Source organism: Gadus morhua, chromosome 4 (genome assembly GCF_902167405.1).
Source record: "Gadus morhua chromosome 4, gadMor3.0, whole genome shotgun sequence".
NCBI lineage: Eukaryota > Metazoa > Chordata > Actinopteri > Gadiformes > Gadidae > Gadus > Gadus morhua.
This window is the reverse complement of record NC_044051.1, coordinates 14111003-14233019: the sequence shown is the minus strand read 5'-3', so window position 1 is coordinate 14233019 and position 122017 is coordinate 14111003. Positions and strand designations below refer to the sequence as shown.

The 122017-nt window shown below is 43.3% G+C and overlaps 12 protein-coding genes across 16 annotated transcripts in view; 7 read left to right on the top strand and 5 right to left on the bottom strand.

Moving 5' to 3' along the window:
- Positions 1-1034: 1034 nt before the first annotated feature.
- cabp7b (calcium binding protein 7b) lies at positions 1035-19133 on the top strand. Its single transcript, XM_030355680.1, has 6 exons — positions 1035-1240; positions 1535-1893; positions 14025-14168; positions 14460-14569; positions 15499-15646; positions 16435-19133. The coding sequence occupies exons 2-6, from the start codon at positions 1785-1787 to the stop codon at positions 16560-16562; spliced, it is 639 nt and encodes a 212-aa protein (XP_030211540.1). The 5' UTR covers positions 1035-1240; positions 1535-1784; the 3' UTR covers positions 16563-19133.
- Positions 19134-26670: 7537 nt separating this feature from the next.
- Positions 26671-29506, bottom strand: zmat5 (zinc finger, matrin-type 5). Of its 2 annotated transcripts, none has more exons than XM_030355172.1 (6): positions 29447-29506; positions 28663-28799; positions 28481-28543; positions 28313-28393; positions 27544-27652; positions 26671-27424 (listed from the first exon to the last, which is right to left on the bottom strand). In XM_030355172.1, the coding sequence occupies exons 2-6, from the start codon at positions 28787-28789 to the stop codon at positions 27271-27273; spliced, it is 534 nt and encodes a 177-aa protein (XP_030211032.1). In that variant the 5' UTR covers positions 28790-28799; positions 29447-29506; the 3' UTR covers positions 26671-27270. The 2 variants fall into 2 exon arrangements, with proteins under 2 accessions (XP_030211032.1, XP_030211033.1); XM_030355173.1 differs by lacking the exon at positions 29447-29506 and adding an exon at positions 29098-29392.
- Positions 29507-29667: 161 nt separating this feature from the next.
- uqcr10 (ubiquinol-cytochrome c reductase, complex III subunit X) lies at positions 29668-30419 on the top strand. The gene is made up of 2 exons (XM_030355198.1): positions 29668-29887; positions 30101-30419. Exons 1-2 carry the CDS (start codon positions 29747-29749, stop codon positions 30146-30148), a joined length of 189 nt encoding a protein of 62 aa, XP_030211058.1. The 5' UTR covers positions 29668-29746; the 3' UTR covers positions 30149-30419.
- An 8-nt stretch (positions 30420-30427) lies between these two features.
- On the bottom strand, positions 30428-37888 carry LOC115542778 (scavenger receptor class F member 2). Of its 2 annotated transcripts, none has more exons than XM_030355196.1 (11): positions 37445-37888; positions 37111-37169; positions 36899-37000; positions 35895-36414; positions 35406-35624; positions 34742-34870; positions 34401-34504; positions 34205-34319; positions 33979-34085; positions 33099-33254; positions 30428-32407 (listed from the first exon to the last, which is right to left on the bottom strand). In XM_030355196.1, exons 1-11 carry the CDS (start codon positions 37558-37560, stop codon positions 31386-31388), a joined length of 2649 nt encoding a protein of 882 aa, XP_030211056.1. In that variant the 5' UTR covers positions 37561-37888; the 3' UTR covers positions 30428-31385. The 2 variants fall into 2 exon arrangements, with proteins under 2 accessions (XP_030211056.1, XP_030211057.1); XM_030355197.1 differs by having other exon boundaries at positions 33979-34082; positions 37445-37887.
- A 1819-nt stretch (positions 37889-39707) lies between these two features.
- Positions 39708-41825, bottom strand: tmem203 (transmembrane protein 203). 2 transcript variants are annotated; one of them, XM_030353341.1, is made up of 2 exons: positions 41719-41825; positions 39708-41265 (listed from the first exon to the last, which is right to left on the bottom strand). In XM_030353341.1, the coding sequence occupies exon 2, from the start codon at positions 40992-40994 to the stop codon at positions 40578-40580; it is 417 nt and encodes a 138-aa protein (XP_030209201.1). In that variant the 5' UTR covers positions 40995-41265; positions 41719-41825; the 3' UTR covers positions 39708-40577. The 2 variants fall into 2 exon arrangements, with proteins under 2 accessions (XP_030209201.1, XP_030209202.1); XM_030353342.1 differs by having other exon boundaries at positions 41761-41811.
- Positions 41813-46971, top strand: alad (aminolevulinate dehydratase). 2 transcript variants are annotated; one of them, XM_030353337.1, is made up of 12 exons: positions 41813-41910; positions 42597-42724; positions 42890-42940; positions 43552-43648; positions 43945-44080; positions 44191-44274; positions 44749-44837; positions 44990-45045; positions 45129-45216; positions 45305-45391; positions 46035-46164; positions 46654-46971. In XM_030353337.1, exons 2-12 carry the CDS (start codon positions 42606-42608, stop codon positions 46710-46712), a joined length of 996 nt encoding a protein of 331 aa, XP_030209197.1. In that variant the 5' UTR covers positions 41813-41910; positions 42597-42605; the 3' UTR covers positions 46713-46971. The 2 variants fall into 2 exon arrangements, with proteins under 2 accessions (XP_030209197.1, XP_030209199.1); XM_030353339.1 differs by having other exon boundaries at positions 41822-41910; positions 42594-42724.
- A 985-nt stretch (positions 46972-47956) lies between these two features.
- On the top strand, positions 47957-89138 carry npr2 (natriuretic peptide receptor 2). Its single transcript, XM_030353336.1, has 22 exons — positions 47957-48971; positions 52370-52551; positions 54485-54598; positions 55088-55223; positions 55563-55657; positions 59924-60059; positions 61198-61282; positions 65556-65676; positions 67720-67794; positions 69799-69876; positions 72400-72504; positions 73457-73528; positions 74347-74506; positions 74953-75108; positions 78048-78216; positions 82044-82190; positions 83226-83349; positions 84932-85000; positions 85226-85400; positions 86640-86738; positions 87930-88021; positions 88534-89138. Exons 1-22 carry the CDS (start codon positions 48260-48262, stop codon positions 88594-88596), a joined length of 3165 nt encoding a protein of 1054 aa, XP_030209196.1. The 5' UTR covers positions 47957-48259; the 3' UTR covers positions 88597-89138.
- A 1878-nt stretch (positions 89139-91016) lies between these two features.
- spag8 (sperm associated antigen 8) lies at positions 91017-94303 on the bottom strand. The gene is made up of 6 exons (XM_030353340.1): positions 94044-94303; positions 93435-93594; positions 93215-93260; positions 92674-92788; positions 92119-92181; positions 91017-91540 (listed from the first exon to the last, which is right to left on the bottom strand). Exons 1-6 carry the CDS (start codon positions 94089-94091, stop codon positions 91451-91453), a joined length of 522 nt encoding a protein of 173 aa, XP_030209200.1. The 5' UTR covers positions 94092-94303; the 3' UTR covers positions 91017-91450.
- A 4681-nt stretch (positions 94304-98984) lies between these two features.
- On the top strand, positions 98985-99848 carry pmchl (pro-melanin-concentrating hormone, like). The gene has a single exon (XM_030354378.1). It carries the CDS (start codon positions 99316-99318, stop codon positions 99766-99768), a length of 453 nt encoding a protein of 150 aa, XP_030210238.1. The 5' UTR covers positions 98985-99315; the 3' UTR covers positions 99769-99848.
- A 9336-nt stretch (positions 99849-109184) lies between these two features.
- Positions 109185-112041, bottom strand: ccnb1 (cyclin B1). The gene is made up of 9 exons (XM_030353911.1): positions 111909-112041; positions 111599-111724; positions 111403-111495; positions 111140-111322; positions 110837-110995; positions 110417-110653; positions 110184-110324; positions 109655-109765; positions 109185-109571 (listed from the first exon to the last, which is right to left on the bottom strand). The coding sequence occupies exons 1-9, from the start codon at positions 111927-111929 to the stop codon at positions 109458-109460; spliced, it is 1185 nt and encodes a 394-aa protein (XP_030209771.1). The 5' UTR covers positions 111930-112041; the 3' UTR covers positions 109185-109457.
- Positions 112042-113118: 1077 nt separating this feature from the next.
- LOC115541947 (AN1-type zinc finger protein 5) lies at positions 113119-118850 on the top strand. Its single transcript, XM_030353909.1, has 6 exons — positions 113119-113181; positions 114901-115081; positions 115557-115719; positions 116066-116163; positions 116282-116410; positions 117313-118850. The coding sequence occupies exons 2-6, from the start codon at positions 114925-114927 to the stop codon at positions 117459-117461; spliced, it is 696 nt and encodes a 231-aa protein (XP_030209769.1). The 5' UTR covers positions 113119-113181; positions 114901-114924; the 3' UTR covers positions 117462-118850.
- A 2444-nt stretch (positions 118851-121294) lies between these two features.
- The window catches only part of tmc2a (transmembrane channel-like 2a), a 12221-nt gene continuing 11498 nt past the window's right edge, over positions 121295-122017 (top strand). The window contains exons 1-3 of the mRNA XM_030352969.1: positions 121295-121336; positions 121462-121652; positions 121953-122017. The exon at positions 121953-122017 is cut by the window's right edge and continues 76 nt beyond it. Coding sequence (XP_030208829.1) covers positions 121295-121336; positions 121462-121652; positions 121953-122017 — 298 coding nt within the window. The remainder of the gene's footprint in view (positions 121337-121461; positions 121653-121952) is intronic.

Below are 122017 nucleotides of genomic sequence, written 5' to 3'. Positions count from 1 at the left end.
AATAGGGGGGGGGGGGGGGGGGGGGGGGGTCGGGGCGCTCAGGTGGGGCTCAGATGCGGCGGGCAGAGACAATCCCCTCACACACTCCGGGGGGAATAGACCTGTCAGTCTGGTAAGACCCCGGGAGTGCAGCCGGCGGAACCATGTCCACCATGGCCCAGCCCCCACTGTAGCTCACTGCAGCTCAGACGTCGACACGCTGACGCAGAGCTGATGCAGGCCGGAGACAGGGGGCCATTTACATTCACATTGAGGGCATTTAGCAGATGCTTTAATCCAAAGTGTCTAACAATACGTGCTTTTGTGAGAAGAAAAATATATAATATATCACTGTGTGTACAGTAAGGATGTCCATACAACCAAGCGCTTACAATTGCTAGGTTAACCCATTGCAACAAAGATTGAAAGTATAAGTCGCTACCCGATGCAAAGTACTACTTTTTAAGGGCCAGGACATGCAACACACAATATGTGTGTGCATACAATAACTGCGTAAGAGGGGTGTTTTAGGAGAGTAAGGGAGGAGAAGTTGAAGGGGGGTAAGGGGGAGGCTATGCAGGTGAATTCTTAAAGAGTCTTGAGTCTCTTGCGGAAGCTGTTGAGCGACACTGCGGTCCAGAGTGGCTGTGGGATGCGTGCCTTTTCCTATACGCCATGCGTGTTGACATTGGATCACAGAAGAGGATTATGAATGAAAAGTTTCCTTGAACTTTTTTCACCCATTCAATTAAAAAAAAATTGGGGGGGAGGGGGGGGGGGTTGTCTTTCAATAAAACCCACAGCTTGAATGACATTGTTGACATGCTCATGAAACCACCATTTTCATTCAATAAATACAACCAGAAAATGGCAAACTACAAATACAAAGATGCTCAATCAGATAAGGTCAACACAAGGTGGGCTAACAGAAAAACGCAGATTATGCCTGGTGATTGGTGAATGAATGCATAGGGCATGAGATTGACGTGCGATGGGGTGGAGGAGGAGGCAGGCGAGGGGAGCGTGGTGGTGCTGGAGGAACGGAGAGGCAGGTGGGAGCAGAACGCCAGAGCACCGCTGGAGAGAGGAGCGCAGCGTAACGGAGCGCGCTTCGATCCGACGAGAAGGGGGACATCCCCGATTCCCTCGAAGACCCTACCCAAGAAAATATTTCGATATTTTTTTTATTGGTGCGCCAGCTATACATGGGAACGAAGTTCGACATCTTCTCCCTGATCATTCTCGCGTTTTAAAGGAGATGGTAAGCAGGGAGGGGAGAGTGAGATAAATGGACGAAAGAAAGCCAGGAGAAACCTGTGAGATACTAGGAAATAACGCAGGGGGAGGATAGTTGATGGGGGACGCTTTTTAAAATATTTTTTTCCGATTTAATTAGCTTTTCTGTGATTTGGATAATGCATCTATTAACTAAAAAATAATGTGGACGAATTAATTTGAAATAGCCTGAGCTCTGTCTATCACTATGTCTAGGGATCTCTATGCGTACAGATCAATGCCTGCTCCTCAGAATAACTGCACTTATTGGCTTCAACAGGCGGTACATGGAAGACAGAGCTCCTTCCAACACCTGAAGCCTGGTCCAAGATGATGACTTCAGGGATATTTTGAGATAAAGAGAGTAAACACCAACTGCTGCATCTGGGAAGACCCCGGTTCTCTTCTCTTTTTCCTCCTGCAATATTATATTCCAAAAGAGGGGAACAGCAACTAAAAACAAGGCGACCACCAAACTCCGGTCAGCTATATGAAGATCGCGACACGGTGGCTGGTTTTCCCTTGCAGAAATGCCCGTGCGTGCGGTGACCACCAGGTTCATGTACAAGGGAATTTGCACTATTCCAGATGTCCTCTCCTACCGGCCCCCTGTCATTTTGCCCGAGGACGAGGTGGAAGGTAAGGGCTCCCGCGCTTTGATCTAATTGGGTGGTTTCATTTAGGTCTCATTCATAAGAGCGGATACATTGGAGATGGGCCTAGAAGGAGAATCCCCAGAGATATAAAGCTTAGACATCAGAACAATAGCCTGTACTATCAGTCTGGTGTTATCTCCCTGACAGCCTGTGAAAGGAAAATGAATCAATCTTTCTGCTTGGATTAATTGAATATGGACTACTTATTCAATTGCATCTAGAGAGTTGGATTGTGTGAACATGTGTCAACCACACGTCAAATATCTATGTTTAGCCTACCTCATTGTGGCCTATTCAAGGTAATATCTATAACAGAACTTATATGTTAGCTTGAATATTGATTTAAAAACCAGGAAGAGTGTATATATCCTTGAGAATGTGTTCATTGTGGCCCTATACCACAATGAACTATACCTTCTCAAGAATAAGGGTGAGAATAGGCCTCAATCCATATCATTTGACCTGCCAAATTAAATATTTGTCTTTTAACTTGGTGCTTGTAACTTAAGAAATTCAGTTTCCAATTTAAATAAAACCACAACTTTGTGTACAAAGTAACTATAAATATCGGAAGGGGTTCAGTTGCAGGCCTTCAACAGGAAGATGTCTTTTCATCTTCTCATTGCACAATACAAGGCGGTTACAAATGAGTTTGGTTGAATCAAATGCCCCTCGCCATTTGAAGAAACAGCTGACAGTGATTTGAAACAGCAGACTACAATAAGCAGATAAACATCAGATTTCATATCTCAAAGTCCTTTGTGCAAAAGAAATTCAATTTCCCCCTTTTCTGTTTACGGTTTGCCATGAACCCCAGTTGCCCCTTCGCCCTTGCGTTTGTGCTTTCTCCATTTTCAATGAAATAAAACACAATCAGCACGAACAACATAAATCTAATTAAACGGATGACCGATAGAGCCAGAGTGCAATTGCAAGAGAACCTTGTTTTGTGTGAGAGAGAAATCCACTAGGGCAGGGATAGGGCCTTTCGAACTTGGTAAGGCAAAGACATTTGAAACCAAAGTAACTGACAAGCCCATCTGTTTGTTCATTCGGTTAATTTACTCTGGGTAACATTTCTCTGAGGAGACAATTTTCTTGTTGGAATGTTGCTGATTCAAAGTGCCGCCGTTCAGCGTTTCCTCCAGCAGGCACATAAAGGCCCTTCCATTTCACTGATCAGACTCAGTATGTGTTTGACGATACATTGCACCGTTTTAAACAAGTCACTCGGTTTGAGAGAAATGTCTCAGAAAAGCAGAGTGTGCGGTCCATCAGAGGGTGGCGAGTTTGATTCTTGGTGTGGGGGATGAGGCGTCCCATGAGCAAGACCTGCTGGGCGTGACGGCCTGTCGGCCGTGAGCCCCAGGCTCTCCCTGCGAGGGGTCTCCAGTGGCCACAAAGGGGTGTGACTAGGGTGCATGTTAATGCAGTCATTAGCCGGCACATGTTTTATTGAAGATGGGTACCGCCTTTCTGGTGTTCTGCGGATGCGCCCGGCCAAGTGCAGAGTTGGATTTGATGACAGTGCGCTGGAAGGCACAAAAAAAAGGTGCTTAAAGGTGACATATTATACCACCAGGTGTAAGTGTGATTCGGCGTTGCAAGCCGATTTGAAAATCAGCCTCATGACATCACAAGTGGGCGTGTCCACCTAGATGGATAGATGAGCAACGTTGGCTACCGTCCACTGGCTAGGCTGGTAGACTGATCTATCCAGTACACATCTAGGTGGACACGCCCACTTGTGATGTCAGAAGAGCCCGATATTCCTAAACGGCTTGTAACGCCTAATCACACTCACACCTGGTAATATAATTGTCCCCTTTAAGGAAGGCGCTTAAGGTAGAGGATGGGGTCATCCAGTTCTCTAGAAGTGGTTCATGCGGACGAGGCGTTGTTACTTATTTACTGCCCGGGTCTGTCTTTTCCCAGTGTGGCTTAGGATTTGTGTTGGCTCCCAGCCAGATGGGGATGTTGTGGAGATGGAAGACTGCATGGGCCAAAACAATGCTAGAGCATAAATTGGCAATCTCCCTCCCATGCTTATAAAAAAAGAAGGTGTCACAAACGAGTCTGCATTGTTTCAGAATGAGGGTGGTGCCACACATACACTCCCATTTTGGTTCAATCAAACTGCCGCTATTCTGTGTCATGTATACTTTGTAAATAATGCATAATGTATAGCACTGAATTATTCTCAACAAACGAGTGCCACTTACTCACTTAATGCTCTCAACTACATATGCAAGGCAGCTTAATTTCTACGGCACGTCCCATAGAGTGGCAATTCCAAAGTGCTTTACAAAGTCACCAAATAGCTTGCCTATTAGAACGACTCGCTTTCATCTGCTGCTCTCTATTCTCAAGGCTTACTTGTGCATGTATGGCTCCTCCATAATGGAGCCAGTGGATCATTGCTATGGATAATTAATCTCACTTTCCCATCTTTTTGATCTCCCTGGCTCACCTTTAGCAGAAGGCCTTATCAGAACAGGACCCTGGACAGCAGAAGTCCCTTTTGTGTTTGGACAGGAGGCAGATAACGTATGCTTTGGGAAGAGGAACCATTGGTTACCCTTTGAGAAACAATTGGAACGCCGGCTGTGGGCGATTGTCTCCAGGATTAGATTCAGGCGCTGCATGAGCTGCTAACTGGTCAGGTCTGGTGGGTCAATTTCACACGTGGTCAATTTCTGGGCAAGGGGTTTTCCCGTCTCACACTAGCACCTGCCATCTGGCTAGGTAACAGATAGGTAGGCACCTAAGACCAGCAACATCACACCCATCGGTGAGACAGAAATATTGGAGGCTCAGAGCAGAGTAAACACAGGATTTGAGGGTGGAGTTGGATAGATAGGGACATTGGAAGGACGGTTTCTCTACGGCGAAAGACTGGCAAAAATAACTTAAGGGTTGAATTGTGTCTGTGTCTACTAATGGCTGTATCTACAACAGCACAAGCGAGCAGACATTAGTAATTCTTGTGAAAATGTAAGCAAAAACCAAGTACCCACTGGACCGAAAACCCAAACACAGCTGTAGACAATTGCAGCGTGTAGCACGTGGGAGGGCTGAGCGCATAGCCATGTGGCTGAACCGTGGTGGAATTCTAGAGGGATATACAATAACCCCATTTGCAGAGGTCAAGTGCATTAGGGCAGTAGATCTTACATTTTAATTGCATTTGTATATTTACTATTAGAAGTATCATTATGTTTGAATGAAAACATTCAAACCAATGAACGTGTTGTAAATTCCCCTTAAAAACGGCTCAATGGACTCATTAGAGAATATTGTAATTAGTAAGCTTGGTTAGCACCTGGTGGCAGGAGAGGAGGAAGTGTGAGATTGTTCCTTCAGTAAAAAGTTAGGCCAACCTATGCTGTGACTCTAATGCCTCATGCACATTTAGTTTCCTGGTAGTTGAAAATGCTTGAATTGCCATTGACAAGTACATCATTTATCACACTTTGAGCATGCATGCTGTTTGTCAACAAGACCTTAATTAACCTGAGCGGGATGCGAATCAGGGATTCGAGCTCCCTGGGGGATTCATTTAACTAACGTCAAGCGTCTGCAAACAATAGGAGCAGCGCCATCGCACAATTAGAGGTGTGTTTACCTGTTGCTCCACAGCACTGAAAATATCCGCAGAGCAAATGTTGAAATACTTTGGGAGCACATACTGCATGTTTGTGACTTTATTGGGAGGATAGTAGAGCTGGCTAAAAAACTGTCTAACACATTTGAATGTACAAACCCATTTCCAAAAAACGAAACATATAGTACCTCAGGATTATTTAATCAGGTATGTTTTTATTCATACATTATATTATATTTTAATTCATTTAGAAAGAGAAAGTGATATAATCTCTAATGGTTAAAAACTATTTTCTTCATTGTCATTCACATTTTTTACCGATATAAATACAGAATAGTTGAAATAAGTTGATATAATGAATTTTTTTTATACAGATATAACACAGCAATTCATTACAGTTTAGTTGAGTTGGTGGCAAGGGCCTGGCTCAGAGACTCAGATCTTGTTTCACCAATGCTCTGCCAAAATGTCCCTTTTACTCAGCCACCTGGGGGAAGTCTACGGGGAAGTCTGGCACACGCCTCCCCCACTGGCATCCACAACTTTAGAGAGATCTGTGCTTGTCATTATAACAGCTGTAGCTCCTGGCATTCTGTCTCCACCTACCTGCTCACGCTCCCAACACTAAACATCTCAACCACACCTTTCTGTATGTCGTCTGCTCGGCCAAACGGCCGATGGAGGCCGCCCTACGTGACCTTGACTGGCCGCTGTCGGACTGTTGGATGTTGTTCTTCTTTAATTGTCCTTGTTTCAGCATCGACCCCAATTCCCCTCAGGGTCTGGGCCGTGTTTGTTGTTGTGTCGACGTCTGCCCACTCTGTGGCTGCTGTAAGGGAGTCCCTCTTGTGTGTGTGTGCTGCAGGTTTATCCCTTTTCCCCCACTGGGGCTTTTTAGAAGTTTTTCTAGGCCAGTTTGAGGGATTAGGATTTAGGGGATGCCATCGAGTTTCATCAAATAGGGGGCTTGTGGAGGCTCCCGAGACCATGGCTCTACAAGTATGGCTCTGTAAATGTGTTGGTATTGACGTTCCCACATTTTTGCATGCAACTGTTCTGAACATATGTGAGCCGCAGCACATGGATCTGTAATCTCGACCTGCAGCAACGGTTCAACGCTTTCGTTATGCACAGCCGTTTTATATAAAGCGTCCAAAAGCTTATTGTAAGTGTAAAACAAGGCACAATGGAATACACACACACACTTAATTCGATACGTTTTCCAATTAGCCATCGTGATATGGGCGGTTCGCAAACTAGGCTGATATCTATTTTGGGGAGCGAGAAAAAAACATGCAACAAGTCCACATGGATGAAAGGACATGCTACGTGAGGATCTCTGAATTTCCATTCTAACCCTCAGGTCAAACTTGAAAACACAATCGCCAAGTGTCACAATTAGTATGTGTGTATAAGGGGATTCGACTTTGGGTTTTAACCCACAACATTGACTGGCAGTCACACTCATGCGGGGTATTTTTCCTGCCTGCTTCGTTCCTGGTGCATCACGACAGACAGAGTATTTATAGATCACAGCATGCAGGAGAATCCCCAAGACAGCAGGCCATTGTTATGGAGCATAGATCATTCTTCACTTTGTATGCAAAGCTGTCTTCATCCATGGTAACAAATGAAGTGCTTATGCTAGTTTGCCGCTGTGTAAATACAATTCATAACTAATCTTGCTCTTGGGTTTTGGGAGTATTTCTGGATGATTTTCATGTTGCAAAGTCATTAACAAATACGCCCACAGGGTATTCAGCTTAAAAAGTATAGTTGTGTTTTGTGTCAAGATGATTTATGATGCATTGGAATGGTTTGGTGGATGTCCTGGAAGCAACCCTACTCATTCTGCATTTAATGGGCTTGTAAGGCATTGTAAATTTGAGCTAACATTCAAAGTTGTATCACAAATTCAAATCCCATATTTTCTACCAGAGCGCCCGAGAATTTAGTGGGACCCCACATGATGTCACCACTGGCATAGTCATTATTTTGTCCTTTTTTGTTAGCTTTCTTTATTTAAGTGTTGTTATTACCGTCATTGTGTGGTCGTTTTAAATACATATCATTTTTTCCCCTTCATTTAATGGCATATTTGTTATAGGAAATTTTGAATAATAATCATAATACTACAATTAATAATTTTCTTCATTATAATGTCTCCACCAACTTTATAATTATATTATTTAAGAAAGACTAGTTAGATGTATGATTTAGGCAAATAAATCAAAAATATATCATCAGTCATAAATAGTTAAATCAACACATTTACTTAATGTGTCATGTACAGAAAGATAAAGAAAAGACTAAATATTACTTTTCTATTACATAGGCTACTACAGCCAAAATCCTTGTTTGTGTATTAGAATTCGTTCATTTATCATCGTCATATTTATGTAGCAATAAATCACAAAGAGTAAAAACCAAAGGACTGGGAAACACAAGTGTTACTGAAGTGTATGAAACAAGGCAACTAAAGGTTTTTGTGTCCTGTGTTTTGAAGTGTGTCTTGAAGTGCCAGTGAACCCAAAAAAACATTCTTGTGTATTCTCAGAACAATTTGTCTTTTTACCTGTATGTGAACATTCTAACCTGCTCAGAACATTCTCCAACAAAACCCGACAAATAAGAGTTATTGAAGGCAAATTCACGAGTATACTTCTGTTATGGTGCGCTGATGAAAAGTAGGCCGAATGAATTTCTCGATTAAAACAAAAGGTCACCGTAAAAATGCATTATGATAGAAAAACAGTTAACACTGTTTGCTACATTCCTTGTAACCACGTCAGCAAACACACTTGAGAAAAATGAGCAATGTTCTTGACGTGACTTCGAAGGGCCTTCTAGGTGACACTTTGACGTCACGAAGAAGGTAGCCTACACTGTCACTGAGAGGGTACGCTAATGAAACGCTAGCTTTGGTCGGTGGAGTGTCATCTGGCCCAGGCGATGATTCCCCGTCCCACTTTAAGTAGGGCATTTGTCTACTGCGTTGTACTACGTCTTAAGCGGTAAACAATGGTTCATAATGGCCGGGCCAATGTCACCTAATCTCTGCCTGTCTGACGGCCTGTCGTACCAGCTCACATTCCGGTCCATATACAAGACATGAGAGAAATACTCTCACTTCCACTCAATGAGAACCGGGAAGACTCTGCCTTTGCTCCTTTTGTCCCCGGGGATTCAAGCAAATAATCCTTAATCCTTAAAACCTGAAAATGATCCTACGACTTCAGCCTTAAATGTAGTAGTGAAGCGCAGTATTATTGTTCAATGGGGAATCCATGATGAAGGAAATGGGAGGATTAACCCCTCGCATGAACTTTACTGACTGCAGATTGCGGGGTGAGAAACGGTCATGAGATTAGAAATTAGAGATCAGCCAGTGACCTTCTCAAACGTGTCTCCAAATCTTCAAGTCAGCGATCATACATAGTCATGAGCATATGGGTCGGCCAACGTACATACACACACACAAACACAATATTAACATATTCAGCATGAACCCGTATCTCATTTTCCACACAATCATTGATTGGAAACACAAAAAAGACATCTGGACAAACAGAAGGCCATTTTTACACAGGGAAAAAATCCTGCCAACAATGACGCATAGAGGCATGAATGTTTTTATTGAAACCATACATTTTTTTGGTCATTAGCACAAACATGCAAATGTGTCATTACTGTTTGTTTCAAACGTCTGCATGTCTTGAACTTCCTCTGTTAATAGCTCATACTTCAAACCGGTCCTGTTTGCGTTGCTGGGTGAGCGCATTGCAGCCTCCTGGCTCGCTCCTCCATGTTGTGTTCGGTGTTGAGTATTGAACACCATCCAATGCTATCAAGCTCCGTTTCCCTGCCAAACCCATCAGTTTTATCTCGCTCAGGACAGGATAGGACATGCCACCTGCTGGTTGGATTTAGGCAAGATTTAATTTGTGTGTGACGGCTCTTCTGCAAGCCTCTGTGATCATTGGCTACCCGAGAAACACTTGGGAATATTTTGGGGGAAAAGAGGTTGTTGTGCATGTTGTGTGGATCAAGTTCTCTCCTTCAGAACACAAGAGCGGCCCCGAGGAGTCGTTCTGCAGAGCTGACCGAGTTAAAGATGACGGTACACCAAAAGTCATGACCTGGTGCTCTGTTTTTCAGGAAGGTCTGGTCCAAACATAAGGCATGGTGTCTTTGGGGGACACAAGGGCCGATGAACACAATTCTGCCGGAGTACAGGATAGTGTGTGCTGCTGGTCAGACACATAGTTTCGTGCAAAGAGACAAATTTCCATTTGGCTTACGACCTGGGACATCGCTGTGATTACTGAGACCACACAGTTGTCATCGAACCCAACCGCTCGCGTGACGCTGGCGTACGCATAATAAAGAAAGAAAGAAAATCAAGATTTTGTGATAATGTCAAATTTCGCAATTCTCCGTAAGAGGTTGCTATTCGAAAGCACGTCATGTCAAGAGCCATTTTCACCTTCTTTGATCCTTTTGAACGTGCAGCAGACTGCAACAGTGACCAAGAGCACTCATATGTAGGCACCCCAGCCGAGGCACACATATAATGGGGCAGCTCCAAGCTGTCCTGCACCCCCTCAGGCATGAATCTGTCTCCATGCTGTGTAAATGGAGAACGCAGAGGGAGTAGCTGTAGCCGTACGACTGGTATTTTCACTCAGAGCGACCACAGGAGGCTGTTGTAACACATTTAATTACCAATGACATGTAATTATATTACTCATGGTCGGGCTCATTCTGTCTGAAATGTCCTGCCCTGAGCGAAGGTACTTCATTAAGAAAGTAATTGGCCCATTCATTAGAAAAAAACTGGTCATGGTTTTGGTTCATCAAGGTGAGAGCCCCGCCATCATGGCTGTGTTATGCTTCACTAAGTGAACGTGTTTATTCATAGAAGCATAGAGGCCATATGCAGGGCATTAATAAAAAAACGCTTTTTTAGACTGTGACTCATTTTCCGATTACATGAAAGATTTGTAGCATATCTGCTGTACTTTGGAGCTCTTTACTTTACAGCTCTGCAAGCTTTCTGTCTTTCCGCTCTCAGCTTATAATTGAAATGGATGTGGTAGGAAACTTGTAGTGCTGTTGTTGTTATTCAGTGATTAATAAAAAACGAATGAAAGGAATGAGCATTTAAAATTAAGCCCTTTGTTATATTCTGTGTCAGCGAACGATTGAAAGCTATATTCTTGGACACAGCATTGTGTGGTTCTGAATAAATGGACCGAATTAAATCAGACGAGGACAAGACTCTGACTCACCCTAGACGGCCGATCAAATCATGTTATACAAACAGCTTTATGGGCGTGTATCAGGGAACAATTAAAATATCGACATGAAACTGTTCGACAAACACACCCAAGAAGAATTAAAATCCGCATTTATTTGGCAGCTGGTGTTTGCCTAACATTTGTTTGGCAATATTTATCATTTGTTGACAGGTTGAATATTTAGATCACTCACGCTTATCTAAAATAAGTAGAACCATGTTGGGAAACTAGTAAAGATGTGGCTGTCCTTTGTGTAATGTAACATTCATACAGACTACAAAACAGTTCTTAGAAAACGAAATCCAAGGAAAAACACGTACATTTTTGCATCACCGCAAAACACTTTTGACTGAACATCTAGCATCTACTTAAAAGTGTACCAAACACTAGAACGGCCTGTATTGTTTCAGACAGGATGTGGCATTGTCGAGACACAGGGGTCACGGCGACCCGTATCGCGGTGATTGTATTCAATATCTTTGTAGGGACATAAATACACTCTCAGCTTCGCCGTTGCTATGGGCAGCACATTTAATGTTAATATTCCCGTGTTGTACTTTTCAGTACAGAGACGATGATGGCTCTGTTAACCTGTGGGTCTATCTGGGCGGCTGACCCTCCAGATCAGAACCAAATAGAAAATAAAAAAGTGCTTGAACAATTTGTAGCACCTTTGTCTGCAAAGTGGCAGCCGGGGGCCCGTTCGGCTCTATTCTGTCAACCAATGAATACAGAGAGGCTTACTCAATTGGACAGGACCAAGAAATTGCCTGCCTAAATTGGCTTGAGAATTTGTTGGTGGCCCAAGTGTGTTTGCTGAGGGGGTTAGAAGGAATGTGGCAAACTGTGTTAACTGTTTTTGTAACATAATGCATTTTATACGGTGACCTTTTGTTTTAATCAGATATTCATTACTTTTCATCAGCGCACCATAACTGAAGCAAACTTGTGAATTTGTCTTCATTAACTCTTATTTGTGACTTATTTGTTTGCTTAGTTGGAGACGTGAGAAAATAACAAAAAAACACCTAATGAATCCAAAATATGTAATGCTCGCCTTTTGTATTATAGATATTAACAGCCACTTTGTATGTCGCAAGCCTAACACATTGGAGAATAAGGGTTACACTGATATTTCATAACTTCCTTCATTCTTTTTTGCTCCAATTCTCGAAATTAAATCGAATGCTTAAACTGTGCGGTTTTAAATATCGCGAAGCAACAACAATAACAAACCTGCTTTATTCACACTTATTATTTATTGTCAACGACGTGTTTGCCAAACACATACAGATGTGTAGGCTATCTGTAAATGTGAAGAATGTACCGAATGGGAAATATCGTTCCGTGCCCTGTTTGCCGATAACAAAAGGCAATAATAAATCGTAAAAGGCTGCCCTTGTCGGAGAGGGGGTCAGCAGTGTTCCCTGCAGTAGTTGCTCTTCAATTTCCCCCTAGCGCTAGCTCCTGGACATAGAAAGGAGCCGTGATAGAGGGTCGCGGAGCTGGGGGAAATCCAATCAGTGAGAAGCGGGAAAAAAAACAATAACGCGAACATCCGTATTGTACCACTCCAGATAAACCAGAGGATTAAACACCTTTTGAATCTATTTCGTCTCAATGGTCTGTGGAGCCAGAATCTTTAAACAGGGTTATTCGGGATCTTATAATTACTCCACTTATGACCTAATCATTTAGTTTCGTCAGGAAAGAGAAATTATATCTTTTATCAGGTTGGGTCCTAATCTAACAGGGCAGGAAGAAACCACCTTTCCTGAACTAGATGGAGACTGGCGGTGAAATAGGCCTCCTGGTCTCTTAATAAACGTGTCACGTACTCGTTCGAGAGGCTTACCTTAGAGTAGGTGTATGAAAAAAAGGTCTCCCACGTTCTACATAATGATATTCAGCAACTCAACCCAAGCTGTATGTCCCTTGGGGGGATGCAAGTAATATACTGGTCACTCCCCACCTACACTTCTGGCAGGTGTCAGAAAGCTTGGCTGAACATCTGTGAAGCTTTGTGCTTGGGGGCGTGAGATGCAGTACCCAGACAAGAACTTTGACACAGCACATTAATCCATTTTTCACTGAGTAATTAGCATCCAAACACCTAGATTATTACTGTTTGGACATTATCAAATTTCAGACGAGTTACCCAGCGCCCAAAGAAAGAAAGTGCAAAATACCCAAGTTTCATGTTAAATAGGAAAAGTAAGGTTGTTTAATAATGTATATCATTTAATGCTAATCAATAGCTCGAGGATGGTTTATTTTAAAGGCTGTCTCATCGTTACTCTGCCGCTAGACTAGCATCTTGCCAGGACCCTTCTTCGGGATAATCCGCTAGCAGTAGCTGGGAAGGGAGGGCAAAGTTAAATTAAGACTTAACTCAGATATTTAATAATTAACTGTGAATTTCAGAAAAAAATATTGCATGGGAATAAAAATAGCTACTGCAGCAAACTGCCTCACATCACCAACCTTGAGAGTTTGTGCATTTAATTAGCGTGCCACAAACTGTTAAAGGGTACTAAGATCTCATGAAGTTATGCTAAGACTCTTCACTAATGCTGGGCTGATGCTATTATCTTGAGCCTGCTTACTGAGGGTAGTTTAAGTCCTTAAGAATTCACCAACTATTTCAAAGAGTTTCAGTGAGAAGTTTGGATTCAATCTTTCTGTCTGCCTCAACTTTTTGGCTGTTAGTAAAATGGACTCCAATGTTCTTGATATCGTGATAAATAATAATGCATGGTATTTGAGTCGTACTATGGCGAAACGCCCAACAGTTTTGAGATAGTGCTCTCTCCTTAAAAAGCCATTAAAGGGGAAAAAGATCAGAGAGCAGCTGGTGCCATGGAAGATTGTTTCGATGCGTCCGAAAGGTTTTCTCATGTTTACAAATCTCGGAACGATCAGCAATTATAATAAACGCTTGACGTATGCAACTTCAGCGTTCGTGTTTGCCTAACTCCGGAACTGCATCCACATTAAACACGAGGAAGCGAAAGGCTGCGCTCCTTTGAAGCACAGCCATACGTCTCCCCTACTTCAAACAGAATAATGTACGGCAGCAGGGTGAGAGGATAGGGGCCTAATGGCAGTATGTTCACCACCACGTTCACCTCGGGGGGGGGGGGGGTGGCCCCCGACGGGCGCCTCTCTCCGCTCACCTGGGCTGATTTCTCCTCCCCCTGTCTCCCGCAGAGATCCGCGAGGCCTTCAAGGTGTTCGACCGCGATGGCAACGGGTTCATCTCCAAGCAGGAGCTGGGTGTGGCCATGCGCTCGCTGGGCTACATGCCCAACGAGGTGGAGCTGGAGGTCATCATCCAAAGACTGGACATGGATGGTGGGTGACTCTCTCTCTCTCTCTCTCTCTCTCTCGCTCTCGCTCTCTCTCTCTCTCTCTCTCTCTCTCTCTCTCTCTCTCTCTCATTATCTCAGTCCCTCTCTTGCTCTCTCTCTCTCTCTCTCTCTCTCTCTCTCTCCCTCTCACACATTCTCTGCTTTCCTCTGTCTTTCCGTCTCTGTCTCTGTCTCTCTAATATAAGTCATAGGAGGTTACGGTGTGATTAAATAAGGAATAAATATAAAGATTGGCTATGCAAACAACGTAATTATATTGAGGTATTTCTCTCAGGTGATGGGCAGGTCGACTTTGAAGAGTTTGTCGCATTGCTCGGACCCAAACTCTCCGCCACTATGCCCGATAAGTTCTACGGAGCAGACTTTGATTCTGTCTTTTGGAAGGTATACAACTCCGACATTATCACACCATGGGTTCCTCAATGTTTGTTTACCATTTGTCAGAATTATTCATGCCCTACTATGACCTCTTTTGATTACTTCGAAAATTGGATTTTTACTAAAGACTTATAAGTTGTCTTGATTGACATAATCTATTATAGCGATCATAATGCCAGTCAACCACGCAATGATGTTAAACTTGAAGGCAATAGTATTTAAGAAATTATTTCAGTAACTGTAGTGTAATTACTTCTTAAGAATTTCATAATATTTTGAATAATCATACCCTGCCAAATTGATGTTAATAGAAACATATGTTGTTGTTTTTATTATTTTACACTGGGACCTAAAATATGCTGTAGTAGTCAAGAGTCCAATGTTGGAGGGGGAGAGAGAGAGAGAGAGAGAGAGAGAGAGAGAGAGAGAGAGAGAGAGAGAGAGAGAGAGAGAGAGAGAGAGAGAGAGCAGGGAAGAGCTGAAGGAACCATTGTTTAGAAAATAAAATGCCCAAATCATATCCTTGCCACTTTAATCCCTAAATGTATTGACCATTGAGATGTATTGCATTTCAGACACCTTTGATTGACAGGCAGGAGTTATTCCCTGCACAAACCATGGAAAATAGGCCCTAACTAGTCAGGAAAGAGCAGGGAGCTGTCTGAAATCTAAATTGGCTCAAACGGAGGCCGGCACAATCGACTAAAGACAGATATACTCACAGCACATTTCATTCACTAAATACTAAAAGATGGCTGTGCCATTTCTAACAAATGACACTCAAATGATAGCTCTTAAATCTTACCTACAGCACCTTTAAGATCATGTATTATTCATCTATGCGGTAATTTCCTGGTAGAGCTGTGGTGAGGAGGGGGGGGGGGGACCATTTGTCTTGCTTACGATGATTTGCGATACTTCTTCTGCGGATCCAGTGTGACATGCAGAAGCTCACGGTGGACGAGCTGAAGAGCCTGCTGTACGACACGTTCTGCGACCACCTGACCATGAAAGACATCGAGAACATCATCATGACGGAGGAGAGCCACCTCAACAGTCCCGAGTGCCAAGTGGATATCGATAGTATGGTCCCATGATACAATCAGTGCTCAATATCGCGAGAGGGAGAACCAGACCCCAACACCACCACTTGTAATTGGTTTGCGTTAGATGACCCTCTCTGTAGGTTAAAGTGTAATTTCGGCGAAAGTTTAGTCTTTTTCGGCATGAAGACCCGTAAAATATTGCTTCCATTATAATGGCTAGGGTTGGTCTGAATGCTTCCAAATCAAAAATTAAAAAAAAAAAGATTTAATCAAAAAGTTAATCAAAAATTAACGACTAATATTGCTCAAAAATAGCACACATACACATAAAACGAAGCATCAACAACTTAGTTAGAGTAGGGGTTTATTTAAAAAGACTGCCTCTATTATACTATTTACGGTAGCCGGTAATCGACTTGCGTGGACTTCCTGGAAACATGGACCTACCGGTTAGGCACAGACTTGGAAAACGTGCACCTCCAAAAAAACGTGGACCTGACGTGCGCCTCCAAAAATGTTTTACCTTGGGTCGATGCGACGCAGCAGCAAGGGCTGTGATTGGTCTGCTAACTAAGCCTTAAGTGTTAATGGGACACACCTGTCCTGGGCTTAGTGAATCTGAGTTGAAGTAGTGTAATAGGGGAGCCGGTAGTCCTGCAGCCCCAGAATGAACCATAGAACCGCAAAGCACTTTTTAATGATAGTGCCCGGGGGTCTAGTTCTCCGTTGATGCTTAATATGTAAGACAGATTCCAATACGATGAACGTAGATATGAGATGTGGGTGGTTGGTGTTCTTATGTATCCTCTTTCCATCTCTTCACAGCAAGCCCAACACAACAGGTGAAGCACACCTGCGTGCGGAAAAGCCTGATTTGTGCCTTCGCCATTGCGTTCATCATCAGCGTCATGCTCATTGCGGCCAATCAGATGCTGCGAAGAGGTATGAAGTAAAACAAGTGTCCCATAGGATTCGTCACCAGGGGTTGAATAATCACACAAATGTTCCGTTGTAAAAGTGAACCTGAAGATTATTTGTCTTTTAGATTTTAGATTATTATTATTTCAACTGTCTTTTGACCAAATTTGACCAAACACTATGACACCTCCTTGGACAATAAAGACTTCAGGTTTGTTGGTATATGCGAGCCAATAATAACGCAAACATATGATACTGAAAAGTAAGCAATGTGAGTATGAAAGAAGGTCAAAAGTGCAGAAGTAGAAAGAAGTAAAAGTTTATTAAAAAAGGATAAATAGAGGAAGAGCCTTAGATCGTTTTATTTTGTTAAAGGGCTGAATGTATCCTAAAATATTCGTTTTCTATAAAAGTAAAAAAAAATAGAATGATATGATTCAAAAGATTAGTTTGAAAATTGTAATGTATAAGCTATTAGTAGCTATACTGTTACCATGCAATATGGGTAGAAATATTTAGTTGGTTCATTTCAGCAAGCTGCCAAATACTAACTCAAGAATAATAATACTACAAAACTACGAAAAATACATCCAAAACAATAAACTGCAAAACACAAATTGATCAGGCGGAAACTGAAATGGGCTACTAACACTTATTAGCACATACTGCTTTTATGGTTTTGTAGCGCCTGGATGTGTTGCCACCCTAATGTGCGCTTGATTTACAACATGGTTTGCACTAAAAACGAGAGAGGGACTGAACAGGCTTCACTGTGTAACACGAACACTCTCTAGGACAACAGCAATGTACACCATCTTAAACTGCAAATGTAGGATTTATATCGAGTGGATTAAATGGCCCGTTTATCGGAACACGCTGAGGAAGATAAAGAAAAAACAATACCAAAAACCAATCTGGATAAATAAGTGGTTGATAATAACCTTTTGTTTGTGCCAAAGTGTACAACAAAATTACAGATAAAATACAAAGGGCACGGCACAACAATATAAAGCAGATCTGTTGAGAATCTGTGTAGCAATACGTTTATGCAACACACAGAAAACCAACTCAAAGTGGGATTTCTGCTGAGCATTACATATCTGTAGAAAGTACCAATGCTGCATTCATATTTGTATCCACTGTTAGAAAGACCATGTTAGCTATGTTTTGAACTGAATTTTAATAAATCCAATGTGACAATATCAGTAAAATATCCGTATTTTACTACCAATAAGAATGAGGGTATTGACAGGCAGTTTACCCAAAATAAATATAAACACACAGCTCATTTGCATGTACACTACATTCGAAAGTGTTTGGATTTAATGTAAGAGCAGATTCCTGATGTATTTCAATGATTATGCAAATTGTAAAGTGATGTTTCGAAAATATCTATATCTAAATGTCTAATTTTGTGTGGACATTGAGACAGTTAAAAACACAACATTATTTGTTTTTTTAACACTCAAACATATCATGAACAGGGTGGTGTTGGTTGGGTTAATACATGGAAACGAAGCAACATATTTTCAGTATTGTTTAAAATGCAACATAGTTATATTTTCTTACTTGAAAGAGTGACTCATTAAACCTGGGGATTTTATGACGAATGTCTACATACTATTCTTTAGGAGGGGAAATCTATCAGGTTCTCATGTGTCATTTGGTGCCCAGTTCAGTTGACCTGGAGTTTGGTGGGAACGCTGATAGGATTACTTGCGCGTCTCTAACGCCATGCACTTACATTAGCTTTCCCTCTCCTGTCAAAGATTTATTTTTCTTTTACAAATCTTCGTCATGTCAAAATGACTTTTAACAAATAACGATATATTTTTCCTCTTGCCGTTTCTATCCTGAAGTTTATTAAATCTTTACCATTACAGAGAAGAATGTGAGCTGGGAGTTAACAAGAATGCTAGCACGGCATTATGGGAATTCTATCTTGTATCTAGTTCCTGTTTGTACGTGAAAACTATTGATGTGACGTTGCTCTACACATGTTATAATAATAGGGTATTGCATTTATGTGTGATATATACTGTAGCTATTGTATCAATAATGACAGTGAACCATTACTCTGTATCTTACTCCGTATGTTACAGTTTCTGAAGGTTGATGAAGTATAATAAGAGGATATGTCGTCTAAAGATAGACAACATATCACGGTATCTTTGGTTTGCACTGTAGATGTTTTCCGTTCTGTGTTTCGTATATAGTATTACGGTCAAACACTGTGCAGAACTAATTTCATGTCTTATCGTAGCTACTTAAATGTTTTAGACATTTATACAGATCCATTTGGTGAAATGCACTCTCTTCGTAAAAAAATTAATAAACTGCTGCTGAATGTCAGTCACTTAGACTGTCACTAATAATGTTAGTATTAATAAATGTCAATGCAATATCTAGTTACAAAATGGAATGGAAAATCCCTGTGTGAATCAATAAAAGTCTTGTCTCTTTGGATGTTACACCTTACGTTTTTCTAATGTCCAGGAGAAAAGTGAATTTGTTCCTATGTTACTTTGGTTACTGCATCATTTAAACATTCATGTAGCCGCTGTCTTGATGCATGGAGTCCAATAAAAAAGAATTGCATAAATGTCCCACCAGATGTTGTTATTCTTATTTTTTCGCAGGTTTAACAGCATAATAAAAAACCAAAACCCAAAAGGGCTCTGGGAGAGCGAATAATAGCGACCAAATATAAATATTACAATATAACAACTTTAGAAGTTGATATATCAAGACCAAATTAAGTGCAAGAACGGAAAGCAGACTCATTTGGTTGAGGTTAAGGAACTGTATGTTTAAAGTAAGTAAAATAAGTCCTCACCTAGTCATGCCTCCATTTCGGATTCAGGAAGCGAAAAGATGGGGAAGAGGTCAACAACGGATAAAGTCACCGAAGGTGTGACACTTTATACGCTAATGAACTGAAACTCATGGTGCTGAGACCTTTATATGTTAAACTAAATCTGGAGAAAATAAATAATTGAGGTTTGCAGGGAACTCAGGATTGCGATCCATCCAACTTAATCCCTTCCCTGCTCGTTAAAAAGTATTTCTTATCCTCTGCCCCCTTGTCTTCAAACTCCCATGTTCTTAATGATTGGAAGATGTCCAAATCAATTACCCTAGGGGCATTTTAAACAGCTATTAAATACCGTAGAGAGATCCTCTATTGGCAACTCCAACTGTTATTTATTAAATATTGTATTTGGGGAGTTTCATTTGTTTTGGTCCCGATTGCTGCTCTCTTGTTCAGGTTTGGTCATAAACAAGACCGCTGCTATGAAAGAGTCTGATGCCCACAGACTCATTAAGTATATATTTAAATGAGATGAAAACACAATACATTTTGAAGCCAGTCTGAAAAAAAATGCACTGTTCTTCATTTGTCGTAGTGGCTTTGCTGAGAGGACTTCCTAGCGCACCTGTTTACATCTGCACCCTGGCTACAAACACGGGTGTAGGTGCCTTTGGCACACAAGTGGCAAAAGCACTCGAAAATGCCAAGCAGCAGATGGTCTCATTCTACTCATCGGAAAACCCTGTATGCCTGCAGGACTCAAACTTAAAGAAGAAAAACAGAATCGATTTCCTAACAATGTGTGATTGTCACGTTGAATATGATTCTTCAAATCAATGAAATGTGTGCTATTGAATTAAATCCCGACAAGACATGTTTTATCTTTCCGTGTGGATTAAGGGTTTAGTAGTTAAATGTAATAAATGTATCTGCATTTTCATTTTCCTCAGAAACCTGTCAAGTTATGAGTGCGGGGGCATACAGCAACTGACACTAGATAAATGTCTGCTTGGCTTGTAATCAGTGCATTGATTCGCCACGGGCAAGTATGTTCCTCAGATGAACAATGCAGCAAACTGAAAGTTGTGTGCCCACAGTGGCGACAGTGAGCTGTCTGTTTGTTTGCTCTGAAAAGCAATTACTTCCAACGAGTCATGTCGCCATGTTGTAGTCCCCTAAGTTGTTTTTTCAAATAATATATGCTAATATCATTCAAAAAGCAGCTGTGAATAAGCTGATTCACAGCTGTCAGATTTAATGCCGGCTGGAAGCCCCCGTACCCTCAAAACATTTTCAATGGGTTAGCCAAATGGGGCCAGTGAAGTATCACACTAAAAATGCTGTAAAAACAGCTATGAAATTCAGAGTATGAAACGGAATAGGTTCACAAGAAGATGATGTATTACTTGAATAGATGAGCTGATGGATCATCAACACTGATTTGCTATGTTATGGCTCTGGCTATCCACCTTTTCCTTACCTTTTGCGTTTGCGTTGTGTGGACTGATGTGTTGTTGATATTCAGCCTATCTTGCCTCAGGGTGCAGCCTGGATTGCCTGGTCCTCTTTAATGTGTTAGGATTAATATTTTCTAAATATTTCAAAATGCCAAAAGAGGAAATGGTTCGGCTGGAGTCAGTGGTGCCACTGCCTAAAGAATATCTTATATCCAACTTATAGTTATATTCAACATATAGTTCCAGAGCCATTGTGACTCCCACATCAGTATTCAGTCGATGGCTTCAACGGAACTTTCCGAATTTCCTGCAACCAAGATATGGGTTCTTGTATTTGGGGGATGGAGGAGAGAAGATAATATATTTAGTGTATACCTCAACTTTTTGAAGGCCAAAGAACCTGGTCAGAACCCTCATTTAGGATTTAAGAGCATTAATAATGAATTAAACTTGCTTCAGTATGAAGCAGCCCCTCTGAAATTCCTGTAAAACGAAACATGCTCCAACGCTCCAAGCGGCCGCAAGCCAGATAAACTCTTTGGGTCAACTAGGAATATAGGGGTACAACCTGGCAACACAAGGAAGGACTAGGGGCAGGAGGGTAGTTCGGGAGGGAGAGCAGCTTGTCTGGGAACCAGAACGTTACTGGTGTGATCGCCCTAGTTCCCCCTAGGTTTGAGGTGACCCTGAGCAAGGCACCTAACCCTTACTGCTCCCAACAACGGGCTAGCTGTTGCCCTCGCATGGTTGAAAGCATCAGCCGGTGACCCTTGTGATTTAAGACACCTGTGTATTTTGAGACCACAAAGCTGAAACATTTTTACTGCAGTCATCACTTTTGTTATTGTGACCTTTTCACTTCTTTCTCCATAAAGTTGATTTAGAGAGAAGAGAAAACCATACACAACTGTGTAGTGTCTATCATACAGCCGTAAGGACACCCCCACGTGAGCTGTAGGTATTTAAGATCGACTTGGTCACGCAATGGCTAATAGGTTGACAATAGGGATGTCCGATATTATCGGCCCGATATTAGCATAAAAATGTAATATCGGTCAATATCGGTATCGGATTTTTTTTGCCTTAAAACCGATTTTTTTTTTTTTTTTTTTTTTTTTTTTTATAGCTCAGATAAATGTTTTCAAAATTGTGCAGTACAGTGCACATTGTAATTGACTCATATTTGTGCATTTATTCAATTAAGGTTATTGAGTTTTAGTTAAAGAAACATACTGCCATGTTGTACATAGTTGTTCAGGTACAATGTTTTATCATTTGTGAAGTCAAGTTTGCCCTATTTGTTGTGGGCATTGTCAAGATTATCTCAGGGAGAGTGTAATCCAAACTGTTGTCTGAGACCATTAAAAAAATAAAAAATAAACATGGCACTTTTCCCTTAAATTAAGTTGAAGTATTTTTCTTATTTTGCACAGACAATGTTAACATTTGGAAAGCCTTGTTGCATTCAAGAATGCATCCAATGGGGCATCACAATAACATTAAGCATGTTGTGTTAATTCCACAACAGGAGATATGTAATGTTACCTAAATTAGGTTTGAGGAAAAATAAATAACCCAAATATCGACATCGGTATCGGCTGATATCGGAATCGAAAATTTAGAGTTGGACAATATCGCATATCGGATATCGGCAAAAAAGCCAATATCGGACATCCCTAGTTGACAAAGTATAGGTTTTAATGATTAGTGTTCCATGTTGTTATTCAACCACAGACAGTCTGAATAGGAATACACAAAAGTAGATTATTTTCTCCCTTGAATTTTGTATATTTGCATCCGGTTCTCTGTACTCTTTCATCCTTTGAGATTCCTGCCCTGAGCATTTCATTATGCAAGCGGTTACATACGGTAAGGTTATTTTGACTGACTGTGTCAGTTTCAACAACTCTTGGCTTTTTCCAACAATTTCTTCATTCAAATAAATCATTTGGAGGTAGTCTCATGCAAGCAACACTTTCCATAGCCTCCTTCATCCCTTGACAGCCCCTCTGGGTTTATGCTCAATATCTGCCTCCCCTTCTTTACTTTTCTTATGCCAAGCAATCTGGCTGCCGGCCTGAGCCGTTTGTTTTTAATTTATTAATGAATTTCTCTGACTTAAACCAACCATCCCCTCCCCACTTATCTGTCTATGTAACTCATACATCGGATTAGACACAAAGTCTGGAAATCCGTTTCTTGATTTCTTGAGGCTTGAAGTTAATATATTAGTCTATGTGATATACTCCCTCTGCTAGGTGCTATGCAAAGTTTTACTGCAAAGTTTTCCATCTCCCTTACTGGGATTTCCGGCATTTTTAAGAAACGCACCAGAGTAACCTCGATTTTTTAATAAGCATACAACCAAGATAAAAAAGACTTCCCATCAGGCCTCCCTCTAAAGCATCTCCTCCAATACACATGACGGGGGGGGGGGGGTATGGAGCGATTGTTGACGGGGGGGGGGGGGTATGGAGCGATTATTATTTTTTTATTTATTTATTTTTTGGCTCTAGGGGGCCCCCTAGTAGTGGCCCGGGGCCCCAAGCAATTGCGGGGCCCCAGGCAATTGCCTGGTATGCCTAATGGGATGCAGCGCCCCTGCACATGACTAGCTTGCTAGATTCAGCAATAGGTCTGCCTCTAGCCTCATGGAAGACTCTGATCATGTGCAATGAGTGCACGGGCAGAGAGCACACAGGTAGCAGGGCAGGTAGTTAGACTGACAGGTAAGCAATCATTTCATTCAGGCTTATTACACGCCTATGACTGCCACAGACACCAGGTTATTAATTATTTTATCAGATAATTGTATTTATTGATTTCTATAGGTATGTTACAAATACAACTAGGGCATTTAGCAGACGCTTTTATCCAAAGCGACTTACATCGGTTAATACACACATTGACACACCGACAGCAGAGTCAACCAGGCAAGGCGACAGCCAGCTCATCAGGAGCAGTTATGGTTAAGTGTCTTGCTCAGGGACACATCAACACTCAGCTAGGAGGAGCTGGGGATCGAACTAGCTGCTCTGCCTCCTGAGCTAAGCCGATGTTAAAGGAATTTCAACAAATATGCAAAAACGATTCAATCTACCTTTAAATCGGTCTTCATATATAAAATAATCTTTAAAACACTGACGCATTTCATTGTCCCACTTTTCTTTCCTTCAGTTTATTCTCGGAGAGCCCCAGCTCCACTCAAAGGCCTCGGAGCTCTGCCATCATCAGCAGAAGTGGGTGGTTGTCACTTTCTAGCAGCGGCATTGACAGGACAAGAGCCTCAAATAAGTCTCGTTCCTGACATGAAGAGCGCATCATGCTACCAGGAGACAGTAGTATTCTTCTTTAAGGTTTTAAAAGCCGCTCGTACATCTAATGTCCTTCCAGCTCGGATTCTCGCAAACTGTGCTCCCGCGGCTTAACCTTGCGGTTGCAGTGAAGATTGGACCACATGTCGTTGGAAAATAGGTTCTCTAAAACAGACCGACCAACTTCTGAGACGGTTTGGGTCACCCAGAGACACTTTCAATTAAAATGTTCTCCACTGAACTCATCCACGCTCACCCAATCTCTCACACAAATACACAAAAATACCAACACACACACACCAACACACGCACACACACACACACACACACACACACACACACACACACACACACACACACACACACACACACACACCAACACACACACACACACACACACACACACACACACACACACACCAACACACATACACACAAACACACACATACACACACGCATGTCAGCATCAGGCTTCATTTACTCAGTTGTATTCTAGGTTCACACGTCTGATGTTTGACGACTGATAGGAAAATAGGTTCTCTAAAACAGACCGACCAACTTCTGAGACGGTTGGGGTCACCCAGAGAAACTTTCAATAGCCGACATAGGACACTTTCAATTAAAATGTTCTCCACTGAACTCATCCATCCTCACCCAATCTCTCACACACATACACACATACCAACACACACACACACCAACACACACACACACACACACACACACACACACACACACACACACACACACACACACACACACACACACACACACACACACGTCAGCATCAGGCTTCACTTACTCAGTTGTTTTCTAGGTTCACACGTCTGATGTTTGACGACTGATAGGTTTGACAGTGCGGTGGGCGGAACGGAGCCTGGTGTGGACGTGTTCACTGATTCCTGAGTTTAGCCCCAAACAAGTCCCCGTCCGACTGACAGCTGAGTGCCAGCCCCCCAAACCCCCACCATCCCCGCCCCCCCACCTCCTTACCCAGGGGACTCTTGGCACCCTTGGCGTGGAGAGGAATAAGAGTACTCCTAACACTGGTTGGCCCTGTTATATTTTAGATGTGTTACAGCCTTTAGGACTTGAGATAATTTGTCACACATTATATTTTTTTATTTTTTGGGGTTCAAATAATCATCGACCTGCGAAAAGGCGATCAACTAGATTAGCCTGATGATACCGCCTCTTTACAGAAGGTGTTCATCAAAATGAAATGCATGAACAAATAAACTGAGAATATGAATAATGAATGCATTAGTCATATTAATTTTATGAATTTAGGCTGTGATGTTCTGCATGCTCCAATAAAACATTCAAAACTCCAACCAAGTTATGCATTCTCCCAAATAACTGGGGCACTCAGCCAGTGACAATTAAAAACCAGAAGCAGTCAATTTAGAAAAGCGCATCTCTTCCAACACCAGCAGAATTATTCCAACAGAGCTGAAAAAAAGTGAACACAAACTAACGTTAGACAAAATGCGAAGCTAAACTTTCCACCTATTTAATGGTCAGTTCTGGCATTCAGGTCTGCATACTAACGGTGAATCAAACCAGTGCATTATATTTACAGAGGCAGGAAATATATATAAATGTAGCCAATTATCTCTGAATATCTGTAATGGGAGACTATCATTATTGTGAAAATGTAGGCCTACAATATATCTCCAAGTCCAGCATGTTTTAAGGTTCCAGCACAATTTATTTAGGTTCCACTTCTCGAATTATTCATACACGGAAGGGTGAAGTTTATTCCTTTAGATTCGATTTTTATTTTAAGAACTGACCAGGTTTCCCAATGTTTTGGCTCCAGTTCACTAAGGAAGAACGGAGTGGCTCTCTTCCTGGAAACAGCACAGCAAGACGCATGTGTTTAATATGACTCATTCTCTTTAGATATCTGAAGGGTCAAAAACATACAATGATTTTATCTTTGGATTGTTGTTCACCGATCTCCTTTGTTAGCGACAGGCCCCCCTAGCAGATTCATGGTTCTGAAGGATAACACGCAGGGTTGTCCGACCCTAACGACTTAACCTTGATTGATGGTATTCCAAATGACCGAAATGCAAATGAGAAGATGAGCTGGTATTAAGAGTCCAAGACCTGATAATTTTTTCTCGAGCAACACCAGTGTGGACTACAATGTTAAGGCAACACGTGGGAAATGTGTTTGTCTATTACCACAATAACAACCAGAGCTCCCCAAGGGCACCGGTGATATGGATATCATGCGAGAGGTTTTCATCCATCTTTCTACACGACACGGTGTGTAATCTGGTATTCACATCAGCTCCTTGGTGACTGGCTAAGACTGGCTGAGGTTAAGGTGGTAAAGAGCGCAGAGCGAGGCGTGGCAGTGAAAAGTGCAGTGATGTGACGGTCATTACAGAAGCAACAGGCTTCCAGCATGCTAATGAATGTGCCAATGTGGATGGAGGGGGGGCGGGATCTTCAATAAAACTTTGACGACCATTTGTTTAATATGAACACAGAATTGTGTTCATTATGAAATGACAGATGTATCCTTATTTAATAAGAGAAGTACCCTTATCAGTGAAAAAAATTAGGTTTAATAGTATCTTGCATGTGCATATTAAGAGGCCCATCTGTCACAAATTAGGTTGAATGAATGCTGTACTTAATGTTGAGAATTTATTATAACCGTTATTTCTGTAAAAAATATCATTGATGAAGAAATGAACACAAAATTGAGAAAGCTCGTGCTTGTAAAAGCGAAAAATACAATACGAAACTATAAAAAATGACTACTATAAAAAAAAAAAGATAACGAAGAACTCACTGTAAAACCAGTCAATTATAAATCACACAGCTCAAATAGTAAAAAACATCAAGGTGACAGAATGTTGCATCAGACACACAAGGTTACCCATTGTGCAAGATAACAATAGAATCACTCAAAACAGGCAATACCACCGCTATAACTCACTGAGATGGGAAGTAATGCTTCCCTTTCCTACGCCCTGGGATGTGGGTCAATATGTACGGTTGCATTTTCGGGATCATAAGGAAACACCAAACCAAACAACACACCCCTGTCGTGTTGCACCGACACATCCCCTGATGTGACGGCTGTGACCTTGTGAAAGGTTGCGTTGCGGCGGCTTCGTATGAATTATTAGGCATCGTTCATCCCCATTCTGTGTCCAGGTCAACCCTCCACCCCCCTGGGGGAGGGGGCCGGAGTGAGGGCGGTAGGTCAGGGATGGAGAGCAGATGTTGGACGACATCGCTCGCCGTTTGTTCTTCCTCCTCCTCCTCCTCCTCTTCCTCCGCCGCCGCTCTGCAGGGAGAACACAAGGAAAAGGGGTTGAGGTGTGGCTAATTGTGTGGAGGAGTAAACGTTAGCCACGCTCGGCCATGACTGATGAAGTACTGAGGGCCACTGATGCCAGCTCCTACCCGCCGCTGCTCTGGGCAGGTTTCCTCTTCTGCCGCTTCGCCAGCCATTCCTCCGCACCCCCCGCCGCCGAGCCCCTGTACTGGGGGTCTTCTCTGCGGCTCCTTTCGTCTAAAAACAGACAGGGGGAAAAAATGAGTCACTCTCCTCCATTACGTAAGAGAATTGCTTCAAGAACGGTACCTGTTTTCAGGATCAAACCATTGCTTCTTAATGCTGATTATACTAGTAGCATTTAGCGTGAGTGGGACTGCCACAGATGTAAACAATAACAATAAAGCACTTTAATCTTTGTGAAAAGACATTTTGTAAATAACTGATATGGAGATTCACTGTTGTGTTGTCCATAAAAATTCTGTACAGACATTAATTCCAAAAGGTGAAAGTGCTATATTGTCCTTGTTGGCATTCAGGCACACTCAAGCAAAATGCTCTTCAGCACAACAAAGTTATTATACTGGTGACTGCTGTTTTAATGAAGCCAGGAGAGACTGTTACAATGGTATTATCACCAAGACCGGCATTGACCTTTAAAGCAAACACTCTGTTCCATTTATATTTGTCCAATAAAGGGTTAGGGTTAAGCATATAACACAGCAAAAACACCTCTTGTATACACCATGAAGAATTTAAATGAAATATTAAATCATCATTTTATTGTGATATACTGGCAACATATGGTGGAATAATGCCATATCCAACAAGCCCAACATAATGACTGCAGCCTTGAAGTAGCCTGGTGAACAGCACCACCTTGTGGTTCTAACTCACCTTCAATCTGCATTCTTAGCTGTTCCATCTCTTCTTCGGACATGTGGGAAAATCGGCAACTGGGGCCAAAGCCACAATTTCCTAATGTAGAGGTAAAGATGTTACTAAAAATAACTTTGTCACATAAATCCCAAAGTTGAACTTTATTTTTTTTTATTTTGATCCTACCTGTCTGTAGAAACTTCCTGCATGGTTTCTTTGCTTGCTCGTCCTGTAGGATGGCTGCAGTGTCTTATTTTAAAATGGTCATGAACGACAAAGATAACAGAGGTTAACATCTACAGACGCTTGAAGTTATGCCAGTAAAATCCTAAAAATAAACAAAATGTGAAAATTGTGATTCTTCCTACCTCTAAAATGATCGAACCAAGCCTTCTTGGATCTGTGGTGCTGAACACCGAAGAGGTGTTTTTTCCGGTTGTGCATGTTGTCCTGAAAGGACCGGTCACAGTAGTCGCAGTAATACCGCCTCCCCATGGTTCAACTTCTAGGATTTAAAAGATAATTACAATAAATATGAATTATAATAAAACTAAGTCATAATAGCAACACACCGATTCAGCAGGTTAAGTTCTGACAAGCAGTTCAATATCTCAACAGCTTAAAACGTCTAATAATAACTATTATACTATGGTGTATATATATATATAAGATGGTGCAAATCGTTGCTCAAAACATGTCCGTGTTTCCCTAACCCTGTCTCAAGACACCGTCTCTGCAGGGATCCCACAGCAAGTCATCAAACACACATGTTAGTCAATCAAATGAAGCAAAAGAGACTTGACCTGATTGGCATGGCTGTAAAGCTAAGCAACTCATTTGGTACCCAAAAGCTCAAGGGCCGATTTAGACGATTTCAGTCCCACAACAGTAGAAAGAGTCAACTCTGAAATCAGGCCTTAATCAATGTCCATATTGCAATACACAACTGATCAATGGTTTATCAAGGGTCAGGCTGAAAGGTTTCTATCACAATAACGCGTGCATACTGGTGGATGCCTAGCGTAGCCTAGCACTCAAACGATGCCACCAAACTGTTAGCTCTATAAACACACAGAGAATAATTGACTGATTGATGAACATATCAGCATATGATCCTACAAAGACACAGAATATGGGAGAATTAAACTTTACCTTCAGTTGTGTTTTTATCTCAACGGGAAGTGACGCCTTTCGTCAGTGACGTCATTTCCATGTTTTGCAACATAGAACAAATGACTGATATATATATATATATTTTTTTTTTTTTAAAGTATTGGTCCTATTTAAAAACTTACGTACATCTGATTAGTTATACGAATAGGAAAAAAATATCACATTTTGTGGGAATCGTATTTTCTTTTTCATGCATCCCATTTACGCAACATAAACATCCAGCGGAATTGACCCTTATGGGCTTCCGCTTTCCCTGAGACTCTCTACTCTGATCTCAACATGGCGCTGGCAAAGACCGTCTACAGCCTGCTGTTCCGGAGGACGTCCACCTTCGCTGTCACTATCATAGTGGGAGCAGTGTTTTTCGAACGCATCTTCGACCAAGGTGGTGATGCTGTGTTTGAGCAGTTGAACCGGGGGGTGAGTGTGGTCGTTAAGCAGCTAATGCCTCATAACCTGACCTTCCATGTAGAGGACGAACGGACGCTAGCTTTAGATTAGCATGCAGGTAGCTAGCTACATCACAGCAGATAACGCAAAGTAACGCCAATCTATAAGTCTCACCATGTGTATTGGTTAAAGGCACACTTGCAAAGGAGGTCTGTAAAGTTTATTATGGTCGCTTTGTTTCAGAAACTCTGGGACCACATCAAACACAAATACGAGGTGAAGGAGGAGTAAGATGTCCTGCTACTGCAAAGAAGCCCTGCTCATCTCTAATGCTCCATCCTATCACGCATCTCTTCCCTGATTATGTGGACAATGTTGGGACGGTCCTCTACTGGACGGCTGCGACCCACCTGGCTGAAGTTTTATAGACTGGGCAGAACACAACCCAGATGGATTCACTGGGCCGGTCAACTTGTCCTCTCTTCTGTCATAGTTTGTCTTGCTTTCCCTTATCCCTAATCGTTTCCATGACTTGTTAAATTAAACACACTTGTAAATCTAAGATCGTGTAATGGTTTTATTCATAATGAGTATAGGAGCAGACCACATTACTGTTTTTCAGGACATGACTTTTTGATTGAAATACAAACTTATACAACACATATGTATGAGTTAACAAACGAGTACAACTAAGGCAATCAGTGTTTGAGGAAGCATGTAATGGTTAAGAATAAAATACATTTGTTTTATTTAACATGGCAAGATATCTTAACATAAGCGTTACAATTGCATGTTACCTGGTCAAATAGGCCATCAACAAAGTAGGCAGAAGAAAAGACTGAGCAGTTGTTGCACCAGAATATTATTGAATATGTAAAACCTTCATTCCCCACAATAGATTTTTAAGTAATCTTGGCTGTGAAACAATCATGTCTTACACTGATTTTTAAAGAACAGTTGATTTAAATTTGACCGACCTTTTAATGAGGTTTAACATCCATCTATCAGTGCAGCTGTCTCTGAAAGAGTTTATGCAAGTACCACACATCAAAACAAAACAAAAAAAATACACTGATCCTTAAACTCTACAACATCCAACCAAGCAGGTCGTATGTACGGCATATGTTGTACACTAATGTGACAAATCTGCACAACAATTCAGTATTGCTCTTGTTTATCAAATCCTTTTGAAGTTTGGCTTCATAAGGTACATTTTAAAACATTTGTCGAAACTTTGCTTTGGTAAAACTAAAGAAATATGGAATTGATAATGATTTTTATTACATTTTATAATAAAATTGCAACGACTACATTTCCCTAATATAAGGCCAATAGTGTTTCCAACACATTGTTGGTACGGATTCTATAATACCAGGGTCAAGGTATGAAGCACTGCGTTGCCTTGCTTTCCCTGCAATAAAATCAAACGTGTCAGAATATTCATATATTTTAGAACAGTCCAGTTCTGACTTTTATGATTATTGATTTCTTGGTATTGATCAAATGCAGTGATATTGCCTTGTCTTTATTAATTTGCATTGATTTTGGAGTATATATGTCCTTCCTGAGGATTCTTTATTTGTACTGGCTTTTTCGTCGTGGTCTTCGGCTGTGTGGGAGTACCTTTTCGTACATTCCTCAAGCCCTCCTTCCCTGGGCTGTCAGCCTTCCTCGGCAGCGAATCTCCATTATGTGGACTCCTCGTTGTCAGAACCGGAGAACTTCTCATGGAGCCTACCTGGGCCCCCGCCTGGCTTGGTTGCTTCCTCTTGTTCCGTGCCGATGGCTGAGACGACCTGCCGCTCTCCTGTCCGCTCTCGAGGTTGTTCTTCTTCAGAACCAGGTTCTTCGGCTGGGGGTTCATGCCGCGTGGTGGAACAACTTCACAGTTGGATTCTGCGCCCTCTGGATGTTTTCCAGACATTGTTTTGGACGCCGCAGGTCCTCCGTCCGTATGTCTTATCTGCCTCAAAACGCTCTGCACCGCCCTGCAAATGGGCTCTAGTGGGAGAAAGCCAGACGGGCTTCTCGTGGAGGTGCTTTGCTCCACCAGGGTCTCCTGCTCCTCCACACTCAGAGTCACAGTAGAGGGGACCGACCCTGTACCGGTTCTCCTCTCAGTACTCTTTGTGCCGAGTGGAACGCTGTCCGCCTGGATCTTCGGTTTCGGACTCATGGATTGGTGGATCCAAGATCCCCTGGGCTTTGTGGACGGGTCCGGAGGCCTGGGTTTAACCCTTCCTGCAGCAATGATTTTTGTGTTTTCTTTAAGAGGGTCGGTCGCGCCATCACCTTCTTGTTGGGCTGGCGGGGGTACGGAGCACCCCAACGAGGGTCCGCCAGGGGGTGCACAGCCCAAACGGGGAGGGTTCTTGGTCACAGTGTGGTAGGTCAGTTCCCTGGGGTCGTCTAAACATGGCTCTGTTATCGTAAGGTTGACCTCGTAGACGTGATCCGTCTGGGCTTCCAGCTCATCGTCCCCAGACAACAACAATGTGGTCTCTGTTCTGTTGAATTGCTCTGCGTTTGATTTGCTCTCCTTGGCGGTTTCTGAAAGAGGCATTGAGAGAGCAGAATAACACAGACATTAAAACATTCACCATTGAGAAAAAGTATCAAACTAACAATCCGAAGGTGGAGTGGGGGCACTGCTGTTCTCAATTTAGCTAGTTATGCGACTTAGTAACTTGACTTTAAATGATTGAAAGTCAAACCCTCAAAACCATTTTTTTTTTTTGTTAATAACACAAATATATTATTTATTTTGTTAAATCTTACAAGTTTGCCGGACTGAATATCTTTAATTGCCCCTCTCTGGAATAAGAAACCTAACCTTGTCCGGACATGAGAGATGTAATTTACTTGATTATGATATGCATTCTTGTGTCCCACAGGGTCCACACTTGAGCAGTCTGTATCATTTTAATTGTTGTTTAGTTGCAGCTCAACTTGCCCGAAAAAACCTAATGGCTGAGAATTCGGCGTCTTGGACACGATGCTTCCTGATGAAGTGGCGATTATTTCCTTCCACTGTAAACAATCACTTCCCGCAATTTAAGATAATTCAGGTCAAGAGTTCATTGCTTTAATTAAAAGACAGGATATCAGTTTTTAGGCCAATTTTATCTTAAGAGTAGTATGCTTAAATGAGCTGAGTTAAGTAAAGAGTAAAAAAAACAGAACGCCTATAAACTGTTGAACCAATAAAGGCAGTGAACAAGCAAGTCTTTTACAGGCTTACCATGCGGGCTGGAGCAGACAGGGCTGTTTTCTGTGGTCTCCATCGAGCAGCGTGATCCTCTTGAGGAACAGGATGGGGTTGGCTGCTCCCCTGTAGACGGGGAGGGGGTCTCGATGAAACTGCAGTCCAACGTGTTTTCAGGGTCATGGTGGGATACTGTAAAACATGAGTGTATGTTATAGTCATTCCATATACATATCGTTCCATATACATATCATCTTCTGCTCAACAAGCCGCCAGACATACAAAGCTTACAATAAAAAAGCCAGTAAGAAATATCACTACTTTCCCACTATTACAAATCAATAATTCCATTCCATATATATTCTATATACTGTCATATATGATTTTTGGTGATTATTTTGAAAAATATAGTTACAATTAATGAAGTTAGTATTCATTTAGTAAGAGTGTTACAACTATTACTGCTCTACAGAAAAGCTTAATCTTCCTGTTCCCTTCTCTATGCCTAGTGGAGGAAAGAACTGCAGTTTGAGGTAATTTTGCTACTTCCTGTTAATGGTCCACAGGGGCCCTTGTTGGAATGTGTGTGTGTTTGAAATGACTGAATGGGTATACATAAGTGGGACTGTTGCTTTTGGGAAAAAATGATTTAGGTGAGATTTTTTCCAACCTGGTAAGTTAAATGATACCTGTTCTGAATGTTAGATATTATCAAGTACAATTGATTCATTTTGCAACATTGGGCATTGCATATCTTAACAGTTTTCATGAAAACATTGTTATTGGACTACCGTTTAAGTTTAAACCTGAAACGACACCCGTTCATGGTAAAACCCATGTCCATACAATGAACAGCTAGCATGAAAACAGTGTACCGTCATTGGACAGCTGTTGAAGGTAAAACCTGTATCCTTACCAAGAACATTGGGCAGCTTCTGTCTTCGCAGTGGAACCCGAGGCAGCTTATAACTTATCCGTGTGAATCCCCCAAAGAGGCTTTGTTTGGCTTTATTCTCATGGCTGCTTCAACAGAAACCAGACAAAACCACTTAATTTAAACTTTGTATAAGTGAAAAGGCAAACAACTGACAAATACTTGATAACATCATTCCTGTGGTCCTACTTGGTCAATATTGTCTTACCTGTCGATGTATACATGTCTGCACAGCAACCCCCAGCAGAGCAGGGACAGAAGCAGTAAGAGCAGCAGGCAGAACAGCAGCCCAGCGGCCACTAAGCCCATTCTCTGGTTCCTTTCTGGAGGACCAAGCGTCGGAAGGCTCCATTCAAGATAATGCATCAAGATAATGGGAATTAAAAGAGGGAAGGTACACTTACTTAGGTTGCATTTTCCCGACACTGGATCGCAGTCGTTGTCATAACAGGAGCATGTTTGGTTACAGTTTACGCCGTATTGACCAGCAGAACAGCTCGCGTTACAACTGTAAGGACAAAGCATAGAATAAAATACATGGTTTATTATTGAATATGTTAGTTCCATGCACGTCATTAATCCAATGAGTATGTTAATAAATATGCTCATGTATCCCTAATGAATCAGTTCAGCCTTATAATACTTTAGTACAAGCCTGATAATCATCCAGATTTTCTGTGGAAGGAGAGGTGATTCAGAAGCTATAACCTGGCCCCTCTAATTCTCTGATCATTGGATAACTCACAACGCTCCATGGAAGCCGGGGTCACAGACGCAGTCTCCCGTCACAAAGTGGCATGTGCCATTGAAGCAGTCCTGGCACTCGCTGACACAGTTGTCCCCATATGTTGCATTGGGGCACTTGATCTCACACCTGTGGATACAAAAAGATTCAAATAGTTGACGCATCTGTTGACAGGTAAGATTAAATATTGGTTATCACAATAAGACCTTGTTGTTGCTATCATAAAAGTTCACTTTATTGTGTTGACATAATCATTTTAGACTAAAAAAGTTTTGATTAAAGGTGCTGTTGGTAAGAATTGAGAGAGAAAAGAAAAGAGAGCAGTAAAGAATGAAATGGAGCAAGATTGTGAAACTAAATCTCCCAGAAAATCCCCTCCCTCTCTGCTGTCTCCGTTTCTCCACCATTGACAAATTTTGCTTTTCATGTACCGGAAGAGATGCCCTGATTGGTCAGGAATGGGCCAGGAGCAATCTTAATTGTCTCATATAAATGTAAGACCAGCCAACTTGAAAGCGATATCCTCCCAGCGCATTTGCCAATTGCTGACTGATGGCAATGCCATTACTTAAATAAAAAATACACTCAGATTATAGCTCTTGAACCTCCTTCCCTACTGCGCCTTTAAAGAAGTTTATGTAAGAAGTAATGGTTATTCTTGTACCTCTCTCCTATCCAGCCGGGATTGCAGTGAGGACATGTGCCATCCATGCGGTTGCAGAAGTGTCCGTCTTTGCACGCCGGACACACCTCTTGGCAGTTTTCTCCAAAAAAGCCGTTGGCACACTTCTGGTCACACCTCGTGCCGTTCCAGCCCCGGTCGCAGGTTACACAGAGACCCTCTGTTACCTTGCAGGGCTGCTGGCCTTTACAGTGGCCACACCTACAGACAGAAAGCCGCATTCACAGCCACACAGATGTGGGACTTTGGAAAAACATAGGGGGATACATACTGCTGCTACCGCTTATGCTGAACACAGTGAGAAATAGACAAAGATTGGCCACTCAAAGGTGTTCACACATTATGGGATGGAGTCTACAAACCCACCACACCACAAAGGGAATTTCATTGCTATAAAGACAATGGACCCTATGTGGGCAACGCATTATGCCAACTTTCTCTAACTTGAGGACAACACTTAGGTCCACCTACTTGTTCCTGCAGTTCTGCCCATATGAGCCCGCCGGGCACGGCTCCCTGCAGTGCTTCCCCCGGAACCCCGGCCTGCAGGCACAAGAGCCGTCGGCCTGGCTACAGCGTCCTTGGAAGCAAAGGCACGTGCGCTCGCACTGCCCGCCCCACCGCCGCTCATCACACTGGCAGCGGCCCGTGAGCTGCTCGCAGGGTGAGCCGCGACACGCGCAGTGGACGTCGCAGGCGCGGCCGTACCACCCGGCGTTGCAGTGGCAACGGCCCGAGGCCAGGTCGCACTGCGAGTCCCCGCTACAGGCGCAGGCCTCGGAGCACTGCGGGCCCCAGAAGCCCGGCCGGCACGTGCACACGCCGGTGCCCTGGTCGCAGGTGCCCTGACGGCAGCCGCAGGACAGCTGGCAGCGGGCGCCCCATCGGTCAGGCTGGCAGGTGCAGGCCCCGGTCACGTCGTCACAGCGGCCGTAGGGATGGCAGGGGCAACTGCCCTTGCAGTCGGGGCCCCAGAACTGGGCAGGGCATTCTGCGAGGACATGGGGGGGAGGTGTACATGACATGAGTTTCGAGTCAATATTTTTTGAATGATTATGTCATGTATGAAAACAGAAATACAGTGTGATCCTCTATTGAATGATTGAAGAAACAACCGAAACCCAAATAATCATTTCAAAACTGTTCTATGTCTACATCCCAGGTTGTAGACCCATATCCACTCCCCCCTGTCTGAGATTTCACACAACTGGGTGGGAACTTTGAGAATGCTTGCGATTAACCGTTTTTGAGCCAGGCCATAATGGGTACAAAAATGCCTACGTATATGATTGTCAAACAAAGAAACATAAGCATGGAAATTACATTGACATGCATTTAAAGTTGCAATCCAGACTCCAAACAGAGCTAATGAGTCATGTTAAGTCTAAAGCAAATACAATTTGTAAAAGACAATCTTCAACAAGGTTGAACAACGTGAATGAATAAAATGAAAAGATAAAAGATATTTTTCTCACTCGTATCACAAGTAGCTCCAAAGTAACCATGGCGACAGCGGCATTCATTGGGACGCACACAGACTTCATTCTCCACGCAGGTGAAATTTCCTTCACATATTGCTGAAATACCAATACTTATGACGTCATTAAAGGAAGGCGAAGAATAACAAGCAAAGATTACAAATCGCATCGGAATAACCCATGTTATGGCCGTTTGATGTTGAGCCTACCCGCTGAGCATTCGTCTGCCACATGTCTCCAACCACTGCAGCACTGGAAATGTCCAGGACTGTGGAGACATGTTTAGGTTTCAACGGGAAAGTATCAATATTTTTCATTAACTAATTTCTTTACTTGCCGCTGAGCGTCATGTTTACACTTGAAAAAGTTATAGGCTACAGGAAAGGACGACAGAATTATAAACATCTTTAGCCTTCATATGGATGCTGGCGCAGGAGCCGTCAGATGAATTGTCAAAATCCTTCATACAGCCCCAAGAAAAAACAGAGATAGGCCTACATAAGACTTTTAATCAGGTTAAATACAATAAAAAGAAATACTCACATGTACTCACAGACATTTCTACCCTTGGGATTGAGCTCTCCGTGACACCGAGTGAGACATAAAAGAGCGCACGCAACATACAACGCTGTTCTGACGGCCCGCGTCTCCATCATCATATCACAGCATCATTCATTCACACATGTAGCCTCTATAGGACGATGTGAATATAGATCAAAGCTGGTCAAAGATGTGTTAAATATTCCTACATCAATCCAGGGTTAACGTCAGAACTTTTCAATGCTGGGGGGTACTTTCTGCCCTATCTCCTCCCTACTCGGACAGAACGTCCAATAGAAGCTGGAGGCGGCGTGGCAAGTAGGTTGGACACTATGGAGATGAGTGGGATAATATAGGATAGTAGACTCTATTCACAGTACCTTTTCAACAATGTTTACATCTGAATCACTTGTGAAGAATGCGAACGGTTTGAAACGTGTGTTGTGATTGAAGACTGATCATTTCACAACGCATAATGATAGGCCTAGGCCTACGACACCCCTGTTGTGTGTCTTTGAAACGGTGAATATAGTGATTTAAAGTAAAGGTAGAGTCATGCACTGACAGCAGGTCATAGCCACAAGAATGTTTACCCCGAATGTTTTAATGTTTACCCCGATCCCCCTAATTATAGTAAATATTTTATAAATGTAGACTTGTGTCTGTGAAGACCATATATATTAACAGAGGTGGAAAGAGTACTAAAATATTTTACTCAAGTACAAGTACTGTTACTCTGTTGAAATTGTACTCAAGTACGAGTAAATTTACCGGTCAAAAAATCTACTAAAAAAGTAAAAAGTAAATAATTTAAAATGTACTTTAAGTAAAAGTAAAAAGTTACTTTTTTACAATCAGTGTTTTCTGCCTCTACTGTGATGTGCAAAAGCCCACCTGGGAAATCGAAAGCCCACCTGCAAATTCCCATTGTCATTGTGACACAGCACACAATGCTCAGTCACTGCACACAACAAAATTGCATTTATGCCTCACCCATGCAAGGGAGCAGCCCCAAATGGCAAAATGACTACTCACGGTAAAATCATTTCCAAAACACATTTCTTTTTATTTAAAAAAGTGCTACATAAACTACATAGTGCTACATTCATCAAAAAGTGCTTGTGCACTGACTGTGGTTTCATTTCTGTTTCAACTCGCCAATAAACATTCCACAGAAACATCTAACATCTTAACAGAACATCTTCATAGAAAAACCTGAAGTAGCAGGTGAATCTCCATCGTCTGCCTCCATGTCAGCCATCATCGTTTGAGTGAGAGACAGATCGTACGCGCCAACACTCTTTATAAAAGAACTAGGTTCTAGGCTAGAATTCTAGAGCTGCCGGCGCGCAGGGGCACAACGTTCAGTTTTTTACATCCCATAATTCATTACCAGAACACGTTTTTTTTGTTTCAGTGAGATTTTCTTTTACTCAGTAACGCTTGTGCTGTAAAATGTACCGAAGTACATTACTCCAAAGAAAATGTACTTAAGTAAAAGTAAAATTACACATTTTAAAAAGTAGTTAAAAAAGTACAAGTACACAAAAAAGCTACTCAATTTCAGTAACGCGAGTAATGTAATTCGTTACTTTCCACCTCTGTATATTAATATGTGGCTCTAAAGAGAGAATTAGTGGGTATTCATCTTTTTTTTTCTGGCACATTCGAGCATCGGTGTTATTCATGTTCATCGATCTTAACCGAATCAAAAAAGTCTGGATTTACACGCACAGAAGTCCTACTGCAAAATTATTGTTTATAGCGATGTATTACTACCACCTAGTGGAATAAATTAGAGAAGTTGCTAGAAATGGGCTTGGTAGTAATTGCGTAATTATCTTTAAAAGAGTTGATTGGGAACTCTGAGCTAGGAAAGCTGAGATTGAACTTGGCCACAATAGATACAAGATCATTATGTAAAGCCAAAAATAATGGAAAATAAGTGAAATGCATCTAAAGTTGCAATGTAAGCAACTGTTGACTCCTAACATAGCTAAATCTGATCAAGCCAGTAAAAGATCACCTTCAACCAACAGTAAATAAAAAAGGCTAACCCAACTCAGACTATTTTAATTGGGAGAAAAGTTGGTTGAAGACATGCCAAATAGACATCACTCAAAAGATACTGACGGCACACAAAAAGTCACTTTCTTCCCTAACACCTCTCTGATCTAGTAGAGACCAGTAAAATCCACCCATTACCTACTCATGAAGCAGACACAGCCCCCTATAAATCAAATGGAATGATGGAATACACCATACGTAACAAGTAAATACAGACTGTTTATTTACAGAAATATACATAAGTGACAGCAACCGTACGAATAACAACTGTACGAAAATGCCAAATACGGATATAAATAAAGTTGTTGCATCCTGAGAGAATGCGTTACAGTGAATTTTACATGAGGAAGAAACTAGGCCAGTAAACATGTAGCATGTACACAATTAATGAATACGCTTAAAGAGCGGCAATACATAGTGTACAAAGAAAACTGTGTTTGGCGAGAGAGGGAAAACTCCCTTCCACTGAGTTATTTTAATGTAAGCAAGTGAATTGGAAGCATCGATTGCCACATCAGAGGGCTGCTAGGCTATGCAATGATCGGCATCAGCATTGCTACATTACAAAAATATACATACATTGCTATCATTCAATTTAATTTGATATTGAGTTAGTCCCATTATCCTTTGGGCAATTGAATAATAAACAGGGTATTGTTTTTCCTTATTGTTTCTTATTTATACAAACTTGAAGCGAGGACTTGCTTGTATTGCTTTTGAGTAACATTTCTAAAAATCTCTGTTAAGGGATACCTTTTATTTTCTGTATAGTTTTGGTATCTTTAACAATGTTCACTGAACTATTGAAGAAAATCTTTTAAACAAGAAAACAACTGTAATAATCTAGCTGTAACGCTGTAAGAGCAGATCATAAATGAGCAAGCTGTGTTAGTAGCTGCATCGTGGTCCGTTATCATGAACAATGCTTAGGATAGCATCTACTCATTGACTGTTTTTTGATTGACCTAACTCCAACACAGGACACCAAACCAGTGCTGGTTGGCAACATGCGAACACAACGACGTGTATTATGCTCCGAATCTCAAAAGGGCAGCGGCCGATCGCTTGGTCAGTTGACGCGGCAGGCTCGGATCATGAGGAACTGCAGCAGGATGAAGAGTGGTGAGACGATGAGGCCGAACCAGAGGTCCCTGGCCTGCTCCTGCTCCGCCAGCTTCTGGCACAGCAGCACCTCACACACCAGCTTCAGGCTGAGCACCGTCAGCACCCAGAGCAACCGCAGCACCGCCAGCCGCTTCTCGTTCTCCTGGTACAGGCGGATGGACACGATGGCCGTGAAGTAGGTGCTGAGGCCGTCGGCGGCGAACAGCGGCACAAACACCAGCCACCAGCTTAGCGTCGGTGTGAACATGTCCGCCCGCAGCGCCACCAGTACGCTGAAGACCAGGATGGCCGCCAGGTGGAGGAAGAGTTCAAAGGTGGCGAAGCCCAACCATTGCACCAGCTCTCTGAGGGAGAACAGCATTGTGGCTTGGGGGTTTTATGAGACTAGATACCGGTGCGGATGAAGAGTGAAAGCAGGGGCCAGATTGGCTGAGGCCAAGTCAGGGGCTGGTGTGTCAGTCCAGACTCCGGTTAATTGGGAATGACAGCAGAGACACGTTGGACGGCAAGGCACTGGAAGTAGCAGAGGAGTCTAGGTTACATCTTTGAGTCTGGTAGGCGAAGAGGGGCCCGAGGTTGGCTGCAGAACCAGGCCAATACAGAATCCGTCAGTACCTCCATAGGCCTTGGGCCTAAAGCAAAAGACAGCAAAAGAATAATGACCATTTAGATTGCAAAGATTTACCTAAAACGCAAGACAGCTGACATTACTCTGCGTAGAACACATATTTAGCCAGGTTAACATGCGAGCCATGTCCACACACACCTTACTACAGCATAATCATAAGGGGAAGTACGAACGCTTCTACATCAGAATGACATATAGTCATGTAATGTTAGATATCCCATCAAGCTGGTCTCCAGAGAGGCTAAGTAACAGTTGATTAATACAACTCAGCACTACAGTTCCTTTATGCAACTCAACACTACAGTTCATTACGTTAATACAGCTCAACACTACAGTGCTAGGACCCAGCCAAGTGAACTGACGTTGAGCAATGAAACGTATTCAATAAAAGTTTCAAAATCAATGTCAGTAGGGTTTATAGTGCAGTAAATCGTTATGATGTTGCATTGCTTTTTACCTGCGTTTTGTCCATTTATTTGGTAGCTAAAATATGACTTACGCTGGTGAGCTGTCTACTACTCGTCGTCAGTACACTCTCGCGAGATCTTAACTCACTACACTTCCTACGGTGGCCGCAAGCTGCCGCATAAACTAGAAAACTGGAGCAAGGAAGGAAGGAAGGAAGAATCCGGTAGAACACTTTTCAAGGGTAGGCACACTTTTCTGCTTAATTAAGCCTAAATATAAGTCACCTTTGTATGCACACGTTATTTCAGCATTTGGTAGGAGTTTTACAATATAGAGTATGATTAATTATGACAATAAAATCAATACATACTGCGGAAATTGTTACTGTATTTGTATTTATCTAGTCCTGTATTTCCCTGTGAGTCATGTAATAACAAGGTAATACTCTGAAAGCCCTTCACAAGTTTTTTTCTAAACTTGGATCTTTTTAAAAAGATTTACATTTGACTATATTGTAGATGATTTGTTAAACTATGCAATAGTCCTTATTTTAGTCAATATTTATGTTTATTGAGACGGTAAAACGTAATGCACCAACCCTCCTTCAAGAATTATGTTGTTATATATTAGTCAATATTTACATTTATTGAGACGTTAACACCTAATGCTCCAACCCTCTTCAAGAATAACGTTGTTATATATGTACAGTTAATATTATTATATCGGGACACATGGTGTTCCTATTTGGGACAGTCTGGTCGCAACCTGTTTTGGATAGGCATTATCCCGCGTGGTTGAGCCGGTTTCACGGTTACTTGGTGATACCAGAACAGAAACCCGTGGACCCAATGTGCTATGCCTACACTGCAAGGTATGTCAATGCCTTACTTTCTGGTTAACTCTTTGTTCTTTTTTATTTTCCAGCAGATATCTAAAATGCAGACGCCAGTCGAGTCTGTGCTCCACAGTGGTTATTTTCACCCAACACTGAGATACTGGCAGTCATGTGCAGCAGATTTAAGACCTGAAAACCTCATCTACCCAATCTTCATAACGTAAATATTTAATTTTAGAATATAATTCAATTGTATCAAGATAATTTGTCTGCATAGAACCATCATCAAAGTTGGGAAAACATAAAAGGAAAGTCGTTTATGGATAAACTTTCATTGGAGATGTGACCAAGTTGTAATTTTTCTAAAATGCCTTTTCTTTCACAGAGACAGTGAAGATGCAGTAGAGCCCATTGCAAGCCTTCCAGGTCAAGCCAGGTAAGGGTCGTAAACATAAGGAAAATTATAATAAATATGATCCTTTTCTTGAAACATAAACATAAAAATGAAGACTTCAATTGGGTTCACGTGTAGAAGGATTTGTCGAGTGTCATGTCGTTTATTATCACCAACCTTACACTGCGTTACATGATTAACAAAGACCTTACCTTAATCAGTCAAATTGACTTGAAAACACAACAGATGTAATTTTATTGTTATGAGAAGCCCCGTAGTCGAAGTCTGTTGTGTTTAGATAAAAACAGTCAAGGGTGGACCCAAAGCCAACTACTAGAGCTGAACGCAGATAAGAGGGGAATCCGTTAGGTCAATTCGCATCTACAGCTTCCTCCCTTTATCTCCATGTTGTGTCTTTTGGATTCAGTCATCCATCTCATCTTGGGAATATCTCTGGGAAAGGTTTTCAACCTTAACTGCATGATCACAATATGATATGATTCAGTCATCGTCAGAAGGGATCTATAATCCTGAGCAAGTGGCCTTTTTCTATACTTAACATTACGGGATAAACCCAAACATAGTATGGTTGAATCAAAACGTCATTATTGATCAGCATTTTTCATACTGCATGTGTGATCTTCAATCCCCAGGTATGGTGTTAATAAGCTTGAGGGAATGCTGAAGCCTCTTGTAGCAAACGGCTTAAAATGCGTGCTGATATTTGGTGTGCCGGCAAAAATAGAAAAGGTAAGGACACCCTTACTGGGAATTGTGTTTATATCATTTTGATGGATACTATGGTTTTTAATTACTCATTACTTACTGCCTATGGAAATTTTTTACATTGTTTTATTGTACATTATTAAATCATTAGGAGTCAAAGGTTTTCTGGTCAATGGATACATATGTAGGTGTTCAGTGTAATTCACAAAAAAGACATACATATTTGATTTAAAACAATATTGATTTTTAGCCCTGGATCGTCTCTTCATGTTTTTTGCACATAATCAAAGCTCATTGTGTGTGACCACTTGTTCTACCAGGATGACCGAGGATCTGGGGCAGACACGGACCAGACGCCGGCAGTGTTGGGCGTGAGGAAGATCCGCTCTCTGTTCCCCAATCTGCTGATCGCCTGCGATGTCTGTCTGTGTCCGTACACAGCGCACGGACACTGCGGTATGCGCACCCTCAATATGTAGGGTTTTCTATTCTATGGACACAGCCGCTAACAGCTATCGCATGTGCTGCTGCTGTATTGATGAGTGTGGTGTATGATGTCGTTTCAGGTATTCTACGTGAGGACGGCACATTGGACAACGACGCGAGCTGCATACGTCTAGGGGAGGTGGCGGTAGCTTACGCCAAGGCTGGTCAGTACTCTCTAATATTACCACATGTGTTTCAGTTGAAGCATTACTAATGTCCATTCCTCTATCCCTGTGCGGAACATCTTCTCTTAATCAATGGTTTCATTCTGTGTTATGGTGATAACGGTTGCTAATTTATTCGGAAGGTAATTGAAAGATAATTGCAATACTTTATTGATTCTAAAGCATTCCAAATATTAACAGGATTTATGGCATATTAACATTGAAATGGGATGTCAATGAGGGACATGGCATAGACTGGGCTGGGCTGAAAGGTTCTCTCCAAAAATAAATATATTTTACATGAGGATGTTAAAATGTATTCAATTTCTCAGAAATTTGGAGTTGCAATTAACTGCAATCGGGAAGCCATCAGATTATTAGGGTCAGATTATCTGACAATTATCTGACCCTATTCATGATATTGTAGAGATTACATCATTGCTGGGTATATGATTTCCTGTTTCGCTCTGATAGGCTGTAACATCATCGCCCCCTCTGACATGATGGATGGACGGGTGAGGGCTATCAAACAAGCACTGATGTCCAATGAAATGGGCAGCAAGGTATGCTGGAGCAGGCACAAAATGTCTAACTTAAAATCACAAACTATTATTGTTATCTTATGTAATATACTATGTTGTTACACTTGACCACAGCTTTTTTAAATCATGGATCGAAAATGGATGACATAATTGTGTTTTTTTATTTGTTTAAGGTTTCAGTGCTGAGCTACAGTGCAAAGTTTGCTTCATGCTATTATGGCCCTTTCAGGTAAGTGTGCTACATTCCGAAATTCAAATAGCCTAAACCCAGCCTACAGTGAGGTTAATTTGTTGATGTGTGGCTTCATGCAGAGATGCTGCCCAGTCCAAGCCTGCATTTGGAGATAGACGCTGCTATCAGCTGCCCCCTGGTGCCAGGGGACTGGCATTGCGGGCTGTGGTAAGATCTAATGCAGAATTTTGATCATGTATATTGTATGTTTTGTGCACAGATGGACACATGACTGTGTGATGTTGTAATGGTTTAGGAGCGGGATGTGAGAGAAGGAGCTGATATGCTGATGGTCAAACCTGGACTCCCGTATTTGGACATTGTGAGAGAGGTCAAAGACAAGGTAATTGACTATTATTTGGAGTGTGACTCAATTATGTTATTCAATTAATGCACAGACATACTTTGACTGGAGCTCAGTCGATCAGATCAACTTGTTCTGTCTGATCTTGGGTTTTTCTGTCTACTTTCCAATAACTGAATGTAAATTGATTTGTCTAGGACCTTTCCTTGATGGGGGACTCCTCCCTTCTTTTCTGTGGTCCCTACTTCCAGGAAAACCAAACCTCCTTTAGGCTAGTCCTCAAACACTAGCCGTATAGATGAACATGCATGCTTCTGTCATACTTTTTGTCATTTAGGGGCAGGGCTATATGGCTGCTAACGGTTGCGTTTAATCCATTGAGGAACATTATTTAAGTACATATTTATATCTAATCCAATTATTATATATTCTTTCAAGACAAGATTAGGAATCGGATCAATCCATATCACTTCTATGTAACCGATTACTTTGCTTTCATCTCATTTCCAATTCAACAAATATGTTTGTTGCTGTTTGGTTTTCCTTTATGGTTTCCAGGTGGAGCTAGCTGCTGGTTCGTGGTCGCTATGTTTTGTAACTTGTACTTGTTTTGTAACTTGTATTGACCTAAAGTGATCCAGCACTGTATGAATAATGCTTGAACTGACTGGTGTCTCCGCAGCACCCGAATCACCCGCTGGCGGTGTACAACGTGTCGGGGGAGTTCGCCATGCTGTGGCACGGGGCCCAGGCCGGGGCCTTCGACCTGAAGGCCGCCGTGATGGAGTCCATGACGGCCTTCCGCAGGGCAGGTGAGATCATCTGTATGGTTTCACTAGGAACTCAATCTATCGGCCTACTGACTCACTAAGTAGATACTCAAACTGTTGGCCTACTCACGCTCAGTAGATACTCAAACTATAGGCCTACTCACTCTCAGTAGATACTCAAACTGGTAGCCTACCCTACTCACTCTCTCAGTAGATACTCAAACTGTAGTCCTACTCACTCTCTCAGTAGATACTCAAACTGTAGTCCTACTCACTCTCTCAGTAGATACTCAAACTTTTGGCCTACTCACCTTCTCAGTAGATACTCAAACTGTAGGCCTACTCACTCTCTCAGTAGATACTCAAACTGTAGGCCTACTCACTCTCTCAGTAGATACTCAAACTGTAGGCCTACTCACTCTCAGTATATACCCTTTTGTCTCTGTCGGATGCGAGCTGCTAATTTTAAGCAAAATAACCAGACCAAAGGTCTTTTGAACTTGGTTTCATTCTGGCTGTGTTCTGTGGCAGGCGCTGACATCATCATCACCTACTACACACCTCAGCTGCTAGGATGGCTGAAAGAGTAAAGGCAAGAGAGATCGGACATGCGGCAGGACAATGTGGACCAAGAATTAAAGAATCCATTTTAAAAGAAGACAGAATGCATACCGTTAAATGGGAGGATTTTAAATATTTATCCTGCATTTAAAGCTGACGAAAAATATCCCGTACCAAAGTATTTTTAAAAAATAACCTTTGTTTTATGCCAAGTCATTGAGTGTTATATGAATGTATCTTGTTGTAGCCTACTTGACTTCCAATAAAACGCAACAAAAGACAATCTTATTATGTTGTTGACCTGGTGATATCATGTTTAATTGAATATGCTTTTTTCCCTTTGGTTGTCTGAACTCCGGCAGAGAGGGTCCTTTTCTGCAGGCATGGCAGGCCTTAGTATTTTTAAGGTCAAGAACTACATTTGGGATCGCTTGCTTGACTCATGCTGTTGTGTGGACATGAATGGCAAACTGTCAGTCTCACCAAGTTCCTAGAACTTACAACCCTAAAAAGTCCTGATTATCAAACTGAAGCTGTTCTAGGAAACACAGGATTTGTGTTTGGCGAGTATACGTTTGGGACTGACACAGGGGACTCTTGGCAGCCGCTCTGTATGGGGTCCTTTCTGCGTAAGGAGTTGTGATGGTGTGGCTTCATACAAACATTGGGGCCATGGTCTGAGATAGCCTCAATCAGCATCCTGTGGGCCAAATCCTGACCAGCAGCCATGTTATCTGGTTCCCCCATCCTCTCCAACTGCAACGAATAATGTTAATGTAATTTAAAGAAAGAAATCGAATTATATTGGCATGTTACTTATTATGTGTTCAATATTTAAAACTGCCCTGCTATCATGGCCTACATTGATACTATTTCAGTGGAATTTCATCTGGGAGCTAACATGCCATCAGTGTTTATAACCCGATGCTGTGTATTCCCTATCCTAGGTTATCAATCATGCAAATAAACACTTTGAACAGTGTCTCATTGCTGGGTCAGTGTGTGTGTGTGTGTGTTGTCTGTGTGTTTTTATACACTGAATAGTGTGACATTGTGTAAGTGTGCGAGGCCTGGGTGTTGTCAGACCTCTCTACTCTTTCGTCCTGACCCAAAAATGATTTGCACTGTGGGATTTATTTTCCATTGAAACTTTAAAGCAACGAACGAAACAGTGTTTCTTAACAACGCCGACAGGGGGCGCCTCTGCCGTGTGCCGCGAGGACCAGTTGTATGTGACGTATAGGGGGAGTGCGGAGGGTTGCTGTGATTTAAGTCCCAATCATCTGGATGGATGTTATCACTCTCAGAGGGAGACTCTCTTCAACATCAGCTCAAGAGCTGCTCCACAACAACAGACCGGATTTAGGGAATATATTAGCCCACACAAGGATGCTACCGGGATTAAAGCTAAAATGAGTTGGAATAGGGGTTGTTGGTTGTTGTCGGCTGACTTTATTACCATTTAAAAGAGAGTTGTTGGACATACAGTGGGATATACTCACTTCAAAAGGTGAGCTCGTGGAGTGAAATCTCTTCACTCGAACTCTCGCGCGGAAAAAACAACAAATCCAAAAACATGAGATTAAAACACGAAATGGGATACTGTTTCTTAGTGGCAATGGTTTGCTTACCTTTTGCAAAAGGTCGAGCGCCGCCCCGGACTACTAACATAACCGTAGCCGTGATGCTTCCAGACAATTATCAAAAATACCCCTGGGCTCTGGCGAGAGTTTTCCCGGCGATACTCATGGCACGTGAGGACCTCCAGGAGAAGTACGGGCTCCTCGTGGGCCGCTCCATGAACATCCTAAACTTCAGCACGGAGGACCCGGTGGCGGGCTCCTGCGTGGAGAGCAAAGCGCAGGTAGTCGCCGTGGACGCCAAACTTTACATCCGTCCCGATGTGTTCATCGGACCGGGATGCGTGTACCCCCTCGCCTCGGTGGGGAGGTTCGCGTCTCACTGGAAGCTGCCGTTGATAACGGCCGGAGGCCCGGCGTACGGGTTCGATAAGCGGGAAGAGTACCGGACAATCATGCGAACCGGACCGTCGACCACCAAACTGGGAGAGTTCGCGAGCATGCTTCATTCCCACTTCAACTGGACCACTCGGGCGGTGGTGATCTTCCACGACCTGAGACAGGACGACCGACCCCACTACTTTCTCTCGGAGGGGATATTTCTAAATTTGAAATTTGAGTTGAACGTGACGATCGAAGCCCAGCCGTACCAGGCCCACAGCAAAGAGTACAAGGACCTCATCACCTGTATGAAGGAAAATGGAAGAAGTAAGTTCCTTATATAATAGCGCCATACATTAGCATCATGAGCTGGACACTTTTTATTTTGATGTGTGAGAAAAAAGAATAGCATTTAGTCCATGTCTTGTTGTTTTGACCCAGGAGGTTGTCAGTTACTAAACCTACAATATCCTACAATACCCCGCCCCCCCGGTTTCCCAGATGTTAAGCAGGGTCGACAGAAATAGATGCGGGGAATAGCCTACTTACAAGAGGAATGTTTAGGCTGTGGACAGTCTGTTGCTTTATTGGCGGAGGACCACCTGTGTTTTAAGAGGGGGGCATGCTTTCGTTGGCCACTCAGTGTGTTTGTGTGTTTGTGTGTGTGTGTGTGTGTGTGTGTGTGTGTGTGTGTGTGTGTGTGTGTGTGTGTGTGTGTGTGTGTGTGTGTGTGTGTGTGTGTGTGTGTGTGTGTGTGTGTGTGTGTGTGTGTGTGTGTGTGTGTGTCTGTGTGTCTGTGTGTGTATGTGCGGGAAGGGGGGGGGGGGGGAGGATGCATCTCATGTGTGATCGATACACATGCCAGACATTTTGGAGAATAGAAAATGCATCAATGATTGAGCTACCGTTTGGACTTCAAAAATGCTCCTGTGTGCTGTGGCATTGCAATAAGCAGAAAGAAGACATAGGTCCATGGTCCAAACTGTTTTATTTAATTCAAATCAATAGCCTACACAAGCTTAAATCCAACATGGGGCTATTATATCGGTCGTTCATGCACTTAGGCCTAGGCAAATTAAGTATGGGGGATTAATATAACGATGTCGATATAACCTTCTTATATAGATCTATGTTTATTTGTGGTGTAACACATATAGACAATTTTTGGGCTGTTTAAATGTAACACAAATATAGTCCCGTATATTAATTGTGAATAATCAGGGTTTAGTCTCCGTGTCAAAATTAAAAGTCCTTTGAAATTTAGCTCACATGATTGTAGACTATCACACAAATGGGGGAGATTGCGATGCGTTATAGGCGTTTAGTCCTAGCTATTTAATTCAATAAAGATAGGCCAACTGTTATTGACTGTGTTTTTATCAAGCTAAATTATCGACATGTATTTTGTTCTCTCGTTAAACATTAACTAAATAAATCGAAGGTCGCCTGTTTGGATAATGAAGCAATATAGCTAACGTTAACCATGGTCCATGGACAGGCACCAGACCCTGTTAGAGTCCCCCCGGGGTCTCGGAGGGTAATGGTTTAGTCCGGACTTGTCCTGGCTCGGCATTCCGCCAATGCTGTCCCGTCAGACACGGCCCTCCTTACTTCTTGCGTCATCGATCGACAATGTCCACATGGGTGCCTTTTGTTTGGACCGGGGGTCTGAGGCTAACGAGAGGGTCAGGTTAGGTAGGCCCACACCTCTGGGGAATAACAGCCACTGTTCAGTTGGCAAATGTTTGAGAAGTCATTAAGTATTATCTTCATCTATCTTTTGTTGATCTCTTCTTTTATGGTATGGGACCAGCTCTTCTTAGTGGGATTTGTCACACTTGAGATGTTTGGAAAACTGTTGATACCTTGCAAAACAGAATGCAAAAATGGATCACTGTCTTGCATCTTGAAAAGTTCTGAGTTATTGTTAACAGAATACAATACACACAGCCTAGGTCTTGCCAGTATCTAAACCAAAGCACGTTTTATGTGCTTTGCATTACTATCGATAGTGTACCTCGATTGTAATTTGTACAGAAGCCTATGCTGCAGAATAATTATTACTGAATAGGATCTCAAGCATGTAAGCTTCCTTGAGAAAGAGTTAGCCATCAGCCAACATTGATTTTTAAAGCCAACAGTACTCTATTGGAAAAAACGACGGGGCAAGCTAATTGGTTTGCCTATTCAAGTGTTGTGTGCTGTTGAAAAGGGAACGGGTACAAATCTCAGGCCTTCACAATATGGGTATTGTACAACGCATGTTGGTTGACATATGATAATTCAAAGAGCTGGCCAATGTGTGCTTTATGTTCCCGTGTTGGTTGAAAATTACTGATTATTTTGAGTCACTTAATGTTAAAGAATTCCTCTGGAATATTGGCACAGATTTGGTCCATCCATTTTTAAAATTGATTAACAAGCAGAAATACGATTCAAGAGTTACACATGTTTGGAGGGGGAAAAATGGAGTGTTAAACAATTGACACCAAAACAGTTTGTTGTGGTGGTTGCTTCAGTCCCTGGTGCACCCTGAGCAGGTACCATGGCCCAGGAGCACAGGCCGAGCTTTTATCCCCCACTACTTCTGTGTGTTATTGCTGGTCTCCTCCCAGCAGTCAGCAGGGCCACTTGGAACGGGTTGAGTTATACGCTGGGGCAGATAGGAATCAGGGCCTCTGCGAGCACTCTGCTCGCTGCCGGTCTGGGGCTCACAACATGTGAGCACATTTTACCGGGAGAGCCTGGCAGCCGCCATGCTGGCATATGCTGCGAGTGGAAATACTGCTTGTAGCCAGACTGGCCGGTCCAACTCCCACTGGGCAGAGGGAGAGTAGTTAGGATGTTGTGTGGTCATTAGAATGACTGCCTGACTGGAGGGCTGGGAAGAACCGTGTCTTTGAGCAAGCCTCCCTGCATCGTGTCAGTCATGTGTTGATGCTTGATTTGTTCATTTACATGATTACATGATTTAAGCGTAAATTAATGAAATGACGTTGGTAAACAACATGTTCCCGGTGCATTTTGGAATAGGAAATGAGTTGGACTGAGGTGCTATTCACGCCGGTGTTTCCTGGGGACACCAATACTACTACTAATAATAAATATCTTGAGATATAGCGTTTGCAGACAGTTTAATTGTTTGTGCCAAATAGGATTACTGAAAAACTGGCTCAAGTTCTGCATGTGTTTATGAAAAGGAGCTATAGTTACTCAAAGATCACTGTTTAAGAGCGTGCCTTCAGCTGTTTACACAGAAGGTAAACAAGTTGCCACATATAGGTCTCAATTTACCAAATCAATTCTAAGTAGTACTAAACCGCATGATCCATTTAGAGGCAAGATACAGAATTATATAATGCTAATTAAACATAATAAGGATAAATAATGCTCAGTAATCGCCCGTTCAAAACTGTTTTTTTCCTTTAGTATATTCTGACCTGTTACTCAAGCCCTCGCAAATGGGCAAGTCTACAAATATTATAAACGTTTTAACATTTTAAGATAAATGTTGTGCCCAAAAGGTTATCATTTTAAAATGATACACAGATCCTGAAGCAAATATATTGGAACTTCTTAAACAGACTTTCTTTTAAAGGGTCACAACTGTGAAGGTGAAAGCCCACTTTTATTACCACCCTTCAGCAAGTTACCAAGTTATTACCAAGTTATTTCCTTATCTGATGTGGTATTAAAATCCTGCCATCTCTTGATTCCATCTACAGTTGTGTACATCTGTGGACCCCTGGACACGTTCCTGAGCATCATGAAGCTGTTTCAGAATGATATCCCCGACCCTGAGAACTACGCCATCTTCTACCTGGACGTGTTTGCAGAGAGTTTGACCGAACGCAAGCCCTGGAAAAACTCTGACCCGGACTGGACGGATGCCATTAAAGTCTTCAAGGTACAGTGCACCTGACCTGCCTCCACACACGTTCTGAATCGTGTGCTATTCACACCCACACATGCACGCACACATAGGCACATGCACACAAGCACATACAAAAACATGCATGTGTGCTTTTGTATATGTGTGTAAAGTATGTAAGAGTTAAGTCATAGTGAGTACTTACAAACATGAAACAGAAATCCCACAATCCTTTGAGGCTGGCTTGGAGAAATACAATGTTGCTTGTTATATCACCTCTTGTCATTATCTAGGACCACTCTGATGATACGCTGGAAACTCTCTGACCCCTGAACTAGCCCATCAGATTTGGATCAGATTGGGTCAGGAAGGTCAGTTTAGGAGTTCAGCTTATTGATATGATGGTTAGCAAAGGTGTCCCGTGTCAGGTGCATTTTTTTTTTACAATATAGAGGATATTACAGCTCCAGCAAGGTCTTACTGAGCGACACACTGGGCAGTATCCTAAACACTGAGATTCTCCTCCAAACAAGTGGATGAGCAGCACATTAAAAGAGGCCTCTTCACTGGTTTTATGCAGACTACTGCGGTGGCAGATGTCAAATCACGAGTGGGTAAACATTCAATGGTAATCACAACCATGAATAAATAGGTGCTGTGTACTCTTTAGAGTCTGTGTGTAAGGAAACATCATCACTTTTTCCGGCCTCCGGGTCGCTAAAGATTTTCCCTAAAGGTTCATCCCCAGCCTTCTCCTCTTACACCCATTTTCAAGGAGCTTCATTGTAGCGTAGCCTTAATTAATCAGGACACAGTTTTACTAGGAGCCACTTAGTCCTGCAAAATGAGCTTGTTGTGAAATACGGAATTGAGCACAGATGTGCCGTTATCCCAATTTGTATTCCTAAATGTCACTTGTCTTACAGCACTCAGTTACTTACACAGTGTTTGGGAAATGACGTTAAATGGCTTTGCTTTGTTTAAAGAAAATGTAATCAGATTGATTTTTAAGGCAGTCTCTGTCATGATGTATGACTCTGAGATTGACAAGAGTTAGACACTGTCAAGGGTTCTCTTGTTTTAGGCAATCAAACGCAAAAAAAAAACCTGTCAATGCAGAAATAGTCGGTCACAAGTCAACAACAACAACAGAGGCTGTTTGTGTCCCTCCTTTTTTAGTTCCAAGCTAACTTTCCCGACTTTGCGGTTAATTAATTCTTCAGCGCTGACACACAAGCAGAGCCTAAGAATTTCCCCCTGTAGGGCATGGCCTTTTGGCTAGTAAAATCTGATTACAGTCCTTATAATCTATCTCATTACAGGGTTTGGGGTTAGGGTCTCCGGGGACACCAGAGAGCATGGTGGTGTGTTAGGATATCATGTACATTTGTTGATCACAGTTTATATGTGATGCTAATCGGTAGGAGAACCTCATGTAGCTACATTGGTTTGATGGCTTTATCGCACTATCCCCTTGGCTCCCCTTGTCTTTAGGAACATTATGTTTTGATGCCTTTGAAGAGCTGGAGAAAAGGACCCTTGACATAAAAAGGTTGATTGTGCGATTCAAATGCTAGAACATACCGACTGAGTGCGTTATATTTGATGTCTCCTTAAGCGATCTGATGAGTTCATTGAACATAACAAATTCGTCTTGTAATTAAATGCCGTGGTTCGGTTTATGTTCAAGTTTTGGATATGTTAGGCAAGACTCAAAAACCTGTAACGTCTTGTATACAACAGTTCTTATTGAATTGTTCATTCCATAAGAACATCTCACTGGGCAGCATGACACAGCTATGTGAACGTCAACCTTTCATAGCAGAACACTGTTCATATCCTACGAACCTGACTAATATTCCACTCTCTGCGACCGATGCATCACCATCTCTGACGGACTCTGAACGTCACACAATGCTCCTTTTCTTGACGCCTGCTCCCTGTGTTTTATGTGTTTTTCCACCCCCAGTCTGTGTTCGTCATAACCTACCGGCCGCCAGACAACCCAGAGTACCTGGACTTCCAGAAGAAGCTCCATGCCCGGGCCCTGCAGGACTTCGGTGTGACTCTGGAGCCCTCGCTGGTACGTCCTCGGACCTCTTACTGCAGTCTCAGCAGCGCCCAGAACCACAAGGTTTATGGGCTGGAAAACGTTTTTGAAACTTTATTGCGGTTCTCCGTTAACAAAGCAAGAAGGCCCGCTGTGCGTTTGGAATTGTCTTTAACACAAATGTCAGCGATTACGGGTGAATGATGTACACAACAATACAAGTGAATTGTGCTGGTTTTTACGACCGCATTTATGTCCTTTATTAGGCGTGAGGTATGGGGAGTATTTTACGCGATTTGCTCCGTTGTTGAAATTACGTACTTTGTACAAACGTGTGTCCTTAGAAACATGGATTTGACCCGTGTTTATGTGGTGATTTACTGTAAGGCTTTAACACTGTTTTCAAATGACGTCAATAAAACGTGTGCCACGGCAAAAATTCCTTTATCTTCAGGCATTATTGGCGAGTGTTATGCACTGGCCAAAATGAAAACCTCTTAACATCCGTGTTTCTCCTCCTAGATGGACTACATTTCTGGGAGCTTCTACGACGGTTTCGTGCTTTACGCCATGGCCCTGGAGGAGAACCTGGCCGAGGGCGGCGCCCAGAATGACGGCATCAATATCACTATGAGGATGCAGAACCGCCGCATCTGGGGTAAGCACCTCTTCTCCTCCTACTCCTCCTTCTTCTTAGTCTTCTTCTTCTTCTTGTCCTCCTCCTTCTTCTTCCCCTTCTTCCTCTCCTCCTCCTCCTCCTCCTCCTCCTCCTCCTCCTCCTCCTTCTTCTTCTTCTTCTTCTTCTTCTTCTTCTTCTTCTTCTTCTTCTTCTTCTTCTTCTTCTTCTTCCCCTTCCTGTTCTTCTCCTCCAGCTGTCCAAAGATGACACGAGCAGTGGTGAATGTTGTCAAATTGTTTTAGGTGTTCTATTGTGGAGTGGGTTATGGGGGCAATGGAAAATGCTTCTGATTTTCTGAAAGGTGTCTTTGTTTTCTAGGAGTAACAGGCCTAGTTACAACAGACACCAACAATGCCCGGGATATAGACATCAACGTGTGGTCAATGACCAACCAGGAGACAGGAGAATATGGGGTGAGATCACTGTCTTGAACTACAACACTGGTAACATCAACGTCAATAATTTAAGGTTTTAGAATATATAGAATATTAGAATATAAGAGAGCTGCATTTTAGAGGTAAGCTTTCAAGGATGTAATTCTATCACATTTATGTAACAGTCATTGCGACTTTCAACAGGAAAACATTACCATTAATGTTGGTTGTCGAGTCCACTTGATACTTTCATCATACTTTATTATACTCTCATTTGGAGCGTAATCGCTCTGACCACTAAAGACGGTTTATAGCCAAGGAAAGGATAGTTGTGACGGCTTGGTTTACTGTTCTGCATGTAAAACGACACCGCCCTGCTATGGCTTCTTGATTCGTACAGAGATAACCCGTGCATCGGAAGATAACAGCCTCAAGTGAAAGGTGCTGTAGGTATGATTTAAGAGCTGTTATTTTGTTAGAAATTGCTTTACCATCCGTCAGCTATTAGTGAGTTCAATAGGCTGTGAGAATATCTGTTTTGAGTTGACTGCGCCTGCCTCTCTGAGAGACCATTTATACCTAGCGCTTTAACGCGTGAAACGCGTCTACGCGCCTACACCAATGGTTCCACTATGCAAAAATGCAGATTTTCAGCGCCAACGTGCGTGCAGTGTGGCCGTACCAGGCCTCTCCTAGCTCATTTCTAACCAATCGGAGCATCTCTGCCCTGATTGGTTCAGAGTTAATCTTGCCAGTCTATTAAAGGTGTGTGAAATGTAAAGCTTTTCACAGGTTGGCAGACATAGGGAGGGAGGGAGCAGAAAGTGAGGGGATTATTTTAGGGTTGTTCAGTTTCCGAATCTTGCTCTGTTCGTTATTTGCTGCTTTGTCTTGACAACTCTATTCTTACCTCCAGCTCGTTTAAGGGTTATTTGGTGGAATAGTTATCAATAAATATTGTAACATGGATCATTACAGAGAGCAAATGCTACATTGCTACAATGACAAAAGCAAGTAGCTCTAACTTTGGCTATCCGTGACAGCTTACTGTAGGGAAAATTATCGAGTTATACTTTTCAATTGGACATAATTCCAAGGCCAAAGAATAACAGTCCTTCCAGTTCATCCAATTAGTCATTGACCATTGTAGAAAAGTTTGTGGTTCCTTACTTTATATCTCAAGGTGTGAAATAAGGGCCACAAAATACAAAGCCTTAAAAAAACACGCTTTCAGGCAGACGGCTAATTTTCTACTTGTGTCTCTTTTACTGTAATAATTAAAGTGTAAGTAAGTATCTCTTTGAAAGTACATTCGCTTTTTCAATCATAAGAGGCCCAAAAGCCTGACATTTCTCAGGGCATTTATTTGTGTAGTTCTGTGAACTGCTTTACGTGTGATTTTTCTCAAGGCAGGATAAGTAGTTTAGCATGGGTTAACATCAGTTAGAATAGAGAAGAAGCCCTAAGAGACTAGTCGTAGCAGTTTGCTCTAATTCTCTCTATTCAATTAATCAATTGCTGATCAGGGTAGATGGTGCCCTGTTTTATACTGAAATCTTTTCATGTTGTCTCCTCAAAACGAATGCTGAGGCTTTTCTTAGAAAGCCCAATGAGCAGACTTGACGATACCCTGGATAATAAGCAAGATAATATCTCTGGTCCAATTAAGTCAGTGGTAATAAAAAAATAAAAATAAACGTAATGTGTCAGTTTATAAAAGTAATATATATGTTTAACATAACAAAATAACACAAACATTACAATGTAAACATACGATTAAATTCCAAAGATCTAAGTAGATTTAAAGTGATCTTTTTTAGATTTGTGACATTTTAAAAATCAGTTGATGTCGCATCCAGCTGTACCCACATTTTGTTACCAACGTAACACGTTTACTGTGATTATGTTAGTTTATTAAACACAATATTGCAAAATGAATCAAATATATTTGAAGCATAGTGCCCGGCTATAGTAATTTGAAATACTGCTAGAATCTAGATCGTGCTCAATTGTGAAACTGCTGATGGCTTCTGAACTGAGGGCTGCAGACCATCACCAAGGTTATCAAGACCTGCAGACCTTCCATCATATTGATTTTGTTGATTGGCCCAAAACATCCCGATGATTCCTCTAGTTCCTGATCAGCACCCCTATGGTTGGGGTCCTGGGGACTTCATCCTCGGAAAGAATAAAGTATTTTGCTCCCACGGTTTTTATTTACACCAACAGGTTAAAATGCCCACCATGGGAACAAGAAGGCTCAACTGTTTCAAACCTATTGTGAACCCACTTGTCTGCCACCAGCAAAAAGTTTGATGCACTTATGTATATCTCCTTGGACCCCATCTCCTAGATCTGCTGGTCCACTCTATAGTAACTGTCTGCTTGCTTGATGGTTTTCTCAGTACCAGGCTACTTGTTCAGTAACCTTGTTGTAGTTCTATCCACCATAAATCAACATTCATTCATTCTCTCCCTTTCCATCCAGCAATGTTGCATGTTGTTCCATGCACCGCAGCTTCTCACTCTGAAGAATGACCGGTGGGCACCACCGTTGCTAATGCATTCCTATTGAGTTGACTGTTGAACCACGACCTAGCCTTGACACTCCGCTTGGATTTTTCCACCGTGACACTGCTATCAAAACTTCCAGCATTCTAAACTTGAATCATTTCTAAACCTGAATGTATGTTTCCATCGTTGCAGGGTCAAAAGCATTGACATCCCATCTGTTGACTGGCTATATTCCTAAGGCCTAACCTAGAGTCCTAGAGACCAAGTCTTTTTTGGACGCTTATCATGTCTTGACCGCTTGGGCCTCATCCACGACCACCATGCTTGTCGTAGTAGTTGCACAAAGGGCAGTGCTCCAAGAGTCTCTCCACAGCAGTAGTGTCCGGCCTCAGGGTGCCGGAGGCTATTTCAAGAGTGACGGCAAGCGATTTGTTCATGGCTTCCAGCAGCCTTCCTCGGCCCCAGCTTTCTCCAGCTGTCCAGGCCTCGTCCCCACAGACGGTCTGCTCCCCCCCCCCCCCCAATGGAGCTATGCCAATAGAAAAAAGCTGGTTTAGATGTTCTGCGGGGAAAAGGTATTAACTTCTGTTTTCCTGGTTTCCATTGCGGCTAAGAATCACTTCAGCACTTAATGTTGTCTCTAGTCGTATTGTGCTTGGATGGCTCACGCTGTATTAGTGGAGGTTTTTCTGGCAAGGAGAGCACATTGTAGGCCGGCACTAATGAGGAAGCTGATTCGATTTGCTTCTGTGCACCACATGTCCTTCAAACTGAGTATTTTCCTCCATGTTTCCACGCTTTCCGATGTCATCCACCGTCTCTGCATGGCTTGTGTGCCAACCTTGGCAATCCTTTTTGCTGACAGTGAACTCCTGAACACTGAGGCGGGTTTGCGTCGTTGTGATAGAGTTGCTGCGCTCCAAGAAGTTTGAGGTCTGCATTCCGCATGTCCTATGCCTCCTCTTCCCTGTCCACAGACGCCCCCCGAAGAAGCTATGCTTCAGACCCTGTCCCATTCCTTCCTTGGGGGGGGTTAGTTGGATGGATAATGTCCATCCAGCGGCTGGACATTATTATTGGGACTTGGCAGAGTTCTAGCCACTCTCGGTCAAGTCCAACTCTACCGAGGCACTGCAACATTCCTTTACATGTTCTCAAGTACTTGCTGATGGCAACTACGCTCTCTCCCATGGAGAAAGGAGGCCAACATCCATGTACCAGGCTGTCGGTCTGCAGGATAGCATGGACAGATCAATGCTCTTTAGACCTCTGATAAAGAATGGATCATTTAGGTTTAAAATTAGGTGTTTGGAGCTAACCCCAAACCCCTCAAGTTACCACGGTTACCTGACCACAAAATCCCAGGAATCACAAGATGATTTCTTTCTTTCTCACTAGAGGAGGAGAAGAATGAAAAGGACTGTGTAGTTTAAAGGGAAACGAAGCAGATATTTTCAGCCCTCATATTCTGTGTGGGAGTGATGGCTCTGCAAGGTTTCCACTTGGAAGGACCTGTGTATAAATGTAACCTCTTCAGCCGTCTAGAAGGAGCAAACGGTAAACAACGCTGGTCAGAGACACAAGAGTCATGTTTCACAGTGGGACACACAGGAACGCTGTTCACAAGCCAGCAGCCCATAGGATGCATGCAGCACCCCGACACCACCTCAACACACTCCACACGGATGGAGCATTTACGGAAATGTTCTCATGAGAAATGTACATACACACTCCCTTGCATAAATTGAGACATCATATGTTTTGTTTTGCTGGTTTGCCCTGTGTTTACAGTTGGTTGCCTACTACAACGGAACAAACAAAGAGATCGTCTGGTCCCAGACGGAGAAGATCCATTGGCCCAGTGGGGGCCCACCCCTGGACAACCCCCCCTGTGTCTTCTCCACAGATGATCCTTCTTGTAATGACGGTATGGATGCAGCCCTCCGTCTCACTTGGTCCCTGACGAAAATAAACAAAACAGTTCAGCATGCATTCAAGTTGATTGATGCTTGAAGTGTTATATAATGAGGCAGGAAAGTTAGAATTTATTTGAAGTGATATATATAATGTTTTTTTCTGATTTCTCCAATTGAAAAACTGGAAATTCTTGTTAAAAATCGAAAAAATATAAATTGTTATGGATGTGTATTATTAATGATGAGCCATGGGGTGTGTTTCTGACCAATGAGATTTCCATACATACTGATACCAGACTGATCTGCTGCCTTTAACAATCTAAGAAAAGGAAGGAAACTTCGGTTGAAGTAATGATGTTGCTGACTGAGAACAGCCCAGACCAGCCAGGATCGGAGCACCACAGCAATGGGGTGTTTCTGGAACGTAGGGGGAGAGGAAATCAATCTTAATCCATCGCATAATCAGAGGGCATCTGGACACAATCTTCTACATTTTACCAGCAGCCTGCTTTAAGAGACCATAACTGGTGGAATTAGTTCTGAAAATACATTCCCCGTCCATCCAATCTTTGTTACTGTTTTACTACCACCACTTTACCACACACAGATCACGCAGAAACCTAATTTGCAGAGCAAGAGGGATTGGCATTTGACCAATACTTTATCAAGTTGTATGAATCATACCCGTTTGTGTGTTTAAGTAAAAAGAGTATAATACCATTGGTTTCTGGGTGCGGGAGGGTCTGTTGCACCAGGCGGGGGTCAGGCTCCATAAAGAGCACCGGCCAGCAGCTCACGGTAGAGGGTTTTGACCGCTTGGCAGGTAATGAGAGATCATGGTGAGACGTCAAAGCAACCGCTCAGGCGGTCGATTTCTCCACTCTGGCAGGTACACTGCTTTTGAACACGGACGTCAATGGCCCGTAATGGTATTGAATGATGGAAACATGGTACACACACAGCTTAATAGAATATATTTTTGAGGATTCGCCTCAGAGTCAGGCTTTTCATGGGTTTGACGACTAATCCCTTCGCCCATGGCTGAATGGCTTTGACGTGGGATAACACTATGGCTTTACCAAAAGTATCTCTCAGCAGTGCGTCAGACGATCCATATCAACACATGTGTTTGTATCTGATTGACTGCAGGTCATCTGCCAGTGCTGGGGATTGTCGCCGTGGGTTCTGGCTTAGCGCTGATCGTGTTTGGGATCTCCAGCTTCCTCATTTATAGGTGAGTGCTGCTGCTGCTGTATGGACACAGCCCTTGGAAACATGTGTGGTGTGACAAATCTGTTCAACAAGAGACAAGATGTATAGGAAGACTAAGACTGACAGCTAGATAGAGAGAGGAGGGGAGGGAGGGAGAGAGAGAGAGAGAGAGAGAGAGAGAGAGAGAGAGAGAGAGAGAGAGAGAGAGAGAGAGAGAGAGAGAGAGAGAGAGAGAGAGAGAGGGAGAAGGAGAGAGAGAGAGAGAGAGAGAGAGAGAGAGAGAGAGAGAGAGAGAGAGAGAGAGAGAGAGAGAGAAGCTGTGTTTGTAAAAGGATTTACAGAGCATGCAACTCTATGTGGCACAGAGGAATTTACATGTTTGTTGCCAGAGCAACAGCACAGCGGGCGATGTTTTTAAAAAAAGTACGGGTTCTGCTAGATTCCCAGTGAGCTTCCAAGCAGTGGAATGCCTGTTTCGATACTTTCGATACGGCATTTCGAAACTGCCTGTTTTGAAATGCCGGCCTGCATTTCACACAAATTATTCGCCTTAATCGTAATTTGCTTCTTAAATGTGATTGAGTGGTCAAATGTTTTAGTATGTCATGTAATATGTTTTAATGTGTATTTTTGGAAATGTTATTAGTAGGTGTGTGAAAGAAGTGGTCGGGGATGTACAATGCAGAGCATCCAGCTATAAATGCATTTTCATTAAAGCAAAACTATAGTTTTGCCACAAGTAACACAGGTTACTTGTGTGGTAATTGTTCCACGAATCAGATTGAAACCTCTTTAATTATGCAAATTGTTAATCATGTATGTCCTAAGACATTAAACAGGTTGCAGGGTGGCAACAATCCTCGATAATGTCATGGATGCCTCTGTACGTAATCAGAGAAAATTGGTTTCTATTTTTTCCCCTCCAATCATGCTGAGAGACATTTCACTTGTATAACATTTTAATCGAATTTAAAATGTGACAACTGTTTTTATGCAGGCAATCTTTGTTTTTATAAACCATAACAACACAGGGTACTCTCTGGTGATGTCTGAAACTATATTGTTTAGAGTGCATTACTAATGTACATAATGATTATTGCAAATTATATTTATTGTCCCATAACGCCGGCAATCTGATTTAATTTAGTACGATTAAGTAATAACACAACAAGGTGTTAATTGCCGCCCAGTGAAAATGGAATTTGATCGGAGGAATAATTGAAGGGAAATGGAGCAGCAGCTGTCAAAATCTGAGGTAAAAATCAATTCAATTCAATTAAACCAACAATGATCGTTTCTTTCTTCTTTTTTCATTGTGCATGATTAAGTGAGCATGTTGGCAGTGTCAAATGATGTTAAGTTCAACTCGAAAGAGAGATGATTCCTGAAAACCAGTTCAAATGCTCTCTCTGCAGGTTCCATCTGCAAGGCCAGTACGGTGGTATTATCTGATCCTGCATCTCGGTCAGTTCAACCTATTCTTCTACTTTGAATTTAATTATAGAGTAAAGATGACCATATTCAAAAGTATCGAGTCATTAAGATGCTCGTATTTAAAAAATGGATTGAGGCAGCTGATGTTTTTGCAGCAATTATTTATGAAAATGTATTCCCATGTTTTAATAGTTTATATATACAGTAGTTTACACTGGTGGATAAGGCTATGCTAGGCTGACATATAGATATATACTTTTCTTACTAGAATGGATGGAGACATTAGAACATAACATGTAACATAAATAAGAAGTGCGTTTTTTTACATTTTGAAGTAAAATAAAACAACTTGAGTAATTCATTTTTGTTCTTGTTTAACCTCACGATGCATGAATCAGTGAGGTCTCCCTCGTGTTCAGCCGTCTATGTTTGAGAAAACAACATGCTTTATTCAGTTGCCGTGCTACTTTTACAAACTTATGTCATCCACCATCTTTCTTTCCATCAGGGTTCCTCAGAAACATCATCTGTTCTTCAACATGCATTTCGTCTCTCTGGCACTTTTGCTCGTTAATCAATTTGTTTATTTGTTTTCTTCCTGTTTAAATGCAGTTTTTAGTTGAATCGCAATACTGGCTCATTTGTGTAACAGACAACACATTAAATGGCTAGGTTTTTATGAGTGTAACATTGAATTCAGTGTATATTTATAAGTCCTAATAAATAAAGTTGTTTAGTGTAAAGGGGATAGTCAAATGCAGTACATTGATGACATATTGTTGAGAAAGATATCTATATATACATTCTGTGCCAGGCGAAAGTGTTTTATTTTGTTATAATATTGTTTTTGGTCAGTAAAAGAATACCGTTGAAATGTTCCTCTCGAATATGCCACAGTGAACGGCTTCTTCCTCAAGTGCTGATTGTGTCAAAATCGAATAAAGCGTACTGTTTGTCATAAACCATGGAATAACTCTTTCATATGTTCCCACCGCACGTCATTTATTTAATCTCTTGGGCGCCTGCCTCTCGCTCTCTTGCTCTCTTTTTCTCTCGTTCTCTCTCTCGCCGTCTCTTCTCCGTCTCTCCGTCTCCGCGTCTCAGTGTCCGTCTAATGAAGATTGACTCCATTGACTTGCGTTTCAGACTCTGGGGGTGCAGCGGCAGGCACTAAGCGGGGCAGAGGGTGCCTCTGTAGTTTTTAATGGTGGGCTTGGTCCAGCGGTGGTATTCACATATGGGATGTATGAAACAATAGCCCCAGTGTGGAGCCCCACACTCACACTGCCACAGCCCTCCAAACGGGGGGCTTTAAATAGAAAAATTGCCCCCTTTTTTTTTCACACACACACATGCACACACAGTCACAGATGTACTCCCCCCCCCCACCATACACAAACATGCACACAAACAAAGGAACAGACCTGCCTCAGGTCTTGGGAGCAGGTCTGTTTGTTTTTTTGTTTGTGTGCATGTTTGCAGAACTGCGGTTTAACAGTATTTCCTGCAGTCAAAGGTCACAAAAGGCTCGCAGCCACACTGAGAGGTTTCCATTCCCCCGCCGTCGGCACGGGGGTCAGGAGTGTTAGCAGGCACAAACAAGCGGGGACATCCTGCATAGGTTAGACGCTGATCAGTCAGGACTTGGGAGACTCCCTTTCTCTCTCTCTCTCTCTCTCTCTCTCTCTCTCTCTCTCTCTCTCTCTCTCTCTCTCTCTCTCTCTCTCTCTCTCTCTCTCTCTCTCTCTCTCTCTCTTTCTGTGAGAGGGGGTGGGCAAGAAACCAACGAGAGCCACATTTCGGGGGGCCAAAGAGGGTTGGTTCAGCTGAAGGCTAAAACACGGTGATATGCTAACGCTGCAATCATTTCCTGCAGGCATCTGGAAGTGTTTTACACCTTTCAAACCGGCCTGGAATGCCGTGCGCCCTGTTCCCGGTTCCTCTTTTCAAATATTTTCTTCACGAAAAACAAATCCGCTGCCACCACCACCACCACCGCCGACCCTCTCCCTTTATATGTGCGCTGCTCCCACACAATTATTCGACTGCATGAAGAGATGGCTTGAGGTTGAGTCGTACGGTAAATCAGTGCATGGGAAAGAAGAGCATTTCCACTGAGATCTTTACCAGATGTGATGGTGCTGTTGGTATGATCTCTCTCTCTCTCTCTCTCTCTCTCTCTCTCTCTCTCTCTCTCTCTCTCTCTCTCTCTCTCTCTCTCTCTCTCTCTCTCTGTCTCTGTCTCTCTTTGTCTCTCTCTGACCTTCTCTCTGACTGTCCATCTGTCTGTCTACATCTGTTTATTTGTTTTAAGACAGTTCAGTGTTTGTGCACAAGGTTGATGTATGTGCATGATGCGTATTTGCAAACACACACACAATCACAAATATATTCAGACACGCACATACAAATAAAGAAACACACAGACACACACACAATACTGACTACGCATAAGGATATCTGGATAATTCTACAGGGAGGAGGAAGCATGTAATTGAGTGAGAATGCGATTGCATTATCCAATCAAAGCCAGATCCAATATTGTTTTGAAAACAGAAGCCTGTATATTATATTACAAACTCAAATTAAAAGGTGACATCCGCCCAGGATAACCCCAGCCTGCAGACGTTCTGTAGCTCCTTCATCTTTATGAAAATCATTGTGAAGTAAACATTACTGTCCGCAACTTCAAAATGTCTAATCGCCATGAAGCAGAATATTTTGTGTCACAAAAGTTCTGTTGTAATGTTAACTTTTATTTAAAAAAAATACTTTTTGTAGTCTTTGATTGTTGACGGTTGCATTTTTACATGCCGCATCATCCCTGATCTCCTTAATCTGACTGTTGTGTCCTCCTGAAGGAAGCTGAAGCTGGAGAAGGAGCTGGCTGGGATGCTGTGGAGGATCAAGTGGGAGGACCTGCAGTTCGAGAGCCCCAACAAGTACCACAAGCGGGCGGGCAGCCGCCTCACCCTCTCACAGGTACCTGCCCTCCGAGGCCCTGTCTAGGGGCTCAGAGCCAACTGGAGCATGCTGGCATGTATGAGGCCTTAAACAGTTCCTGTAGATGTGGTTCAGATGGATATATTGGAGATTTCTCTCCGATCCTCTCTGGTTTCCTCTTTTCCACAGTCATGTTATCTTCTTAATGTGCACTCAAAAAAAGTTGGCCTGGATCCGAATCTTTGGGAAGAAAATTCATCATTCTTCATTGAAGTGAAATACTTTTATAATAATAATATTTGTCGCCATCATAAAAAGGCAGCTAACACACAACAGCTGGGTGGCTTGTTTTTGTCAATTTAGCAGAAGCTCAGGATATTTCTCCTGTCATTTGTCTTACACTAAGTAGTTTTACTTTTACTTTGTAATGTGTCATTTTATAGGAGGCAAGGTAGAGTACTGAGCGCTATACTGTGTTGAACTGACGACAAAAAAGACTAGTATGGCCATTCAATGCATGCCTTATCCAAGGCTTATGAAGGGTGATATAGGCTGTGTTTAACTCGCAGCTGAAGGGTTCTGGATTTCAGCTTACGTGGATCAGCTTTGCTTGTAAGCATGATGGCTGTGCCCTATCTACACCGCTATATCCATATCTTTACCTGCCACACGTGGATTAAAGCTTGTCCTGAATACACTCTGTGCTTAATATTTTATACATTATATAATATTTTATGACATATTACGCCACACAAACAAGGTATTGAGTTATGGACGTCGAACCTCTAGGGGTGACATTACAAGTTCACATTTTCCAGGTGTAAAATATAAACAACGACAAATATAGTCTCACAGGCTGTGACGCCAAAAAATGCTTTGAATTAATTCGAAACATCAAACTGCTCCAGATTTATGCGTTCATTCACGATGACCTCACGCTGTAATAGGCTGGCAGCCCTCAACGCCGTTTTCTTCATGATGTTCAGCTTATTGCTCACAGCGGTTTCTGTTTTGTTTTGTTTATTCCATCAGTAGCCCTGGCGTCGGTCCTAACGTGTGCTTAACAAGTTGTGTTGGCAAGTTCCAGCCCCGGCCCCTCTCTGCCAATAGGAAGGCCTGGCAGAGAGGTCCGGGGGTAGCAGGCGCTCGGTCGGTGATCACCGCTCTGTGGTGCCCGCGGTGGTGTCACCGCCATGCAACACGTGAAATGACAATCGTAAATTGTCTGTACGTTTTTTATGGGCATTGGTGCTTCACTAACATGAAGATCAGGAATAAAGAGGACAGGACAAATAAGGACAAAAAGTGAAGAGCCAGACAGTCAGGCTGTCCGAATGCTTTGTTGGCTTGCACATTCTTCAGAGCCTTCCCAGCGGTCTAGTGAAGGAGACGGGGCTTGTGGTGGCTGACACATATTAAATGATTGGTAAAATAAGCCCTGTTCTGGCATAGCCCCTTAACACACACACAAATGTGGCTTTATATAAATATATATATATATATATATATATATATATATATATATATATTTGAAAACTAATGAAAATGGTGTGCATTTTTCGACGCTCGTATGCATGTTAAATATATGAAGGCCTATATAAAATCCTTTTTTCAGTATAGTCTCATTTTTTCAATCTTGGGGATAATACTGTGGAGAACAGCAATTTTCCACACTGGTGTATTTTCCAGCAACCGTTAAATTGTTGCCAATATTCGCATCCTATACAAATGTGGAGACGTCTGCTTCGTTCGTCCACTTAAATATTTAGTAATTTCTTTCCCCTCTGTGAGCACACTGCAGATATCAGCTCAAGGACTTTGAGCAATTAAACCATGAAACAAACGTCTAGAAAAACACACCTCGCAGGCCACACACATTACGGCCCTAGCTTGTCTCGGATGCCACCCCTGCAAACGGGAAGACCCGCCGAGTTTATCTTGCATTCTTGTATTAAATAACGTAAAAACACTGTGCATTTACTCTGTTATAGCACACTTGATATGTGCTCTTACAGAGCCTCTTCCAGCGAGTGTCTTGTGGCTAACTGGCACTTTCCTCCTTGCCCCCTTTCACCCCTCCAGAGAGGTTCCAGCTACGGCTCGCTGATAACTGCCCATGGAAAATATCAACTGTTTGCAAAAACGGGCTATTTTAAGGTAAGGCTTCGTGAGTTCTGACATTTTCGACTCCTGCGCCCGCTCACTCCTTTTGCCACCCACACATGTGCACACACACAAGCACCGCAGGCGGAGGAGATTCAGAGGGAGAGAAAGAGAGGACAAATAAGAGAGAGAGAGAATGAGAGAGAGAGATAGGACAAAGAGAAACAGAGAAAATGAGAGAGATAGATAGGACAAAAGAGAGAATGAGAGAGAGCGAATGAGAGTAAAACTGATCGGATGAAAGAGATAGAGAGAGTAAGATAGGAAAAAAGAGAGAGGGAGAAAGACGGATAGGACAAAAGAGAGAGGGAGGAAGAGAGATAGGTAAAAAGAGAACGGAGAGGAGAGATAGATTGGAGAGAGAGAGGTTATGAAAAGAAAGAGAGAGAGGCAGATAGGACGGAGCGAAAGGATAAGGAGGCAGAACTGAGAGTGGATATACATGAAGAGAGGGAGAGGAGAGGAGGGAAACAGCGCACAAAAGCGTGATGAATCCATAGAAATAGACAGACCAACAGACTCAGTGAGAGCAAGACATATGGACAGAACGAGAGCGAGAGTGGAAGAGCGAGCGAGCGAGGGGCAGAGAGAGGGGCAGAGAAAGAGTGGGCGAGTGGAGTTGGAGGCTTTTAAATCAAATGTATTCCCTCCCACCACCCAGTCTGGACCACATTGTTAACTTGTTGCTCTTAATCTCTCTTCTCAACAAGATGGAGGTTGTTTGTGTCATTAATGTACATGTTAATGCTGGTGACGTGTAGCAGCTAAATACATCACATTTGTAATCCATACGTTCCTTTTCAGCTCAAATGCTCCAATAAAAATCTATTTACCAAATTATTGTAGTCATCAGTTAATCACTGTTAATTGAACGTTGTCCTGCCTATATGATAAGGCTCTAGATATAAAACATAAAAAACATCTATAACATTATCTTCATGATTTGCTTCTATGGGGACTGTAGCCATTTAAAAAAACGACAGTTATATTTCTACTGCTGGGCGAATTAGACTGCCATTTTGTGTTTGTATTGAATTTATTTTGAACTTATTGATCTATACAGGTATTACTTAATGGATTCAAGAGATAAATATTAGCTGTGAGATTCTCCTGGACTTGTCACTTTCAGTGTCTGAGCACAGTTTGGTACGATGGGTAAGATAGGAGACTGCCAAACACAGATCCCCATTAATTCTGGATTACGGTCACTTGGGAAGCAGACGATTACATTGGCTGGATGTACCTCTGCCAAACAGACAGTAATTAAATCAAGGATAACAGTAACTACAGCAACAAATGAAGTGAGCGCTGCATGACGGAGACAGACAGCCCAGTGTATGCGTATTCCATCACTCCTGGTAATGACTTATATCAAGTTTACGCACTGAATTATATAAATGGTAGATTTAAACATAACGTCAAATAAACACAGCCGAATCTGGAGTCTGCAAGGTTCCTGGAACCGGCTAAGGGGCATTATAGACCACATGTTGAAGTAAAACCCGCGATAACGTCAGCACATTGACCAGATATAATCCTGCCCCGCAGACATCTAGCACCAGGTAGTGAGTACAGATGGAAGCATTTATTATCATGATAATCATATGACATTTCACAAGGTGTCGATGAAGATTACCATACGCTTTTGAATTCATGATACCCTCCTCAGCAGTCTCAATGAGTCAGGACATTTCAATATGGTTAAAAATAAATAAATGGTAACAGACTAAAAATGTTAACGTTTCCAATAATACAATATCATTCAAAGACAAGAAAGGAAAAACGTAACAGTAAGACGAAAGGAACTTTAGCATGAAGAGGATTCATCTATGTTGCATGTGATCACAAAGAAAGACTGTTAAAAAACATGTTGGATGCAAATGTTTATCACTGTTGTGTGAACGGTTGTTTATCTGTCAGGGATTGTTGTCTGAAACTCCATGGCTATTTCGTCTTGTATTGTGTGCTGAAAACATTCTTTGACCTTTTATCACACAGGGAAATCTGGTAGCCATCAAGCATGTGAACAAAAAGCGGATAGAACTGACTAGACAAGTGTTGTTCGAGCTCAAACACGTAAGTTCTCCTAACATCAAGGTCTGTTTGGACTGTATGGCGGGCTTGGCTGTATGTTTCATTTTACATGTAGTGCATCCATGTTTCTGAAATCTGTTTTCTATAACCATGAAAAATATTAATCTTTCTATATATATATCTACATCTATCTATATCTATATCAGTGAATGTATGCATGTTTGCTAAAATGCTACACATTCAATGCTTGTGATGCCCTTTTTGGACGTGCCCAAAAAACGAAACAAACTCACACACAATTTGGATCTCCATTTCTGACGTTTGTTCATTTTGCTTATATGTGTGGAACTATGAGGCAAGATATAACTGATGTATGATATAATTATAAATAATTGTGTACGTTACCGACTTATTTGTGTATGGCTATGACTATATAACACTATACTATTGTCAGTATCGCGAGGGCATTGTTCTTAAAATGTTGACGGCAAAGAACAAACGACAGCTGGGAACCATTTCTAATTTATTTTCACCACCAATGGAAGATAGAAAACAAGTCACTTTTCACACCTTCCGGAAGATGGGGAAGGATATGTTTTAATGACACACCAGATCAAGGACCTGTTTAAAAAGGACGGAGGAAGCTGCTCATTATAAGTCTGTTTATCGGGACCAGTTCAGGATATGGCTCATTACTGGAAACATGTGCCTTACTGCTAAGAGTTAACCTACCAGAGAGAGCCCCATCAAGGCTGCCTGCTACTAACGCTGCCTTACTTCGTCAAAGGCACCCTGATCAGTGATAAGAAGCTACTGGGAGGGAAAACATGGAATCGATGGGATTATGTAGAATGGAAACATGCTCCAATTATAGACCCAAAAGACTGGAAATAATAATGAATACATAATGAATATATCCTTTTTCCCCTCTTTTCTCATATTTCAGTTTAGTATCAAATGCATATATATTATATTAACTTCCCTCTACTGTTTTGACCAGTATATGTTTTGCCGACCCATAGGGTCCCTTTCCCTCACTCTATGCCATGCTCTCTCTCTCTTCTCGGAATCCTGCACTTTCTTATATTCATCTGAAACATTTCAGATGAGAGAGAGAGAGAGAGAGAGAGAGAGAGAGAGAGAGAGAGAGAGAGAGAGAGAGAGAGAGAGAGAGAGAGAGAGAGAGAGAGAGAGAGGTGGAGAGTGAGAGAGAGAGAGAGAGAGAGAGAGAGAGAGAGAGAGAGAGAGAGGTGGAGAGTGAGAGGGTGGTGAGGGAGATAGAGATAGAGAGAGAAAGAGAGAGAGACAGAGAGGATGGGGAGATAGGGGAAAGAGAGGTAGCGGGAGAGAGTGGAGGGGAAAGGGAGGGAGAGGGATGGAGAGAGGGGGAGAGATAGAGAGAAAAGGGTGAGAGAGAGAGAGAGAAAGAGAGAGACAGAAGTCAGAGCTGGCATCTTCCCTACAACCCCGGAGCCCTGATCGGCTGTTAGACCGCAGCTGTGAAAAAGCCAACCAGATGGGGAAGAGGAGCCCCTGCCAACGGAAACTTAACCACTTGTCTTCCAGCGTCTCTCTCTCCTCCTGCTCCTCTCCCCCCTGCCTTCTCCTCTCGCTGGCGTTTCAGCAGGGGAAATTATATAGGCCAAAGGTATAGGCCAACTTCTCCCTGAGCTGCGAAACAGGAGCGCATAACTCCCTGGTCTTTTGGTGTGAGAGCAGCTGTCTCTCTACCTCTCTCTCCCTCTCTCTCTCTCTCTCTCTCTCTCTCTCTCTCCCTCTCTCTATACTCTCTCTCTCTCTCTCTCTCTCTCCCGCTACCTTCCTGAAACCGGTCCAAAGTAAAAACACACAGTGTTGAGGTTTCTCTGCAAGCTGTTTTAGACACGTTGCTTCAGACAGGCTGCTATAGAGTCTGTTTACATTCGCCCTAGACGCCGCTGACCGTACATGGTTCTCAACGGCATATGCATCCTTTCGCATTGGCCTTCATCACGTCTCGTTTGTTTTCGGCGTCTCTCGAAAAACAACGCGTCAAACGTTTCCCCCTGACTTTATTTAGAATTCGTCTGGCATTTCTTTTAAATCCGAAATTGGAGGAGGTCCAACGTCATGAAAACAGAGCGTGGAATCGGTGAACACTTTTCCGTGTACTCTTTTTTTTCTTCTTTCTTCCCCCCCCCCAAACATGTTTTGCCGGCCCCTGCTCTAATATTACCCCTTGTACGTCCTCTAAACACCTCACGTTTTTTTTCTTCCCCGACTCGCCGTTGTAGCACACTGGCTCATTCATAACCTCCAAGGGCAATTTATTCACAGGCACTGGTGTCAGCGAGGTGCCCTATACAGGAATGCTTCTGAACACATAGAAAAGACACTGTGCCAACCCGGTCTCCTCCGCAAATACACCATTCTGATGAACCAGCGGCAGAGTATTGAAATAACTCTCGATTTTTATCTCCGAAGCGTGTCGTCTGGGCCCTCCTCTCCGTTCAGTTCAGTGTGGGAGAGAGGAGGGAGGGGGAGAGAGAGCTCCGCACTCACGCTGGTGTTGGTTGTTATTTTTAGATGCGCGACGTTCAGTTCAACCACCTGACGAGGTTCATCGGAGCCTGCATCGACCCGCCCAACATCTGCATCGTCACCGAGTACTGCCCAAGGGGAAGTCTGCAGGTGGGATCCGCTGTTCTGCTTGATTTCTTGGTTTGGTTGTCTTTGGCTCTGAAGCCAACCGTTTATAAATAAATCTGTCCATTCATGATAATTATAATGTTTCAGAGCAATGCACTGATGCCCCCAACATAACAAAAAACCCTGGTTATAATTTAGAATAAAAGAGAGTAGCAATTATTCATAATAATTCCGTAGTTAATTCATCATTAATATGTTATCCTTCCGTCTTCCATCCACCTATCCATCCATAATCAGTCCATCCCCCGTTTCCATTGATCCCACCCGGCATCTCTTCTCCTCCTCACACCAACCGATAACAAACCAATGAGCTCTTCTCTGCTTATCGTCATCTAACATGTTGCCATATCCCTAAAAAAAATTCCCTTCGCACAGTGTGTGTGTGTGTGTGTTTGTGTGTGTGTGTGTGTGTGTGTGTGTGTGTGTGTGTGTGTGCGTGTGAATGTGTGTGTTAGTATGGTTGCATGTGTATGTGTGTTTGTGTGATGGAACATATCTTAAATTGCGTTTGTCAAAGTAACATGGCTTTGGCAGGTCACCGTTCGAGGAATTACGGGAACTCAAAAGTTGAGATTGTTTGTTGAAGTAGTGACGAGTCCAAGTAAAGTCAATTACAGACAGCAGAAAGTAGATATTGTCTATCACTTAAAATTCACTGGGGGAAATAAAAATCGTTCTACCCCTGTACCATGAGTTACTGGCCAAATAAGGAACGGGAAAAGGGAAGAGAGATAAGACGTACCAAAATATCATGTGGAACCGTTATCACTATCATTTTTTAAAGTTACAAATGTTCTCAATATCCTGGTTTTAATAATTTACAATTGAACTGGATGAATGATTACAATTCCAGAAATGCATTCGTGCTTTACTAGATAATGGTCCACCATGTTTAGTTGTGTGACATGGTTTTGTTTGGTGTTTTTCCTTGCAGGACATTCTGGAGAATGATAGCATTAACCTGGACTGGATGTTCCGATACTCCCTGATCAACGACGTGGTGAAGGTACGTACACTCACCCAGGGAACGGACGCTAGAACAAACCAGTCATTCAGACGCATCTACGAGAGTTTTCTGGACGTAAGCGTTGTAGTTGTTAGTAACGTTGAAAATTACATTTAAGGTACTTGCAAACTACATGCAGACGTCTGCCTACTGGAGAAGGCTTGAGTTACGCCAATATACTGTATAAGGAAAAATCTCCCTAGTTGAAATTAGTAGCACAACATTTGGGAGAAGAGAGGACCAATAAATGTTCAATGAAAAAATCATGTCCTCAATTGTTGCTTTTTCTCATGCAAGCATGTTGACATTGACAACATCAGACAGGAACATCCTTCTTCACAAACATCGAAGTCCTGGAGGTTGAATTTAATCCATCTTGGTGCAAAGACAAATGTTTAGTCTTCCTTTCAAAGCAGCCTCTTTTTTTGCCACGACATCTGTCTCTTGGGTAAACCCTGCGTAAAACCAAGCATATACGACACAGCAGTGCAATTGAATCACCACACCACAATGATCACTCGATTTTAAAGCTTTGGTGAGAAACATTCAGAATGAACTGCATGCTTCCACCAGTCTTTAATCCATCATCACACATCACACAATCACCACACGTGTAGGTGTGTGTTTCAGTGTTTTATTTGTGTGTGTGTGTGTGTGTGTGTGTGTGTGTGTGTGTGTGTGTGTGTGTGTGTGTGTGTGTGTGTGTGTGTGTGTGTGTGTGTTAGTGCGTGTCTGAGAGTGTGTGCTCATGAGTTGCTGCTGAAAAAAAAATGTATGCAGTTTAAGCGCTTCATTAAAATTCTCCTCCTCTATGCCAGGGTATGAACTATCTCCACAACAGCTACATAGGCTGCCATGGAAATCTGAAGTCATCTAATTGCGTGGTGGACAGCCGATTTGTTTTGAAAATCACGGATTATGGCCTGGCTAGCTTCCGCTTCTCCAGTGAGAACGATGACTCACATGCACTTTATGCAAGTAAGTTGACTCAAGCTGTCAGATAGGAGCTTGTATAAACATGTTTACATATGCACGTGTGTATATGAATGTATGTGTGTGTGTGTGTGTGTGTGTGTGTGTGTGTGTGTGTGTGTGTGTGTGTGTGTGTGTGTGTGTGTGTGTGTGTGTGTGTGTGTGTGTGTGTGTGTGTGTGTGTGTGTGTATGTCTGTGTGTGCGTGTGTGTGTATTTGAATCTCTGCCTCTGTGTATGTCTTGGCCAGTGATTGTGTGTGTTTCTGTGTCTGTGTTTATACTTGTTATACCGTGTGTGATTGTGTGTCTATGTGTGTCTGTCTTTATATTTGTGTGTGTGTGGGTACGTGTGTGTTTATATTTGTGTCAGTTTATATTTGTGTTTATATTTGTAAATGCATGTGTTTGCATGTTTCATTGTGTTTGTGTGTGTGTGTGTGTGTGTTTCCAGAGAAGCTGTGGACGGCTCCGGAGCTGCTGATATACGACCGCCACCCTCCACTGGGGACACAGAAGGGTGACGTGTACAGCTTTGGCATCATACTCCAGGAAATAGCCCTGAGAAATGGGCCCTTTTATGTGGATGGCATGGACCTCAGCCCCAAAGGTAAACAAGCCGTCTGTCCTGGGCCACCAAACTACTATGGCATTAGACCCACACAGCATAAACAAGGGAACAACTGTTTGTACCAACCCTGACCCCCCGACAGGGAGGCAGCCTCACCACCGATTATCTGAAAATAACTTCAGGCAAGGAATTACTCAAAGCAGACAGATGCCAAAACCGAGACACATCAGAAAGAAAAGGAAACAACGGGGCCGAAACAAGGAAATAACAGATAAAAAAGACCGGTGCCTAACAAAGTGTTTCCAGTTACACAGCGCTAAATGTGCTTTCATATCACCAACAACAGGAATGATGCGTCTTAGGTAAAGTGGGTGGACCGCATTTACAAACAGCCTTGTCCTTTTATAGTTGCCGTTTGGCCATAGCCGACGTTGTCCTCGACGGCAGGGGGACACACTGGACACAAAACGTATCGAAACACTGCAGATCCAGAGGAAAGAATCTCTGTGTTGTTATTAGCGGAACATGGCCGATGCAGAGCTGCTGTTTCTTGAGGAAGCGGAAAATAATGTAATCAGTTTGCCATACCTTTCAAAGAGAAGGCGTTGGAGGAAGGAGGCGATGGAATGTTTGCCGTTTACATTCATCGCCGTGCCCCCGTGTGGAGGGGTCACCTACGTGTTCGTGCAGGCGGACTCGCTCCCACAACCTCCCCACAAAGGCGGTCTACCTTGACCGAAACAACAACAACAACAAGAGAGCAGGAGTTAGAAACAGCATGTGTGAAGCATGTGTGACGTCATCTGAGGTCACACGACAAATTGCCCTATGAACCATCATCTTTTAAGAACAGTGACTATGAATGAGGTTTTATGTTCCCCGTTGCATATGAGATAAACTATCCAATCAATTTACACTTGTTGACCTAAAGAACATTACAACTAAATATATATTTATACATACACTTGTTGACCAGGGGAGGAGAACGGCATCCAAAGTCTGAGCCAATCCAAGCTGATCTGGATCAGATCCTAAGGCCCAATCCCATTTCTACCCCTTAACCCTTCCCCCTTCAAAACAAGGGGGAGGGGGAAGGGGAAGGGGTAAGGGGTAGAAATGGGATTGGGCCTAAGTCTCCGCTGTATACGCAGGCCTCGGGGATCACCAGGGGGGTAACTGTTGCGTGTGTGCGTGGGGACAGGGCATCAGTTGGGGCGTTTGTCGTATGAAGGGCTCCATGCTATTGCCTTAAACAGCACATTATCCCCACCTCAATTTTAATAATTTGGCCTGCTTACGATTAAGTAAGTAAGTGACCCACCCACAATTAAAATCCAGATTCCCCTTACAGGCAGTCAGTCTGAGAATTTGAAAGAAAACGGTGTATAGCGGGGCAGCTTGTAGTCAAAACAAAACAACATGGTGGGTCTATAACGGCGCCTGACTCTATCTGATAAGCTAAGCTAACCAGCAGTGTGGAATAGCTGTTATTAGGCTGGCCTCCTAATGACTGGATAAATAGATCTGTATCTAAAAGTAAACACAGGGGATTCGTGGTTTTCAAAGTGTAAAAATAATTAGAGTTGAAAGTGATTTTATGATGATTATTATGATAATTATTATTATTAATCTTTGCAGTAGAAGTACTAGTAGAAGTGGCAGGGATGTTGGTAATGCTGCTATCCCTAGCAGATATCCTAGCAATATTCATATTATCCTGAATAACATGATTCGTTTTTTGATGAAGAATTTAAGCAAACAAAAAGAAGAAAGACTTATGAAAGGGCATTGCAGTGGCAAAATGGGTTGATTTGAATTGCACTTCAATAGAGAATGTGGTTCAGCAGCTATGGAATTTAACCTGTTGGTACAGCCGCCCAAAAGAACCGTTTGCACCGAGAGTGTGAGTGTCGTCAACAATCAATGAATCATATGCTCTGATGACTCAAATAAGAACATCTTGTATCTGCGACTGTCCCAAGCCTGCAATGAGCCTGTCCGATCATTTTGTTCAGCCCGAATAAAATGATTGGATGGTCTACCAGTTTGTCAACCTACCTACCAGGCTACCTGCGCACCCTCTGCCCGTGCACTCAATGCACATGAGCGCAGTCTTCCACAAGGCTAGGCAGACCTATTGCTGAAGCTAGCTAGTTAGGCATGTGTTGTGGGGGAGGATGCTTTGAAAGAGGCCTATAGTGAGAGGGGGGATTCTTTAGTTTGGATTCTCTCCAAATCGAACTTACTCCGGCCTGCTCCTCATAATTGCTTACCCTACCCTGAAACAGATTGGCAGGTGAGGTGCAAAACGCTGGACGAGTGTTTAGGCCTCTGATATTTAACATAACCAGCTTGGCTGTAGCTTGTGAGGAGAGGGGAGGCAAGAGGGGGAGAATGCAACAGCAGTCTTTGGTGGAGCTGCAGGTCGCGTTGTCTTACTGGTGTTCCCGTGGGGAAGCACATAGAGTCCCCTCACAAGCTTAGACTCTTGTGGTCGCCTGCCCAGAATGAGATTACTAAATCACCCAGCAACCAATTGCCTGTGAGGTTCAACACGATGACGCATGCAGTATACAACTAAGAGTTAAGTTGTATGTAATGTAAGAGCAAAGTTTAAATAGAATCATAGGCGACCTAGTTAGGCAGATTTGGGTAGACCAGATTTTTAAATAGAGGACCTTGGAAATTTTGCTTTCAATCAGTCATCACAAATCGACAACAAAACAGCACTTATAAAATAATCAATTCCACAGCAATGTTGTTTCTCTCTGTTTCTCTATCTCTCTGTTCTCTTCTCTCTGTCTGCTTCTCACTCTCGTTCTCTCTGTCTCTCTGTCTCTGTCTCTCTCTCTCTCTCTCTCTCTCTCTCTCTCTCTCTCTCTCTCTCTCTCTCTCTCTCTCTCTCTCTCTCTCTCTCTCTCTCTCTCTCTCTCCCTCTCTCTCTGACCACCAGTGTCTCCTGCCCTTCCTCCCACTAGAGATCGTGCAGAAAGTGCGTAACGGCCAGAAGCCGTACTTTCGGCCCTCCACCGACCACAGCCAACACTGTGAGGAGTTGACCTTCCTCATGGAGGGCTGCTGGGCCGAAGACCCCATCGAACGCCCCGACTTCAGCCACATCAAGATCTACATCACCAAGCTCAACAAGTGAGCACTCTGCCTGGAAATGACTAGCTAACTACAACCTGCCTAGAAATGACTAGCTAACTACAACCTGCCGAGAAATGACTAGCTAACTACAACCTGCCTAGAGATGACTAGCTGCCTAGAACCTGCCTAGAGATGACTAGCTAACCACAACCTGCCAAGAAATAAATAGCTGCCTAGAACCTGTCTAGGTATTAGAAAAGACTGTGGTCACTCTTTTTTAAGTGCTCCAACAACTTAAGGTTACTTAAACGGGAACCGGTTTACTTACTTATTTTCTAATGTGAGAGAGTAATGCTTCAATAAACGTGTCGTGAAATAGTCGTGGCCAACAACATCCACTCCCCGGAAAAAAACGTTGAAAAGGCGAACCAGTGAAGTTATTCGTTCATAATTGCGTTCTCCAAAATGGACCAATGACTCTAACGGGCAAACCTAGATAACTGACATGACCTAATATGGGGTTTATGTTCAGCCTTCATTCCCCAAATGTCATATTAGAACATTTCTCAATGTCCCGAAAAATCGCGACGAACACTGCCTTGAGATTGATTATGAATTTTGCTTTTTCTTTTACACTTTTTTTGGTAGCTCGGAAAAAAGCCATCTCTTTAGACAAGCTTCAGATGATTACTTCTGATTGTTCCTTACTTATGCAGTCCACAAACCAACTCAACAACTGACCCCGGCAAGTGGCTGTTTTTGATTGTTCCCCTTCATGGAAGCCCCTTGCCGCACCTCTCCCTATATTGCGTCCAATGAGAGCATGAATTATTCATTGACGTATTTTTCTGGTTTCTTTTTATGGCTGCTGCAGCAAGGCCTGCATGAATGGCAGCTCTGAAAGCTCTAATCACACTAGAACACGCCCGCGCACACATGCACACACATGCACAAACACTCACAGATGCACACACACATGCATAAGAAAACTGACTCCTAGTCTCCAGTCAGTTCAGTTCAGTTAAGTCCCTGAAACCCTGGTGATGAGGCCCATATTTGTTGTGATTCAAAAAAAGCCTTGTTGCGTCCATTCATGTACATCTCAGTGAATGAGGGGTCTGTAATAGCCGGTGTTAATCCGGTCTTTGCTGTGTATCCAAGAACAACAGCAGACTAACTTCCTTGTTGTTGACCTGTTTGGTCTGCAGTAATGACTTCAGTAATCTTTTCCAATCTGCCGAAAGCTTAGCCGGTGAATGAAGAGCTGCAGCTGACACAGACATCTATAATATACTAAAGCATAGCATTGCAAATCATGACATTACCTCGTACTTCAGACACGTTACTTAACGTAGCACACCAAAACACACCATGAAAAACACAACCCGCCACATACCACAGAAACACAACAGTACAACCCAACACCAAACCAAACCCAACAGTAAACCCAACGACATTAAACAACGGCAAAACACGCATCACCATACCACACTACAACAAAGAAACAGCAGTGACAGCTCCCCCTGTTCTGTCCTACTCCTCTGCCTGTCACCTCACTGTGTGTGTGTGTGTGTGCGTGTGTGTGTGTGAGTGTGTGACGGCCAGTGATGTATGGCGTCCATCTGCTAGTGGTGGCCCCCCTAGCCCCCCGTTATGATGGATTTTCTCAGATGTACTCAAGGATGCGCCGTCACAGCGTGTGCGAAAGCGTTCCCTGCGGCCCCCCCACTATTTTCATTAGCCAAATGTATGTTGTTGACACGACATGACGGACGGTTTGTTATTTTTGGTGTGTGTGTGTGTGTGTGAGGGAAGGGGGGGGGGGGGGGGGAGGTTGAAGGCAGGGAGACAAGGGAGGTCTTCAGGCTGCAAACGACCCGGGCTTCACCCAGCCCGGCGAGAGGACACCCGACCACTCCACCCGCCGTGAATAGCTGACCTCCTGGCCGCTCGCGCGCCGCACGTCGCCAGCTCGTTTGTCATCGTTCTCCCACTGACACGTTCAGCTTTTTTGGTTGTCCACGCCCGTGTGCGTCACATGGGTTATTTCAACCAATACGGGTTGAGTTATACGATTTTTCGTTTTGTTATAATTTCTGTTTTATTTTATAAATCTTTTATATTATGATTTAGCACATTCATATTTGTATATTATTTATATTCCAATAAAGTTATTCGGATAAACTCCTTTATCTATTTTTTTTTTTATTCCTTTTTTTATTGTTAAATGTATGCATGCGTAAGTTAACAACGCTTTCATAACCAAATGCTGAGTGCTTGATGAAAAGCCCTGTGTTAACAGACACCACGGTCACGCTTGGGACCACGTATGTTATCACAGCGTGTATTTCCAATCGCCACAAGAAGCTCCCAAGATATGGGGGGGGGGGGGCCACAAGATCCACCTTCCTGTTGGGAGCGATCGTCTTCATCCAGGGTCACTGAGCCTCTCAATCATCGGCATGTTCTCCGACGTTGACCAGTGGTGAGGTGGAAGAAGCACCAGGAAGTCCTTCCCCTGCATAATGGATTATATCCACTCTCTCTGTCTGCATGCGCCCTGGCACCCAGGGGATGCTACATCGTTCCAGGCAGCAGAGCACATCACTCACATGTGTCATTGCACTAAATACTGCGTTACTCATCCCCCCTCCTCGCGTTAACCTGAGCATGTAGGTGTTTGTGTGTGTGTGTTGGTGTGTTTGTGTGTGTGTGTGTGTGTGTGTGTGTGTGTGTGTGTGTGTGTGTGTGTGTGTGTGTGTGTGTGTGTGTGTGTGTGTGTGTGTGTGTGTGTGTGTGTGTGTGTGTGTGTGTGGAGGATCTGGGAACTGGGAGATAGTGGTAATATGGAAAGATGCCAAACACAGATGGTTTTAACCACTATGTTGGTATATGACTGACCTTGCGATGTGTGCTTTCATGTGTGTGTGTGTCTGCGTGTTTGTATGTGTGTGTGTGTGTGTGTGTGTGTGTGTGTGTGTGTGTGTGTGTATGCCTGCTGCGTTGCGAGTGGGACTATGATACATTCTACATATTATATAATCTATAATATAATACATTGTACCGTTAATGTTACTGCAGAACCGTAGGTGCTACTTAAGCTAATAACGACATTTTCTTTGACAAATGGAACAGTGGAAGAATTGAGAACTTTTTGATATTTAGCATGTAGAGGGACATGCAACAAGTCTCAACAAAAGGCATGTTTGAATGTCATGCTATCTAGTAGCATCTGATTATCTACTAGAGAAAATACCTTCATGTCCCTCTCCCCCCTACCAAAAGCTATTTTATAGCCTGCCATCATTATCATCATTATCATCATCATCAACGTATCGAATCGATTGGTCAAAACGATTACCTCACTCAATTGTTTTTGGTTGTTCACAATCAAGAAGTAACACCTAGGCTGTGGTGAAGAAATGGAAGTTTCCTAGGGGCTGAAGGGTCTATTTCACTGTGATGTGTGTCTGTTCTTCGAATCTTTGCTGTTCTTCGAATCTTTTGCTGTATCTTTGCTGTTGCTGAATTCGGTTGGAAGTAAACGGACGGAAAAAAACAGTCTTCTGCAAACAGCCTTCTGCAAACATCTCTATTAATCTTTCAACGTCTTTATTCCATCTATCTCTGGAAAAGCCAGCTCTGATTGGTCCGACGATTGCCAAACTTTCCTCTGGTGCCGCAAACTCTGAAGAACGCGGGACTCCTTTCAACGCCATGAACTGTAGCTCCCCTTTCCCAGCACTGATCGGTCTTATCATGTCTGTTTTCGTGGGAGAGCCTCACAACGGGCTCCAGGCCAGGCTGTCAGGGAGAACCCGACTGTGGACTTGGGAGATCAGGGCTCAGGTCTCACCACGCGAGTGTGTCTTGTGTTCCTCCAGGGAGGGCAGCACCAGCATCCTCAACAACCTGCTGTCCAGGATGGAGCAGTACGCCAACAACCTGGAGAACCTGGTGGAGGAGCGCACGCAGGCTTACCTGGAGGAGAAACGCAAGGCCGAGAACCTCCTCTACCAGATTCTGCCACAGTAAGACCACCGCCGTTTCACTTCTGCATGGGCCGCCATCATCCAACATGGACGCTCGTAGTATTGTGAAGATATTATCACATGTATAAAGATTGTTTCATTGACTTTGCGCTAGTATTCATAATTGTTTATTTGACAAGTAAAATGAACTGAATTGACGATTGTCAATCTCCAGCACAGCAGAAGAAGGCTTATTCCTCATGTGCGCTAGAATGTTTATGCAAAGCATTGAAATCTCCCTGGCGTCTGAACGGTGCCCTCCATGGAGTGCAGTAGTAGTGGTGTTGCTGCTAAGAGGGTGCATCAAAGTGACAGGCAAGCCTCTCATTAAGGGGCTCCTGGGGAGATAGGGGAAGCGGGAGGAGAGAAAAGGAGGGTTGGAGCGTTTAAGCCCAGATGGGAAGCTCCCCTGACCTCTCTAGCTGTCATTCTCCATACCCTGGCTGGCTATTACCTCATTTAGCCCTCCTTCTGTTTCATGTGGTTTCATGTGTTGCTGCCCTGTAACTGATGGACCGGCGTGGAGGGGGACTGAGAGATAGTAGTCCTTCTCATGATGATGATCCTTAGAAATGTGCTGAGTGAGCGCTGTTGTAAGATGTGGGGACTGGACTGGGTTCTTTTAACCACGCATATTATGTATATGAACCGGAAAATAATAATATTAATATACGGGTCCAATCTAGACACGCGTAGAAATATTTAAACCCAATTACCCCTAAAGTGTAAAATAAGTGCACCGTTAAGTGTTTTCAACTAAAGTTGTTCTGAAGTCAAAATACAGCATACAGTTATAGTATCTATGAAATGTGTGTGAAAATCAAAATGATGATTTATCCTTTAGAAATTGTTCAAGTATGGGGGCATTTCCATATTATCCTTGGTGATCACTTATTTTCCCACCAATAGTTGAGGTCATCCAAATGAAAGACCCCTTCATGATATTCAGCGGTGCGGAAGCCAGTGGAAATCCTTCATGGCTCTCACCTGTGAACCTGTGAGTTACTCACCGCTGGGCCCTGTGTTGTGGTACAGCTCTGTGGCGGAGCAGCTGAAGAGAGGGGAGACGGTGCAGGCGGAGGCCTTCGACAGCGTCACCATCTACTTCAGTGACATCGTGGGCTTCACCTCCATGTCGGCCGAGAGCACGCCGCTACAGGTAACAACGGCCTCGACACTCAGTCATCTACACTCCCTGGCTCTCCATTTCTCCTTTACAAGAACTAGACACATTCTAGTGAATAAAGGCAACACAGAAATGTTCCCCAACACTTGATGAGACCCAAACAGAACGGGGTTAGGCGGCAAAAAATGAATGCGTCCTTGTTGATTCAAATTTTGATTTGGTACAAGACAAAGGCAAAGTAGGGTACATATGTGACAATATATATCCATCAGAAGGCCAGGATAATAGACGGAAAGATAAACAAGTACTATTATCAAGGACAATAATTATTTTGTTTGTGTTCAAATGTCTTGACTTGCCAAACTACGGTAAATCAGGTATTCTGTACTTTAATTTCATGTGTGAGTTTTGATTGGGTCAAAGTTTAGTATTCGCATTGGCAGTTCGAACATAAATTTCACTTTGCTTGTTTGGCTCTTATTAAACCTATTTCTCAATTCAACAGGTAGTTCCCGCAGCCATGATAAGCGCTCTACTTGTCTTATGTGTTATATATTTGTTAATCAAGCATACATTCGGTCTAAAAACGAAACAAAAGTAATGACTGCGTTGCGATCACAGCGGCTCCACTTCCTTTGTTGTTAATGCGTGACATGTATTCAGCATCCTACTTACTCTTGTGTGTCATAGCACCCACTGGAAATGCACCCACCCGGCGGCTACAACTCAAAATAGTCTGACGGAGGGAAGGGAGAGGGCATTGACGCAGAGTTGACTCATTCGGTGCCTTATCTTCAATAGTGAGCAATGCTAAACGCCAGGGAAAGCATAAAGGCAGCGTGTTCTGTCTCATCGCGATAAAAGCCCACGAAAGTCTCACCACGGAAGAGGGGTCCGGTGGGGGGGGGGGGGGGGGGGGGGGGGGGGGTGAAGGGTCATCACATGAGAATGTATGACTTCACAGGAAACTCAACGATAAGAGTGATAGTGTTAATCTGTGGTAGCCGTGCGATCCATTTACAGTTTTTGGATGCTTATGTTTAGATTGTGTTGAGCTAAAGTTGCAGGTTCTGGAATTTAGTGGAATGCGATTTGCGATCTTACCTGACTTCAGGATGGTCTACAGTGACTTTCTTGCGACACATATTGAAGTGTGTAAACGCATCGCTTACGTTCATCTTTAAAACGATTATACAACATGTGCACAGGAGTATCAATATAATTGCTTTTCTGTTTTCACCCTTACAATCTTTAGAGTTGACATAATTGGTGCACATATATGCCCTTTTACAGAAAATATTTTAAAATAAACAAGCATAAAGCAGGTGAATTTTTCACATTTGAAAACGAACTATGAACAGAATGTTGTAAGAAGCAAGGCTTTGAATACTTTGAGTCAGTCAATGCCATAAATTCGTTATTTTATTTTAGTCTGGGGAACCGAAGTCAGGGGACCCTAATAGTTTGGCCCGAACCCTAGATGGGCCTTACCCCAAGGTTGGGAACCAATGTATTATTAACGATGCCTGTTTTTTATGCCCATCCCAAAGCCAAAAAAAGAATCTGATTCTACGTAGAAGATACATATTTATTGCATCTCTTGCTCCTGTTGTAGGTCGTGACCCTGCTCAATGACCTGTACACCTGCTTCGACGCCATCATCGACAATTTCGACGTATACAAGGTAAACACATACTTGCATGTATTTTCCACAGTCTAGTCACAATGATTACACCGAGGCTGAACCTTTCAACGTGACGTTTCTGACAATCAGACATGCAGTTGATGTTTACCTTCGATACATACTGCGTGGCACCGAGAGAGGAAGCGCTCCTTCATATACACGATGGAATACTCTGTGTCTACGTGTTGTCAATGATAATGCCTGTCTGTGGCTCCCTGCCACCAGGTGGAAACCATCGGCGACGCCTACATGGTCGTGTCGGGGCTCCCCGTGCGCAACGGGAAGCTGCACGCCAGGGAGATCGCCGGGATGTCCTTGGCCTTGCTAGAACAGGTCAAAACATTCAAGATCCGACACAGACCCAATGACCAGCTGCGGCTCCGAGTCGGAATACACACAGGTGGGTCTATAGTGATGCGAACAATGGGTCCATAGTGATGCTAACAAGAGGTCTATAGTGATGCTCTCAGTAGGTCTATAGTGATGCTAACAGTAGGAACACATAGTGATGCTAACAACAGGAATACACACAGGTGGGTCTATAGTGATGCGAACAATAGGTCCATAGTGATGCTAACAAGAGGTCTATAGTGATGCTCTCAGTAGGTCTATAGTGATGCTAACAGTAGGAACACATGGTGATGCTTACAACAGGAATACACAAAGGTGGGTCTATATTGATGATAACAATATGAATACATAGTGATGCTAACAACAGGAACACATAAAATTGGGTCTATATAGTCTGACTTAGAATAGAAACACTGAGGTGGGTATATATTGATGTTAACAATAGGAACATACGGATGGGTATACAGTCGGGCTAACAATAGGAATTCACAGATAGGTCTGTAATGTTGCTAACAATAGGTGTACCAGTGTAAAGTGACTCCTGATATATTACTAACATGTGACCAAATAAATGCTATATAGCTACAGAGTCCCAAATCAATACAAAGAAAACCAAATGATATGTTGTGGTGGGAAACAGATAGCTTGCACGCCACAGAGGATATGGTAAGGGTATCTGTATGGCTATATCGGCGTAATCTAACCTTTACGATGACTTACACATACACTGATGTTACCAATGAAGATTAAAGGAATACTTTCGACTTGAACATATTCATTGCTGGGTTAAGGAGAAAAAACGTAATAAATAAAAGCTAGCCAACCCTTTTGTCCCTAGATTAAAAATGATTAAAGTGCTGATGTTTTGCACTAGAACGGCTGTGTTTCACGTAACCCCCTGGGGTATCCAGTAATGAGATGCTACATGTGTAATAACAACACAGTCGCATGTACTGTTTAGACCGGGCAGACATTTATTGTGAAGCTAAAAGGGTAAGTGACCCCGTTGGTATTTAGTGTGAATCGGAGTGCGGCGATGTGGCATTTAGATTGCGTTTATAGTCTCATGCAAACACTTGACATACAGCCGGGGGTTGACTTTTCAACGGCGTGTGTAGGAAGGCCGGCACTCAGCCACGTCTGGCTGCATGCAGATCAGCATCATCAGTGTTTCACTTCAGTCGTCCCTTCACCATCCCTGCGCTGAGTCATGGAACCGCAGCCATGTGATGCTCGTTATTTCTTTACCGGTACGATTTGAACCGTGTTTTATTTTTTGCATCTGCAGGGCCTGTCTGTGCAGGCGTGGTGGGTTTGAAGATGCCCAGGTATTGTTTATTCGGGGACACTGTCAACACCACGTCCAGGATGGAGTCTAACGGGGAGGGTGAGTTGGTCTGCAGTGTCAAGGCTGGAACACTGCTTTTCCCCGTCTTGTTCGTGGATGTGTTTCTGTTTGGTAGTTTTAATGTATCAGTGTGTGTATCTGTTTATCCATCTGTGAAATTTGCTTTAAATCAGCGATTGTTGTCCAATTACGACAAATGATTTATTAAATGAATTGTGAAGGGCATTACTTAGAACAATTTGATTACATTCTTTCAAAGTTTTTCAATCATATGCTCTGGTGACATGTCAAACAAAGAACAGATCAAAAATGTCCTAAGGCAGCCTGGAGCTTGACCACGTGATTAAAGCATCCTGTTTCAATCACTGATTCAGATAAATCCTTCTGATTCAAATTATCTTGGCTTCAGCCCGTTAAAACATGCCAAACAAATGCATTCCTAGCGAATACAATCACATTGTCTCAACAAAAGGAGGTTATTCATTCGTCATTTCTTTTGAGAAATATATTGAGAAATATACAAATAATACTTATTATCGCACCTGTGACGAACACACATGCTCTGTAGCGTTGATGTCAACATGCCGCGACAGGGCTCAGCCGTGTCCTGGCGACGGTTTGGATGCCTTTGCGAGCGTCTAATCACATGTATTGATTAGGGACTGAGGAGCTTCCTGTATTGCGCCACCACTGATAAATAATTGATAGCACTTACAGCGCAGCACCCATAGCCAGCCTTAGAGCAGTAGGCAGTACCCCAGACCAGACTCCCAAATCACTATTGAGAGCTGCTAGTGTGTGTGTGTGTGTGTGTGTGTGTAGGTGTGTGTTTGTGCGTGTTTGTGTGTGTCTATGTCTCTTGAGTCTGTGTCTGAGTCTGTGTGTGTGTTTGTGTGTGAGTGCATACGTGTATGTGTGTGTGAGTGTGTGTTGTTGGGCATGTGTGTGTGTGCGTGTATGTATGTGTGTTTCTGTCTGTCTGTCGGTTTGGGGAATGCATCAGTCTTTCCACTTTCCACTGCTTTGGGTCGGCCTTGCACCTCTGATGTTCTGCTAAAAAACAACAGAGACACTTAGCAGCAGCAGCCCTATTCTTTTTGGTTCAATTCATCAGGAGGTTGTCCCATTTCTCTGAAAACAAGACCTGTGTCATTTCTGGAAGAAATGTTATGTAGAGTTGCTGTCCCAGATGTTGTTGTTCTTATCCAATCTGTGGTATTGTTGTTCCAGCCCTGAGGATCCACCTCTCCTCGGCCACTAAAGAAGTGCTGGACGAGTTCGGTTACTTTGACCTCCAGTTACGAGGGGATATAGAGATGAAGGTAAGGACACAAACACAAGCGCACACGAACACACACACACACACACACACACACACACACACACACACACACACACACACACACACACACACACACACACACACACACACACACACACACACACACACACACACACACACACACAGTATAGAAGGCCATCAAAACAACGGCATAAACCTTAAAAACAAAAAAAAGTTTCTCTTTCCCTTTTGTCTTCCAGTCTTTCGGGTCTTTGTTGAATATTTATTAATGTCTGTCCAAACCTTGGAAAATCAAATGATGCCATAACATCATTCATTCCAATTCTGATTACACACACGCATTAAACATCATTCCTAAAATACACTGACTGACAGACAGACGGACTGACCTGATTGTCAGGGTGACCGCTAAAGAAGTGCATGACATCCGACTGCCCCCCACACACAAACACACACACACACACACACACTCCACTCCCCTCCCGCCTTCATCAGGCCCTGATCAACCTATTGATTTCTGTACTTTTCCAGGGCAAAGGCAAAATGAGAACCTATTGGCTTCTGGGAGAGAAGACCGACGTGTATGTCATCTGAGACGCTTGCTGATAATGAGGCAACGGGAGCTGCCCAGCCCAGGGACAACAACAGCTGGGCCCGGCCCCTTCTTTATTTGTTCTAGAATAAGTCCTTATATCTGTCCTCCCCTGCAGAGTGCAAAAGTCAACCACACGTGTGACTTTTCACATAGAAATAAACTTGGGGAAATTGAAGGTATGTTTATTACCTGCGGCAAAACTTGGAATGGTAAAAATATATATATATATATTAAAAAAGTATTTGTAAAAGCTGTTTTTTGTATGAAGAATCTTTCTGTATTGGAGAGAGAGGTACTTTTGAATTATAAATTCATATTTTTTGTGATTTCTAGATTTAAGATTTGTATGAATAAGGTGTTTGGGAGTCCATCATGTGTTAGTATCTCCTGGAACATGGGGGGGGGGGCACAGTGTTATGATCGTCAATGCAGAGATCAACGTTCAACAGTGGTGTTATACAGTACAAGATATGTGTGTGTATATATGTATATCCAAGATACTGTAAGATATTTTGTTCAATAAACCTGAGTAAAACATGAATTTGTCCACTTTCAAGAAACTTTCCTGGCCCACTATGAAACCAAATTTGTCTAAATGTAATTCTATACCGAGTCCAAGGGGATGTGATAACCCGCCAACCCAGCCCCTGTGGTGTCCCTGAGAATATCTGATGATGCCTTCCCCTGGTAGGAGGAGGTATGGAGGCTGGTAAACAAGCAGAGCCTGAGCATATGAAGCTCATGTGGGGGCATCTCTGGGCCCGACAGAGCTGCAGCCGCTCACCCTCCACAGTTTTTTCTGGTGAGGACGACACCGGAGCCATGGATACGTCCTACGCTAATATTAGTACTGCAGCGATTCATGTCGTCTGCTGTATTTAATGCGGGGAGGGGGATCGATCAACTGTGTTTGTCGGGAGCATTGAGAATGCAAAGTAATTCCATCAAACGGAATCTACCAAAAATAGGCGGCAGGGGGATCTACATGAGAAGAAAGATGGTGTGTGTTGTGTGTGTGGTTATGAAGTAAGAAGGCAGCTACTGAGACACACAGCGTCATGCCTGGTCTCCGAGGCCTACCGCTGCGATGACATCCCTGCTCATCAGAGACATCTACAGTCCACCGTGGGCCGAGGGCAAGAGCCCTGCAGCGTCCGTCTGTCCCTGTGTGTGTGTGTGTGTGTGTGTGTGCTTCCTTGTGAGTGAGTGTGTCAAGATCTGTGGGCAGGCTTAGGGCACATGTCTCCCTGTGTGTTTGTGTGTGTCTGTCTGTCTGTCTATCCCTGTGTGTGGGTGTGTGTCTCCTTGTGAGTGAGTGTGTCAAGATTTGTGGGCACATGTCTTCCAGTGTGTGTGTATATATGTGTATCTGTATGTGCGTGTGTGTGTGCGTGCGTGCGTGCGTGCGTGCGTGCGCGTGTGTGTGTACGTGAGTGTGTGGGGTTTGCGGCAACAGTGTGTGGGCAAATATGTTTTAATCTCAGCAGGGGCGCAACTTTTCTGCACCTGCATGACTGTAATTACCTCCCACTCACCCACACACACACAGGCATGCTGCTCACGGCTCGTAATGGTCGAGAGAGCGTGCGAGAGAGAGAGAGAGAGAGAGAGAGAGAAAGAGAGGTTTGTAATGGTTGAGTGAGAGAGAGAGAGAGAGCGAGAGAGAGAGAGAGGTATGCATAGAGATGTGCGAGAGCAAACTAGGGTCACACCTGGATACTAAAGGCATGATAAGTGACCTATAAACGTATCACAGCCCACCAGGCTTTCTAAATACACGGGAACGCAGTCTCTCTGCACAGCGTCTCATATCTGAGGCTCTCTGGCAGAAAGATAAGGAACAAATTCAAGTGTGCATTGCGGCTTAACTACCTGGGATCAAAATATATAGATTCGGAATCACGGACAATATGAGGGTTTCTTCGTTGATGTCATTAATTCAAGACCTTTTCCTCAAACGCACGCCATCTTAGACCAATTAAAAATAAAGATAATTTCACCTCTCATTTAGTATACAGCTCATAAAGCTCCGGCATTCGGTATGACGTAATGTAAAATCCCACTACTATTCTAGCACCTTGTCTTTCCTTAACACTGAGATAATCGTCTGGTTTGCTTTTGGGCGGGAAATACATTGATATAGACTAAAATGGCTTGGTCGCCATAGCTACCTGCCTCCATACCCATCGGAGCATGAAACAATGGATCATCGATGCTCAGCGGCGAGGCCCTGTGGACTGACAGGAGCGCCCATCTGGCTGTGTCATTCACTACCTCGCACCCCTAGCCTCCATCTATATATCTGACATGGAGCATAATGTACTACATAACACACTACCGCCTGTAACCCATTATCTCTTTGAGCTAATGATCTTAGTGTCAGTTTGTTCAATAATAATTGACTCATTACATGTAGTAGTCTCTTTGAACATCATCGATTTGCTGTGTTTAATGTTAAAGCCGGGGACGGCATGATAACAGACCGAAGCGTAAACAGGACAGATACACGGGCAGGTTAGTAGCCTATCTATTAATCAAGTAATTATCTGGGAATTTATGAAAGTAACCGTAGAGTCTAGAATTTCTCATGCTCTCAGAGGTGCTCGTCTTTTAATAACTCAAAGTGTTCGTGAAATCGGATAGCCATCATTTGGTTTTCTGTTTTATTACCATGGCATGTTACAAATGCTATTTATTTGTTACATTTCGAAAGCTTTGTTCTGTGATGCTATAAAGTTAACAGTAGCGCTCCCATTGGCAGCAGTGAGATGGTTGAAGTTTTTGTGGTGCTCATCGCTATATGTCCTTTTCTATGCTTATGATGGGGTCTGGGGAGGGGGGGGGGGGGGGGGGTTACTGGTCATTTAACTGCTGGGTTATAGGGGTGCTGAATTGAGCGCACCTCTTGAAAGGGCTGTCCGTTGTTCGAACTGCAGTCGTTCTCTGAAAACAGAACAACCAAAACAATGTTTCAATGTAATTCTACTTTTGCAGAATTTGCTGTAGCCTTTAATTCTGCCGCAAACAAAGAAAGTTAATCTTTGACAATCAGCGAGTCAAGCATCCGTTAAAGAATAGAATCGCAAGCAGCCAAGTATGAATGTGCATAAGGGGGAGGAATTAAAAGAAAAGAACAGAAACAGAAACCTAATCCTCACAATTCAGGCTGGCACTTTGGTTTTGGAACTAATTCCAGGGAGGAAGATGAACTTGCACATACAGTCGATGAAGCATGTGCAATCTAGGTAATGCATCATGGGAAGAGATTACCTTTATTGATGAATGGAATGGAAGAGAGAGGTATGTTGGATCTTGAAGCTGTGTTTGTGTTTGTGTGTGTTTGCGTGTGTGTGTGTGTGTGTGTGTGTGTGTGTGTGTGTGTGTGTGTGTGTGTGTGTGTGTGTGTGTGTGTGTGTGTGTGTGTGTGTGTGTGTGTGTGTGAGTGTATGTGCACATGTTTGTTCGTTGCGCGTGCGTTCGTGCGTGCGCGCGTGTGTGTTGTGGTTTCTCTCGTGACAGACCTGAATGTGCTGATGGTTCTCGCTCCAAAATGTAATCGCCTGGTCGCATTTGTAATCGTGATTCTGTTGACGAGAAAACACAAGAACGTCGGGAATTGGATTTCGCTGATTGCACCGACTAAAGTCCATTATAGGAGGACTGAAAACATCCCACTCACAGAACAGTGAAGAGAATGTCAGCATGGCAAATCATAATGTTATCCTTGTTCGCTTTTTGTCTGCACAGTTTGGCTTGAGACGTGAGATTGGAAAGGATTGGCAAACTGTTGCTCAGTTTGGCGCCAAAGTAAACTCCTTCTAGGGAATTAGGATGAACATTTACTCAGTTCAGTGACAGTGCCTCTGTCACTTAATTCATGAATACACACTGCGCAATGTAATTTGTATTATCGCGGTCATAAAGATTTGCTCCAACATCTTTTGTTTGGTCATTCGGTATAGTTCTTCAGCTCCCCCTGAACAATTTGTTTTAACAAAATATTTGAACTAAAGGGATGGCTACAGGGGACCGAATTATAACCACAGCAAAAAGGTCAATGATCCGATTTCCGATACCTTCGTGGTTGTGGGAGGAAGAGGCACGAATCCTCCACCGGTGAAATCCCTGTGTGTGGTGGAGGAGAAGTCTGTGGTGGGAGTCACAGGGTTGAACTCTGCATGCACCTCCTCACTGCAAACACACAGGCCAGAAACAAGTAGTACTTCAACATCACAAACGGGCCCGAAGGACAAGCACTGTGTGTATTTTGTGATGATTGGTGTGTCAATAGCCTACGCATACAAACACACAACAAGTAATGGTTGTGCTTTATGTACAGAAAAGCACTTTGTGTAAATGTGTTGACTCGTGAGCACATGTAAAGATGTTGGCGCGGGGCCAGAGATGGGTTTTTAAGATAGCTCTGGCAATTTGCCGCCATTATCAGTGCCAAAACATCCCCTTTTCCAAATAAGCCATTTCAAGTGATTGAGTATTCGTCTTAAAGGGTTTCAAGGGTTGCAAAATAGATCTGGGCCAAGGCTGTTCTTAGAGGCAAAACATCTAATAAAGGGTTTGGAAAACATTTGCTGAAAACATAAAAATTAAAAATATAACCTTATTCTCTGAGTGATCAATTTAGCCAGAAGTTCTCCTCTGATACCTGCAACGCAAAGAGGCCCAAAAAGAGATTAAACTGAGAGAAAAGAAGGTGATGTTTATTTATTATGCTAATAAATGCTGTTCATCACTCAAGAGAACGACATCTCCCCAGCGGTTTGTCCATGAACAGCCTTATTATATATAACGTGATATACGACACATATGACCAACGTACCGCGCTCCCTCACCCCAGGGGCCACGGGGGGCGTGTAGGCTGACTTCAGGGAGGTGATATCTTCCATTTTGCTCTCCAGATTCATTGAGAAAATGCCCCGGTGACCGTCTCTCTGAATCTGTTCTTGGGACGCATCGTCCGCTAAATCAGCTACTGCCCTCTACATGGACACACAGACACACTGCTCATGGCTTTGTATGTGTGTGTGTGTGTGTGTGTGTGTGTGTGTGTGTGTGTGTGTGTGTGTGTGTGTGTGTGTGTGTGTGTGTGTGTGTGTGTGTGTGTGTGTGTGTGTGTGTGTGTGTGCGCGTGCGTGCGTGTGTGTGTGTCTGCAAGTACATGACGTTCAACAAATACTTGTATGATTAAGCTGCAGGTTCTTGTAATATGAATAAGAAACTGGAAAAATGCCACACACACAAACACATGCACACACAGACAAACACACATGCCGCACAAACTTAAAGGGTCAACTTTTTTTGTTTTGATTTTTACAGATTTTAGGAATTGTATTGCGAACAATCATTGATAATTGACTGAATTGATGATTAAAATGCTTATGATTCACTACGGCGAAATACGCATATGCGCTATACTAAACATACTGACCTCTTCCACCCAATTGTCCAATAGACACTTTCCAACTTTCTTCTCCATAGCGGCAGTCGAAGTCCTCGTTGTCAATCAATCCATTGAACTGGTAAACGGACCGCTGTATTAGAGGCGCGTCTTTGCGATAGCAACGGGTTAGAAACGAAAACAAGAGAATCGACGAGCACCGCGAGCCGGTCAGGGACGACCTGTGGCTGTGGGCACTGTTGTCCGGCGGATCACCATGACAACGCCTTCTCGCTATCACATTCCTTATGGAAGTTGAAACAAACTGCCCGCCAGCTCCACACGTGTCGGCGGGTTGTTATTCATTACTCATGGACACGTCCCCACTTGTTCCCCGTACACCCACGAGATGAGATCGAGAAGATTGCTTTTTAAAGTAGACGTTTTACTTCCACTTCTATGTGTATGTTGACCCAGATACACATGTAGGTGTAACTCTTAGCCATGAATTAGGGTGGCATTGAAATGTTTATTTTATCTTCCAAACTTGTCTGAGAACATGAGGCAAAATATTCATATATGAAAATCTGCAACTGATGGCTGGTTACTCACATGCAGAATTACCGACTTCAGTATTTTCTATTCAAACAGTCATAAAGGCCTGATATAAGAGAGGCTACTTTTTGTGAATAAGTCGAATGTTCTTGACTTGTGATAGGCTACTGATTTTACTCTGGAGAAGGGTTAGAGGAAAATATGACAAGGCCCTTGATTGCTTATAATCAGCGTTTTTAAAGTAGGCCTTGGCTTGATTACGGTACATTTGATTTCGGTCCATTCTGAAAATGATTCCTCAGAAAAGCGCTATTTTTTTTTCCCTGTAAAATAATGATGATGCACATTCCTTACATCTCAGTAAAATTCTGTGGACAGTTTGGATGACCAATGTATTCTCTTTTATGTCCGATTAGATTAGTTCCAGACACTTCTCTTACTGCAGCCAATCAAGAGAGGACCTTATTACTTAGCTTTACTTTGTGTAGCACATGATAGTCCAGCACATAGCAGACATTTCCTATATTGAAAAACATCAATATCTTTGTGTCCGTCTCTTTTTATTTTATATTAACCAGAATTAAAAAAGTAGAGCAACTTCAAGTAACAAAAGTAAATGGGGGCCCGATGCTGTGACACATATGATTGTGGTTCTCTGGTATCATCTGTTATTCTGACATGATGTGACCTCATGGAAAATGTTGACGACTATTTACTCTTGACGTTATGGTTACAAAATCTGGACTCTCAAACTCCTCCCTAAAAAAAAAAGAAAAAGATTTACGCAACCGAAGCCATTATTCAATCAAAGTATCTTAACTCTGTGCTCACTGTGAGGGGTAAAAGGAAGTGGATGACATGTTAATACGACAACTTAAGCTTAAAGTGGTGGGACGTCACACACACACACACACACACACACACACACACACACACACACACACACACACACACACACACACACACACACACACACACACACACACACACACACACACACACACACACACACACACTCACCTCATATTAAAATTTGTACGCTAGTGTTACTGGGTCTGGGTTTGGTTTCATAGGGGGATTATCAACATGCCGTGGATAAACACGTTTCTCCTAAGACCTATCATGTCACACAGCCGCAGCTAGTCCTGCTCTCCCCTCTGAACGAAAGCCCGGAGAGATAATGCTGCTATTTCTGTGTTGCAGTTGTGATTACATGTTCATTGACCAATCTCCATGGCGACCAGCGGCTGCCTCTGCAGCATATCTATTGATGAGCTATGTAGGTGTGTCTTTTTTTTGTTTCTTTCCTTTTCTCTTTTTCCCCCCAGAAGCCCTTAGAGGCTGAAAGTACGGCTTTGCCTTTGTGACTGGCCTGCTATTAAAATGATGTGAAATTCCTCTTGTCAACGAACGACTGTCTAGGTATTGTGTTGGATGTCTCTATTTCTGCTATGTAATCCGAACATACTCTGATGTTCTTCCACAATATTTGGACTGCCTCTTTTTAATCGTTCCCCCTCACTTCAGTTGTTCCCCATCGGCTCATATTTTGATGATCATCCTATTGATTTGTATTTGCTGCTGTGCATTAATCGATATAGAATAACGAAATGCGTTGAATATAGGTTCATGGGTTCACGTTATAAAGAACCTGTGTTCAACCATCAGTGTCATAAGAGTATCAGCCATTCGCAAGGCCGTTCCCTCTTAACTTTGCATTTGCATGGAGCATCTATCTGGTACTGAGAGTAGGAAGGGGGCTCTGGGGGGGGGGGGGGGGGGGACTGCCTTTGGGATGCTGAGGGATCTCAGGGGGCAGCTGGAGCACAAAGGGGGGGAGAGACTAAATGGACACAACTGAGATGGCTAAGTTTAGATATGGGGTTAGAGATGGTTAACTTTAAGAAAGACGGCTACGTTTTGATGTTGGGTTAGAGATGGTTATGTTTTGCTGTTAGGTTAGAAGTGGTTAGTTTAGGTAGTAGGTTAGAAGTTGTTAGTTTAGGACAGGTAATAGGTTAGAGGTGGTTTGTTTAGGCAATATGTAAGAGGTGGTTCGTTTAGGTATAGGTTAGAGGGGGTTCGCTAAGGTATTAGGTTAGAGGTGGTTAGTTTAGAGGTGTTAGATAAGGTATTAGGTTAGAGGTGGTTAGTTTAGAGGTGTTAGATAAGGTATTAGGTTAGAGGTGGTTAGTTTAGAGGTGTTAGATAAGGTATTAGGTTAGAGGTGGTTAGTTTAGGTAATAGAGGTGGTTAGTTTAGAGGTGTTAGATAAGGTATTAGGTTAGAGGTGGTTAGTTTAGGTAGTAGGTTAGAGGTGGTTAGTTTAGAGGTGTTAGATAAGGTAATAGGTTAGAGGTGGTTAGTTTAGGTAGTAGGTTAGAGGTGGTTAGTTAGGTAATAGGTAAGAGGTGGTCCGTACAGGACCTAAACGACCCACCTCTTACCTATAACATAAACCAAACACCTCTAACCTACTACCTCAACTTTAGGTAATAGTTTAGAGGTGGTTAGTTTAGGTTATAGGTAAGAGGTGGGTCGTTTAGGTAAAAGGTAAGAGGGGGTTAGTTAGGGTATTAGGTTAGAGATTACATTTGACTCAGCTCGGGTGCGAGCAGCTGCGTCCGCTGTGTCAACCGACCACTCACTCTCCCAGGTCTGTGCGGACCGTGCATAGGCCCTGTGGCAAGACGACCATAAAAGCTGAACAAGGAAGGAGGAAGGAGAATGGATTGATGGATAAAGGGATTGATTGAATAATGCATGGTTGGATGGATGGATGAAAGAAAGAAAGAAAGTTTAGATGAAGTTTTGGAGGGATGCACGGACAAAGAGGCAGACAGACTGACTGGTTGAATCGATAGATAGACGGCTGAACAGATTATAAGTGGAAAGGGAGACAAAAGAACCTTTAATTAGTCATTGAAAGCAAGAAAACGGAGACACGTTCCGAATGCGGTAACTGCTGGACTTTTAACAGGATCATAGCTTAATCTGCAGCTCTGTTGCATTCTAGTGTTTGACGTGTGGCTGTATTGATTTAGCTGGAATAACACTGCAGTCTGGGCTGTCTTTTACTGTGTTGTTATAGAACCCAGCAGGATGTGAGTCAGTGTCTTTGTTAAAAACATGGCATATTTTCACACCCCTACCAGCACAATCACTGCACACACACACACACACACACACACACACACACACACACACACACACACACACACACACACACACACACACACACACACACACACACACACACACACCTTGAGATAATTCCTGCATCCTTGGCCACATGGATGGGTCTCTCCACCTCTCTTCACTTTCTCTGGTTTCCAGTAAAGGAAGAAAAACAAAGACTCCCTAATTGTAGGAAGTTGACTTTCTGACCGTGCCTGCTGAAAAAAAGAAGACAAAAAGGAGTGAAACATTAGCATTGATTGACATTTTGTACAGAGGAATGAATTAAGAAATTGGAAATGTGAAATCTAGGGCAACATTTTTTTTTTTTACATTTTCTGGTAATGGTTCTAGCTGCATTATGTCTCATGATTATGCATGTAATTCTGAACACTATGCATAACCTCGTTGATTCATAATTCGTTTTTTTCAAATTCATGTTTTTTCAGAATGAGATCATGAGAACATGTAGTAACTCGTGCATTCGATTCTAGGAAACATTCACAATATGTATTTGTAGTGTGTATTAAAAAGAAGAACAACGTAACAGTTTGCTACTAGGTCTTTAGAGAGACTAGGTCTCTACATTTTTTCAAGCATAAATGCGGGATGTGTTCAATTTGTGACGCTTTACATGCTCAACAACAACACCGTAATAAACAGAAAATGAACCGTGAAGTGCTTTAGAGTGGCAATCTCAAAGATTTTCAAAGTAAATTTCTTTCACAGAATGAGGTAACATAATGGTGATGGAGCCTATGACCCACTGCCTTTGGAGTATTATATACCATTCAACAAACATGTTGTTGATGGCAATCAACCCACTTTCGCCATTATTACAATAAATCAATTAAAATCATAGAGCACTATAGGCTCACAGGGTCGCAGTGTATTATGTTCCATATAATCCTATGCTCCAAAAAACATCTTAATTGATCCGTGAAGAGTTTTTCCCACAACAATACCGTTGTGGCTCAAAATCCCTTCCACAAACACTCCAACGTTTCAAGAATTCTGTTCGCTTTGTGTTAGCCTTCCAATACCCATCTGAAGAGCCCTGATTGAACGAGGTTCACCACAATGCCACGAGAGGATAACTCATTTCAGGGAACAGCTCCTTCCACACAGAGGGCCACAGGTGAGTAATGCACCCGTGTTGTTTTAAAGGGCAATGTTTTTTGGATTAATGTCTTACCCTTTGTGTTGCCCACCCCTCCAACGAAGTCCTACTGTTCCCCGACGCATCTGACCAACGTACCTCCAAGCTCTGAGGCGTGAACTCGTCGCCGGTCTCCACCAAAACACTTGAGAGTCTCATCATCCCCTCCTTCTAAGTCTTTGAGATAATATCCGGTTCTCCGCGGGGAGGAACGCCGACGCCGACGCCGAAACCCAAGCATGGTCCCGACCCGGCTAATCCCATAGGTCTGAACGCTATAAAAGCCCGTCCGCGAACCACCGATGTTCAGAGCAGCAACGCCAGAGCTTCACCTGCCTCATCTCCAGCCACCTGCTAACCAGCTCTCCCCCCCCCCCCCACACACACCGGGAAAAACAGATCCAACCGAGAACCACCACTACCGCCACCGCCATGAGACAGTCCGCCGTGATGCCCTCCCTCTTCGCCGCCGCGCTCCTCTTCCAGTGCTACGCCGCCGCCGCCGCCGGGCCCCTGAGCAGGAACGTGGACGACGGCGACGCCTCCTTGGAGCAGGACACCCTGAGCTCCTTGCTCCTCGGCGAGGAGGCGGCGGAGCAGTCCCTGGCCGGCGACGACCCCGCCGTCACGGTGGGCCGAAGCGGGGGTCCCAGAGTGATCGTGATGATGGCCGACGCGGCGGTGCTGAGGAACCTGAGGGCGCTGGACCGAGGGCTGTCCTACTACAAGCAGCAGCAGCAGCAGCAGACGAAGGCCGGGGACGGCGGCCTGACGCTGGAGCGCCGGGAGCGGTTGATGGGGCTGGAGCCCGGGATGGCCCTCCGCAAGCGGGACACCATGAGGTGCATGGTGGGGCGGGTGTACCGGCCCTGCTGGGAGGCATAGACTCTGGGCGGAGGCCCTCTCCTCTTTCATCAGCATCATCGTCACCGCCGTGGACTCCGACACCTCCTTCTCCGACACCTCCTTCTCCGACACCTCCTCCTTTTCCTCCACCTCCACCTCCCCCTCCTCCACCTCCTCTTCCTCCCCCTCCTCCTCCTCCCCCTCCTCCTCCTCCCCCTCCTCCTCCTCCACTTCCTCCACCTCCCCCTCCTCCCCCTCCTCCTCCTCCCCCTCCTCCTCCTCCTCCTCCACTTCCTCCACCTCCCCCTCCTCCACCTTCTCTTCCTCCCCCACCTCCTCCTCCACCTCCCCCTACTCCTCCTCCACTTCCTCTTCCTCCCCCTCTTCCTCCTCCTCCACCTCCCCCTCCTCCTCCTCCACTTCCTCTTCCTCCCCCTCCTCCTCCTCCTCAACCTCCCCCGACTCCTCCTCCTCTTCCAGGGCTCCTGCTCGTCATGGTCTGTCGGAGACTTGGAGACTCACTGGTGACTTCTTCACGCAAAAAGCCTGCCTCATTTTGACACGTCAAATACAGAATACTCGTTATATACTCGATATGAGTCTGCAAATAAAAGTAATTTCGTTGTACTTTCTGTCTTGTTCTGAATTTTTTGATGAATTCATGCTCTGCAGCCTTCGGTAATGACCAAAATGTTCAATTGGAAACTACGCAAAAGCAGCAATTAGCTTCATACAATGTGCAAATTACCGAGCGATTGCTACAAGGCAGGGGAATAATACACACTTCATCACTTCATCTCTTTGGTTTACCATTAGGCCTGTGATCATGCAATATTACTGCTAGTCAATAAGATGTGGTATTCAACCGTTAAGTTATCGTTGAGAGTTAGGAGAGTGGATAGATAGTTAGGTACCATAATGTATGCTAGATAAGGGTATGGTAAACTAAATTAAGGTAAGATAAGATATACCTTTCTAAATAATATCAAACAAAAAGATCATACAGACATGGTAAATAGGCCTGAAAAGCCAGCTTACTCCAACACAGCGTAGAAATTAATAAACCTTTCAAAATGCACCCTCACATGGCAAACACTATGAAATGGCAAATATGATGCCTCTTTTAAACCAGCACTCCACATGTATGCACATGAATTGATCTGTATTTATGAGTGTTGTTTGTTTCAAATTCTTCGGTAAATAAATGCGCTCATCAGTCGTTGTGTGATTAGGTATCTTATTCATCCAGATGTGCCTGTGTTGAAATACGAATGAGGTTTAAGCGATCGTGAGCTTGTGTAATCAATGTAAAATATCTGTCAAAACGTCCCTCAGTTCAGTGCACATGTGCGTTCAGCTGGAAGAATTTAATAGAGTTTGACCTTTATGGTGCTAAGCCAATCAGAGGTGGGTATTAGCTTTGCGGCATTGTATAGACACAGTTATTAAACACCTTAAGTTGTTGCAATGGACAGATGATCTGATGTGATGCACTCTTTGATCAATGACCATCAATTGAGAAATAACATTATTTGCTTCAGCTTTGACAAAGAATACACATTTTCTTTCACAACATATACATAACTACATGCATTGGTGAAACATGTCTTTCCATGTGAATGTCAAGTTACAAGGACTGGGCGACAGAGAACTATTGTTTATGTGTTTGTGGGCACAGCTCTTTGTCATGTTAAAGTCATAACAATTATATATGTTCTTCATATAAAGAAGCACAAGATAATTTCTCTAAACTTAAAACCTTTATTTGGTTGAAAATACATCAGCTAGAGAAAAAGGAACTATAAAAGAAATGAAAAATGTTTTTAAACACAAGACTATGAGATCATAAATACCAGAAAAACTGCACAAATTGGACGCCTTGCGTCGCAGTCAGGTCCATAATGATCGCTCTAAAAGCCTTAACTGAAATAAAAAGAACCAGTTTTAGAAGATTGGCCTCTTGTGTAAAGCTAGCAGCAGCAACAGCTACTCACACTGTCTTTTTAACGCATGATTTCATTAAAGCGGGCGGTGGAACCAATGCACTTGTGACCCAACACAGCTGTTCTATGTCTGGCTTTAAACACAATCTCCCTTTCGGCCAGATGATTGACGACCATTTATGTGTTGTCGTCTTCTGTTTGTTTTTTATTAAGTGGATTTGTGGTTTAGTTGCTTGAAAAACAGTTTCAAATGTTCCTTATCTTGCTTATTCCAGCCCGTTTGCAAGTGACTGAGGGACGTTGGCTTTGATTCCTGCCTGCAAATTGTTAGTTTGGTTTCACAACAGTTTCCGCGGAACATAAACAATGATTCATGATTTTATTAGCTGACTTTGAGATGTGTGTTTAGTACACTTTTTGGACATTTTCAAATCGTGTGTGGTGGATACATTCCTTTTTCGTTATTTCAGGTTTGATCCGGCTGTACAACCTTTAAGCATATTAAGAAACTATGAATTAATTAATAATAATGCGTGTTTAAAAATACAATATTTTTAAACACAACTTCTTGGGCCTGTTGTAATGTTTATTATTTACAGTAAAATATGAGGTAGGTTTCTAATTATTATTATTTTTTGTCTAAATAACCGATGGCATAAAGAAGATAGCCCCAGACAGTTAACTGATGCACTGTTCAGTCCAGTGACTTTGACACCCAGGGTTCAAAGTACCGGCTCCACTGTAAACGCATCTTCAATTCAGTTCCCATAAGCGAGTTCAGTTGTGACGCATCAACTCTACAATAATAAAAGTCCCAGAAAAACAAATCAGCCAATATGAGGTTTTATTATGTAATAACCTTGGGACGGAGTCATCTAATGCAAACTAATGTACACAATGTATGGGTTTGGTTCTCCATTTATAATATATGATGGCAGCTCTCCCCCCACATTCCTTTCCAATGTAGGAACAAATAGCCCAGGCTCTTGAATGGCCAATGGGCCTTGTTCACCGAGTGGCCATCTTGGTTCTCCACCCATTGGATCATTGTGTTTCTAGCAGTCTAGCCAGCTGAGTATGGCTAACATCTGGAAGCTGTTGAACAAAGAAATAAAAACCCACACAACTTACTACCAAGTGATATTTTGATTACAACCTTTCTTATCTTACCAACAATTTTCATTTTTCAGTTTGAACTCAAATATTAGTTCAATATATAAATATCTTTGTGCTTGATTGATGACCCCTAATCAAACCTATCTGTAAACAATAACATGATGATTGACTTAAATGATTTCAGAAAAAGTATTAAAAGAAATTGGTTTACTTGTAAGATAAACAATGACGTTTATGTGCAAGATATTCTTAACATTTGCACATGAAGATGTGTTGATAATAGTCAATTTAACATCAGTTATTATGTAAGCATTATCAATCTGTCTGCCTATTATAGTGTGGAACATCACTGTAGAATAGATAGTATGATGATTGATTAGTTGATTAGTTTCATAAAATTCAAAAATAAAAAAATCACATGGGGTCTGTGAGCAGTGCATATTTATCTCCTGCAGCGTGATATTGCACAGGCTCACTTTCCCTACATGTAGATTCTTCAGCAAGAATAGTGGCTATAAATAGCAAAGGGACGGCGGGGGAAAGGTTAGCCGTCCAATGGAGTTGTCTTAACGGCTTCATTATCTGGAGGTGTCAGGCCTGGGCGTCTGCACGCTTCACAGGTCTGGATGAGGTCTTGATAGGTGAGTGCTTTGGAAGGTGGATGCGGTCATCATGCTATTGGCTGATGGACGTTTCCAGCACATGCTAAAAGGACGCAAGACCCGGCAATCATTTACGGGTGTGAATGATGTGTGAGAACTACTGAAAAATGTATACTTTTAACACTTCTTTTTTATATATATTTATAAAATGTTGTCAAAATTGCTTTTGACGACATTTGTTGAAAAAGAAGGTCCTTTGTACTAGGCTGTCCTTCTTTCCCCCACCTTGAAAATGCTTCTTATCACCTTGGACAAAACCTTTAAATTACTTTTATTATTTAATTTAACAAATGTTATCAACAAATAAAAAAAAAGTATAAAAATAGGTCCTACAAACTATGTGAAGTTACCAGCCAAATGGCATGTCACCTAAGTCAACTGAAAACAAATAAATCGTTCGACTTATCTCTGCTGCAGATTTTCAAATTGGCGAAGCGAACCCTGGACGCCGAGAAATCAGAGCAACAATGTTCCCATTGTTGGCTGTGGTGGCTGGCAGTATGGGACATGTCTCTGACAGCTGACATAGGGGGAAAGAGGTGACCACAAGAGGGCTAATTATAGCCGAGGAGTAGGTCTACCATGGCCTGCTTCCTCCTATGCTTGTGTGTTTATAATCGTGCGTGCAACAACTAGCATCAGCCTCCGTCTGGGTAGCAAAGGGGGCCCAAACTACCCAGCATGATGAAGTGATTTGGATGCTGCGATTATCTTGTTCCAGAGAATCTCAATATCCCCAAATCCCACAGTATTTCACCATGCAGAAGCCAACTGCAGTTCAGTTTCTCTAAGCTGTTGAAGGCAGACCAACTCACTAAAAGGACCAAAACAGAACCGATACAGTTTCCTAAATTTAAAATAGGTTTTGTAGGTAATGAGTGTTTGTGGTATTGCTCATACCAGGGTTACTCTTCAAGAACAGTCACCCCCTTGTGCTCTAGTCCTCCATTACCTGAGCAGACTCTTTGACCTTTAACAAAAATGCCAATGGAATATCAATTTCTTTGTAGGAACAAAGCCAGTAATTAAGCTGACGTTTATTCAATATGGACAGGCCCATTATCACCTGTAAAGACTTTCAAGTCACATGTCTACAGTTGAAAATATCTTTCCACAGTGGAAAGTTATTTAATTTCCCCTATATACCCTTATTGGTATACCAGTGGGAATAACAAGACACTCCATAACCGCAAAGCCCTAAACTCAGAAAAACCTTCAGTTTGACTCAGGAATTTGTCAACTGCTTGAGAAGGCCCATGAATACGTAAGAGGGGTCGCCCTTCCCACACATCCAGAACAAAACGACTACTTGTGTTACATTTACACCTGTCTGCCCCATGTCCCCCTCCCACATACATCTCCCCCCCCCCCCCCCCCCCCCCCCCTATCTGGATTATGTATCTCTGGTAGGCCTATGTATAGTAATTGCATACAATTATAATTCGCAATTTGGTGAATTTATATAACGTCAAAATAAAGGTTATTTTAAGTAAAGTCCTATTAATGAACTCTAATGTCCATTCAATGTATTAAAGTTGAAAAGTAAACAGACCAAAAACATAGGCCTATAGAAGCAAAAACATGCATTTGGTTTCCACGTTTAATTTGTGTCCAACCCATTTCTAATTGGTCCAACAGCTGTGTTTGAAGGGAAGCTCCTCTCAGATGTGGCTTCCTTCATGAGGCTATTGATCCCAGAGAGGTTTGTCTGTCAGACGGTTCAGGTTAGCCTTATGGAGACAGTTTTGTTAGCTTTGTGTGACCATCATGGTATTCAAGTTTGCGGTTTGCAATTAATATCAGACCATGGCCGGGCAGCAATTTAATTCCGAATACGGGCACGACCTCACATTATTATTCAGTCTATTTCAGATATAACCGCTCCGTGGATCAGTGGTCTTTCTTCGGGCCCCGCCATTGTTTTTGAAATTCTACAGTCTGTGGCACCCTTTGCTCCATCATCGACTGAAACTCCATCCCCCTAACTCTGATTGGTCCAATCGCTTCAACTTTTTTGGGAGAGAAACTGGGTTCAGACTGACGGTCCCAGAGAAACAGAGATGGAACAGAATGTGAAAGTGAAATATTATCCGTCCTACTGTTGTTTTGCTATCAGTATTATTATCAGGAGTATCAATGACTTTTTAACAGCATGATCTCCCACTGTCTTTAACTGACACCATCCCAGTGCCTCATCTGAATGAGCCCTTCATGTAACCCTTATGGCTACAGTGCAGACCCGGGGACGGACGTGGCTCTCAGTGAACGCAACCCGATACGTGTAGGCCTACATTATAGAGAGGGGAGGGGCTCATCTCAATCTGGCGTTACCTAATATGATCAGGCTAATAGTATGGTCAGATGGCTACATGACACCCGACGCCGATATCCACCCAGACCTCCTCATAACGTCCATTTAAAACAAGGCCTAATGGCCGTAACAGGTTTAGCCTGACTAGCGATTTGTCACTCACAACGACGTGGGTTATTAGCCTGACAGGCCGAGTGGTGAGGTGTAGGCTTACAGTTGAATAAGTAATGGAGCTTTAAAAAAAATAGGCAGATACTCAGTATATTCTGCCAACATAATGAAGATGTCATAAAACGATAGCAAAAAAAAAAATGGCTAAGCGCATGCACTTTGATCACTGTTCTCATTTTATTATTATTATTTATTTTAGGTTGATGATGTAACCGGACAGAACAATCTCAGACAAGGGAATACACACACACACACACACACACACACACACACACACACACACACACACACACACTACTACTACTGTAGACAATGTTTATTATGTATACATACATATATATATACTGACTTATGTTCTTATTATTCACATCTCTATGGTCTGAAGACTCATTCACTGTGGTTTCTAACCCCAATCTCTCAATGGTAGAGATGAAGAATATGATTGGTTACATACGGCTCCATTCACAACCAATCACACTGACCCATTCATTCAGTCTACTGCTGCTGAATTGACCTGCAGACACACGCGCGCACGCACGCACGCACACACACACACACACACACACACACACACACACACACACACACACACACACACACACACACACACACACACACACACACACACACACACACACACACACACACACACACACCTCTCTGTCCACAGTGTCCCCTGTCTGGCTGGTCACTCTAATGGAGGAGGAGGAGGAAGAAGATGAGAAGGAAGGTGGTGGGGAGAAGGGGGAGAAGGAGAAGAAGGAGAAGGAGGAGGAAGGAGTAGGAGAAGGAAGGGGAGGATGAAGGGGAAGGGGGTCAGGAGGAGGAGGAAAAGGAGGAGGGAGGCTTCTGAATAATTTAGGTGGACTGGTGCACTTTATAACCTGGCCAGTGGAGAGAGCAGGAACGTACTCCCTAAGTGCATCTGGATAATAGTCTAGCAGGAAACTAGTCATATTGACTCATATAATCTATAACCCATGCTTCTGTTCAGCCGCTCCCCTGAGGACACTGTGTGTGCGTGTGTGTGTGTGTGTGTGTATGCGCGTGTGTGATGTGATGGGGAAAATGTATTAATTGTTATTAAGAAGGGTCTAAGACTTCATGGTCTTGTAAACATTGACCCTCCTCCGGACAATTTAGACTTTAAAAGAAAGGTCCTCCTTTGTTCAGGAAAAAAAGCAAATAAATAACAATAAACTATTCCCAGCAAAAGCACTATCTCGGGATCCATAAAACCGAACAGCAGAATCCACTCAAACCGATTCTGAACTTCACCTCCGTAATGATATATTGAACTCGGCAAGGAAACGAGTAACCCTGGAGTGAGCATAATCGTTTGCTGACGCGTCACCCTCTAAAACATCCTTCACACGCACCCAGGGGTGAGGAATTGATCATCGCCTGTGAGTGACAGGTCATAGAGTCGCATCGCCGACCAATGAGGCGGCAGAGCTGAGAACAACGCGGGGCGGGGTAGGGGTTGGGGGAGACAGTGACCCCCAGAGGTAGATTTACAACGTGTCAGCAGCAGCAGCAGCACCAGCACACCCATCCCTGGCCCTTCTCCCCACTTTGGGGCCCCGGGGAGGATGATCCTCTGGAAGAACAGATGCAGAGTCTGCCAGCGAACAGGCTGACTCTGCTTTATCAAGATCGGGTTACAAGCACAGAGCGAATGGTCCTTATGATCAACGGTAGCGGAGGAGGTGTAGGTGTTTGTCTTAGGGTGTATATTCAATTCATCTTATGTCATATTATTCGCTTTTTGACATGGGTAGGCTACTGGAAACGAAACTGAAAAGTCACAGGATTGACCAAAATAAGTGATCAATAATTGCCTTTTTTTCAGCCACTATAACAAAGTTGCCCACGTAGAGCCGTAGCGATCACTGTCGTTCCAACCTTTGTTCAAATACACATGGCTGGCCTACAATAAATGAAAAAACCTGAACCGCACCAGTCATATGGTCCTCTGCTATGGATTGGAAGCGTGGAGATCTTCCACTCTGGTACTTCACAGACAACGTTAATTTAGAGTTGGAGAGAAAATGTTCAATGGAGCCATGGAAGGATTGGTTTTAATCTGGAGTAAATCGTCCATTCAAAAGATTGCGAACAGAAGTGATGGCTGCCGTGAGCGGAGTAGGCCTACAACTGAAATTATCCAAATTCATACACAATCTGGGTGTTTACCTCCACCTGCTGACTTTAAGGACTTTGTATAAACGTCTAGGAGGGAAATTGCATGCTTTAGGGAGAAACAACGATTTGTGTGTGCTTGTGAGTTCGGCCTACAAAGCGAGTTTTGAGGCCGAACTGGTTTGGAGCGTGAACTCTAATTTTGGACTTCACCGATATAGCTAGTAGCTACTAATATACATCCAAACCTAAAATCCCTTATAAACTGGCAATGTAGAACGCACGATATTGGAGAGCAGCTGGACTTTTTTGGGACTTCACACAGGAGTGGGGATCGTCTTGTAAACCGATACGGGAGCCCAGGGATGACCTCAGCCCTCAAGCATGAATTCCCACATGAGCCATGGGTTTAAAAGCCTCCCTTTACAGACACAACATACTAATTATCACTCGTCTCTATGGGAAGATTAAGCATAGCATCTTTATCTGCAAAGATCCCGATGTATACAAACCGGTTGAAGGCCTACTTCACTTCTGGATGCAGCGCGGTAGCGACCCCGTGCTATAGTGAAGAGATGTATCCAATTCAGAACTTCTTTAATCTGATCGGTAGGCCTTGACTGAAGCACAAGGGTTCTCGATTATATTAAGCCAATAGCAACCGTGCTGTTCACAGCTCAGGAAAAAAAAAAAAGGCATAAGTTTTGTGGTCCCTATGGCCGGTAAGGTGAAATGTGACTGGACAGAGTTAGAATACATTTAAACGCAGACACCAGCGAAGCTGCCTAGGTTCCTTATAGACGCTGCTGGCAGATGGCCATGATAGCCCACTAAACGGAAGAGCCCCTAGGCTAGGACAGCTTCGAGCCAGTATGGAACCCCCACCCCGATCGTCCACAGCCTGTCTCCAGTTGTGGATGACTACAGTTGACGATGCTTGTAGTTTATCAGCTTCCATTTGTTTTCACATGGTCCATGACCGTGATGTTAAGTAGGTGGGCCTACAACCACGGCGAGGGAGGCGTTTGAATGATCACTATAAGCTAGTTAGATGCACGATTGAAAGTCTAGGCCTACCTAATCTCCAAATAATTGTATTAAAAGAGTTCGTGGCTTTGACTGACATCTTATGTCAGATAATTTATTACATTTGAAGAAAAAAGGAGAGCCATTTACAAGGGTGTATATATAATCCTTTAGCGCCCTCTGGTGGTCAGGTGCAATTATACAACCAAGATTGTTTCGTAGAAATTTTAATTCTGAATAAAAAGTTAAAATTCACACAAGCCTAAACTTTTAAAACAAGTTTAGCCCTTCATATATAAAATGATTCAAAAGAATCTGCTTCAGGTAAAACCCAAAAACCCTTAAGTTATCTGTACACTACAACACACAATCCTTTGATTTTGTTGCCAAGTTTGTGATAAGGGATGATTTGAGCTGTGCAATCGTCGAAATCTTCATCATCTTGGCAGACGCATACTTGTTCTTGACAGCCTGAAAAGCAAAGGAACGGAATTATTATACCGCCAAGAGTGTCATGCACATGTAGTAGAAACACCGGGTTGGGTCCTGCTTACCACATTCTTTGTCTGACCATCGTTCACTTTGACAACGTTCTTTGCAATGAGCTGGATCACAGGAAGGAGTTCCTCCGCAGTGAAGTTCATGTAATGTGCCAGTGTCGTATCCTGAGGAAGATCACAAGAGTCATGATTAGGGTTGAGCACCGAAACTGTTGCGGCGTCAACTTGCGTTAGTGCTGGGCGCTATACCGGTTCCCACCGAAGAACGGCTGGCAAACGCCGTTGCCATTCAACTCAAGTGTCCGCTGACCTTCTGCTTAATATGAAACTCATAAGTCGTGCATGTATGCAGTATCGTTTTTTTTATGTACCTGAACCGTTTTAGCACCGGAACCATTTAAAAAGTACAGAGTAGGCACCGGTATCGGATAAAACCCAAACGATACCCAACCCTAGTTATGGGGGCCTGAATGGAACTAGCGTTTAATCCTTCAGGGGACAGAAGGCGCCATACACGGCAAGTAATCAAGGTATTAAGACTACCCACTAAAGAATATAGTGCCGTGTGCCTGTAGGGCCTTACCCAGTCACCGCAGTCGAAGACACGGAGTGAAAGCGACAGCGCAGCGCTGGCCACCTTGGACGGCGGGATGTGGACCATCTCGTAGTCCACCATGCAGAGCTCCAGGAAGTACTTGGCCAGGGCGTGTTGCTCGGCGGCCACCTGAGGACGGTAAGCAAAGCCGCTGACCCAACTGGCAAACGCGGTGCGAGCTCTGTGGGTCGGCAGTCGTGCGGGAGGCCACACACACTCACCTCTGCGATCTTTGAGCCGCGTCGGAGGAACTGGATGGGCAGGGGTCGTCCCAGGCTGAAGTCCAGGACCCTGAGCACAGTCATCTCCATCTCCCGGATGTTGGCGGTGGTGTACGTGTGGTCCGTGACGTAGGCGAAGTCGTAGATCTCTGGCGGGTACATCTCTTCGTATTTGGCGGCGATGAACATGGCCGTGACTCCGACCAGCTGGAGCTGCTTCTTGGGAACTGGATGGTCCTGTTGGGAGTGACGGCTTACAGTGAGGACCCCCCTGTACTTTTCAAAGCAAGATGGTGGTTTTGCAGACAAAATGGATGCTTTGCCTGTACTGTCACCGTGTGCTCGGTTAACCACACGTCTTCTACAAACACTGCTGCCAGGCCCAAAAACAGAGTAACTCACATATAGACAAGACTTTACCTGAAGAAAGCGGTCAATAATGGCCACCGTCATGAAGAGAGTTTCCTGGAGAAGACGGAACTTCACAGACACCTGTACAAGCCAATCAACGAGGACGGCACGCATGTTTCCGGTCACTTCATGTCCCAGCAGATATTTGGGCTTTACAGCCTGGTCCACCTGGGATGGGGTTAAGCACATTAACAAAAGGAATGGCTAAGATGGCCCAAACAGGAAGTTAACATTAACATTCGGGCATTTAGCAGACAACCGCTCTACCTTCAGAGCTAATCAGGCCCCAATATACAAGTACACAAAGTCTACCTCGAGCTGTCGGAGGTACTTGTAGATTTCCTTGACATATTCGCTACAGAGCATGGGATTATTGTAGTCGTCCGCATCCACATCTTTGATGTCAAGCAGGACATCCGAGAAGGCGTCGCACAGTTCTGATGGAGTACAGCCCGAGATGTCCATTGGAGAAGGAGATGGGGGCTCGGGAATTTCCTACCAAATGAAATGCATTAGCTTGGTATGAATAAGAGTGAGAACAAAAGTGTGCAGATTTTATAAAGTGTTCCCTTCACCTTAGGCTCCTCTTTGGCAGGCTCTTCCACAGGGAGCACAGGGGCCTTCTTTGTTTTGGGCTTGGGGATATTTGCCTCAGCTTTTTTGAGCTGCTGTAAATGATATACAATGTTAACAATTGTACAGCTTCCTGATTGATTTCTTTTTGATTTTGCATTGTATTGGATTGCTTGCCAAACGCGGCCTGCAATTTACCCTTTGCGGTCCCTGCACGGAGATGGCAACATTGCCGATATTCCCCAACGCTGCCCTGGGCCGCAGTGTAGGTTTGGCCGTCTGGGCGGCCTTGCCAACAACGGCATTCTCAGAAGCAATACGATTCTGCAAAACAAATTTAGAGTCAAGGAAACATGAGCGAGATGGAGGCTGAAAGAGCGAAACACTTACTGAAACACGATGAATGAGTCATAATCTGAACATTTTACAATAAATACTTAAAAAAAAAGTCATAATATGGATAACTGCAGCAACATAGATATGAAATGGATTACAAATAAGGTCTTACCCTCGTCACGCGGAAAGCCATAGTTAAACCACTGGTTCGAGTTCGTGAGGAATGGAGAACTCTGCACTGCTGCTGGACAATAGCTATGAATGTATCCCCTCGGTTTAAATGCTAGCTCGCTCAAATCTGATTCGCTCAAAATCAAAAGCTTCTGATACCTGATTGGACAGAACGAGCACACATGCATTGAAGGCGTTCCTACGGAACTCGCATGGGAAATACGCGTCACTTCCCTTTGAAATCTTTAAACATTACAGAGAAAGTAAATGCCTAAAAGTATAGACAGAATTCGCTCTCATTATATGTGATTATTCATCACTTTTTAGAAGACTAATACTTCAATTTATACTAGCAGTTGTGCAAGTTAATTAAAGATCAACCTTTGTGGAACACAAACTAAATCGTGAATTAAACCTTATTTTGGTAAGACTGTTGGAAGCCGAGTAGCCTACGAGCATCAAGGGAATTCATTGTTACATGTATGGCAACATAATAAAAACTGCTCTAATAACCGTTATAAATATTTTATTGTCCTGTTAAAATAAAACGTATGCACAAAAGCTTTTCAACTGGGACGTGGAATCATTAATAGTAGCTGAAAATGTCTATCGTATTATAATTGTATGCTGGTATCTGGCAACAAGGCTGAAGCAGCATACAGTTAACTTATTTCAGGATGTTTAGTCTTTTGTTAAATAATATTGTATAGGCTGTAGCAGATGAACTGTATAAATGTGAATATAATCGGTTGCATCTATTATCCTAACAACAACCACCATTGTTTTACGAATGCTCAAGGCTTGATGCATTTTATGAAATTAGATAATATAATATTCTCATCATCCTTTACCTTAACAATATCACCGAAAGATTATAGATATTCTCTTTAAGGTAATTAAATAAATTGTTTTTTATTAACCCAAGCGGATCCAGTCTTATAACAAGCAATAGTTGTATGTTAAGTGTCCACTTCGATAAATGCTTTTAGCAATTATGAAAATGCTAAAAGCATCAGAATTAGTAGTACTACTAGGTAAAGTGGTAATGCTTCTAATCAAGTATATGTCTTCCTTCTTCAAATGGCAGCAGAAACACTATACAAATGTAAGGACCATAGGATTCAATGTTTTGACCGTTCTGTACATTCTGCCGAGCCCGGCTCCTCCAATCAGAGCCTGAGTCCTTCGTGACGTAAGCGACCAGCAGCATTAAATACAAGCGGTCTCCAGCAGGCGACACACTGAGCACAACACCGCGCAGAGCCCTGTAGCTGGTAAGTACGCTTACAATAAACTTTCTTTAAACGCTCCCCGACAGCCATAAGTCGACTTAATTAAAACCCAAACCCGTGACGTGCGGTTGGGGGAGAAATGAAAGTACTTAGTCCATATTCAGACTTTATTTAGCTATCAAAGTTGACCCAAAAGCTTCCAAAACAAATGGCTAACGTTAAACAATAAAGGTCGACAACTAGATAGAAACTGGAAGCAGCTCGTTTCGCCTGGATTCCTCTTGTGTGATAATGTTTAAGGTAGATTTCCCAGGGAACGGTTTCCCTTTTACAACCCGTCTAACTTTATAACAATGGGTTGTAACACGAAGAGAAAAACATTTGACGCCAACATTCACCGTAGTAAAAAAAACAACAACCATTAGTTCGTGGTCGCGGTGGAATAGGTAGGACGGGTGGGTCGGGTTATTCAAGAAATATATTCTGATCCTGTAGTTAACAACCAGTAAGTCTTGGTCACGGTGGACTAGTTTGGACGGTTGGGTCGGTTTATTCACAACACATTCTGATCCTGTAGTTACACGTGTCTCTAGGTCCTTGTTAGGTCGTCTGTGTCGTTAGCATGGTGGGCTAAAGTCTCCAGAGTCTCAAAGCTGTACTCTCACTATGTGGCTCATGTCGGCCCGTAGCCCCCACGACACGTCGTCAAGTCCTTATTCTCTGGCATTTTATTGTTTGATTCTGCTGACATATTTGGTGGCTTACGTTACGAGGACTAGCCAACAAAAACAAAGCACAACAGACAAAGCAAACATGTCTAGACTGCTCTGATGTAGCCACCAGGCTATAACTAGCTGCTAACATGCTAACTCATCATGGCAAATCCCGTTTGATCCGGCTGTGATAACTGGTGTCTCTATGATGTTTTTATCCAAAAACACTCGTCGCGTTTCTGGGTTGTTTTGTTGTGATTGTGGCAGGGAATGGCCGGTATGATCCGTGTTGTGTGGACCTGCTAGCATGACTCAGTGGATTCACAGCACAACATCAACACAGCATTCCATGCAGGAAGTGACTTGAGGATCTATCATCGGTCGTGATGGGTGTTGTCTTTTACTTTAGTCGTCCCTTTACATCGATCTCCTGAGATGGAGCGCTTATATAGCATGGTGATGTACGTAAATGAGATGCAAAAATGATAGGGGATCAATTAACATAGTTTTGGCAGCCGTCTCCATTGGCTGGAGCAGTGGAGCTCTGTACTATTCTTGTGCTGGGAATGAACCCTATCGGGATTGCTTAATATAGAAGCGTGCTGTGAACTATAAAAGCTAGTCGGTTTGTGTGTGGTTTTCCGATCGCCGTGTCCATTGCAGTCTTGTGACAGCAGGCTGCTGAAACGCATGTGAGGTCTGGGTTGTGAAGAGATCACTGCAGTCAGCCTTGTCAACAGACGTCATTTTTCAAGAGGAAGTGATAATCTGCAACTACTTGTATAGGAATCAGTTTCTTTCTCAACGCATATCGCTGACTCCTCCTTTGTTTAAATGTACCCAGTACTCGTTGAATAACACACATTTACAGTCTTCCAACTTTTTAACAAAACAAATTTTGTTTCAAATATATATATATATATTTTTAACCCAGTATACACCACAGCTAGTGTGAAGTTGTGACTGTTTCATCTCACTACAGGGCTTTTATTGTCACTCCTATACTCTGGCATGTGCACAACTGATTTTCACTTTTTTTTGTCTACAGGTCACCTCGGCACCAGGCATCACTATGGCCCAGGAGACCAATCAGAGTCCAGTTCCTACGCTCTGCGCCACAGGTTGTGGTTTCTATGGCAACCCAAGGACCAATGGCATGTGCTCCCTCTGCCACAAGGAGCACTTGTCCAGACAGAACAATGGAGGCATGAGTTCCATGGGGCCAATGGGTAAAACTTCAATTCCTATAGTACTCTATTAATTACTTAAAGGTGCTATTTAAGAGGTTTAATTGGAGTGTAATTTGATAGGAATGGCATAACCATCGTTTAGCTATTAGTGAATGAAACTTGCTGTGAGAATACCTGTTTCTAGATGATGGCGCATCCTTCTGTCCGTGACGTTAAAACATTTTGACTGCTTCCAGCTAATTTCCGACAAATCGGGGCATCCTTTTTCTGATCGGTTTCGGGAATCCATCTGGCCTTTCCCTCACAAGTGTGCGACCGTATAACTTCTCATTGGTGGGGAAACCAGCAGCGAGGGGGGGGGGGAGGGAGGGAGGGGATGTGGGTTTCAAAATCTTGCCATCTTCTGCTCTCTCTTCATAACTCTCTATGGTTACCTACAGCAGCTTTAAGTAAATGTCTTGTGTATCGGCGGTGACTCGCCTCTTCCGACTGACGTGTTCCCGGCTCTGCTCAGGTGGCGGTGGGCTTTCCCTGGGGTCATCAGAGGCCTCCTCCAGGAGGAGGCTGGAGGCCACCCTCAACGCTGTGGCGGCGGCGGAGGCCGCTGCAGCAGCCGAGGACGCCGCTGCCGAGGCAGCAGCAGCGACCGCCGAGGCCGTAGCGACTGAAGTGCTCAGGTGTGTGGGCATTGCCGGGAACTGATACCACAGTATTTTACCGGAGGCAAACCCTGCCTCTTTTGGGCATTTAAGTAGCATTGAGTATGAATCATAAAGCATGCTACTTCTCTTTTCAAGAGGATCTGCTTTCTGTTGTAGTGGCAGACATGTTGGCGGCCTGTTTTAGCCTCTTATCCCCTTTTGTCTCATTAGTCATTCAGTCAGTAGTGCTGCCCTGACTTCACCACACTGCTACTTTGTGTACATCTATTTTCATTATCGTCGTCTTGGCGCGTTGCTACGTCAAATGCATTTGGCTGAAACCAATTCCGATACTTTCCTGTTAATTTATTTTCCACGACAGCGGAGGGGCGCCTCTCTCGATGACTCGGCAGATGTCGAGGCTAAGCCTCTCTTCGGGGGATTGTGGAAACTCAGCCAATCAGGAGTTAGAGGAGCCTGGTTGGTATTTAATATCCCTGTGGAATACCAATAACAGCAGCCAAAGTTGAGTAATCATCCGTTTAAGCTCATGCACGCTGCTGCTGATGATGTTGTTGTTGTTGTTGTTTCTCTCCAGTGGTCACCCAGCCGACAGCCACTGCCTCCCCACTTGGCGCCGTTGGGGGGGAAGGATCAGACCTCACTGAGCTGCTCAAGCCAAAGAAGAATCGATGCTTTATGTGCCGTAAAAAGGTTGGCCTTACAGGTGAGCTAATTGCATCCGGTTAGTCAGCAGTTTCTCGTCATCACGTCCTCTCGGGTTCAAATGTTGGGCTTTCTGAAAATACTGATAGAGGGAGGTGTAGTAGTAATGTTCACAAAGACCTGGTATGGCTCAGCCCTGGAGTTATTTTATTCTTGAAATGCAGGGCCTGAAATCAATAGGCCTACCCCAAATCATGAATTAATGAATAGACAAATATAAAGCCCTCAGTGAATGCAGATCATGGTATGTTTATCTTAAAATATGGACGTAGTGTCCGGGAAGTCACCAAGGGTTTGCACAAAAATGTTTTAAGAGTGTAGAGTAGCCTACTACCTGCAGCCGCAACCCTCCATATTTTTCACATTGAGGAAGGGACTTGAATGGCTAGCAAGTACTACTCTGCGGCCAAAACTCATAAACATTCATTCAATCTTTAAGAAAGTGCTGCCTCAGTATTGCAGGAACATACCGTAGCTTCCACCTGAACCTCACCAGCAGACACCCATGTCTGCCGTACAACCACCAGGCTGGAGTGAAAGCCCAAAAAACATAGCCATCTTTACTCACCCAAGACTCTTCTAAGTTAGAGACTAATACTCGTCTAATCACTAACGCTGTGAGCGAGTAGCCATTTAAGCCACTAGCTATGCACCTAACACACATGGATGGTAAAGTAAGTGCAGAAATTCAGCCAGAGCTCCGAAAGCATTAGCGGTCAGAGTTGTCTGCAGACATCAGGGCTTTGAATGGGGAAATACAGCCTGACCAATCCTTTTGAAACCTCTCGACCAATCGAATGGCTTACTTTTCTTTGGGCAAAGCTTAAATGTTTTGTGTGTGTGTGTGCGATGCTCTTCCTGTGTGCGAAGGACCTCTGTGACTAATCCGCTGGGTCCCTCCAGGGTTCGACTGTCGCTGCGGGAACCTGTTCTGCGGCGGGCACCGATACTCGGACAAGCACAACTGTCCATACGACTACAAAGCCGAGGCTGCCGCCAAGATCCGCAAGGAGAACCCCGTGGTGGTGGCCGACAAGATCCAGAGAATATGAGCGGTGCCCGCAGACCCACCCCTGACCGTACCCTGCCGAGCCCACCGCCTTGGACTAAAAGAGAGATGGCCCCCCCTAAGCCTAGCTTGAATTCTGAAGGACCACTTGTTGCAACAAAAAAGACTTTTGTTTATTTTCTTCTTCTTCTTATTATTATTATTATTATTATTGAGAGATTCTTTTTTTTTTTTTTTTTTCTGCTTGTATTGTGGTTTTTTGAGAGGGGACGTTTCGGGAGGTGTTTCTAATGGAGGAACACGACGTAGAACGTGTGGAAAGAACAGCCGGTTGAGGAGTTCCTTCGGGGGCCGGTTGTGGCGGCGAGAAAAGTGAAACAAAAGTGTGACACCGCTCGCATCGTGACGGCGGCCGGCATTCAATCGGATCCTTTAGAGACGTCGTCGGGCCTGATTGGGTGGTGCCGTCTCACGGTGCTCATGGGGGACACCTTGGACCCGCTGCCTTATGGAACTAGACTGTGATGTCTGCGGTAATAGCAGCAGCACCAACGCGTCCATAACCCGCTGAGGCGTTCGGGCAGAACGGACTGTCTCGCCTCCTCACTCGTGAACATTGTTTTCCTTGTGTGGTAATGAAATAAATGTATTGAACCGCTACACACACCCACACACACACCCACCCACCCACACACACACACACACCACAAATGGAGGAGTGTGTGAAATATTTTTTCTTTCTTTTCCTTGCTGACTGGCTCATCTGGCCATGTTTTGCACCTGAGAAACGGTTACGGATTAGGTTGACTGTTTAAAAGAAAAGGATTTCCCCTTGTGTGTGGAATGAAGGGCTGGAAGCTGTGATGTGCTTTATATTCATTAACCTGGATGGCAGAAGCCTTTCAGGCCCGTTAACCTTTCTTCTGTTAGACAAACCATCCATTGAACGGATTTCTATCCGTTAAGACGCCTTTTTATCCCGTTAATGTTTTTTATTTTTAGTTTTTTTAGATAGTGAGGATAACATTGGATTTGGTAGCGTAGGTAGGCTGAACTTAAATTAATTTTCACAGGTTTGAATGGCTCGCTCTACTAATTTAATATCAGTTTTTTTTTGTTGCCGTGGAAGATGACACATTTCTGTTTTTGCATTCTTTGTATCAAGTGAGTGTGAATTGTGTGGAGGGACATAGAGGGTTGTCTGAGAGCAGTTAACGTTTGCCACAGTGACTTTGTGAATCCATGGATAGCATTTTATTTCCTTCTGTTAAATCTGTTGTGGGTGTGTGATCGTATTTTCATTTTATTTTTTGTTTTACGTTTGTACAAACGATCTTTATTTATAAACTGCTGTGCACATAATCTTCCTACAAATATTACTGCAAATAGCACATCATGTAAATAATAAAACCATCAGAGATATACAATAAAACCAGGCTTGTTTTTGTTGTTTTAACGCTTCACACTGGAGTGTGATGTTCTAAAGAGGCTTCCCTCAGCAACATGTCAACAACTGCCAGGCCCGTCATGCATTCTCTTTCTGTGGCCGTCCCTCATGCCCACGGTCCTGTACTCTTGTTGCATCTTTACGGGCTCTGGGTGTGTATTGTATCACATGTAACTTAAGGTAATCAGAGAAAGCAGAAGGCCACTTAATGTGGTACACATGATTATTGTCATTTTATTTAATTTGTATTTATATTACTAGAAAAATAAGCCTTCTCATATCCAAAGCCTCTGATTTTTGTATTGGATCTTGCACCCGGGTGTGGTGCAAGATCCAATGACTAACTGGTGTGTTTTTGTATTAACAATAACCTCCTTATACTAGGATACAGTCAATGTCAATACTAGCCTTGACCTCATCACACAACCAACAGGGTCAAGCATTTGCCAGTACACCTTCTCTCACCATGTCCACTACCATTTCACAATGTGAACCACGTATACAATATCTGGCCAGCATGAGCACTTATTAAGAGAGAAGGTTGGAAAATACTTGACATCACAGTTATTAAATTGTTTTCCAAGGTAGAGGTTAGAAAGGTCATCCATTCATTTCCTGGCCTCACTGACGTGTTGTACTGGAACAATATCTTCTGTTGGAAGACGACCTCTCTTCTATTATTCAATGTGACTCAGCTGTTCATCCATGCCTCCTTTTGATCTTTTTTTAGCAACGGTTTGATATGAGGTTTCTCTTCGATTCAAAGGTGATGTCATTAAGTTATACGCCTCGTCGGTCCCAGAAATAGTGGATCCATGCAAATGATGTATCATTTTTGGTTGCTTCCTGGTGTGACCGTGTCAGGGTCTGACTGGAAGAAACCGTAGCTCTCATTAAAAGTTTAGAGTGTCTCTCCTCAGTCTGTCTGGTTTCCGATGACCGAGAGAAGAGTGAGAGTGTCTGCTGCTTGAGTGATGCGGCCATTCAGCTCTTATACTAAACTGTACTTATTTCAATAGGGTCTTTACAGTACGAGTACACTTGGGTAGTGTGCGTACTTGACACCTGCTTATTTTTTTCTTCGGGCCATAGTGTGATAATAGATGAAAAAAAGGCACAAAATATCCGTCCATTTCATCCTGTTGTTTCAGCCATGAAAACAACCCAGTGTTTTGCAGGGACGACCTCTTCTATGGGAAGATATTGACTCCTCACGCCATCATCATTATCCACAGACAGATGACCACCTCACCCCTCCCCTGCTGACAGAGGCCGTGCTGGACCGTCACGTGCCGCTGTCGTCATAGCGACGGCGGCCTGGCGGCAGCCGCCACGATACCTGAGTGGAGGTTGAGGCGAGGTGAGCCAGGATTTGGCGTTCGCCAGCCCAGCGCACGGTAGAGGAACGAGGCAGAATCCCTCTCTGCTCTCACCATGCCGCGGAAAACAGATGTCAGCCAGCTGGAGGATGGTGAGTGGGTTAGGATATTTTTATTGAATTGTTTGTGTGTATGTGTATATATATATATTTATATATAATATCTACGTCTTTGTTTATTGGGTAAACATTTGTCTTAAAAGAATGTGAAGGGTCCTTGTATGTCTTAAAAAGTTGATAATTATTATTTTCTGGTACGGTGGATGGAATAATGGGAAGTATGCATTGTACTGTATATATGTGTAGGGGGGGAATGTTTAATAATTTGCTACCGTGGGATCTAACAAATTGCTCTAATTGAAAAGCAAGGGTCGGTGAGGTTGACCCCTCCCGCTCATTTGTGGGGTAATATTAATAACTATGCTGTGTGATTAATTGCATGGGCCTTTCCAGTCGGAATAGACATAGACACGGAGCTGAGCAACAGCGACGGTAAGTGGATATGTGAGTGGAAGTGTGAGCACGTGACACGCCCCATTAAGTCCAGCAGAGCCGTAGACTCTGGTGTAACGCAACCCCCAGGAGCTGGCTTATCCACAGCCTCCAAAGTGTCCATTTTGTATCTTCCATTGTGATCTCACATATAGCTGTGTGTGTTTGCACGCTCACAACCCTGTGTGTCTGTTTCTGTCTATGTTTGTGTGTTTCCATTTGCACATGCATTCACATCCTTTGTGTGTGTTCACGTCCCTGTTTGAGTGTGTTTGTGAATGTGCCGTGATTTCTGTTGTGTGTGTTTGTGTCTGTGTGTGTCTGTTTGTGGGCTCGTGTGTGTGTGTGTATATTTGGTGGTGTGTTTCTGTGTATAAACGTGTATGTGTGTAAACAGAGGAAGCCCCAAAGAGAGCAAAGAAAGGAGGAAAAGGAGGAGGAAGAGGGGGCAGAGGTCGCGGTAAAAAGGCGGCCAGCGAGGAAGAGGAGGACGAAGATGAGGTGCCGGCACCGCGGGGTCGAAGGGGCGGGAACCGGAAAGCGGCGCGCAAGGGAAAAGATGGCGACGATGAGGATGCCGACGATGACGATGACGAAGACGGCAAGGGCCCTAAGAAGCGTGGGGCGGGGGGCCGGGGAGGAAGAGGAGGGCGAGGAGGAAGAGGAGGGGGGAGAGGAGGGAGAGGGGGGAAGAAAGGAGGGAAAGGTAAGGAGGGGGATGAAGAGAGCGAGGAGGAGGAAGACAAGAAGGGAGCCAAAGGGAAGAAAAAAGGTGGGAAGAAAGGGAAGGACGAAGAAGAGGATGAGGAGGAAGGAGGCAAGGGTGATAAAGGAGCCACGGGCAAGAAGGGAGCCAAGGGGAAGGGGAAGGCTAAAGAGGACGACAAGAAGAAGAAGAAGAAGGGAGGAGGTAGCAGGTAGGAAGCATTTCCTAGGTTCGTGCTGGAATCAGATGCAGAATGAGTGTTACACGTATTACATGCCTTATCACACCGGACCCGCGGGTGACACTTTCAGCGGACACTAGCGCAAAGGGTCATCAAATGTCACTAACGTGATCAGGGCCTGACCGCCGTAGACGCAGTGTGAAACAAAGAGAACACCACTGCAGTTCCTGTATACCATGGGCACACTAGAATACTGTAAAGGTTTAGGTTCACACTGGCGTCTGTGTTTTTCCCTCTCTCCCCCACCCAACACCACCACCTAACCCTCAGCTCATCCAACTCTGACGAGGAAGACTCCATGTCGGAGGGTGAGATGGCCAAGCTGATGGAGGAGG

Excerpts from the sequence above, each read along its gene's own strand:
- cabp7b (XM_030355680.1), top strand. The coding sequence starts at position 1,785 with ATGCCCGTGCGTGCGGTGACCACCAGGTTCATGTACAAGGGAATTTGC. Across the intron at positions 1,894-14,024 it reads GCCCGAGGACGAGGTGGAAG|AGATCCGCGAGGCCTTCAAG; the intron begins GTAAGGGCTCCC and ends TGTCTCCCGCAG. Across the intron at positions 14,169-14,459 it reads CCAAAGACTGGACATGGATG|GTGATGGGCAGGTCGACTTT; the intron begins GTGGGTGACTCT and ends TATTTCTCTCAG.
- zmat5 (XM_030355172.1), bottom strand. The coding sequence starts at position 28,789 with ATGGGGAGGCGGTATTACTGCGACTACTGTGACCGGTCCTTTCAGGAC. Across the intron at positions 28,544-28,662 it reads TTGGTTCGATCATTTTAGAG|ACACTGCAGCCATCCTACAG; the intron begins GTAGGAAGAATC and ends TTTTAAAATAAG. Across the intron at positions 27,425-27,543 it reads CCTGCCCAGAGCAGCGGCGG|AGCGGCGGCGGAGGAAGAGG; the intron begins GTAGGAGCTGGC and ends TTCTCCCTGCAG.
- uqcr10 (XM_030355198.1), top strand. The coding sequence starts at position 29,747 with ATGGCGCTGGCAAAGACCGTCTACAGCCTGCTGTTCCGGAGGACGTCC. Across the intron at positions 29,888-30,100 it reads TTGAGCAGTTGAACCGGGGG|AAACTCTGGGACCACATCAA; the intron begins GTGAGTGTGGTC and ends GCTTTGTTTCAG.
- LOC115542778 (XM_030355196.1), bottom strand. The coding sequence starts at position 37,560 with ATGATGATGGAGACGCGGGCCGTCAGAACAGCGTTGTATGTTGCGTGC. Across the intron at positions 36,415-36,898 it reads TGGAGCTACTTGTGATACGA|AATGCCCTGCCCAGTTCTGG; the intron begins GTGAGAAAAATA and ends ATGTCCTCGCAG. Across the intron at positions 34,320-34,400 it reads GTCGGGAAAATGCAACCTAA|AAAGGAACCAGAGAATGGGC; the intron begins GTAAGTGTACCT and ends TTGGTCCTCCAG.
- tmem203 (XM_030353341.1), bottom strand. The coding sequence starts at position 40,994 with ATGCTGTTCTCCCTCAGAGAGCTGGTGCAATGGTTGGGCTTCGCCACC.
- alad (XM_030353337.1), top strand. The coding sequence starts at position 42,606 with ATGCAGACGCCAGTCGAGTCTGTGCTCCACAGTGGTTATTTTCACCCA. Across the intron at positions 44,838-44,989 it reads CCAATGAAATGGGCAGCAAG|GTTTCAGTGCTGAGCTACAG; the intron begins GTATGCTGGAGC and ends TATTTGTTTAAG. Across the intron at positions 45,217-45,304 it reads GACTGGCATTGCGGGCTGTG|GAGCGGGATGTGAGAGAAGG; the intron begins GTAAGATCTAAT and ends GTAATGGTTTAG.
- npr2 (XM_030353336.1), top strand. The coding sequence starts at position 48,260 with ATGAGATTAAAACACGAAATGGGATACTGTTTCTTAGTGGCAATGGTT. Across the intron at positions 75,109-78,047 it reads CATGGACCTCAGCCCCAAAG|AGATCGTGCAGAAAGTGCGT; the intron begins GTAAACAAGCCG and ends TCCTCCCACTAG. Across the intron at positions 86,739-87,929 it reads GATGGAGTCTAACGGGGAGG|CCCTGAGGATCCACCTCTCC; the intron begins GTGAGTTGGTCT and ends TTGTTGTTCCAG.
- spag8 (XM_030353340.1), bottom strand. The coding sequence starts at position 94,091 with ATGGAGAAGAAAGTTGGAAAGTGTCTATTGGACAATTGGGTGGAAGAG. Across the intron at positions 93,261-93,434 it reads CCCTGGGGTGAGGGAGCGCG|GTATCAGAGGAGAACTTCTG; the intron begins GTACGTTGGTCA and ends TTTGCGTTGCAG. Across the intron at positions 91,541-92,118 it reads AGAACCATCAGCACATTCAG|AGAACGACTGCAGTTCGAAC; the intron begins GTCTGTCACGAG and ends TTCTGTTTTCAG.
- pmchl (XM_030354378.1), top strand. The coding sequence starts at position 99,316 with ATGAGACAGTCCGCCGTGATGCCCTCCCTCTTCGCCGCCGCGCTCCTC.
- ccnb1 (XM_030353911.1), bottom strand. The coding sequence starts at position 111,929 with ATGGCTTTCCGCGTGACGAGG. Across the intron at positions 110,654-110,836 it reads TTATTGACCGCTTTCTTCAG|GACCATCCAGTTCCCAAGAA; the intron begins GTAAAGTCTTGT and ends CACTCCCAACAG. Across the intron at positions 110,325-110,416 it reads GCGGCTCAAAGATCGCAGAG|GTGGCCGCCGAGCAACACGC; the intron begins GTGAGTGTGTGT and ends TACCGTCCTCAG.
- LOC115541947 (XM_030353909.1), top strand. The coding sequence starts at position 114,925 with ATGGCCCAGGAGACCAATCAGAGTCCAGTTCCTACGCTCTGCGCCACA. Across the intron at positions 116,164-116,281 it reads TCAGGAGTTAGAGGAGCCTG|TGGTCACCCAGCCGACAGCC; the intron begins GTTGGTATTTAA and ends GTTTCTCTCCAG. Across the intron at positions 116,411-117,312 it reads TAAAAAGGTTGGCCTTACAG|GGTTCGACTGTCGCTGCGGG; the intron begins GTGAGCTAATTG and ends GGGTCCCTCCAG.